The sequence below is a fragment of the Epinephelus lanceolatus genome, chromosome 8 (assembly GCF_041903045.1).
Source record: "Epinephelus lanceolatus isolate andai-2023 chromosome 8, ASM4190304v1, whole genome shotgun sequence".
NCBI classification, from domain to species: domain Eukaryota; kingdom Metazoa; phylum Chordata; class Actinopteri; order Perciformes; family Serranidae; genus Epinephelus; species Epinephelus lanceolatus.
The window spans coordinates 1,973,971-2,112,971 of record NC_135741.1 but is presented as its reverse complement, the minus strand read 5'-3'; the positions used below and the strand labels follow the sequence as shown (position 1 = coordinate 2,112,971).

Sequence of the window (139,001 nt, the reverse complement as noted above, 5' to 3'; positions counted from 1 at the left end):
TAAATAAAAAAGGCAGCACTGAAACAGTAAACAAATCAGCCAATAATGCTGCAAATATATGGACATTAATTAATTAATTGGTTATTGTATTTCCCTGCTGGACTGGTTTGTTTGTCCTGTGAAACACTGATGAGTCACAGTAAAGCAGTGGACGGTGACAGAGTCTCAAACTCAACACACGACACAAAGACGTTTAAATCAAAGATGTTCAGATTTATACTCAAACTGCAGATTTTATGCTTCACAGCAAAACCTCCTCCTGGTGCCGTTTAGATGATGCCAAATACTGTCATGAAATTATAATGATAACAATAAATTAATTAGTGGTTATTCATCGTTTATTAGGGACAACGGAGCAGTAAGTCTGGTCCACATGGCTGCGTGGTTCTGGTTTCTGGCTTTCAGACAATTGATCAAGTTTTTATCTAAAGTGCCGTTCAGCACACATGATAATAATAATAATAATAATCATGTGTACAGGATGGTGGGGAGGCAGCATCGTTGGCACACAGCAGTCCTGGATCAGAGGACTTTAGGTTTTTATACTCTCTTAATGAATGTAAATACTGTATATGAAATTTTAATAACACGTCATGAACTGTTGGGCTTTTTTAGGAGGTGAATGGACTGTTATTGTTTCAGAGGTCATATTTCCTCATTTTTCCCGTCATCTTGTCACCTGTTTTTTCTCTTGCCACCTCAGGTCTGTTTGACTTGTACAGAAACTGATGTAAATATTTGAAATACGTCAGGAACTTCTGAAACATTTATTGGTTATGTGTTTTTATGTGTTTTAATGTTCAGTAAAGTTTTTTATGTTGAAATTAAAATGCTGAGGATGTCATTATAGATGAAGACTGACTGACTGATTTGTACATACTCTTTAAAAGTTGAATTTTTCAAATGATTAGACAAGATTTTTATATTATTAATTTGATTGATTTTGGAAGAGCTCATATTTGCCACTAGATGGCAGCAGAGAGCCAACAGTGTTGGTGTGTGTTAAACAACCTGCTCAGCACACTCACTTCAAATCACACCACAAAACAGTTTGCAAACCCTGTTATTCTAAAAAAGATAAACAGAGCTGAAATGAAGTGATTATTAGTGATATAGCTCGTTATGGTCAACATAACAGGCTTACAGTGCCTCAGTGTTGTTTTAACCTCATGGAAACTGTTCAGACGCACCAGTTATCTGCATATTAGTCAAAACAGAGTTCACTTCCTCTTTTGCAAAAACATGTTTGGTATCATTTTGTTGGACCACAGCCACAAACAAATAGTGACCACCAGCTGTACTGAATGATAATTAGGGCAGCGACATGAATAAATAAAGCTTCATTCTGCAGCCGCTGTGTTTTTCCACACTTAAATTATGAGTGTTGATAAATTCAAACATGGAGGAGTAAAACAAGAAAATATGACAAAGTATTTTTATATAGCCTGAACAAACAGTTCACTCACTTTAATAGCCCCATCTCACGCACACTCACACACACACACACACACACACACACTCTGACCTAACACCAACACTACCTAGTCAGATCAGGCCTAAAGAAACAGTTCCATCAGTCTGGGTTTCTTCTCTTTGTGTCCCATAATTTAACCACAGCTTTCCAACCTGCCAACTGTAAAATGATCTGAATTCTGATTAATATATTTTTTATATACTTGAAAATATTTGGGGTGAATATTGAGCCAGACTAAAGCTGCGTTCATACTCCTTCATCATAACATTGCACGCTGATCTTTGACCCTCTTCCTCATATATGTGTTACCTTGGAGATAATACAAAACGCCATTCCACAAGCTCTCCAGAGACGGAGGTCAACCCTGAGAGCTCTGCTGTTGTTACTTTGCAATGTGTGTAGTTTTAACTTTTAAGTAATAACTGTATACACTGTAGATTCTAACATGCTGTCTGAAGCCCAGTTCAGACAGAGGGTGATTCCTACCGACTTTGGTGAACTCCTGACTTTCACTCTAGTGCCACCATGAGGGTGACATTTGTGGTTGTGACTGAAATATCTTTATAACAAATCAAATGTCATGACATTTACAAAAGATATTCAAGATCCCAAGATTATACATTCTAACAACTTTGATGATCGTCTGACTTTTTCTCTCGCCCCACCGTGAGCTTGATATTTTAGTTCTTTGTTAAATTATTAAGAGCGATTGGATGTGAAACTTGGTGCACAAATTTGTGGTCCCCAGAGGATAAATTGTGTAAGTTTGATCTCCTGACTTTTGTACAATATTTTGATTTGTGACCAAATATCTTCAAACTAATGACACTCCCATCAGCTTCAGCTGTACTTTGTGTTTTATTGGAAATTAGCAAAAGTTAGCATGCTATAACAGGGAATGTGGGCAAAGTGAACACATTTTAGCATATTCATGTTAGCATTTTCCATTGTAGGCATGTTAGCATGCTGATTTGACCTTTCAGCTCAGGTACAACCTCAGAGCTGCCAAAAATACCAGGATGTTCTACTGCATGCAGTTGGATTTTGCAGTATGAAAGCCAGCATGCTTCTCTGGCTATTCTGACCCACAATCCTTTGCAAAGCAGGAATAACGTCACGTCAACTGAACCACAAACAGATGGCAGATTGTTGACAGCTGACAGACGAATGAAGGCACATTTAAGTGACAGTAATAATAAGAACATGAATTGTTTAAGTGAACAAAAGAATCATAAAATAACCAACAACAAAAGGACACAACTATAAAAATAACAATAACAGAGAAATGAAAATACTGTTATGAATATTAGGATTCATTTATGCTCAACGTTAGAGACAGAGATGAGACAGACGGAGTCTTCTGTCCATATTCTACGTTCATTTTGTATTTATTTGTGCACATTTTCTGAGAGCTTACAGATACAGATGAAACAGAGCAGCATCCCGCAGCGTCACCAGAGATCATGGAGGCAGTGTAGTGTGTTTAAGGGAGATAAAACTGTAGGAGACGACAAAGAAGTTGAAATAATGGCGGAACGTAACAAATTGGTAATATACGGTAATATATTGTGAAAATAGTGAAAAGAATTCTCTGTATTCTGCGTCCATAACGACCTCCTCCACTGTCGCCTCATTTGTTGTCGTCAGAAACTTTTGACTTCGCCCTCTGGTGCCGTCTATTGGCTGTATCTATCATAAAGGACACATGGAAGTATGAGGGAGGTGACGTTTACAATGTTTAAATTAACATATCTATTTTCAAACATAAAGACAGTATAAGACAGATTTGTGATGAGACGAAACTGTCTCAGAAGCACAGAGAGTTGTTGACTAGAGATGATACGCCGTCTCATCGTGGTCACTTCCTGTGAACCGGCAGATTTTTAGAACATTGCAGAACGGCGCATTGCACGTAGTCGCCTGTTCCAACTTGTCTCATGACGAATCTTTGGCCTCTGAGGATCATGAATGTTTGTACCAAAGCACCACAATCCATCCAGTTGCTGTTGAGATGCGTCAGTCTGGACCAAAGACCAATCAACTGTGCCATCCCTGGAGCTACGCTGCTAGCATGGCTAAAAGTTAAGAAAACAACAAGAATCTCAATGACAAAATCTAATTTACTTATAAAGTACGGTAAGTGTTGCTTCTTTGTCCTTCATGTTTCTTCAATCCAACTCTAGTTACATAAATAATAGTATGTAGATGTTGACACTGCTTTCAGCACATGTGAGTTGCTCTTCAGAGTCAGCTGCAACCAGGGGCGGGCTGAGGTTGAAATTCAGCCTGGGAGCTTGGTTTGGAGAGGCCTTTTTTCCAATCGCACGACAGACGCAAGTGGAACCGTAATTTTAACACGAATACTTTATTTGCAGTATAAAAACAATCTAATGATATTAAACACAACACACACAGATTAGTCAGTCAGTAGAGTGTGTTGAAGTATGCTTACACATACTATGCATACTGAAACACTGTTTTTTCAACAATCCTCTTTCTTTTCTTTTGTTTTTCTTTTTTTAACAGGAAAACAACAGTTTAATGACTGAGTGGCTGAGCCAATCACATTTCAATAGAAACAAGGATCCGCTCAAATTGGGAGGGGCCGCTCGTATCCTCCCTTAATATGCAAAATATTAGATTGGCTGCAACATTCAAATCAGTCTGTGTTTGCATAAAGTTTGGGGAAGTATACAGATCCTTCTCTTCCCTGGAAATGTGCCTGTTGCTAAATTTGGAACAATGCATCTCTTCTCTCTGTATGAGAGGAATGATTTCTAGAGAGTTGTTGACTAGAGATAATACACCATCTCATGGCGGTCACTTCCTGTCAACGTTACAGATCAGAAGCACAGAGAGTCGTTGACTAGAGATGATACGCCGTCTCATGGCGGTCACTTCCTGTCAACGTTACAGATCAGAAGTACAGAGAGTTGTTGACTAGAGATGATACACCGTCTCATGGCGGTCACTTCCTGTCAATGTTACAGATCAGAAGCACAGAGAGTTGTTGACTAGAGATGATACACCGTCTCATCGTGGTCACTTCCTGTGAACTGGCAGGTTTTTAGAACATTGCAGAACGGCGCATTGCACGTAGTCGCCTGTTCCAACTTGTCTCATGACGAATCTTTGGCCTCTGAGGATCATGAATGTTTGTACCAAAGCACCACAATCCATCCAGTTGCTGTTGAGATGCGTCAGTCTGGACCAAAGACCAATCAACTGTGCCATCCCTGGAGCCACGCTGCTAGCATGGCTAAAAGTTAACAACAAAAATCTCAATGACAAAATTTAATTTACTTATAAAGTACGGTAAGTGTTGCTTCTTTGTCCTTCATGTTTCTTCAATACAACTCTAGTTACATAAATAATAGTATGTAGATGTTGACACTGCTTTCAGCACATGTGAGTTGCTCTTCAGAGTCAGCTGCAACCAGGGGCGGGCTGAGGTTGAAATTCAGCCTGGGAGCTTGGTTTGGAGAGGCCTTTTTTCCGATCGCACGACAGACGCAAGTGGAACCGTAATTTTAACACGAATACTTTATTTGCAGTATAAAAACAATCTAATGATATTAAACACAACACACACAGATTAGTCAGTCAGTAGAGTGTGTTGAAGTATGCTTACACATACTATGCATACTGAAACACTGTTTTTTCAACAATCCTCTTTCTTTTCTTTTTTTTTTCTTTTTTTAACAGGAAAACAACAGTTTAATGACTGAGTGGCTGAGCCAATCACATTTCAATAGAAACAAGGATCCACTCAAATTGGGAGGGGCCGCTCGTATCCTCCCTTAATATGCAAAATATTAGATTGGCTGCAACATTCAAATCAGTCTGTGTTTGCATAAAGTTTGGGGAAGTATACAGATCCTTCTCTTCCCTGGAAATGTGCCTGTTGCTAAATTTGGAACAATGCATCTCTTCTCTCTGTATGAGAGGAATGATTTCTGGACATGGTCCCTGAAAATGAATGTGATAAACTAAAGTAAAAGTTCAAATCCACACTCTGAAAATACTTTTTGAGCAAATATAAGTCTTTGTCTTCGTCTTCGTCGTCCTCCGCTTATCCAGGTCCGGGTCGCGGGGGCAGCAGCCTCAGCAAAGAAGCCCAGACAGTCCTCTCCCCAGCCACTTCCGTCAGCTCTTCCAAGGGAACCCCGAGGCGTTCCCAGGCCAGCCGGGCGATGTAATCCCTCCAGCGTGTCCTGGGGCGGCCCCGAGGTCTCCTCCCCGTTGGACATGCCCGAAACACGGGAGGCGTCCGGGAGACATCCTTACCAGATGCCCGAACTACCTCAACTGGCTCCTCTCGATGTGAAGGAGCAGCGGCTCTACTCCGAGTCCCTCCCGGATGTCCAAGCTCCTCACCCTATCTCTAAGGCTGAGCCCAGCCACCCTGCAGAGGAAACTCATTTCGGCCGCTTGTACTCGCGATCTCGTTCTTTGGGTCACTACCCAGAGCTTGTGACCATAGGTGAGGGTTGGAACGTAGATTGACCGGTAAATCGAGAGCTTCGCTTTCTGGCTAAGCTCCCTCTTCACCACAACGGACTGGTTAAGCGCCCGCATCACTGCTGACGCCGCCCCAATCCGCCTGTCAATCTCCCGCTCCATCCTACCCTCACTCGTGAACAAGATCTCGAGATACTTAAACTCCTCCACCTGAGGAAGGACCTCCCCCCCAGCCCTGGAGTGGGCAATCCACCCTTTCCTGACTGACGACCATGGCCTCAGACTTGGAGGTGCTGATTCTCATCCCAGCTGCTTCACACTCGGCTGCGAACCGTCCCAGCGAGAGCTGGAGGTCACTGTTCGATGGAGCTAGGAGGACCACGTCATCCTGTCACCAAACCTGACACCCTCCACCACTCGGCTGCACCTAGAAATTCTGTCCATGAAAGTTATGAACAGAACCGGTGACAAAGTCCAACCCTCACTGGGAACAGGTCCGACTTACTGCCAGCCACGCGAACCAGACTCATGCTCCTTCGGTACAGGGACTGGATGGCCCTTAGCAGAGGGCCTCCAACCCCATACTCCCGGAGCACCCCCCACAGGATGCCCCTGGGGACACGGTCGTAAGCCTTCTCCAAATCCACAAAACACATGTGGACTGGTTGGGCGAACTCCCATGCCCCCTCCAGCACCCTGGCGAGGGTAAAGAGCTGGTCCACGGTTCCGCGTCTGGGACGAAAACCACATTGCTCCTCCTCAATCCGAGGTTCAACTATCGACTGGACCCCCTTCTCCAGCAGCCTGGCGTAGACCTTACAGGGTAGGCTGAGGAGTGTGATCCCCCTGTAGTTGGAACACACCCTCTGGTCCCCTTTCTTGAAGATGGGGACCACCACCCCGGTCTGCCACTCCAGAGGCACTGCCCCCGATGTCCACGCAATGTTGCAGAGGCGTGTCAGCCAGGACAGCCCTACAACATCCAGAGCCTTGAGATATCCAGGGCAAATCTCGTCCACTCCCGGGGCTCCGCCACCACGTAGTTGCTTCACTACCTCGGCGACTTCTGCCCCAGAAATTGGACGAGACCCCAGGCTCTGTTTCCTCACTGGAATACGTGTTGGTGGGATTGGGGAGCTCCTCAAAGTATTCCTTCCACTTCCCGACAATGTCCCCAGTTGACGTCAGCAGCTCCCCACCCCCACTGTAAACAATGTGAGCAAGTTGCCGCCTTCCCCCCCTGAGGCACCGGACGGTTTGCCAGAACCTCTTTGGAGCCAATCGATAGTCTTTCTCCATGGCCTCACCGAACTCCTCCCACGCCCGAGTTTTTTTCTCCGCGACTGCCGCTGCTGCACTCCACTTGGCCCGCTGGTACCCGTCAGCTGCTTCTGGAGACCCACAGACCAACCATACCCTGTAGGCCTCCTTCTTCAGCCTGACGGCTGACGGTTACCGCCGCGATTGGCCCCCATGGCCTTGTGGCCGCAGCTCACAACAGCTGCCTCGACAATGGCAGAGCGGAACAAGGCCCATTTGGACTCAATGTCCCCCTCAGCCCTCGGGACGCGGTCGAAGCTCTTCTGGAGGTGGGAGTTAAAGATCATCTTGACAGGTTCTTCCGCCAGGCGTTCCCAGCAGACCCTCACTGCTCGTTTGGGCCTGCCAGGTCTGCGCGGCGTCCTCCCCTGCCACCTGATCCAACTCACCACCAGGTGGTGATCAGCTGACAGCTCTGCTCCTCCTCCTTTAATAAAGGTTTGTAATCATAATCAGGAAAATGTTCTTAAAATGTCAAAAGTAAAAGCAGTCAGTGCAGAGAAATGGCTCATTGGGTGTATATGGTATGATATATAGTGTTTGTAAAACCAAACAATAAATGTTTGCTCAACCGACAGTACAAATCCTCAAAATAATTCAGTTACTGTCACTTAAGACGAAGAAAAGCAGCAAATCTTCACATTAACAGAGCTGAAACCACGAAATGTCTCAGGCATCAAATCAGTATCAGTAATCAAACAGACATCCATCCATCCATTATCTTCTGCTCATCCAGCAGGCTAAGCAAAGTATTCCAGACGTCCCTCTCCTCAGTAATGTTTTCCAGCTCTTCCTGGGGGATCCTGAGTTGTTCCCAAGACAGAGAGATATATAATCTCTCCAGTGTGATTTTGATTTGTTTTCATTTGGTCAATTTTTTCTCAGGTGAGTTAGTTCCATCTCCTGAGTGTCTCTCTGCTCTCTGTCCAACCTTGAGACAGTCGTAACAGCAGCTATGGAAGCTGAGTCTTAACATCACGTCTTTAAAATGATTGATAATCATTCATCACAGATTTTCTTGGCTTTATGTGGCTGTGGACAGTTAGGAACCCTCATCATGTTTGGACCATCAAACCAACAATAGGAATTCATATAGGCCTACCCTGTTCAGTACACAATAAGCAAATATTTATGAGATGAATTGACATAATAAGCCTGATAGGTAAATAACTGTTCCCATAGCAACTTAGTATAAAGTCAGAAGTACAGTCAAGACGTTAATGTTTAACTTGATGACAAGATTCAACAGCTGCACATCTGCAGTCACAGACAGACGGAGAGGAACAGGGAACAGACGAGGATGGAGGAAGTTCTTCTGAGCATCATGGCTCTGTCAGGCAAGTGTTTTATACATTTGAAAAATTACTTATTTCTCATTTTTAATATTTTCTTTTGTTTTAACTCTGTGACATCACTTTAGTTCTACAGTACTCTCCCTTCACTGATGTTCAGTCTAACTTTAATGTAACATGATTCAGTTAGTGAGTTAAGCGCCTAAATCCAGTGTGGTTTACTCGATTACTGTACTTAAGTACAATTTTGAGGTACTTGTACTTCACTTGAGTGTTTTGACTCTCTGTCACTTTTTACTTCTACTCCACTTCATCTCAGAGGTAAATATTATCTGTTTTACTTCATTACATTTATTTAATAACTTCAGATAATTTGCAGGTTCAGATGAATAATACAGTGTATATTCAACACATACATTGTGATGTATGATTATAGATTGAGATGAAACTTTATTGATCCCAGGGGAGAAATTCACAGACTACCAACGGTATTTATTAAAATGAGCTCCACATTTATCAGCTGTAACATTAAAGTCATGAACACATTAATGCATCAATACTTATCCAACAATAAATCATTAAAATAAATAAATAATAAATAAATAAATTATTCTGACATTGGGCATTCTGCAAAATAAGTACTTTTACTTTTTGCACTTTTAGATACATTTTGAATGCAGGACTTAAACCTGTAACAGAGTATATCTACACTGTGGTACTACTTTCACTGCCACCACTGCATTATACAGTCTATGGAACAACATGGCAGATACAAGCAAACTGACTGACTCAGTATGTTACAGCTATTTGAGTTCACTTTTCTCTGTCTTTCATCTAAAAGTCATTTTGATAAGTGTGTCAGTGACAGGTGGTTTGAAAGTATTAAAATCGGATGCTACATAGTAACTATAGTAAATATCTCCTGTAAAATGTAGTAGAGTAGAAGTATAAAGTGTTTTAAGTATAAACTTCCCTCATGGTGTTTGAGCAGACAGTGTTTCCCTGTTGAGCTGCAGTGGAGGGATGGTAACAAAAGGAGGAAGACTCTAACTTTGGAAGATCTCCACAGACAGATGAAGCCTCAGATTAACTTCACATCAATGTTTGAATATATTTTACACAGAACGAGGACTGTAGAGTTTGTTCCCCAGCTGTAGCAGCTCAAAATAATAATAATAATAATAATAATATTCAGCATATAATGTCAGAAAACCTGAGTGCTTAATTAGTAATTAAGAGTTTTATGCCAAATGTAATAATGTAGGAAAATGATTATGTATAAACTAAGTAGCAACATGTTGAATAATGTCATTAATTCAGTGTATGATGTGATCATTTAAAGAAAAGAGTACTCTCCTTGTTTCTTAGAGCAAAGAAACTCTTCTAATCTTACATGACACCAGTGTTATTACAAAACTGTTATCGCGTACATTGAAATTATTTAATTATGAGCTGCAACAGCATCACTTACACTGAAAGTCCAATATGAGGGGATCTCTTAATGTCCAGTATGAACAGCAGGAATGATTACAGGAGGCAAAACTTGTTTCACTGTTCATATGAGCTCCTGAATGTTGTTTGAAGACAGACTTAAATTTTGTGAACCTGTCCTTTAAGAGTTTTACACATTGAATCTCTCAGCTGTAAAATCCTGTAATAAAGTGGTGGAGGATCAGACTGACAGGCAGCATCAAGACTGTTAATGGGAAGTTTATGTAAAAATGTTGCCTTGAACAAAAGCTAGAGCGAGGTCTAATTCTTTATCTCACTGTCAAATATTGCTTTTAGGGAGCACTTTTTTTATTCCAACACCACACATTCACATCTACAGTACACGCATGAATATGAACACATGCTTGCTCAGATTAACCCTTCTGATCCCACTCTAACATTCACACACAGGCCAAGCCTATTTACACATAAACACACAGATGAAACTATAGCAACCAACAAAGTACATCCAGTCCACAACCAAAACTCATCTTGCTGCCTTGAATCTAAATCAACATCATATTCATTATCATCACAAGTCAGCACTCATATCAGACTGATGTGCAGAGCCACACACACACACACACACACACACACACACACACACCAACAACAACAAAACAAGCGCAGCTGTGCAGTTACTGAAAAGTAACCAGAACGCTGAATTTCTGATCATTACCGCCCGCAACCGCAAAACTCTGAGAATTTATGCCCGCATAATAATAGAGATCGATGATTTTGTGTCTTCTCCCGTCCCGCAGGAGAAAACATGTCATTTTATAGCTATTAATAAAGAGATTCATGGGGCTGTTGGTTTCGTTTCCCTGGCCTGCATGTCTTTTGACGCACTGGTCAGGAATAGCGCTCCTATTTCGTTGTTTTCATTTAGTTTTTAATGAAATAAAGGCTGTTTCATATTCTATTCTCCTCCTCTGTATTTTATTTATTTTTCTACCTTTATATAATCACGCAGTGATTGAGGTTAAGGCAAGCCTGGCGCCAGGATGAAGTTACTGAGGGGGCGGTTAAAAATTACGAGGGGGCAAATCTTTATTATGCAACAAAGGTTCACACAGTGAGTTATAAAGAGCGCGCAGACGTGCGTAATAGTCGCGCGTAATGACAGCTCGTTGCTGGTGAAACACAATAAACTGCACGTCTTCTTTCATGTTTGTCTCATGACAGATGGAGCTTACAGACAGACAGACAGACAGACAGACAGACAGACAGGTGGAGCAAGCGGCAAATTGGTATGAAAGCTGGTTCAGGGCATATTTGTCCATTTATGAATAGAGTGGAAACGCTTATGCATGTGCACCAAATTCCTGTGTTGACATCCTGTCGCTAGGCTACATCTTCTTCTTCTTCTTCTTCTTCTTCTTCTACTGTTTAATGTAGTAGTGTTCATTGTGTTTGTGTATGTCACTAAATCACATGCATTCTGAATTTGTTGATCATAAATCTGATTTATTGACATTAATTAAAAGACTCAACTACGTTATATGTAATATGTCTTATTGATCCTAAAATAACTTCTGATGACGTCATACATTAGTGCACTGTCCAGATGCAGGGCAGGCAGCTGAAGGCAAAGACTACCACCACTGCACAGATGCCTGTGATTTACCCTGTTTACAGCTGCTCCAATCAATCAAATTGGGAAAAACCAAAGGACACTTTAGGTCCTGAAAATAGCAAGATGTAAAGAGGAGAAGTAAAAAAAGAATTCGCTGAGAATGGATCAAAAACCCTCCACCTTCAGTCGGGAGGAGCTGAGTCAACTAACATCAGACATCATGAATATAAACCATTGTGTTAAACATGCCTCGAGTTGGATGCAGTCACAATGTGCTGTGATAACCTTTCCATGTTCTGAGGCTCAACCTGGATTTTTAACAGCGTTTTAACAGACCTCTGGGAACAGTTGGCCCAGTGGCTATAAAATAATAAATAAAGTTAGCTAATGTAACTGTTAGCCTGACAGCGGTGCATCCATAGCCTGGAAATCCAGACTCAAATCTAGAAAGATTTAGGGTCTGGCTATGAGTACTGAAAATGGCCCAACTCGAGGGGCGGCACCAAGCATGCATTTTTAAATTTCACTGCACGCAATTTGTAGCATACCCTCTGAAAGATGGTAAGAGACTCGACTGATGGTTTTAACATTTATTGCTGTTCCACAAAACCAGCTCCATAAACCAACGTGAGAATTGACAAAACAAAGAAAACAAAGCAATCACGTTTCTGTTTCCACTTCTGTCCATAATAAATGGTAAATGATCACAGTACTTTCTCAGACAACTCAACATTATACCAAGCAATACACCGCCAATTCACCAAACAGGCGGGCAAAAGAGTTAGCATACTTTTTGACACAAATCATCAAGTAAGAAAATAATCACCACAGGCACAACACACACCAACCTTATGCCTCCTCGGGGGGTTTGCCAAAACACACTCAGCCTTCGACGTTTTTATCATTAAGTTGCCGTTGCTGTTTTATTTTCCTTTGTTTACCTTGAACTTTTACCGTTTTACCATTCATTCCGTAGTCAAGTGGCTTTGTTTTGTTCGGCAGTACAACACAGGAAGGAAGTAGGAAGTAATGGTCTTCAAAATAAAATCTCACTGTTTAAAAACGGAACCATTATCTCCAAAACGGGCAAAAATATACATATAAAAAATGAATGAAATTACATCTTCCTAATAGCAACACAAATCATGGAATTTATATTTTAAAGAAATCATGTCAAAAAATGCATCTAAAACAGATACTTGTTTTTTCAAAATTGACCTGCAAACAATGCAAGCTGCCCTCTGGTGGACAAAACGAGAAACAGCAAGCACAAAAACAAAATGAGTTTGCTACACAATTGGATAACACTACAACCAATCAGAACAACACACGGGGTGACGCATACGCTTAGCTACCAGTGGAGCTAACTGGTAGATTAGACTGGCAAAACAGCAAAAACGTCCTTCTTGCAAAGGAAAGATTCGAGCACCGTCTTCTGTTCCTCTTTTAGAGAAAAAGCCAAGTCTAACTCGTTCATTGTAGCGGCCAAAGCCGTTTCAAACAACTGGTGTTCATCCGTAGCCATCTTGCAGTAGGCTCGTTGGAGATGAACTGCGCCTCGCCTGAAAAGTAGACGAGAGCAGGCGGCCGCAGCGGGGGGCGGTGACAAAAAGCTGCGGTGAAGACGGACAGTTTCCCGACAGTTTCCAGCAGCCTTCAGTCCATACAGGAAGTCACAGACACACTAACATCCTGTCTGGAATGATGTCAGTTCATTAAAAAAGTGATCAGACCCATATATCAGTTTGTTTTCACCATCAGTCACACAACATGTTTTCTGTTCACAGAATAAACCTTCACATCAGACAAATACAATCTTAATCTCTGGAATTCAACAAAAATGAGTAGTTTATCTAAAACGTCATCTTGTTGAGTCGGCATCTGAACCAATCAGCTGTTAGATCAGGTGAGAGCCAGGCGGTGCAGTCAGTGGAGAGCAACTGCAGCGCCTGGCTCTAAAAACTGCGGCCGCCTCGCTCTCGCGATTTTATCGCCGTCCACTTTTGTAATACGTCAGAGCAAGTCGGGATGAAGTCGGACACAAAACTAACCGGCATGCATTGTGCGCCAATCACCGGTGATCGAATCTGCGCAGGACTGGCTCATCTCAAACGAACCTAATGACTCGCTGAGCAAATTCAAATTGTGCTCTCGCGAGAACTCTGGATTTCCAGGGTAGTGCATCCATGCACAGAGCTGAAATATTTAAAGACAGTTAAACTCAAACACATTTTCTCACCTGGCCAAAAACAAGATGGCAGTCATTTCAGTCACCAACCCAACTACACACAAAATACACTGCTCAAAAAAATGAAGGGTGCACTGAATTGTCTCAGTCAGGGCTCTATGCTAACCTTTAGGAGCACAGTGAAAATTTTAAATAACACATTTCATAGGAAAACAACAAAATACAAAGGCCCTCTCAAGTATGTGGTAGGGGCCCAGCACACACACACACACACACACACACACACACACACACACACACACACACACACACACACACACACAGGGCTACATTGGGCCTACAGCTCTACTATTAGACACAAAGGATGTCTTTAGTCCACTGGCTTTTGTAGTTGGGTCGCCTGGCACGCTGAGCTGACTTCATCCGATGAACTCAGCTAAATTTTAAAAATCTAATTCATGGTGAAGGGTCATGCATTTTCCACCAGTCACTTCGAAAAGCTCAAGGAAAAATATTTGTGGCTACAGGGGGGATCAAAATAAAATAAATAAATAAAATAAAAATCAGCCAGCCACCCTCCTCCTCTGATAAGTTAAGAACAGTCCCTTCAGTGCGGTGAGGTTTGTGGACCGTTACCTGCCACAAAGAGAGAAATGTGAGCGGCTCGTTTCTCCTCTGACACGTCACATACCTGTGTGCCGCCACGGCTCGGCTGTTCAGGTACTTCTGGGCAGTCATGACACCAACGAAAGAGGAAGTTATTGGACCTGGAGCTGAGCTTCTCGGTCGCCGGTAAACCGTTATCTTGCGGCGGTGGCCATAGTTCTCCGCCGTATTCCTGTCTGTGACCCCGGTTCAACCCACAACCTGCAGGATTCACCTTTCGTTTCTGCTGCTGGTTGAAATCTGTACTCGAACAGCGTGCTCCTCATTAGTCATTAGTCATACTTCTACTGTTATTATACACATATGACTATTGTCACACATGTATACTGCCAGATATTAATACATACTTTCAACATATTGTACCACAGTAGCCAGAACTATAACTATAATATTATTACTTTCATTAATGTTGTTGTAAGCTACTGTCATTACCTGCATCTCTCTCTCTCTCTCTCTCTCTCTCTCTCTCTCTCTCTCTCTCTCTCTCTCTCTGTCTCATTGTGTCATACGGATTACTGTTAATTTATTATGCTGATCTGTTCTGTACGACATCTATTGCACGTCTGTCCGTCCTGGAAGAGGGATCCCTCCTCAGTTGCTCTTCCTGAGCTTTCTACCGTTTTTTTTTCCCCGTTAAAGGGTTTTTTTTGGGGGGAGTTTTTCCTGATCAGCTGTGAGGGTCATAAGGACAGAGGGATGTCGTATGCTGTAAAGCCCTGTGAGGCAAATTGTGATTTGTGATATTGGGCTTTATAAATAAAATTGATTGATTGAAAATTGAATTGACTGAATGATTTCTTTTGCTCGCACAAAACTATTTTTAGTCACAAATGTGAATAAAATGCTCGCACCGTAGAGCTCTGGTCTCAGTCTAACATCAAGTCAGTTAAACTTCAGGGATATCAGTCTGTCCATTTAGGAAGCACAAGTGACTGTGAATCAGTTTCAGCTGCTTTAGTGCAAATCTAAGTGGCAACAGGTGCAATGGAGAGGCAAAAGCAAGACATCCCCCAGTAAGGGCAGCATGAGGCAGTACCTGCAGCCAAATCAGGTCAAGAAGGGCATCAACCCAGCAGCAGGACCGGTGTCTGCTCCTTTGTGTGAGGAGGAACAGGAGGAGCACTGCCAGAGCCCTACAACATGACCTCCAGCAGGCTACTGGTGTGCATGTTTCTGACCACACTGTCAGGAACAGACTCCATGAGGGTGGCATGAGGGCCCCACGTCCTCTACAGGGACCTGTGCTCACAGCCCAGCACCGTGCAGCTCAACTGGCATTTGCCAGAGAACACCAGAATTGGCAGGTGATACATTTCTATGGCATAATCATTTTGATCTGGTAAAGCAGAAGCCAAGAAGTGAGATTCTGGTCTTAACTCAGTTTTGACAGAATATGTAGTTTGTAACACACTTTGTCTTTGTACAGCAGAACACTCCTGCCAAATGTTTTAAAGTATGAAAAAGTGGATCCCTTGTAGAATGAATCTTTATAATGTAATGGAAATGTCACTGCCTTTAAATGACTAATGATTCAATTCAATTTTCAATTTTCAATTCAATTTTATTTATAAAGCCCGGTAGAAACCTCAGGAAGAGCAATTGAGGAGGGATCCCTCTTCCAGGACGGACAGACGTGCAATAGATGTCGTACAGAACAGATCAGCATAATAAATTAACAGTAATCCATATGACACAATGAGACAGAGAGAGAGACAGAGAGAGAGAGAGAGAGAGAGAGAGATGCAGGTAATAACAGTAGCTTACAACAACATTAATGAAAGTAATAATATTATAGTTATAGTTCTGGCTACTGTGGTACAATATGTTGAAAGTATGTATTAATATCTGGCAGTATACATGTGTGACAATAGTCATATGTGTATAATAACAGTAGAAGTATGACTAATGACTAATGATGGCAGCAGCAGCAGGAGGCATCTGGCAGGACCACGGCAGCAGCACAACCACACACGTCACGCTGTCCAGGCACCGCTGTGATATGAGTTAATCTGAGAGACAGTGGAGCACAAAGGCTCCAGAGAAGAAGCCGAGTTAGTGACATCCAGAATGGCCGAGTTAGCAAGATGCAGTAATAGAATACGAGAGAGAGAGAGAGAGAGAGAGAGAGAGAGAGAGAGAGAGAGAGAGAGAGAGAGAGAGAGAGAGAGGGAGGGAGAGAGAGAGAGAAGGAGAGAAGGTGCCCGGTGTATTATAGGGGGGTCCTCCGGCAGACTAGGCCTAAGTCAGCCTAACTAGGGGCTGGTACAGGGCAAGCCTGAGCCAGCCCTAACTATAAGCTTTATCAAAGAGGAAAGTCTTAAGTCTAGTCTTAAATGTGGAGACGGTGTCTGCCTCCCGGACCGTAACAGGAAGATGATTCCACAGGAGAGGAGCCTGATAGCTGAAGGCTCTGGCTCCTGATCTACTTTTGGAGACTTTAGGGACCACGAGTAACCCTGCGTTCTCAGAGCGCAGTGTTCTGGTGGGATAATATGGCACTATGAGCTCTCTAAGATATGACGGAGCTTGACCATTTAGAGCTTTATAAGTTAACAGTAGGATTTTAAATTCAATTCTGGATTTTACAGGGAGCCAGTGCAGAGAAGCTAAAACAGGAGAAATATGATCTCGTTTCTTAGTTCCTGTTAGTACACGAGCTGCTGCATTCTGAATTAGCTGGAGAGTTTTTAAGGACTTACTAGAGCTACCTGATAATAGAGAGTTACAGTAATCCAGCCTTGAGGTAACAAAAGCGTGGACCAATTTTTCTGCATCTTTTCGGGTCAGGATAGGCCTAATTTTCGCAATATTACGCAGATGAAAAAATGCAGTCCGTGAGGTTTGTTTTAAATGAGAATTAAAAGACAAATCTTGATCAAATGTTACTCCGAGGTTTCTTACGGTAGTGCTAGAGGCCAGAGCAATGCCATCTAGAGAAACTATGTCATCAGATAAAGAGTCTCTGAGTTGTTTGGGGCCAAGAACAATAACTTCAGTTTTGTCTGAATTTAACATCAGGAAATTGGTGCTCATCCAGGTTTTTATGTCTTTAAGGCAGTTATGGAGTTTAGTTAATTGATTACTTTCTTCTGGCTTCATCGATAAATACAACTGAGTATCATCCGCATAACAATGGAAATTTATAGAGTGATTTCTAATGATGTTACCTAAAGGAAGCATATATAGAGTAAATAGGATTGGTCCGAGCACAGAACCTTGCGGAACTCCAAAACAAACTTTGGTACGTAAGGATGATTCATTATGAACGTCAACAAATTGAAAACGATCAGATAAATAAGATTTAAACCAGCTTAGTGCAGAACCTTTTAGGCCAATTAAGTGATCCAGTCTCTGCAGTAGAATTTGATGGTCAATTGTGTCAAACGGCGCACTAAGATCTAATAAAACAAGAACAGAGACGAGTCCTTTGTCTGAAGCAATCAGAAGATCATTTGTAATTTTAACTAGAGCTGTCTCAGTGCTATGATGCACTCTAAATCCTGACTGAAATTCCTCAAATAAATTATTATCCTGGAGAAAATCCCACAGCTGGTCTGCGACTACTTTCTCAAGGATGTTTGACATAAAGGGAAGATTAGATGGTGTGATAAAGACTCACGTGACTTGATTAATGATCATTCACTACAGAGTGTGGTCACTGTTTGTTTGTGGCTGTAGTCCAACAACATGGCAGGCCTGTCAGACATGTTTTTGAAAACAAGGAAAACTGCTGAATTTTTTGCCTAATATGTAAATAATTGTTTAGTCAGAACACTTTGCATGACGTTAAAATGATAGTGAGGTATTGTGAGGCGTTTGTGTTGAACATCAGGAGCTATTTCAACAGCTGCAAGTCTGAAGTCACGCATTCAACAAACTGAGAGCGAACAAGATGGACACAGTTCTTCTGCTCATCACAGCAGGTCAGTGTTTGTTTTATCAATGTTTATTCTTCTGTTACAGCACTTTGATATATCCCTGTGTGGTACACATTATGATGCCAGCTGGGGAAAATAAAAAAGAAGAAATTGTTTTCATATAATATACTGAGTGAACATAATGACATAATTTAAAGAAATGTTCAAGACATATTGTTATAGGGGTACATTTTTGGGTATGTTACCTTAAAGCAACACAGTACTCTGATGGTAAGAAATTAAAAAAGAGGGTTATTGTTTAGAATATTCATCAAATTTAATATGATACCAATGGAAAATGTACAAAAACCATTTGAAATTGTAAAACATTAAAAACGTACTCTTTTCATAAGGTTGTTTGAACGTTTCCCTCAGACAACACTGTACCACTGTGGAACAGCCCATAGGAACCTAAGCATACAGTCTGCTCTGCAGAGAGGACTGACTGAGTGCACTGTTATAGTCGACTGTACATTGTCACACTCTGAACTTTATTAAAGCTATATATTATAAACATATCAAAAATAGACGACCGCACACTGAATAGACTTTACTGTGGATTTATTGAAAACACAGGATTTGAGTCCTTTTCTATGACATAAATATTAACTTGTATCTCCCTCTACAGGTAATCTGGACCCGTAGGGAGAGATGAGTCACTAGGTCTCCTGTCACTCACCCCTTCCATTTAGCGTAGAGAGGGACAGCTGTAGGACCTGTAACCCCCCTTTTTAAAAAAACATTCTCAACACTTCCTATTCAGTCGGCTGTATAATGGTGAATTGAAATAATATAAAATTGTGTAATTCTTGTAACTATCTATTGATCTAACTACGTTTTTTAAGATGTAATTTTGTACAAAATTATTATGCTCCAACTGGAGAAATGTTTATTTTTTGATATGTCAATGCACTGGAGAAAAAATGAAGCGAACATACTGATAATTTTCTATTCAGTTGGTTGTATAATGGTATCAATTTAAACGATATAAATTGTGTAACTCTCATAATTTTTCATTAATTTTGATTTTTTATATTGTTTTATTTTTTTGGAAATCTGTTAAAGCACTAAAAAAAAAAGAAAAAAATGAAGTGAACTGACTGACAATCAAGTCACGTGAGTCTTTATCACACCTGTGAATGTTCAGGTAATTGTGATGAGTGAACCTGAAGAAGCCACAGGCGAAACGCGTTGTTCGCTCTCAATAAATTCACAGTAAAGTCTATTCAGTGTGCGGTCGTCTATTTTTGATATGTTACTTAAGATGTTCCTGCGATCGACCAGCACCTGATCCCCTATATCGGCTGTGCAGAGGGAGTTTTTTTTAATATATATTATAAACTTAGCTCGGTCATTTTGTAGAGATAAACACAAAATCCTGATGACCTTTATGCATTTGAACAGTATATAAAGCTAAATAACCAAAAACTGTCATGGTGGGAATACTAAAGTAAAAGAACTTCATTACAAGAAGAAGTCCTGCATTTAAAATCCTCTTTGAAGGAAGGTTTTACAGATTTTTAAGTCTGTCTAGATGCATGTTAGGAGAGAAAATCTGTTACTGTCCAGTATGAACAGGAGGAATGATCACAGCAAACAAAAACTGTTTGAATCTACATATGTGTATATGACAAACAAGATGTACTTAAAAGTATCAGCAGAAAAGTACTCACTGTGAAGGGAAATGTCTCCTGTGACTCATTCTGTTATTATGATTTATTTGATTTGATTGTTTTTTTATTACACAACATCTCAAAGTCAATTCTCTGTTGTATGTTAATGCTAAAAAGTCCATATGATTAGTCCAGGACAATGTACTGTCTATGTGACCTAAATGAAACATTACAAAGTGAAGAGATATAAAAAGTCATTTATAGTCTGAATCTGATCACTATGCATGTGTGTCACTACAGGGCTGTGTGCTGTCTCATCACATGCTGAACGTCAGTACCATTTTGTTGATGACCTGAAGACCTGGACCGAAGCACAAAGTTACTGCAGAGAGAAATACACAGACCTGGCTACTGTCGACAACATGGAGGACGTGACGACCCTGAACAACATGATAGATACAAGCAAACTGACTAGCACAGTATGTTACAGCTATTTGAGTTCACTTTTCTCTGTCTTTCATCTAAAAGTCATTTTGATAAGTGTGTCAGTGACAGGTGGTTTGAAAGTATTAAAATCGGATCCTACATAGTAACTATAGTAAATATCTCCTGTAAAATGTAGTAGAGTAGAAGTATAAAGTGTTTTTAGTATAAACTTCCCTCATGGTGTTTGAGCAGACAGTGTTTCCCTGTTGAGCTGCAGTGGAGGGATGGTAACAAAAGGAGGAAGACTCTAACTTTGGAAGATCTCCACAGACAGATGAAGCCTCAGATTAACTTCACATCAATGTTTGAATATATTTTACACAGAACGAGGACTGTAGAGTTTGTTCCCCAGCTGTAGCAGCTCAAAATAATAATTATAATAATAATAATAATAATAATAATAATATTCAGCATATAATGTGAGAAAACCTGAGTGCTTAATTAGTAATTAAGAGTTTTATGCCAAATGTAATAATGTAGGAAAATGATTATGTATAAACTAAGTAGCAACATGTTGAATAATGTCATTAATTCAGTGTATGATGTGATCATTTAAAGAAAAGAGTACTCTCCTTGTTTCTTAGAGCAAAGAAACTCTTCTAATCTTAAATGACACCAGTGTTATTACAAAACTGTTATCGCGTACATTGAAATTATTTAATTATGAGTTGCAACAGCATCACTTACACTGAAAGTCCAATATGAGGGGATCTCTTAATGTCCAGTATGAACAGCAGGAATGATTACAGGAGGCAAAACTTGTTTCACTGTTCATATGAGCTCCTGAATGTTGTTTGAAGACAGACTTAAATTTTGTGAACCTGTCCTTTAAGAGTTTTCCACATTGAATCTCTCAGCTGTAAAATCCTGTAATAAAGTGGTGGAGGATCAGACTGACAGGCAGCATCAAGACTGTTAATGGGAAGTTTATGTAAAAATGTTGCCTTGAACAAAAGCTAGAGCGAGGTCTAATTCTTTATCTCACTGTCAAATATTGCTTTTAGGCAGTCTGGATTGGACTGAACAGAGACACGTACAGCTGGAGGTGGTCACTGTCAGACACAAGTTTGTACAAACACGGGGAGACAGAGTTCAGACGATGGAGGGCTGGAGAACCAAGCTATATTAACAATGCAGAACACTGCACAGCGATGGATGAGGATGGACTATGGAACGGCCACTGGTGTAGTGACAGCCTTAAGGTCGTCTGCTCATATGTCAGAGGTGAGAATATGAAGTAGTGAAGTTTTCCTTCTCTGCTTCTCTTTGCCTCTTTGTTTTCATTATTTGGGCCTCTGTAGTATCAGTCAATCCATCAAACCAACTTTATTTGTAGCACCTTTCATACAGGTGAGAGCAGTTCAAAGTGCTTTAAAGGTGACTGACAGGCTGAGAATAAGACAGAACAAATGGAAACAGTAAAACAGCTCAGTGTGTCTCCTGATGACATCACAGAGGGCTGATATGGACAGACTGGACACTTGTATGTTCACATGCACACAGTGTGTGTGTGTGTGTGTGTCTGTGTGTGTGTGTCTGTGTGTGTGTGTGCGTGCGTGCGTGCGTGTGTGCTGACAAAAATATCCATATTTAAAAAGCAATATATTGTATGTGTCTATTTTTGGTGATTTTATAATAAGGACGTTTTTATGAATGTAGAGAGATGGTTCAGAAATACTGTTATTAATTTAGTTTATACCATGGTCTGGGTGAATACTCAATTCTGATTGGCTGCAGGGTGTCCGTTAAAAGGTGTTATAGGACAGCTAAAAAGACGTTCCGGTCAAATTTCCTGATGACAGGTTCTAAATTATTGCACTGGCTCAACTGCTGGTTTGTAACCATAGCAACGGAGACTCAGAGCAGAGGCAACAGATTACAACGGGCATCATGAGTGATTTTATCGTTTCATTTCATTTATTTGGTGAATTTGATCATTTTGATGACTGGGATGCAGAAGAAGAAAGGATAGAGAATGAAAAGAAAAGGGAGAAAGGGCACAAGGAGCCGCGGGTCTACACCAATCACAGCCTCCGGAGCACAGCTGTAGGTCGGCTCTCTGACACCGGCCTGGAAACTCGTCACATCATGACCGTCACGGGACATCGGTGTGAGCGCAGCCTGCAGGCTTATTGGGCTCCGTCAGCGCAGGAGAGACGAGACTGGAGCAACATGTTGTCGTCTCCAAATGTCCCAACAAGCAGTGCTCAATCTGTCAGTCTCCGTCCTTCAAATGTCACTATGATGGACATACCCATATTACTTTCAAATGTCACTATGATGGACATACCCATATCACTTTCAAATGTCACTATGATGGACATACCCATATTACTTTCAAATGTCACTATGATGGACATACCCATATCACTTTCAAATGTCACTATGATGGACATACCCATATCACTTTCAAATGTCACTATGATGGACATACCCATATTACTTTCAAATGTCACTATGATGGACATACCCATATCACTTTCAAATGTCACTATGATGGACATACCCATATCACTTTCAAATGCCACTATGATGGACATACCCATATTACTTTCAAATGTCACCATGATGGACATACCCATATCACTTTCAAATGTCACTATGATGGACATACCCATATCACTTTCAAATGTCACTATGATGGACATACCCATATCACTTTCAAATGTCACTATGATGGACATACCCATATCACTTTCAAATGTCACTATGATGGACATACCCATATCACTTTCAAATGCCACTATGATGGACATACCCATATCACTTTCAAATGTCACTATGATGGACATACCCATATCACTTTCAAATGCCACTATGATGGACATACCCATATTACTTTCAAATGTCACTATGATGGACATACCCATATCACTTTCAAATGCCACTATGATGGACATACCCATATTACTTTCAAATGTCACTATGATGGACATACCCATATCACTTTCAAATGCCACTATGATGGACATACCCATATCACTTTCAAATGCCACTATGATGGACATACCCATATCACTTTCAAATGTCACTATGATGGACATACCCATATCACTTTCAAATGTCACTATGATGGACATACCCATATTACTTTCAAATGTCACTATGATGGACATACCCATATCACTTTCAAATGTCACTATGATGGACATACCCATATCACTTTCAAATGTCACTATGATGGACATACCCATATCACTTTCAAATGCCACTATGATGGACATACCCATATTACTTTCAAATGTCACTATGATGGACATACCCATATTACTTTCAAATGCCACTATGATGGACATACCCATATCACTTTCAAATGTCACTATGATGGACATACCCATATCACTTTCAAATGCCACTATGATGGACATACCCATATTACTTTCAAATGTCACTATGATGGACATACCCATATCACTTTCAAATGTCACTATGATGGACATACCCATATCACTTTCAAATGCCACTATGATGGACATACCCATATCACTTTCAAATGTCACTATGATGGACATACCCATATCACTTTCAAATGTCACTATGATGGACATACCCATATTACTTTCAAATGCCACTATGATGGACATACCCATATCACTTTCAAATGTCACTATGATGGACATACCCATATCACTTTCAAATGTCACTATGATGGACATACCCATATCACTTTCAAATGTCACTATGATGGACATACCCATATCACTTTCAAATGCCACTATGATGGACATACCCATATTACTTTCAAATGTCACTATGATGGACATACCCATATCACTTTCAAATGCCACTATGATGGACATACCCATATCACTTTCAAATGCCACTATGATGGACATACCCATATTACTTTCAAATGTCACTATGATGGACATACCCATATCACTTTCAAATGTCACTATGATGGACATACCCATATCACTTTCAAATGTCACTATGATGGACATACCCATATTACTTTCAAATGTCACTATGATGGACATACCCATATTACTTTCAAATGTCACTATGATGGACATACCCATATCACTTTCAAATGTCACTATGATGGACATACCCATATTACTTTCAAATGTCACTATGATGGACATACCCATATTACTTTCAAATGTCACTATGATGGACATACCCATATTACTTTCAAATGTCACTATGATGGACATACCCATATCACTTTCAAATGCCACTATGATGGACATACCCATATCACTTTCAAATGCCACTATGATGGACATACCCATATCACTTTCAAATGCCACTATGATGGACATACCCATATCACTTTCAAATGTCACTATGATGGACATACCCATATCACTTTCAAATGTCACTATGATGGACATACCCATATCACTTTCAAATGTCACTATGATGGACATACCCATATTACTTTCAAATGTCACTATGATGGACATACCCATATCACTTTCAAATGTCACTATGATGGACATACCCATATCACTTTCAAATGCCACTATGATGGACATACCCATATCACTTTCAAATGTCACTATGATGGACATACCCATATCACTTTCAAATGTCACTATGATGGACATACCCATATCACTTTCAAATGCCACTATGATGGACATACCCATATCACTTTCAAATGTCACTATGATGGACATACCCATATCACTTTCAAATGCCACTATGATGGACATACCCATATCACTTTCAAATGTCACTATGATGGACATACCCATATCACTTTCAAATGCCACTATGATGGACATACCCATATCACTTTCAAATGCCACTATGATGGACATACCCATATCACTTTCAAATGTCACTATGATGGACATACCCATATTACTTTCAAATGTCACTATGATGGACATACCCATATTACTTTCAAATGTCACTATGATGGACATACCCATATTACTTTCAAATGTCACTATGATGGACATACCCATATCACTTTCAAATGCCACTATGATGGACATACCCATATCACTTTCAAATGTCACTATGATGGACATACCCATATCACTTTCAAATGCCACTATGATGGACATACCCATATTACTTTCAAATGTCACTATGATGGACATACCCATATCACTTTCAAATGTCACTATGATGGACATACCCATATCACTTTCAAATGCCACTATGATGGACATACCCATATCACTTTCAAATGTCACTATGATGGACATACCCATATCACTTTCAAATGTCACTATGATGGACATACCCATATTACTTTCAAATGCCACTATGATGGACATACCCATATCACTTTCAAATGTCACTATGATGGACATACCCATATCACTTTCAAATGTCACTATGATGGACATACCCATATCACTTTCAAATGTCACTATGATGGACATACCCATATCACTTTCAAATGCCACTATGATGGACATACCCATATTACTTTCAAATGTCACTATGATGGACATACCCATATCACTTTCAAATGCCACTATGATGGACATACCCATATCACTTTCAAATGCCACTATGATGGACATACCCATATTACTTTCAAATGTCACTATGATGGACATACCCATATCACTTTCAAATGTCACTATGATGGACATACCCATATCACTTTCAAATGTCACTATGATGGACATACCCATATTACTTTCAAATGTCACTATGATGGACATACCCATATTACTTTCAAATGTCACTATGATGGACATACCCATATCACTTTCAAATGTCACTATGATGGACATACCCATATTACTTTCAAATGTCACTATGATGGACATACCCATATTACTTTCAAATGTCACTATGATGGACATACCCATATTACTTTCAAATGTCACTATGATGGACATACCCATATCACTTTCAAATGCCACTATGATGGACATACCCATATCACTTTCAAATGCCACTATGATGGACATACCCATATCACTTTCAAATGCCACTATGATGGACATACCCATATCACTTTCAAATGTCACTATGATGGACATACCCATATCACTTTCAAATGTCACTATGATGGACATACCCATATTACTTTCAAATGTCACTATGATGGACATACCCATATCACTTTCAAATGTCACTATGATGGACATACCCATATTACTTTCAAATGTCACTATGATGGACATACCCATATCACTTTCAAATGTCACTATGATGGACATACCCATATCACTTTCAAATGCCACTATGATGGACATACCCATATCACTTTCAAATGTCACTATGATGGACATACCCATATCACTTTCAAATGTCACTATGATGGACATACCCATATCACTTTCAAATGCCACTATGATGGACATACCCATATCACTTTCAAATGTCACTATGATGGACATACCCATATCACTTTCAAATGCCACTATGATGGACATACCCATATCACTTTCAAATGTCACTATGATGGACATACCCATATCACTTTCAAATGCCACTATGATGGACATACCCATATCACTTTCAAATGCCACTATGATGGACATACCCATATCACTTTCAAATGTCACTATGATGGACATACCCATATTACTTTCAAATGTCACTATGATGGACATACCCATATTACTTTCAAATGTCACTATGATGGACATACCCATATTACTTTCAAATGTCACTATGATGGACATACCCATATCACTTTCAAATGCCACTATGATGGACATACCCATATCACTTTCAAATGCCACTATGATGGACATACCCATATCACTTTCAAATGTCACTATGATGGACATACCCATATTACTTTCAAATGTCACTATGATGGACATACCCATATCACTTTCAAATGTCACTATGATGGACATACCCATATTACTTTCAAATGTCACTATGATGGACATACCCATATTACTTTCAAATGCCACTATGATGGACATACCCATATCACTTTCAAATGTCACTATGATGGACATACCCATATTACTTTCAAATGCCACTATGATGGACATACCCATATTACTTTCAAATGTCACTATGATGGACATACCCATATCACTTTCAAATGCCACTATGACGGACATACCCATATCACTTTCAAATGTCACTATGATGGACATACCCATATCACTTTCAAATGTCACTATGATGGACATACCCATATCACTTTCAAATGTCACTATGATGGACATACCCATATCACTTTCAAATGCCACTATGATGGACATACCCATATTACTTTCAAATGTCACTATGATGGACATACCCATATCACTTTCAAATGTCACTATGATGGACATACCCATATTACTTTCAAATGTCACTATGATGGACATACCCATATCACTTTCAAATGTCACTATGATGGACATACCCATATTACTTTCAAATGTCACTATGATGGACATACCCATATTACTTTCAAATGTCACTATGATGGACATACCCATATCACTTTCAAATGTCACTATGATGGACATACCCATATTACTTTCAAATGTCACTATGATGGACATACCCATATTACTTTCAAATGTCACTATGATGGACATACCCATATCACTTTCAAATGTCACTATGATGGACATACCCATATTACTTTCAAATGTCACTATGATGGACATACCCATATCACTTTCAAATGTCACTATGATGGACATACCCATATTACTTTCAAATGTCACTATGATGGACATACCCATATCACTTTCAAATGTCACTATGATGGACATACCCATATTACTTTCAAATGTCACTATGATGGACATACCCATATTACTTTCAAATGTCACTATGATGGACATACCCATATCACTTTCAAATGTCACTATGATGGACATACCCATATTACTTTCAAATGTCACTATGATGGACATACCCATATTACTTTCAAATGCCACTATGATGGACATACCCATATTACTTTCAAATGTCACTATGATGGACATACCCATATTACTTTCAAATGTCACTATGATGGACATACCCATATCACTTTCAAATGTCACTATGATGGACATACCCATATCACTTTCAAATGTCACTATGATGGACATACCCATATTACTTTCAAATGCCACTATGATGGACATACCCATATCACTTTCAAATGCCACTATGATGGACATACCCATATCACTTTCAAATGTCACTATGATGGACATACCCATATTACTTTCAAATGTCACTATGATGGACATACCCATATCACTTTCAAATGTCACTATGATGGACATACCCATATTACTTTCAAATGTCACTATGATGGACATACCCATATTACTTTCAAATGTCACTATGATGGACATACCCATATCACTTTCAAATGTCACTATGATGGACATACCCATATCACTTTCAAATGTCACTATGATGGACATACCCATATTACTTTCAAATGTCACTATGATGGACATACCCATATTACTTTCAAATGTCACTATGATGGACATACCCATATTACTTTCAAATGTCACTATGATGGACATACCCATATTACTTTCAAATGCCACTATGATGGACATACCCATATCACTTTCAAATGTCACTATGATGGACATACCCATATCACTTTCAAATGTCACTATGATGGACATACCCATATTACTTTCAAATGTCACTATGATGGACATACCCATATCACTTTCAAATGTCACTATGATGGACATACCCATATTACTTTCAAATGTCACTATGATGGACATACCCATATTACTTTCAAATGTCACTATGATGGACATACCCATATCACTTTCAAATGTCACTATGATGGACATACCCATATCACTTTCAAATGTCACTATGATGGACATACCCATATTACTTTCAAATGCCACTATGATGGACATACCCATATTACTTTCAAATGTCACTATGATGGACATACCCATATTACTTTCAAATGTCACTATGATGGACATACCCATATCACTTTCAAATGTCACTATGATGGACATACCCATATTACTTTCAAATGTCACTATGATGGACATACCCATATTACTTTCAAATGCCACTATGATGGACATACCCATATCACTTTCAAATGTCACTATGATGGACATACCCATATTACTTTCAAATGTCACTATGATGGACATACCCATATTACTTTCAAATGTCACTATGATGGACATACCCATATCACTTTCAAATGCCACTATGATGGACATACCCATATCACTTTCAAATGTCACTATGATGGACATACCCATATCACTTTCAAATGTCACTATGATGGACATACCCATATCACTTTCAAATGCCACTATGATGGACATACCCATATTACTTTCAAATGCCACTATGATGGACATACCCATATCACTTTCAAATGCCACTATGATGGACATACCCATATTACTTTCAAATGTCACTATGATGGACATACCCATATCACTTTCAAATGTCACTATGATGGACATACCCATATTACTTTCAAATGTCACTATGATGGACATACCCATATCACTTTCAAATGTCACTATGATGGACATACCCATATTACTTTCAAATGTCACTATGATGGACATACCCATATCACTTTCAAATGTCACTATGATGGACATACCCATATTACTTTCAAATGTCACTATGATGGACATACCCATATCACTTTCAAATGCCACTATGATGGTAATGTAGCATTTAATTTTAAATAGGAAACAATCATTAATTTGTTAATGTGTTTATATGATTTAATCTGGACTAAGTTACTATATGCTTATAGTGGGGCTGCTTAGCTCAATATATCACAGCAATCGTTCATTTTGTGATGAAAGCACATTTGGTACATGTGTTGGTGGATATATTTCAAACAAATCTGGATATTGGGGCATCGCAAAAACGCACCCTAGTTGCCGTATTGTTCGGACAATAGTTGCCATGCATGCATCCACACAACCTCAAGAAAAGCAACATTTTCATTTTGAAATGCTTAGTATAGCGCCACCTATGAATGAATCCTGGTCATTTTTTTCTGGCATAGTTAGTCATGGTCTCTACTTGCAGTATGCAAATTTAGAACATTTTTGGTCAAGTACTTTTTGAATTATTCAAGAAAAGCTTTGTGGATCGACCGACCGACCAAAAATGGCTGCCAGGGGTTACTGGTATGGAATGGTTTGGCTATCCTGTAGGTGCTGTTTCATGTTTTTAGTGCCACAAATATAATTTAGAGGCATATTGAAGTGGAAAAAGCTTTATAAAAATGTAATTCATTTATTAATTCATTTTTTGGATGAGGATTATGTGAAAACTGTCCAACCGATTTTCACAAAACTTGGTGGAGGCATGTAGCATGGTCCAGTTTAGAAGCCATTACATTTTGGAGTGGATCCAATGAACAAAGCTCTTGTTTTGTTCTATTACATTTTTATAAAGCTTTTTCCACTTCAATATGCCTCTAAGTTATATTTGTGGCACTAAAAACATGAAACAGCACCTACAGCATAGCCAAACCATTCCATACCAGTAACCCCTGGCAGCCATTTTTGGTTGGTTGGTTGGTCAGTCCACAAAGCTTTTCTTGAATAATTCAAAAAGTACTTGACCAAAAATGTTCTAAATTTGCATACTGCAAGTAGAGACCATGAGTAACTATGCCAGAAAAAATGACCAGGATTCATTCATAGGTGGCGCTATACTAAGCATTTCAAAATGAAAATGTTGCTTTTCTTGAGGTTGTGTGGATGCATGCATGTATGACGTCGCAGCTATTGCGAATTTGCGCTTGTTCTTAATTTAATTTGAACTGTGAGTGTGTCGAACGGTACTTTTCTTAATTTAATACATATTTACATTTTTAAAATATTGTAATGAATCATTTAAATATTTTGATTAATTTTATTGAATAAATGGTTGCTACGGCAACTAGGGTGCGTTTTTGCGATGCCCCAATATCCACATTCATTCAACATATATTCAGCAATAAGTGTACCATATTTGGTGCTTTCATCACAAAATGAACGATAGTTTAGCTATGCCGCCCCACTATTATTAATTATTTGTTGCAATTAAAAACGATTTTGACTAGCCTACTATTTGGATGTTGATTAAAACAAATTTTCTTGGGCCTATAAATGAACGCCAGTGAATCATGAAAGTAATATTTCAAGGTTGTTGTTTTTTTGCACATCATCCTCTGACCACCAGAGTGTGTAACACACAAGCGGTAAGAAGTGCACTGGCTTTCTGAAATAATCATCTTCTGAATAATATCAGTAACGTTTAGCCATCAATTTTCAATTTCAATTTCAATAAGCTTTATTGGCATGACTGTAGATTAACAATATTGTCAGACATTAAAAATTTACAAATAAAGTACAATAATAAAAGTAAGTCAGAAAACTATAAAAAAAAAGATTAAATATATGATATATAATACAAAATACACCAATCTACAATACAATACACCAATATATAATATAGAAAAAAAAAAAGAATAAAGAAAAATGTAGGTTGTGAGTTACAAGGACTGTAAATATAGACAGGTGTGTCAGGTGTTGTGATGGTTGTCCCTCAGGCTGTGGCATAACCTGACATATTTTGCTGCTGCTAAGCTGCTGACTCTGTTCTCTCCAAGGATGTGTTGCATTTTAGTTTGATCAGGCAGAGAATCAAAGTCAGTGACTTTATGTTTTATTTTTGAGAGGAAGTCGGCTCTGATGTGTTCATACTTGCTGCAGTGCAACAGGAAGTGTGTCTCTGTCTCCGCTTGTCTGTGTGGACAGAGCTCACACAACCTGTCCTCTCTGGGCAGCCAGGTCTGCCTGTGTCTGCCCGTCTCTATGGCCAAGCTGTGGTCACTGAGTCTGTACATGGTCAAAGTCTTCCTCAGTTTCTCATCAGTCACGGTGCTCAGATATTCTGCCACCGTGTACTGTCTGTTTAGAGCCAAATAACACTGAAGTTTGCTTTGCATTTTTGTGGTCGATGTCCAATAGTTAATGTAATGTTCTTTTTGTTTCTCTATAATTTGGTGGGTCCAGATTGTGTGAGGGCTGTGCTGAGGTCTTGTGCTGTTAGAGGAGCTGAGCCTCAGGACCAGCTGGCTGAGGGGGCTCTTCTCCATGTTCTCCTCTTGGCATTGCAGAGCTTTGTAGTGGTAGGAGTTGGGGTCACTTGTTTTAAGGTGTTTATAAAATTTGATGGCTCTTTTTTGAATTCTAATTAAAAGGGGGAATTGGCCTAGCTCAGCTCGGCACCCGTTGTTGGGGGTGTTCCTGTGCACTCTGAGGATGCTCTTGCAAATCTCTGTATGCAGGATTTCGATGGGGTGTTTGTCCCATTTTTCAAAATCTTGATTTGCAAGAGGACCCCACACCTCACTACCATACAGAATAATTGGTTCAATTATAGATTTGAATATTTTGAGCCAGATTCTAATGGGTATATTAATGTTTGAAGATTTCTTTATAGCATAGAAAGCCCTTCTTCCCCTCTCTCTGAGATCATCAACAGCCAGGTTAAAGTTTCCCGTGGACGTGATGTGTAGTCCTAAGTATGTGTAGTCGTGTGTGTGCTCCACCTCATGAGAGCCCAGGAAAAACCTGGTTTGGTTTCCCTGACCCCTGGGTCGTTTCTGGAATATCATAATTTTGGTTTTGTCCAGATTTACTGTCAGGGCCCAGGTCTGACAGAAGGTTTGCAGATGATCCAGTTGCTGTTGTAGTGCTTCATTTGATGGAGCCAGCAATATGAGATCATCTGCAAAAAGTAGGCATTTAACCTGTGTATCAGACAGAGTGAGACCAGGGATGTCAGATAGTTCTAGTGATTTGGCCAATTCATCGATATAAATGTTGAAGAGGGTGGGGCTGAGACTGCAGCCCTGTTTTACTCCTCTACTCTGGGGGAAGAAATCTGTTTCCATGTTGTTAATTTTAACAGCACATTTCATATGACTGTACATGGTTTTGATGATGTCATAGACCTTCCCCCCTACACCCTTCTCAATTAATTTTAAGAACAGTCCATCATGCCAAATTGAGTCGAATGCTTTTTTGAAGTCCACAAAACAAGAGAAGATTTTCCTCTTGTTTTGGTGGACGTCTTTATTAATGAGGGTGTGAAGGGTGTAGATATGGTCTGTTGTTCTATGTTTGGGTGTGAATCCTATCTGGCTCTTGCTCAGGACATCATGTTCTCTGAGGAAGTCTTGCAGTCGACTGTTTAGGGTGCTGCAGAACAACTTCCCCAGGTTGCTGCTGACACAGATGCCTCGGTAATTGTTTGGGTCGAATTTGTTTCCACTTTTAAAGATTGGTGTGATGATTCCTTCACTCCAGAGGTCAGGGAAATGTCCGACACCCAGAATAAGGTTAAATAATTTTAATATGGCAATGTTAAATTTATGGTCATCAAATTTTAGCATTTCATTTAAAATGCCATCAGGACCGCTGGCTTTCTTTGGCTGCAGTGCCTGGATTTTAGCCAGCAGCTCTGCTTCAGTAATTTGGTAGTCTAGAGGGTTCTGGTTGTCTTTAATGACTGATTCTAAAATTTGTAATTTGTTGAGAAGATTGTTTTGGGCCGAATTCAGGGGAACAGCAGTATACAGACTTTCAAAGTGATTTTTCCAGATGTCACCATTTTGAATAGCCAATTCTTCTTTTTGTGGTTTGCTGAAAGAGTGCCATTTCTTCCAGAAGTCATTGGAGTCAATGGACTCTTCAATTATTTGTAACTGATGCCTCACATGCTGTTCTTTTTTAGTTCTGAGTGTTTTTCTGTATACTCTCAATGTTTCCCAGTACTGGAGGCGGAGCTCAGGGTTGTCAGGTTGTCTGTGTTTTTGATTTGACACATTTCTGAGAGTTTTTCTCAGTTGTCTGCATTCTGTGTCAAACCACTCGTCATTGGTCGGGTCTCTTGGTCTGTGGTGCTGGCGCTTTTTCAGACTGGATAAGTCTGCCACATGGTCAAATATGTTGTACATGTCCTGTACAGCCTGTCTGAGGCCGTCCTGATTGAGGGGATACGAGGTGGAAAGAAAACAGTCTCAATGGGATTGAAAGATTGGATTTTTGATTGCTGTCTGATATTCGTCTTTGCTTTTGTTTGTCCATTTATAAGGTTGTTTTCTGTAGGTCAGATTGCAGGGTTCTACTGTGTGAGGGTCGTTTGCTGTCGTTTTAATGTAGAGTGTGATTTTACTATGGTCTGATAAGGGGGTTAAGGGGCTGACTGTAAATGCTCTCAGGTAGAAGGGGTCTAGGTCAGTGATGCCATAGTCTACTGTGCTGTTGCCAAGAGGAGAGCTATGAGTGTAAAGACCGAATGAGTCCCCTTGAAGCCGACCGTTAACCATGTACAGACCCAATGTTCGGCAGAGCTGCAACAGTTGCTGCCCACTTTTATTGACAGTTTTGTCAAAGTTGTTTCTGCGGGGGTGTGAAGGGAGGGGGTGCTGACTTGACCAGGTATATGTTTGTCTCCCTGTGTGCTGATAAAGTCTGGTTCTGTACCAGTCCTGGCATTCAGGTCTCCACAGATCAGTACACTTCCCTGGGCCTGAAAGTAACTAATCTCATCTTCGAGAATGGAGAAACTGTCTTCATTAAAATAAGGGGATTGTGATGGGGGGATATATGCTGCACACAGGAATACATCTTTATCTGTGGTGATAAGGTCTTTTTTGATTTTGAGCCAAATTGAAAATTCTCCTTTTTTGATTAATTCAATGTATTGTACAAGGTTTGCCTTATAGCAGATCAGCATTCCCCCTGAATCCCTTCCTTGTGTTACTCCCTTTAGTTTGGTGGACGGGGACATTATCTCTATGTAGCCTGAGGGACAACCAGTGGAGACATCTCCTCTACACCAAGTCTCTTGCAGTATAAACACATCTGCATTTTCTAACTCTCTAATAAAGTCTGAGGTCCTGCTCTTAAGGCCAAGAGCAGAAGATCTCAGACCCTGAACATTCAAACAAGAGATGACAAAAGATTTAGATTTCATTTAAAACTCAAAAGGCTGCATTTGGTGATCAAAATGAGACAAACTACTAAGTCAAAGAAAATAATTTAAGAGTATCTACATGACATATTATAAAAGGTAACAAATCAATAACTGGTATATTAAATAATCAATACTTATGTACAATGTAAATGTCCTTTTTTTTAAACTGTATGAGAACAAGAAATACTCTAATAATAATAATTCATACAGTGTCTATTGTGGTACCTGTCCAATCAGATGAGAGCAAAGCAGGCTGAGCATCTGCTGAATGTCCTTCAGTTCATTGTGTGGGGGGGTGGTTAAGGTTGGACCACCTGGGCATAACTCAGTGGGCCAGGGTGTGGCTCTTGTCGCTGTGGTTGGGGTGGGGCCCCTAGGGACAGGAGTGACTGTGGTCTGGCTTGAGGGGGATCATGGTTGCCTTGGTGGGGTCTGATTTGGACATGATGTGGGTGGGGCTGAGGGTGGTCTTGTCTCCATTGTGTTGGTCTGGATGTTGGTTGAGGATGTCTTGGTGTTCTGTGGGGGTTGTGGGCTGATGTGCTCTTTCTGCGGGCCGTGGATTGGTCTCTGTTGAGAGCGACGCTTTTCAGTGTTTGGGCGAAGATGGGGACTGTGCTTTTAAACAGATGGACGTGGTCATAGAGACAGCTGATGTCCAGGGTGGGGTGGTGGGCTAGGTGGACATTGGGTCTCCGTGCACAGTCTCTGGACAGGCTGCTGTTGATCCTGTGGATGGTGTCAGGGTGGAAGTCTTTCCTTGGGAGCAGAGTGGATATGACCACTCTGCTGTTGGGGAAGGTGGTGGAGGCTTTCTCTGTCACTCTCTTGAGTGACTCTGACACCCTCTCCTGCTGGCTCCGCAGATCATTGGTGCCAGTGTGGATGATGATGTGACTCGGAGATCCAAGCCGCTCCTCTGACAGCAGGTCTATGGCTTGGTGGGTGTTTGGACACCAGATTTTAGCCACTTTGTGGGTGGGGAAAAGTTTCTTTCATTAAGGAATTTTCCATTGGAGTCGATGAGGAGGACAATGTCTGTCTTCTCTCTCTGTTGTGCTGGTCTGGTGGAATGAGGGGAGGTGCTGGTCTGTGGGCTGGATGTGGAGCTGGGGGTGGAGGTAGGTTCTTGGATTGGTGGGTCCTGGCTGCTCACAGGGTCCTGGTTGTGGTCTAGTTTTTCATCCAGGTCCTGTGTAGCTCCACCTCTCTCCTGAAGCTGATCTGACAGAGTGGTGAGTGCTCTGCTGTGCTCCTCTCTCTCTCCTCTGAGCTCCTCCACCTCCTTTGACAGAGAGGTAAGTTCTCTCCTGTGCTCCTCTCTCTCTCCTCTGAGCTCCTTCACCTCCTTTGACAGAGAGGTAAGTTCTCTCCTGTGCTCCTCTCTCTCTCCTCTGAGCTCCTCCACCTCCTTTGACAGAGAGGTAAGTTCTCTCCTGTGCTCCTCTCTCTCTCCTCTGAGCTCCTTCACCTCCTTTGACAGAGAGGTAAGTTCTCTCCTGTGCTCCTCTCTCTCTCCTCTGAGCTCCTTCACCTCCTCTGTCAGAGCTGTCAGTGCTGCTAGACGCTGCTCTCTGTCCTGATGCAGCTCTCTGATCTCAGTCCTGAGCAGGCTCAGCTCTGTGCTGATGGTGCAGGGATCAGGCTGAGCTGTGGTGGGCTGGCATGGCTGTTGGCTGATCAGCTCTCTCAGTTGTACTAGTTCTCTCTCCAGCTCTGTGAATTTCACCTTCAGTTCGGTGATGGTGCAGTTCAGCTGGGGGTCCTGGACCTGCTCTGGGCTGGTGGGCTCCTTCTCTTCAGGGGGCTGCTCAGTAGTTAGGCAGCTGGGAGCTGGGACCTGGGAACTGTCAGTGGAGCTAGATCTCTCCTGCTGGGCTCTTTCCTTTATAAGGAGGAAGTCCATCTCAAACAGTTTGAGGTTCCCCTGCACCATGATAGTCCCATTCTTGTATAAGTTTACTGTCATCATGAAAGTATCTGAATCCTCTGCTTCTTTTATTTTTATTTTCCAGCCGTTACAGATCCCCTCTTTTTTGACAGAGGGGCAGTGGGCACTGATGGCAGAGTGCCATGCTAGCGGCTGGTCTGTGAAGAGGATCAGGTTGCTGACCTCCCCGGTCTTGTAAAGATCAGAAAACAGGGTTTCTGGTCTTTCTTTTAGCAGTTTTTGTTTAAATGCCTTCCTGGCAGTCTCATTGGTTACATCAGGAGGATAGAGGAGAGGAACAGCCTCTGTACAGCCTTTGGTGGATTCCATCAGGCTCTGCTGCTGTTGAACTGCTGCTATTTAAATTCCTTGGCAACAGTTGCTAAGGGTCTTGTTTACAGCTAGCTGTGTTATGCTAGCTTAAGTTTATTTAGTGTTCAGCAATTTTTTGTTTCCTCTTTTTAAATGTTATATTTTCTTTCTGATGGTTCACTCACTTGCGTCTTCAGCTGTTTTCCTCCTCTTTGCTTGACCTTTTTTTGTTGTTGCTGGTTGGACAGTTAGGCTAACTGTCAGTTTGGCAGTTGGTTCCGTTGTTTTCCAGTCTATCACTGTTTTCTGAGGTTTTTGCTGTTTTTTTTCCTTCTTGGTAGATTTTTTTTAAAAACAACGGTTTTCTCTTCTGTTTTCTTCCAGCTCTTAGAAGAACAGTAGTTTATGTCACTTTAAAACATCCAAAAAAGCAAAAATATTCAGGAGCTCATGTTCATGCTCATGGAATCTCTCTCTCACTTCCCTTCACTGATCAGAGTCGCTATGCTCTCGACGCTGCCGCCACAGCGGGTTTCCATGGCAACGCCTGTGAACTACAGACATTAAATAGTCCGCTCAGCTGTGGCTTGTGAAAAACTCATGATTTTAACTGTAAAACACATTAAAGCATAAATAATTGATTTAATATTCATTTCTTTGGTAAGTGACCATGGTGTAAGCAGGTTAATGCCCTTCGAGGTGAATGATAATGGACACTTCGCGTCGGACGGTTCACGCCTCCGCGTCGTCCATTAATTCCTGATAATGGACACCTCGTCGGGTATTAACCCTTACATATTCATTAGTTTATCAATATTATATAATGGTTTGAAAAGTACCACAGAGAGGCATGGATGGGAGGCTGTGTGTTATGGTGCCTCTACACAGCGCCTCACTGTGCTCTATTTTCAGGGTCGGATGTGACATTTATCCTCATCACCAAATCCATGACATGGACTGAGGCCCAGAGCCACTGCAGAGTAAACTACACAGACCTGACCAGTGTGAGGAACATGACAGAGAACCAGAAGGTACAGGAGCTGATACCTGCAGGAGAACGTGTCTGGATCGGCCTCTTCAGAGACTCCTGGAAGTGGTCGGATGGAAGTTACTCCTCATTTAGGCACTGGCTACCAAGGCAACCTGATAACAATGGAGGGAATGAGGACTGTGTGACTGCACACTTTGAGTTTGGCTCCTCCGGACAATGGTTTGACTGGTCCTGTGCCAGCAGGACAGCGTTCATTTGCTACAGCACACGTGAGTTCTGACCCGTTATTCAAAGTGTATTTGGATTTATACAGCAACATATAACAGCAGCATATAATAAACATATATAAATAATCCACAGCATCCACAGTCTTTAAGTGCTCCTGTTCAGTAGTCTGACCGCCTGGGGGTAAAAACTATCTCTGAGGCGGGAGGTTGGAGCTCTGATGCTCTGCAGATGCTTCCCTGAGTGAAGATAAGAGAAAAGGCTGTGTGCTGGGTGACTAGTGTCCTTTAAAATACAAAGTGCTTTCTTCCTCCAGCAGGTGGTGTACATGTCCTGTATCTGATGTAATGGTGATCCTATGATTATTGACGCTATTTTCACCATCCTCATCAGGTGTTTATGATCCTGTGCTGTTATGCTGCCAAACCATACCAGTATGCATCCAGTCAAGGTGCTTCCTATTTTGGACTGGTAGAAGTAAATGAGGGTTTTTGTTGACATGCTGTGTTTCCTCACACACCTCAGAAAGTCAAGTCTCTGTTTTGATGACACAACTGGTGTTCAGAGACCAGAGGGGTATTCCAGGTAGGAGGTTCAACAAACTCCGAGTCTAATCCTGAACTCTGACTTGACTCTGAGTATCTGGTTCCAGCTTATTTTACACCTGTGGAATTGGAGGTGCTCATGAATGCCTACAGCCAATATGAGCATATATTTCATTAAAAAAATTAACAGCGCCAAGGCTGCCAAGGGAAGAGAGGCGGCATATGAAATTTAGCCAGCAGAATCGTCTTTGACGGGATGTTGGTGGTTTAGTGGATAGAGCAGGCGTCCCATATGGCTTTTGCCGCAGCGGCCCGGGTTCGACTCCGGCCTGTGGCACCTTGCTGCATGTCACTCCCTTTGTCTCTCTCCCCCTTTCACGCTCAACTGTCCTGTCAGTTTAAGGCAAAATGCCCCCCCAAATACATATTAAAAAAGAATCCTTGTTAATTTCAGCAGCCAGTTTAAGCACATATAGATGGTTGATGACTTATTTCAAATTTGAATCCTTTAGAAACTATCATACCCAAGAATGATACCCTGAAATTCCATAACAAATAGGGACAACTGTAAAACTAACGTGTGACTATATAATTGGAGTGCAACCTCTTTTATTTTAGTAATGCATAATCACAACTAGATAATAATATATGTTATGTTGAACACATCACTGGTGCAAGTAGTAGTCTGTCTGCTGCAGCTACATGTTTTGCTTGCACTGTACAGTAAGAGGTAAATCTACTCTACATCTGTCCAGATGCACTGAGAAAATATTTGAACGAGAAGCCCCGAGAAGCTGCTGCAGAGGGGCCTTCTCTGACATCTCCTCCACTCGCTGAAGAATATAAGTTTAGCCAGTTATTGGTGGTCTCTGACACACTGCTGTGTTGTCATTTTTATCATTATTGTTGTTCTATGAACATTTTTATTGATTTTTTCCCACAAATAATACAAATAAAAACAAAAACAAACAAACAAACAACAAAACAAACAAAAACCCAGACCACCACACTGACACCTCTCAACAGTCAAGCACTACAAATCACTGACAGCATCACACCAACAAATCAACCATCAACTCACAGACAGCCAGTCGGTAAAAGGGCTCCATGTAAACATATATTGGTCCAGTTTATCCAGCAGGGAGTATGTCACCCTCTCGTAAGCAGCTAGCTGTGCCATTGTTGTAGTCCATTCTTCATAGGGGGGTGGATATTTTTTCCTCCAGTGTCTAAGTAATATCCGTTTAGCTAATGTGAGAGCCAAAATAATCCACCTTATGTCATTGGCCTGCAGCTCAGTGGTCGATCCCAAGATAGACAGTTTTGCAGAGATTTGGAACTTTTTGTGCAGGACTTCAAATATAATCTGATGGATGTTATTCCACCAGTCCTTAAGTGCTGGACATGTCCAGAGTATATGTCGTATAGAGGCCCCACTTCCGTCACATCTCCAGCAAGAGTCTACTGGTATTAAGTTCCATTTATAAAGTTGTCGTGGTGTCCGATGCCATCTATGTATTATTTTCAGTTGAATAAACCTATTACCCATTTCTTTGTACATTGTATTGATGTTATTTAAACATGACTTCCAATCCTCAGGAGATATGTCTACCCCCATGTCCCCTGCCCAGCGTTTCTTAACCTTGAGCAAAGGGTCACATAGTTGTTCCTGTAATAAACCATTGATCTTAAGAGTAATGCCCCTACCTGAACTTGATCTAATCAGCAGTTCTTCAATTGGGCTGTCCGTAGGGCAGGTAAGCGGGCCTCCTAACCATTTAGACAGGGCACTATGCATTTGGACATACTTCCAATATTGATTATGTGGTAATTTGTATATATCCACTATTTGGTTAAAGCTTAAAAAGTGCTTGGTATTGCTATCAAATAAATGTAAAATATAGGTTATCCCTGCTTTTTGCCAAATACTCCAATTAACTGTTTTTTTTTCCAATTAGAATTTGCTTGTTATTCCATAGAGGCGCATTAAGGGATTTGAAGAAGTCCCAACGGCCTGCTCTGTGCAGTTTATGCCACATTAATTTAGTGTTAGCGATAATAGGGTTATCATTCTGTAATGGCAATTTTGTGCTAAATAACTCAGACCAAGGGGACAGCCCTCCACTTACTTCAGCCTCTATTTGGAACCAGCTCGGCTTATCTCCTGCCTTGTCATTAAGTAACCATGTTCTTATGTGCTTCATATTGAAAGCCCAGCAATACCATCTGAAGTTGGGAAGAGAAAATCCCCCTCTCTTTGTGTGGGCTTGTAATTTCTTTATTCCTAAACGGTGATGTGAATTGCCCCAGAGAAAATCTACAATAAGAGTGTCAAAATCTCTAAAGTAGGACTCGGGAATATTCAGAGGAAGGTGAGATAGTGTGTGATAAATCACAGGTGCAGTCATCATTTTAACAGAGTGTATTTTCCCCCAGAGCGAAAGGTGGATTTTAGTCCACCTACCAAAATCTGATTTCATTTTCTGAAGCAGTGGGTTAATGTTCTCTCGGACCATATCTTCATAATCAGGAGTTATTCGAATGCCTAAATATTTGATGCCTTTCGAAGCCCAGTGAAATTTCCACTGATGGAAGAGGGTAGATGGGCAGTAGCCTGATATAGGTATGGCCTCAGATTTGTTCCAGTTGATGCCATATTCAGATAACAGTGTGAACTCTTCAATACAGTTTAATAAAGTGGGTACGGATTTTTCTGTTTGCGTTAATAATACTAACATATCATCTGCGTACAGTAAAAGTTTGTGATGGATACTGCCCACTGTGAGCCCATGTATATCTAAATTATTCCTCGGTTTCTGCACTAAAGGCCCCAAAGCAAGCACAAACAAGCCCGGACTCGAGGGACAACCTTGTCTTGTGGACCTATGTAGCTGGAATGGATTAGATATGAGACCATTTGTTAGAACACAAGCACAGAGGGGATCGTATAGAGTTTTGATCCATGTAATAAAATTTTTCCCAAAGCCAAATCTTTCAAGTGTTTCGAAAAGATATTCAACGCAATCGAAAGCCTTAGCGGCGTCTAGTGACAAAGCAATTGTCATATACTAAATACTGTAAATTGATTCGCCGTCTAATATTATCGGAGCTATAGCGATTTGGGATGAAGCCTGATTGGTCCATGTGAATTATACTTCCAATGACTTTTGACAAGCGAATTGCTAATATCTTTGCTAAGATCTTTTGGTCGCAGTTGAGTAATGAAATAGGTCGATAGCCACTAGGGTCTAAATCATCTTTCCCCTTTTTGTCAGTGAAAGATATAACTGCAGTGAGAATTGACTGTGGTAAAGTACCAGCTTTAAATGCATCAGAGTAAACCACGAGCAACATATTATTGGTGGTCTCTGATACACTGCTGTGTTGTCATTTTTATCATTATTAATATTATTATTATAATGTCATTATTAGTACTATTGAATGTTCCAGTTTAACCTTGTTACTAATTACAGTAAATGTAGGTCAAATAAAATAAAGTCTATTTGTACAGTGCTTCACTTTATATGAAGTAGAATGACACAACAGACTTAAAGCAGTGGTGTAACAGTATGGATGTACTGTATGTTTGAATACAGCTACAAGTCAGACAACAAGCAGCAGCACGGCTGGATTCAGCACACCACCTCACTACCTCACCACTTCCAGTGAGACACAGCCTGAATCAGGTGAGTTCTGTAACTGTATGTTACTGCTGCAGTCATGTTTTTAATGTAAATATGGCCAAATCCAGAAACATTTTTGCTACAATTCTATCAAATATTCACAAATACTCTTATCACAATATTCACATCACTTACACATGCAGCTCATCCTGGCCTGTACATCTGGAGTGTTGTTGTCCATTTGTCCACACATGGAGGCTATGGAAGTCTATTTTTACAGTGTCAATAAGGGGGGTGGGCGCCGAACCCTAATCCTGCCTAGGGCACCAAAGTGGCTAGAGCTGGCTTTAACCTATCATTCAGTGGCTATTTCTTTACATACTGTAGGTCACCAATATCATATAAAAAGCTACCGTTCACAAAAAAACTCTGATGAGAGTGCACGTCCGGGGTGTGTCAGATTTGATATGTGTGGCCAGTAAATGATTGAGTCTAATGAAAAACGGTACCGTTCAAACAGATATTCATTGGGGAAAGACAGCACATCTAAACGGGGTGTGAAGATCCTCTCCAGACGTAAGGCATTGTGAATTAATTCTGCCTCGATATCAATCAGATTTCCTACATACGAACAACCCATGTGTGTCTGCCAGCTTGCTTCAGGCTCAGCAGTAGGGAAGAGACAGGGTGAACTCAGGGTTTCTTAAAGAAAACCTGCCAGCGAGCAGGTTAGGTTCACAGAGTCTGTTGCCATGGTGATTGACTCAGAGTTTGACTTACCTCTCTGTCTGGAACTGAAAACCCAGAGTTTCCCTCATTTCAGGGTTAACACACTCAGAGTTTCCACTAAACCCGCTTTCTGGAACAACCCCCTGGAGAGGGAGCTGGTGATCTGGATGCCTAAGAACTTGAAGCTGTTAACAGTTTCAACAGGGGTGTTGTTTATGTCAACAGGTGGCTGAACAGTTTTCATTTTTCTGAAGTCAGTGATAAGCTCTTTTGTTTTCTCAGCGTTAAAGGACAGATTGTTGTTGTGATCAAGTCCCGGACAATAAATTTTAACCCTCATGATGCTGATCATTTTTATGGAGTTGTTTGTAAAGTGAGCAGCAGTGGTGATCAGCTGCAGATGATCAGTTTGTGTCGACTTAATGCTGAAAACATGCAACAGATGGAGGATGTAACTACCACATTTTCCCTGTTAGTGTTTCAACTGATGAAATTCTGAAATGTTTCCACAGCTACGACAAAACAAGTGTTCAGACTGAAGTTTCACACACAGGACTCCTCTCTGGATCTGAATGACCCTGCTGTGATGGAGGACACCTTGAAGAAGGTAAATCATGTTTTCTAATTTGATTCAAAACCAATCAATTGACTCTGAAAGCAAATAAAAAAATACAACTTTATTGATCCCCAGAGAGGAAATCCACATTGCAGCAGTACAAGAAACAGACTGAGGAGGAAACAGATAAAGAGCTATTTAAAATCATAAATACAGTAAAATAAGAACATTTAATAAATGACATTCAGAAGCTATATACATGATATACATTACAATACTTTGGTCACATACAGGACATGACTTGAGCATTGTGCCAATCCATATGTGCAGAAGTAAAGAGTGTGTTAGTGCCACTCTGCAGGCCTTATTGATGTGTGACTAATGAAGAATCAACAGTCAGCAGAAACTTCACTATCTGCCACCAAATGCAGCAGGAAACTGTACAAATACAATCCAGCAATCTGAGAAAAGACAGAGAGTTTACAAGAGAAGAAAAATCTACAACAGACCAACAGGTCGGCACCACCTTAGGAAAAACAAGTATATATGAAGCAGAGTGCTCCTAAAATAGAGCTTCCAGATGAGTCCAATATAAATAAGAATGCAGAATGTAATCTGTGTATGTGAGTGATGATAATGATGAGGAGTTTTGTGTCTCAGCTCAAACAGAAGCTGAAGGACCAGGGGCTGGGTGACAACATCAAACTGAGCTGGAGGAAGCAGCCAGATGGAAAAGTCTTCCACAAGGAAGAGAAGAAGAAGAAGAAGAAGAAGACCAAAAAGGATGAGCTTTAAGGCTGAATTGTTGTGTTTGGTTTCATCAGAGAAAAGTGGATTTCTTTCCTTAAAGTCTTCATGTAATGGGTCAGAATAGATCTGCAACAATTAGCTGATTAATCCATCAGTCGCAACTATTTTGACAATTCATTTATCAGTTATCAGCTGATTCCAAGTTCTTAAATATAAGATTTGATATGATCATAAATTTAATATCTTAGACTGTTGGTCGATAAAAACAAAACATAAGAAATCATTTGTTAGGGCTGTTGGAAATTAGAACAGACTTTGTTATTATTTTCTGACATTTTTCAATGAAAATACTTTAAGAAGAAATAAGTGAAGATACTTAATAATAAGATTTGACTAAAGGAAAGTAAAAAAAAAAATCAGCTTTAATGTTTTGTGGAATCTTTAAAATATATTAACAAATGAGTGATATGGAAAATAATCATATGTGTTCTTCTCATGCTGTCACCTTATCAGGGATACAAACTTTACGTAATTTCCCTAAAATTATTCATGTGAGTTTTTTTTATCTTACTGTTTCACCTTTAAGCAGAAATGCCAAATATTTGCTGGTTCCAGCTCCTCAGATATGAAACTGATCATTTTCTTTGTCATATATGATCATATATTTATTATCTTTGAGCTTTAGACTGTTGGTTGATTAAAACAAAACATAAGAATTTATGTGTTTGGGCTGTTGGAAACTATAACAGACAGTTTTCAATATGTTCGGACAATTTATAAATCAGGTTAGATTAAAATAAATACACTTTATAATGTAAGATACTGTAAATTAAGACACTTAAAGATGAGATTTAACTGAAGGCAACTCCATTGGAAAAAACAGCTTTAAAAGAGATGAGCTTTGGTGTTTCTAATAATCTTTAAAATCTATTTTAACTCTCTTTCTTTATTTGAGAGTAATACTGCATCCAGAAAATGTGTTGTTGTCTCACTGTAATGTTTCAGAATATTTTAAAGAATTATGTGGAAATATGTATTTTTATCATGCTGTCACCTTATTAGGAAAAGTAAAGCAAATTAAGCTTAAATAATTCAAAGGTCCAGTGTGTAGGATTTAGGGGGATATATCATCAGAAATTGAATATAATATAATAAGAATGTTTTCTGTAGTGTGTAATCACCTGAAAATAAGAATCACTGTGTTTTGTTACTTTAGAATGAGACATTTATATCTACTATTTGGAATAATATGCTTGTTACACATTAGTAAGTGTAATAAAGGACCATTGTTTGGATTTAGGGACATTAGCAGTGATGATTTCCGATTGCAACTAGCTGAAACTTCTACCATGTGCCAAGTGTGAACTTAGAATTCCTTCAGTGTTCATTGTTCAGGAGGTTTTTATCAGGAGCCAAATTATCTGCTGAGCTCTTTTCTTCTCCTAAACAAACACACCAGCTGATTTAAACCAGTAAAAATGCAGAAAAAAGATGTTTCATGTTACAAATCTGTGTTTTTACCATGCTGCTCAGCTTGTCTTGGAGAGGCAAACTACGGTGGCTGATGAGAAAAAGCGAATGACTATCTAGAGTCAGTGTTTGGTTTGACCGTTCTGGGCTACTGTAGAAACATGGCGCTGCAACATGGTGATCTCTGTAGACGAGGACCTGCTCCCTATGTAGATATAAACAGCTCATTCTGAGGGAACAAGAACACGAGGATTCTGATTTTCAGCTGATTATACACTACAGAAAACATACTTATTATATTATATTTCATTTGTGCTGATTTATCCTCCTAAATCCTACACACTGGACCTTTAAGTTGGACTGTGCAGCGTAATAGCATCACTAAAAGTGGCTTCCTTTATCATCTTCTCCTGTCTCTTCTTCTTTGTCTGAATCAAAGCTACAAAGTTCTAAAGTACAGGCACTGTACTGTGAAGCCATGGATTTCCATGTTATCATACTTTAGACTTGTACTTAGTGACCACACTATATTCATTTATCAGCTGTAGTTACTGATTACTTTGCAGTTTAAGATTTTAAATTTAAAATGTTTGATGAGTTGAAATGATCCAACAGTAATCATTAATCACATCCAATAATACACTGTTTGATAAAAGGCTTTAAAAGGGTTTATTCTGCATAATGAGTTCTTAAACTTGTGATACTAAAGGACATTTATTTTCTGATGACACTTGTGTTCATTTTTACTTCAGTCATTATGAAAGCAAGACTTGTGTTTGTAATGTTGTATTTTCCCAGTGTGATAATGCTACTTTTGCTTCAGTAAAGGTTTGAATACTGTTTCTGTTCCAGTTCTTGGTGTATTTCCAGGTCAAAACACAAGAGACCTCCCGTGCAGTCTGATGCCTCTAACCAAGATAGAGGTTAACACTTTATAATAAGTACACACTATTAAGCATTAGTTAAGCATTAATAAACACTGAATTCATCATTTATAAAGCATGTTTCTGACATGAATACTCATTAGTATGTAGTTTATAAACACAGTCATAAATGTTTTACTCTTCATTAATAAGCTCATCTGTAACGTGCTTAATTTTCATACTTTATAAATGATGGATTCAGCATTTCTGAATTAAGTATTACATCACTTACAAACCAGTTATTTAGGAATTGTCAGTAGCTTGTAAGATCATTTAGAAAGTGTATGTAAAATGATTAATAAACTATTTACATGTCCATTTATGCATGCACTTACACATGCACATTCAGACATGTACTGATGGTTAGTGAATGTGTTAGTAGATGTTTTATTAAAAACTCACAAATTTCTTTTCCAATAGAGGTCCTATAAACAGTTATTAATACAGGAACTCATTAATTCAGGTCGTTAGGAAGCACTTACTACTCGTTAATTAAGTATTTTGTGTGAGCTCATCTAAAGTGAGCACTATCTATGCCTTATAAAGCATTTACAGATGAGATGTAAAGGCTGGGGATGCCTCAAGACTCACTGAAGTCTCAGTTATCTTAACAGACAAAGGAAAGACACAACACAAAGGGATATAGAACATATTGCATTAATATTTATTGCAACTTCTCAACATATTGTAACTGTACAACTGAACTGTTGATTTAAAAAGACGTACAAGCGTAAACATGGCTGAATAAAAAGTCGCCAACACCAACAGTGGATCACAGAAGTTTCAAGTGCTACAAATCAAATCCATATGTAAAATATAAAATGTTTCAATATCAAAAAATAAAGTCAGAAAATATGTCAGTGTCATAATTCAACATACATTTGAAATCCTATCTCAAAGAAACGTCTCAAAATTATTTGAGACAGACTCAACACATGATAAAATAATACAGGAAATGTCATTTCATGACGCTACAAAAACACAGTACACTGATTCCTTTGAATTTGTCTCAGCCATCTCCCACAGAAAGACAAATTCCTGCCAACAATGGTTAGTGGCTGCATATGACTACTTGTAGTTTCTGGAAATGTCAAATGTACCATCACGGTGTTTCTTTGCGAGCCATTCATTCCACTCAATCACTGAAAGGTGGTCAGAAAGCAAAGTGTCAGTGTGATTTCCCCTGAGCCTCCAGATCTGCTCCTTGTAGGATCTCCAGGCCCTCTCAAGATGCTGGGTATGGGCACCAGTTTGGGGATCTACATACCACCTGCTGTGGTTGACAGTGTGATGGTTGTACCCTAGTGCAGAGAGTACGCGATAGGCACGCCACCTGTAATGAACTGCATCCAGTTACTGAGGGAGACCTTTGAATGACTGAAGATTGGCTTGTGCCTGACACATATTTGTTTTTCTGTGTGCTGCTTGGCGACAGGTCCTATTTAAAAAGAACAGTAACATAAAATACTGTTTATTTAGGAAAGGGCTTCATGCAATACTATATGCTACAACACTATCTCTCACACACACACACACACACACACACACAGAGGTTTGGGTAGTAATGGTGTATAGTGGCTTCCTATGTCACTATCTGCGCACACTAGTGTGAAGGGCTTGTACGGTGCCAGTGTAGGCCCACAGGTGCTGGTGTCAGTGCACTAACACAGCAAACATGTCCAAACATTTGCTCTTCTTTGTGCTGATTTATTATGTACATCCAAGGCAAAGTATAGACTGTTTTACCCAATAATAACACGTTTCAATAATGACATACAAGGATAATCCGACCTGTGGCGTTACAGCCATGGCACGGTCAAAAACCGTATGGCTTCCCCAGCGTGCGCACCTGCGCTGATTAACCCACCTGACTATATAGACAGCAAACCACAAGCCTGAACAGATACTGCCACCTACTGGCACAAATGTGCACAACACCCACAAGCAAACAGAAAATGAACAATCTGGCTCCTACAAATGGTAAACAGTAAATTTAATCGAGATGACATCATCAGGTTACAAAACATAAGTAACTATAATCAGCTCAAATTACATTTAAAAAATGTGTAATTAGCTTGTAGTCAGTTACAAGGATTACTTGTTTGAATTGTGATTACATATCTAAAATATGGAAATTTTAAAATGATAAAACTGCACAGTACAGCTGTAGACGTTCATGCCAGCATATTTTTGTGAGGGTAATTTGATTTGACCAATTCTAAATGCTGGATATGTTCTACTGTAGCCTATAAGTAAGTAACTTACTCCTCTCAGGTTGCTAGCTTTTTAAATGGTGACTTTATTAATATATGTTGGGAATCAATGTTTGGTCCAAAAGGATTTAGATTAGATGACATGTTGTTTTGTTATCCAGTAGATAACATTACTAATTACATACATTGCATTGAATTTGTATTCAGTAACCTGATTACATCTCAAAGTAATCTGAGCCAAACCTGCACACAAATCAACACATAACTGCATATTCCTTTATATTTCTTACCAAGCATATACATCTCCACTGTTCGTCCTCCTTTTCAGTTTCATGTCCTGATAGCATATTCTGCATGGGACTTTTTTCTTTAGCAGTTTCCTCTTGTGAAGCCACTTTATGAGCTTCAGGACGTTTCTTTTCGAGGTTTCCTCATTAATAAGCTTCTTCAGTCGGTTGAATCTGCTCATTGTTTGCAACAACAAGAATGCATTAAACTGCGGTGATTTTATGAAGACATCCAGCGTTGTTATGATCTGGTCCGCTTCAGTACCCACAATCCCGCTTTCAACACGTCATGAAGGTGGGCCAAAGGAATCTGCTTCCACTACGTCATCAACTTGACAGTGGGAGGCGGCAACACTGAACGGGGAGCTGCTCCATGGAGAAGACGTGGAGCTGAGTGCAGCCAAGATTATGGAGAACTCCGATCAAACTCGAAGAGTCGGACTGACAACGATTTTTGTTCATATGAATGAATCACGTGTTCATATGAATGAATCACGTGTTCATATGAATGAATCACTTGTTCATATGAATGAATCACGTGTTCATATGAATGAATCACTTGTTCATATGAATGAATCACTTGTTCATATGAATGAATCACTTGTTCATATGAATGAATCACGTGTTCATATGAATGAGTCACTTGTTCATATGAATGAATCACTTGTTCATATGAATGAATCACGTGTTCATATGAATGAGTCACGTGTTCATATGAATGAATCACTTGTTCATATGAATGAATCACGTGTTCATATGAATGAATCACTTGTTCATATGAATGAATCACTTGTTCATATGAATGAATCACTTGTTCATATGAATGAATCACGTGTTCATATGAATGAGTCACTTGTTCATATGAATGAATCACTTGTTCATATGAATGAATCACTTGTTCATATGAATGAATCACGTGTTCATATGAATGAGTCACTTGTTCATATGAATGAATCACTTGTTCATATGAATGAATCACGTGTTCATATGAATGAGTCACTTGTTCATATGAATGAATCACGTGTTCATATGAATGAGTCACTTGTTCATATGAATGAATCACTTGTTCATATGAATGAATCACTTGTTCATATGAATGAGTCACTTGTTCATATGAATGAATCACGTGTTCATATGAATGAGTCACTTGTTCATATGAATGAATCACTTGTTCATATGAATGAGTCACTTGTTCATATGAATGAATCACGTGTTCATATGAATGAATCACGTGTTCATATGAATGAGTCACTTGTTCATATGAATGAATCACTTGTTCATATGAATGAGTCACTTGTTACAAGTTAAAAAAAAAACTCTTATAAAATATTTGATAGTGATTTTAATAATAATGATTATAATAATGTTAAATGCACCCCAAAGTGCTGTACTACATAAACTAAATTTCATGCACTGAGTGCTTCACACTACACATCAGGACTGCAGAGACTGTTGATGTTTTTAAGAGGAGGTTCAAGACTCACCTTTTTAATTTAGCTTTTAACTGATTTCTTTTACTCTTTTAATTCTTCTATTATATGTTCTTTTTACTTTCTAATGCTTTTAAATGATTTATTTTTAAATCTTTATGCATTTTATTATTATTAAGTTTCTAAATCTTCATTTATTTATTATTATTAATATTATTTTAATCTTGAACTCTTTAATTTTTCCTAATCTCCACACCATGTGTGGAGTCCACCCTGGTCTGTCTGGTCGGGGTGGTCTCTGTGGCGGCGCTCCCTGTGGCCGTGGGCTGTAGCGCCTCTCAGTGTGGATGGCTCCCCATAGGTGGTTCTTTCCTCACCTGGTTCCTCAGTGCCCAGCCATGTTATTGACTATATTGACTGTGTGTGTGTGTGTGTGTGTGTGTGTGTGTTTATATGTGGGGGTGGGAGGGGCGGGTTTTCAACATGTATGTATTATTTTTGTTTGTTTTTATTCTGTGAAGCACTTTGTGCTGCATTTTTAATGTATGAAAAGTGCTATACAAATAAAGTTTGTTTGATTGATTGATTGATTGTAAGTTTATTTTGAAAATATGCACGCAACGAGCAGAACCTGTACATTTCCTGTGAACACAGAAATGTGTTTGAAACAACACAATACATAATAGACATCAATTAAGAAGCCATACGTGAATGTCCAATACTGACGCAGGAGGGTACCTAGAGTGTCAGTTTTGAACCTGTAGGTCCACTGACAAAGTGTCAGTACTTGACGAGTTGGGATGAGAGCGGGTCAATCTTTGACGAAGCATCTGACATCTAAAACACGACAAGGAGCCCCAAAGAGACACAATAAAATGTTACCCATTATTACAGGCACTCATTTATAAGATGTCACAAGCCCAAAACATTTGAGAACCACCGGTTTAATCTTTAAGGATGTGTTGTATTTTATAATCCTATCACGTCATTTTAATGTAAAATATTTGACTTTAAAGTGACCAGCAGTTACCAGATAAATTTAGTTTGGTAAAAAGTACAATATTAACCTCTGAAATGTAGTGGAGTAGAAATAGAACGTAGAGTGAAATGAAAATACTCAAGTAAAGTAAAGTACATCAATTCTGTGTACTGTACTTGAGTCAACGCAGTTAGTCACTCTCCACCACGGGGCTGTCCCAACAGCTAGGCTACTTTAGCTTCAGTGCTAACCAGCTCAGATGAAGAGCAGCTGGTGAAAGATTCGTCATCATGTGTTGATGCTGTAAATATTAGATGTTGAATCAGGATTTTTGGTTTGCTTAGAGTTCAGGTGTCAGTCAGGTGTACTGCAGTGACTGTCTCCAGGTACACACAAGCACAATGATACCTGCTGTGGGGGAATTTTAATTTTTTATGTTGTGAGCGTGAACCATTGAACTTAAAATACAAAAACTGGTGGTGAGAACATGTGAGCTGAGATGTCAGGGTGAATGTGGGTGGGAAGTAGAGTGAAATCTGTGTTATCACCATTTATAAACTTTCCCAAAATCCCCAGACCCCAGAGGGACTGAGTGTTCAGAGTGGAGGTGAACACTCTGGGATGTATTGCTGTATTGACTGATGTCTGTTTGCTTCATTTTAATAATCACCAGTTTCTCTTTGTCTGTGTTGAGGTATGACAAGTTCAGCTACCGAGCAGTTTCCAGTAAGGCTCTGGGAAAGTCTCCCAACAACATGCAGCAGTACGTTTTCATCTACAGGTAAGACACAGTGCCGTGATCCACTTCTGTACCTGCTAGTTCAGGAAGAGGAACTCACCTGAGCACACCTGGGGCCGGATTAACAAACACTCCAAGAATACTCTAATAATAAACTTTGACCTCAGTGACGACGTGTGGTCGACCCAGTTGCTAGTCATGATACATTCTTTTAAAAGATGTGATTGGTCCCCACAGGTATGCCTGTTTTTGTGAGCCTGCAAGGCATGTTGCCAAATATGTTAGTGTCGTGATCACTTCTGTTTCTGGTGTTATGTCATCGGGTGGGAGCAAGCCACAACTTCTGGGGCTGAAAAAATGACGCCACCACCAAATGCCAAAAACTGCAGTTCCTCTAATGGCCACTTGAGGCTGGCTCCAAAACAGAGTCAATCAAGCCCGTTCTCATTCCAAAGTCGTCAAATACTGCCGCCTCTTCAGTGATTTCAGCACCAGACACGGACTCTGCGGTATGATACACCGCCAGGCGGCGTCAGTTTGCAACAAAACCAGACGGAACCTTTTATGGTGTTATGATACGCCACCTGGTGGATGGGTGGCACCTGTCGCAGCAGTATGAGACACTGGTGGATGGCGTCAGTTTGAAACGCTGCCCGCACATAGAATAAGGAGCTGGAAAGTCCCTAAAGGAAGCGGTGGTGGATGGATCCAACAAACCCTGGCCCTTACCTGGGAGCCTGGTCTTTGTTTCCATTGTAGAGCCAAACCATGATGTTTTTTCCTAAACCTAACCACACGCTTTTGTCATTGGTTGTGGCGTCCCGGAACGTCAAGAGCAGACACACAAGGATACCTTACAACCACTTTTTGGCTGAAGCAAAAGAGTGAATGACCCTTTCTAGAGCCAGTGTTTGGTTTGTCCATTCTGGGCTACTGTAGAAATATTGTGGTGCAACATAGCGATCTCTGTAGACGAAGACCTGCTCCCTGTGTGGATATAAATGTGTCATAACAAAAACACAACAATTCTTATTTTCAGTCAATCAATTTTATTTATAAAGCCCAATATCACAAATCACAATTTGCCTCACAGGGCTTTACAGCATACGGCATCCCTCTGTCCTTATGACCCTCACAGCGGATCAGGAAAAACTCCCCCAAAAAAACCCTTTAACGGGGAAAAAACGGTAGAAACCTCAGGAAGAGCAACTGAGGAGGGATCCCTCTTCCAGGACGGACAGACGTGCAATAGATGTCGTACAGAACAGATCAGCATAATAAATTAACAGTAATCCGCATGACACAATGAGACAGACAGAGAGAGAGAGAGAGAGAGAGAGAGATGCAGGACAGATGGTAATGATAATAGTTTATAACAACATTAAAGTAATAACATGTTGTTGGTATATATTAATATCTGATAGTATACATATGTGACAATAATCATATGTGTATAATAAATAACAGTAGACCTGAGAGACAGTGGAGCACAAAGGCTCCGGAGAAGAAGCCGAGTTAGTGACATGCAGTAACAGGACATGAGTGTTGCAAAGGAGAGAGAGAAGGAGAGAAGGTGCCCGGTGTATTATAGGGGGGTCCTCCGGCAGACTAGGCCTAAGTCAGCCTAACTAGGGGCTGGTACAGGGCAAGCCTGAGCCAGCCCTAACTATAAGCTTTATCAAAGAGGAAAGTCTTAAGTCTAATCTTAAATGTGGAGACGGTGTCTGCCTCCCGGACCGTAACAGGAAGATGATTCCACAGGAGAGGAGCCTGATAGCTGAAGGCTCTGGCTATTGATTATACACTAAAGAAAACCTACTTATTATATTATATTCGATTTCTGCTGATATTTCCTCCCAAATTCTGCACACTGGCTAAGATGCTTAATGAAAATTTTTCATCTTTACCAGGATCTTGTCTTAACTTTAAGGGCAAATTCATAGAAATTGTCTTAATTCTAAAAAATCTTCTTAGAATTTTGTCTAAGAAAATAATGTATGACATCGACATACCAGCAGAGTTCAACTTTTTGGTCGAGTATAAACCATCTTTTTTATAGAGGTTGTAAATCCTGCTCAAAATAATCAAATGCTTCCTCAAACTATGTATTTAGCAACCATTTCAGTGATAGACGTCTGATTTCAGATCAATTAATTTAATTGATTGTGATAAAAAAATAATTACTAAAGCCATGAATAACATACTAGCACAAATTCTACCAAATATCATCCATCACAATCAAACTGGATTTATACAAACAGATTTAAAAACTAATACGAGAACATGTCTGTCCTTAATACAGTTTGCAAAAAAGTATAAGAAGGAACTAACTCTAATGCTGTTGATGCAGAAAGAGCCTTCGATCGAGCTGAACTGACAATAAGACTGAAATGAAAACACATATACAGTCCGTCCTTTCTTCTTTTCCTCCACCAGCAAATCTGACCTCTGTGTCTTCTTCTGTCCAAACAGGATGGAGACAGTGAATGTGACAGATAAGCATCAGTACCAGAAGAAACAGTCGTTCGTCAGAGAGCCGTTCGCCGTTCACTTCCAAAGCAGCAAAATCGGTCAGTGGATGCAAAACACAACAGATTTCCCTTTTTTAGCCAAATTAGCTCAGTGATACAGGAGGACGTGTATACAGGATATGCAGAGGTGGAACAAACTACAGAAAAACCTGCCTTTTAAAAGTTCATAGTCTGCTGCCACAGAGGCTGATATGGTCCAGTCAGATGTGTGAGAGGACGCCTCTGTATGTCTGAATGGTCTTTGATGCTTCAGGTTCAATATCAGAGCTGATTCTAAACTTTTCAGAGGAGCTGTGATTGACTGACTTTCACTCTTCCTCCTTCCCTCTCTCCTCCCTCCCTTTCTTCCTTCTTTCTGTTCTGCAGCAATCAAGAACTTTATTTTGGTTGCCCTGCACACTGATCCCGGTCAGGCCGTCAAGGAGATCGACCGGCTCTACGACGTCTTTGTTGAAGTCAGCAAGAAATGGGAAAACCAGGTGAGGAAATGGGATTCGATGTGAAGGAAGAGTCTGCTGGTCAGAGCCTTCCAGACTAGGGCCATAATCACCTATTTCACATTTGAAGGGGTGGCCTTTTCTATCAACACCTTCTGCAACCCAACCCTCCAGGGGGGGTCTGGGGGAACATTTCAGAAACTGAACAGCTAAACTGACCATTTCAGAGCATTTGGAAACAGAAATCTGAGATCAGGGGTTCTCAAAGTTTTAATGACTGAGTTCCACTTTAGGGAGCCAACGTATAACTGAAGACAGCATGAGAAAAGTGCTCACACTGATTTTTTTATGACTTTGTAAATTACTCTGTTATGACGTACTAACACTTTACAATAACAGTAAGAGTCGACAGTGATGAAGCCTACGTCTGTGGTTCCCAACTGCTGGGTCACAGGTCCACTCTGAATGGACCGTGAGTGACTAACAAACATGTCAAGTTTGTTAATGACACACTTTATTTTTAAGTACAGTGAAGTTGTGGCACAGAGCTTTTATTCTGAAGTGCTGTTTCCTGCTATAGAGTGAGTGACTAACTGACAGCTACTTGACAGAAACAGCAAACAAGCTCAACGACAGAAGTGTGACGCTGAATATATTAAACTGTGTGGACCTTGAATTAATGACTACAGAGAAATCTGGACCCTGTGACTGGACCAGTTGGGAACCAATGGCCTACGTAACACTCATATTACATCACTGTCGGTTTAATGTGTCACAAAAGTAACGCATTACAGTAATGTATTACGTTATAGCTAGGGATGGGTCACGATTTTCGAATTTTCGAATAGTCGTTTTATTTTGAAAAATTGATTTTTTTAATGCGACTATTACTATTCGCCGTCTTATTTCCCCTCTTTATTTGACATGCAATTCAGCTCCTAACCACACGAGGGCAGTATAGGATTGCTACAGCGGTGTGAGATGGGCTACCAGCTAGTTTGATGCTCTTCTACAAACAGGAGAAACATGCAGAGACTACCAGAGTCATCAAAAAGTTCCGTGTGGAACAACTTCGACAAAATAAACGAAAATGAGGTGCAGGCAAAACTTGCGTATCACAAGTCTACAACAAGTATGCACAGTCATTTGAGAGTGAGGCATGCAGGAGGCGGCGAGGGACCGTACGGCCGGGCTCAGCGGCGCGACACGTCTGCAGCACGACTTCTATTTTTGTCGCGCTACGCTCCCCTACGCGACCCTCCAGCAGATAAAAACTACATGAAATAGTGTGCTAAACGAGCACAATGTGTTTTTAAATGAATAAACCATTATCAGAGGTGATATGTGATGATTTTTTTTCACGCATTTACCCATGTTTATCCGTGACATTGTGTAAATGTCCGTGGTGGACATTTGAAAGCGAGTAGATGACAAACAGTACAGTAAACTTGTAGATAACTCAAATATATGTAATAACTTAGGTGGAAAATGCTTTAACATTTCATGCAGCCTACATGCAGCCTCTCGGCTCAGCAAACGGTAAACAACCCCGCTGGCTTCTCTACGTGTCGCTTCCATACGCAGTCAGTGGAGCCCAAATGAATACGCCGCGACGCTACGCTGTACGTTTGCAGCCGGTCGAGCCCGGCCGTAATGATGAATGGATCTCTGTGTGCGTGGCTCTGGGGAGGGGGGGGGGGGGTGATTATTTGAAAAATCGTCGAATACTTGCCATGATTTTCGAATAGTGTTTTTGCTTGTGCTGCCCATCCCTAGTTATAGCAGTAACAGAGTAGAGTAACACATTACCAGCAGGATGTGGGGTAATATTATCACATTCACAATGTCACATAATGCGTTACCATCTGAAATAAACTGTTTATTGACTTCATCGTTCATTCACCCACACTGATCCACATCGCTCCACTTGCACCAGTGCGTCACCAGAAAAACATCCCCCCAAGGTTGTTGTGTGTTGTCATGTCACCACAGACTATAGAAGGGTGCCAGTGGTCGGCACATCCGGGTGACGCTGTACTGTGTGTGATCAGGTTCAGTGTGTTTCCATTAATATAATGTCCTCAGCGTATCCCACTCTTCTTCTGCGTCCTAAGGCTGCCTGAAAGCAGCGGAGATAAGGAGCTGGACTCCAGTTTGTTTTCTTCTCATCCTGGTGATCGGCACATCTGGGTGATGTTAGTATATGTTGGGTGTGTTTCCATTCACATCTCCTACAGCTGCAGAGCAACACTGATATGCACACATGCACAAACAGGACCTTTTACATGCATTAAATGGAGAGATGTCAGAGTGAGGGGGCTGCCCATGAACTTGCCCAACACTGTATTACAGTCTTAGTTTCCACTTTTTAATATGTTTAAAACTAATCAAGCAGTGAGACAGTAAAGTGTTTGACTCTGCTCGTACCTTCAAACAGCAGTCGAGCAACAGTTTGAACCAGTCGCGATAATAATAGCGATTGTGTGTGTTTGTGTAGAATGTGATGTTCCTGGGAGATTTCCACGCCGGCTGTGCCCACATGACGCGAGCTGACAAGAAAAAGATCAGACTGTTCACCAACTCCAGTTTTTTCTGGCTGATCGGAGACAAAGTGGACACCACCGTCACCGAGGACACCACCTGTGCTTATGACAGGTAGGTGTGACAGAGACAGACGACAGGAGGGGAAGAGGAACGAAGACAGAAATGAGTGGGTGAGAGGGAGGACGTGAGGAGAGAAGCTTGAGATGTGAAGAAGGACATGAAGGGAATCTGCTATGTTTTTGCATAGTTTTGAATATCTGGATATTTTTTTAGCCCCAGATTTCAGCTGACACTTTTCATGTGTGTGTGTGTCTGTGTGTGGCAGGATTGTGGTACATGGGAAATCCTTCCTGAGGGCCATCACTCCGTTCTCTGCAAAAGTCTTCAACTATGTCAAAGAATTCAAACTCACCAAGGCCAAGGTTTGTCTGTTTGTCTGTATCTGTGTGTCTAAAGCCCCGTTTTCACCGAGCAGTCAGATTCAGTTCAGTTTGGCTTGTTTGGCTTTTTTTCTGTCTCCACAGTGTAAAGTTGTGGATGGTCCCAACAGAAGCGTTCCTTAGCGTCCCCATGTTTGGTCCCCCCTCTGTTGGGGTACCTAGCACACAGATCTGGTACTAAAAGGTGGAGCTAGAAACCCTGCAGTCTGATTGGTCAGTAGAGGACGCTCACTCTGGTTTTATGTAACCTCTGTTCATACATCAGTAAACTACAACTATAAAATGAAAGAGAAAAAAATAACTTCATTCACTGGGCCGACTGCCGGCAACTTTTAAGGTGGAACGTTAACTTGTAATGTTACTCAATGCATGAGTTGATGACGTGAATCCATCAGCACACCTTAAATTTCACTGTGACAACTTTGACCATCACTTTAGTTTTTATATGACACACACTTTTAGTAATGACTTTAAAAATATAGATGAATTTGGAGCGGATTATGTGAAGGTCATATATTCTAATCCTCACTTCCTGTGGGCTACAGCAACACTAAACCCCTGAGCTTGCCTGAGAAGGACTAAATGCACAAAGCTGCTATTTTTAAATATCCCATGGAGAGAGACTCTCACTGCAGCCTGTTCTATTTTGTTGTGAAAATGTCGGTGCGGTAGAAACTCTAAACAGACCGAGGGTCTAGGTACCATGTCTGAAGGGTTACTGTTGGTTCCAAAGGTGCTGGACTGAAAGGGTTTGGTGGAGACGAGTCTTTAGTGTCTGTTTTCCTTCTTTTTTAACGACATGACTGTATTGAAATACAAACCTACATTGCTCTAAGGACGACACCGTCCCTTTGTCAGTCTGTTAGTCCAGCACTGTGTTTCAGACTGAAGTGTCTCAACATCTGTTGAGGTGATTGTGATGAAATGTGGTTCATCCCTTATGTTTCCCCTTTGATAATAAACTGTAATAACTTTGTTGATCCTCTCACTACATCCAGCACCATCATCAGGTCAATATTTTCATGTGTCCAACACTTTGGTTTATGACCAAATACCTGCAGAGCTAACAACATTCCCATCAGCTCAAACCAATCAGCAGTGACTCGACATCTCTCTCGACAAGCTTTGATTGGCTTAAGTGTTTTTCCACCCAGTGAGCACAACAAGCTTTTAAATTGCAAAAAACAGAATCTTAGGTGAGGGCAGTGACTTAAGCTGGGCAGACACCATGCGTTTTTATTCATCTTGCACATTGTGTTTACTCACATTGCACATTTTAATCAGCCTGTCTGCACAACCAGAACCTGCGACCTTCTATACTCTCGCTGTAGGGATCAGTCGACCAGCACGGGACTCTTGGTTGGTGTTGCCCCGTCACAGGTTTATTACAGTTCATTCAAACGAGAGCTGTGACCTCAAGAATCTTAACAAAGAGAGAAAAATGCAGAGATCTTCTATGAACGGAAAGTAAGAAGAAAAAAGACAAATCCGGAGCCACAGGTGAAAGATACAGTCTGTTCTGTAGTGAAGTTCAGTTTAATATCACAGCAGTCTAATTTAATATTTTTATTGATATTAAAACAAGCTCATCGCAGTTTCTAACTTTTTTAGTTTAGTTAATGCCAGTGTTGATCAGATGTCGTGACCTCAAACTGCTCATCGAATTACCACCGATCTGACAGAAACTTGGCCTTACTCTGAATTCGGAGCCAGTCCAGTAAGAGAGGCTCACACTGCCTCAGCATTAACTGTGAACATCTGTTGTTGCTTCATCTTTCCTTTAAAGTTTCATCTTTTTGTTTAAATGCTCTGCAGTTTTTCATGTTTAACTCCATAATGCACACAGAAACAGGTCGACTGTGATGGACCTGTTGTTTGACTCTGTGCTCTGTTGCTTCTGTCTGCCAGGCGCTGGCGTTAAGCAACAACTACCCGCTGGAGGTGAGACTAAAGAACTCTGCCCTTCTCCTTCAGGCCACGCCCCTCCTGATCCTCCTGAGTGTCTCTGTGATCATTCAGTCCTTCCTGTGATCGTCTGCATCAGTCTTGAGGTGTAACTGCTCTAAAAGCCTTTTGTCATCCAGAGAGTCGTCGATACTTTGAACCATGTTAGAAGAAACTAGATCTCTCACAGTAATCAAAGTAACACAGAGTTTCTAATAGATGTTTGAGTTTACCTGGATTATTGTGTCATGTGACTAAAGTAAAGCTGACTGAGCCCATATCACAAAATTTGGTTTCAGTCTGACACCAAGTAATACAGGGCAAGATATTGATACCAATACTTTCTTATTATTAAAAGCTACTTATATACTTTTATATAGCGGAGAGCAGCGCGTCGTGACTTATGAGGTGAATAATCAGTCCGTTAAAGTAACAGCTAATGGCGACCAAGATTGACTAAGATATTATTAACTAGGCTACTACCTGAATAATCCTCACCTCAGCCTCTTTGACGCGGTGCACTGTGCATGCTCAGCGGTATGTGGAGAAGCAAAGAGTACATGCATTAAATGTGTTTAGGCAACACGTTCTCATCCCAAGTCGTCACATGCCTGCCCCTCATTGAAATGACTGAGTCACCGTACGGCAGTGTGACAGCAGCTTAAGGTACCAGAGTGCATTAAACAAAGCATCAAAATAGAGCTTGTTTATCAAAACAGTTGCCAGAGGAGGATCCCCCAGGGTCCTCTGACAGGCGTCCGGCCTCGGCCCAAAATGTTGTCAAATCCCAGAAACACCCCTGCGGACATGTGCACGACCGCTGATTGGCCCCTGACCTCCTGGCAAAACAAGCCAAGCATCCCTGTACTAGAGTCTGCAAACACTGAATTAAATCATGACTTTGGAGACCTAAACATGACCATCATTTATTATCTCCACATTATAAAGGGCATGCCAAAATACAGTCACTTAATGGGGTCATTCATTTGCTTTAGGGGCTTTAAAACACGACGACTTTAATGTGTGCTTTATCTAATTTCATCCACACAATCATCCAGGAGATGTTGTTTGTCCTCACATCACAAATAAATAAAAAAGGCAGCACTGAAACAGTAAACAAATCAGCCAATAATGCTGCAAATATATGGACATTAATTAATTAATTGGTTATTGTATTTCCCTGCTGGACTGGTTTGTTTGTCCTGTGAAACACTGATGAGTCACAGTAAAGCAGTGGACGGTGACAGAGTCTCAAACTCAACACACGACACGAAGACGTTTAAATCAAAGATGTTCAGATTTATACTCAAACTGCAGATTTTATGCTTCACAGCAAAACCTCCTCCTGGTGCCGTTTAGATGATGCCAAATACTGTCATGAAATTATAATGATAACAATAAATTAATTAGTGGTTATTCATCGTTTATTAGGGACAACGGAGCAGTAAGTCTGGTCCACATGGCTGCGTGGTTCTGGTTTCTGGCTTTCAGACAATTGATCAAGTTTTTATCTAAAGTGCCGTTCAGCACACATGATAATAATAATAATAATAATCATGTGTACAGGATGGTGGGGAGGCAGCATCGTTGGCACACAGCAGTCCTGGATCAGAGGACTTTAGGTTTTTATACTCTCTTAATGAATGTAAATACTGTATATGAAATTTTAATAACACGTCATGAACTGTTGGGCTTTTTTAGGAGGTGAATGGACTGTTATTGTTTCAGAGGTCATATTTCCTCATTTTTCCCGTCATCTTGTCACCTGTTTTTTCTCTTGCCACCTCAGGTCTGTTTGACTTGTACAGAAACTGATGTAAATATTTGAAATACGTCAGGAACTTCTGAAACATTTATTGGTTATGTGTTTTTATGTGTTTTTAATGTTCAGTAAAGTTTTTTATGTTGAAATTAAAATGCTGAGGATGTCATTATAGATGAAGACTGACTGACTGATTTGTAAATACTCTTTAAAAGTTGAATTTTTCAAATGATTAGACAAGATTTTTATATTATTAATTTGATTGATTTTGGAAGAGCTCATATTTGCCACTAGATGGCAGCAGAGAGCCAACAGTGTTGGTGTGTGTTAAACAACCTGCTCAGCACACTCACTTCAAATCACACCACAAAACAGTTTGCAAACCCTGTTATTCTAAAAAAGATAAACAGAGCTGAAATGAAGTGATTATTAGTGATATAGCTCGTTATGGTCAACATAACAGGCTTACAGTGCCTCAGTGTTGTTTTAACCTCATGGAAACTGTTCAGACGCACCAGTTATCTGCATATTAGTCAAAACAGAGTTCACTTCCTCTTTTGCAAAAACATGTTTGGTATCATTTTGTTGGACCACAGCCACAAACAAATAGTGACCACCAGCTGTACTGAATGATAATTAGGGCAGCGACATGAATAAATAAAGCTTCATTCTGCAGCCGCTGTGTTTTTCCACACTTAAATTATGAGTGTTGATAAATTCAAACATGGAGGAGTAAAACAAGAAAATATGACAAAGTATTTTTATATAGCCTGAACAAACAGTTGACTCACTTTAATAGCCCCATCTCACGCACACTCACACACACACTCTCTGACCTAACACCAACACTACCTAGTCAGATCAGGCCTAAAGAAACAGTTCCATCAGTCTGGGTTTCTTCTCTTTGTGTCCCATAATTTAACCACAGCTTTCCAACCTGCCAACTGTAAAATGATCTGAATTCTGATTAATATATTTTTTATATACTTGAAAATATTTGGGGTGAATATTGAGCCAGACTAAAGCTGCGTTCATACTCCTTCATCATAACATTGCACGCTGATCTTTGACCCTCTTCCTCATATATGTGTTACCTTGGAGATAATACAAAACGCCATTCCACAAGCTCTCCAGAGACGGAGGTCAACCCTGAGAGCTCTGCTGTTGTTACTTTGCAATGTGTGTAGTTTTAACTTTTAAGTAATAACTGTATACACTGTAGATTCTAACATGCTGTCTGAAGCCCAGTTCAGACAGAGGGTGATTCCTACCGACTTTGGTGAACTCCTGACTTTCACTCTAGTGCCACCATGAGGGTGACATTTGTGGTTGTGACTGAAATATCTTTATAACAAATCAAATGTCATGACATTTACAAAAGATATTCAAGATCCCAAGATTATACATTCTAACAACTTTGATGATCGTCTGACTTTTTCTCTCGCCCCACCGTGAGCTTGATATTTTAGTTCTTTGTTAAATTATTAAGAGCGATTGGATGTGAAACTTGGTGCACAAATTTGTGGTCCCCAGAGGATAAATTGTGTAAGTTTGATCTCCTGACTTTTGTACAATATTTTGATTTGTGACCAAATATCTTCAAACTAATGACACTCCCATCAGCTTCAGCTGTACTTTGTGTTTTATTGGAAATTAGCAAAAGTTAGCATGCTATAACAGGGAATGTGGGCAAAGTGAACACATTTTAGCATATTCATGTTAGCATTTTCCATTGTAGGCATGTTAGCATGCTGATTTGACCTTTCAGCTCAGGTACAACCTCAGAGCTGCCAAAAATACCAGGATGTTCTACTGCATGCAGTTGGATTTTGCAGTATGAAAGCCAGCATGCTTCTCTGGCTATTCTGACCCACAATCCTTTGCAAAGCAGGAATAACGTCACGTCAACTGAACCACAAACAGATGGCAGATTGTTGACAGCTGACAGACGAATGAAGGCGCATTTAAGTGACAGTAATAATAAGAACATGAATTGTTTAAGTGAACAAAAGAATCATAAAATAACCAACAACAAAAGGACACAACTATAAAAATAACAATAACAGAGAAATGAAAATACTGTTATGAATATTAGGATTCATTTATGCTCAACGTTAGAGACAGAGATGAGACAGACGGAGTCTTCTGTCCATATTCTACGTTCATTTTGTATTTATTTGTGCACATTTTCTGAGAGCTTACAGATACAGATGAAACAGAGCAGCATCCCGCAGCGTCACCAGAGATCATGGAGGCAGTGTAGTGTGTTTAAGGGAGATAAAACTGTAGGAGACGACAAAGAAGTTGAAATAATGGCGGAACGTAACTAATTGGTAATATACGGTAATATATTGTGAAAATAGTGAAAAGAATTCTCTGTATTCTGCGTCCATAACGACCTCCTCCACTGTCGCCTCATTTGTTGTCGTCAGAAACTTTTGACTTCGCCCTCTGGTGCCGTCTATTGGCTGTATCTATCATAAAGGACACATGGAAGTATGAGGGAGGTGACGTTTACAATGTTTAAATTAACATATCTATTTTCAAACATACAGACAGTATAAATGAGCCTTAAAGCCCAGTTCAGACCAAAGATTTGTGATGAGACGAAACTGTCTCAGAATGTTGCCGGTCTGAGCTCGACTCAAGTCAACTGATGGTGTCACCTGACACTCAGCTGGTCAAAAGGCCGGCGGCTGGTTTTAAAGCACGTCACCTGTTTCAACAGCCAATCAGCTTGTAGTGAAGTCAGCTGGTCAAGTCAAAATGGCCACAGACGGCGTGTTGGCTTGCTGCAGCAGGTGCTCCGTCCCCACAGAGCCCTCTGTTTCTGTCCTCACAGTGTGCCGGTGTCAGACGGTGGGTCGATGCTGCTGCTGGCTGTATGTGCTTAAGCCCCGCCCACACACACATTCTCACTGACTGATGAATTGACGCTGAGTTATTTATATTATTGTGGCGTATTGATTATGAATACAGTCCATCTGATGCTGGTTTTGTTTCATCACTGTAGCCAGTATCTCACTATCACTATCCTCATTCAGAGTTTAAGAAGCTACAAATTATATTCAGCCACAAAATAAGTCTGAAAAGCTGCAAATCAGAACGAAGTACAGAGAGTTGTTGGCTAGAGATGATGCGCCGTCTCATGGCGGTCACTTCCTGTCAACGTTACAGATCAGAAGCACAGAGAGTTGTTGACTAGAGATGATACGCCGTCTCATGGCGGTCACTTCCTGTCAACGTTACAGATCAGAAGCACAGAGAGTTGTTGACTAGAGATGATACGCCGTCTCATGGTGGTCACTTCCTGTCAACGTTACAGATCAGAAGCACAGAGAGTTGTTGACTAGAGACGATACGCCGTCTCATGGTGGTCACTTCCTGTCAGCGTTACAGATCAGAAGCACAGAGAGTTGTCGACTAGAGATGATACGCCGTCTCATGGTGGTCACTTCCTGTGAACTGGCAGGTTTTTAGAACATTGCAGAACGGCGCATTGCACGTAGTCGCCTGTTCCAACTTGTCTCATGACGAATCTTTGGCGTCTGAGGATCATGAATGTTTGTACCAAAGCACCACAATCCATCCAGTTGCTGTTGAGATGCGTCAGTCTGGACCAAAGACCAATCAACTGTGCCATCCCTGGAGCTACGCTGCTAGCATGGCTAAAAGTTAAGAAAACAACAAGAATCTCAATGACAAAATCTAATTTACTTATAAAGTACGGTAAGTGTTGCTTTTTTGTCCTTCATGTTTCTTCAATCCAACTCTAGTTACATAAATAATAGTATGTAGATGTTGACACTGCTTTCAGCACATGTGAGTTGCTCTTCAGAGTCAGCTGCAACCAGGGGCGGGCTGAGGTTGAAATTCAGCCTGGGAGCTTGGTTTGGAGAGGCCTTTTTTCCAATCGCACGACAGACGCAAGTGGAACCGTAATTTTAACACGAATACTTTATTTGCAGTATAAAAACAATCTAATGATATTAAACACAACACACACAGATTAGTCAGTCAGTAGAGTGTGTTGAAGTATGCTTACACATACTATGCATACTGAAACACTGTTTTTTCAACAATCCTCTTTCTTTTCTTTTTTTTTTCTTTTTTTAACAGGAAAACAACAGTTTAATGACTGAGTGGCTGAGCCAATCACATTTCAATAGAAACAAGGATCCGCTCAAATTGGGAGGGGCCGCTCGTATCCTCCCTTAATATGCAAAATATTAGATTGGCTGCAACATTCAAATCAGTCTGTGTTTGCATAAAGTTTGGGGAAGTATACAGATCCTTCTCTTCCCTGGAAATGTGCCTGTTGCTAAATTTGGAACAATGCATCTCTTCTCTCTGTATGAGAGGAATGATTTCTGTACATGGTCCCTGAAAATGAATGTGATAAACTAAAGTAAAAGTTCAAATCCACACTGTGAAAATACTTTTTGAGCAAATATAAGTCTTCGTCTTCATGTTCGTCTTCGTCTTCGTCGTCCTCTGCTTATCCGGGTCCGGGTCGCGGGGGCAATAGCCTCAGCAAAGAAGCCCAGACAGTCCTCTCCCCAGCCACTTCCGTCAGCTCTTCCAAGGGAACCCCGAGGCGTTCCCAGGCCAGCCGGGCGATGTAATCCCTCCAGCGTGTCCTGGGGCGGCCCCGAGGTCTCCTCCCGGTTGGACATGCCCGAAACACCTCCCAAGGGAGGCGTCCGGGAGACATCCTTACCAGATGCCCGAACTACCTCAACTGGCTCCTCTCGATGTGAAGGAGCAGCGGCTCTACTCCGAGTCCCTCCCGGATGTCCAAGCTCCTCACCCTATCTCTAAGGCTGAGCCCAGCCACCCTGCAGAGGAAACTCATTTCGGCCGCTTGTACTTGCAATCTCGTTCTTTTGGTCACTACCCAGAGCTCGTGACCATAGGTGAGGGTTGGAACGTAGATCGACCGGTAAATCGAGAGCTTCGCTTTCTGGCAAAGCTCCCTCTTCACCACAACGGACTGGTTAAGCACCCACATCACTGCTGACACTGCCCCAATCCGCCTGTCAGTCTCCCGCTCCATCCAACCCCCACTCATGAGCAAGATCCTGAGATACTTAAACTCCTCCACCTGAGGAAGGACCTCCCCCCCGACCTGGAGTGGGCAATCCACCCTTTTCCGGCTGACGACCATGGCCTCAGACTTGGAGGTGCTGATTCTCATCCCAGCCGCTTCACACTCGGCTGTGAACCGTCCCAGCGAGAGCTGGAGGTCATTGTTCGATGGAGCTAGGAGGACCACGTCATCCGCAAATAGCAGGGACGAGATCCTCCTGTCACCAAACCTGACACCCTCCACCACTCGGCTGCACCTAGAAATTCTGTCCATGAAAGTTATGAACAGAACCGGTGACAAAGTCCAACCCTCACCGGGAACAGGTCCGACTTACTGCCAGCCACGCGAACCAGACTCATGCTCCTTCGGTACAGGGACTGGATGGCCCTTAGCAGAGGGCCTCCAACCCCATACTCCCGGAGCACCCCCCACAGGATGCCCCTGGGGACATGGTCGTAAGCTTTCTCCAAATCCACAAAACACATGTGGACTGGTTGGGCGAACTCCCATGCCCCCTCCAGCACCCTGGCGAGGGTAAAGAGCTGGTCCACGGTTCCGCGTCTGGGACGAAAACCACATTGCTCCTCCTCAATCCGAAGTTCAACTATCGACCGAACCCCCTTCTCCAGCACCCTGGCGTAGACCTTACAGGGTAGGCTGAGGAGTGTGATCCCCCTGTAGTTGGAACACACCCTCTGGTCCCCTTTCTTGAAGATGGGGACCACCACCCCGGTCTGCCACTCCAGAGGCACTGCCCCCGATGTCCATGCAATGTTGCAGAGGCGTGTCAGCCAGGACAGCCCTATAACATCCAGAGCCTTGAGATATCCAGGGCGAATCTCGTCCACTCCCGGGGCTCCGCCACCGCGTAGTTGCTTCACTACCTCGGCGACTTCTGCCCCAGAAATTGGATGACCCGCCCCCAAGACCCCCGGCTCTGTTTCCTCACTGGAATACGTGTTGGTGGGATTGGGGAGCTCCTCAAAGTATTCCTTCCACTGCCCGACAATGTCCCCAGTTGACGTCAGCAGCTCCCCGCCCCCACTGTAAACAATGTGAGCAAGTTGCCGCCTTCCCCCCCTGAGGCACCGGACGGTTTGCCAGAACCTCTTTGGAGCTGATCGATAGTCTTTCTCCATGGCCTCACCAAACTCCTCCCACGCCCAAGTTTTTGCCTCCGCGACTGCCGCTGCTGTGCTCCACTTGGCCTGCTGGTACCCGTCAGCTGCTTCTGGAGACCCACAGACCAACCATACCCTGTAGGCCTCCTTCTTCAGCCTGACGGTTACCGCCGCGACTGGCCCCCATGGCCTTGCGGCCACAGCTCACAACAGCTGCCTCGACAATGGCAGAGCAGAACAAGGCCCATTCGGACTCAGTGTCCCCCTCAGCCCTCGGGACGCGGTCGAAGCTCTTCTGGAGGTGGGAGTTAAAGATCATCTTGACAGGTTCTTCCGCCAGGCATTCCCAGCAGACTCTCACTGCTCATTTGGGCCTGCCAGGTCTGCGCGGCGTCCTCCCCTGCCACCTGATCCAACTCACCACCAGGTGGTGATCAGTTGACAGCTCTGCTCTTCTCTTCACCCGTGTCCAGAACATACGGCCGCAGGTCAAATGATACAACTACGAAGTCAATCATTGACCTGCGACCTAGGCTGTCCTGGTGCCACGTGCACCGATGGACATCCTTATGTTTGAACATGGTGTTAGTTATGGCCAAACTGTGACCCGCACAGAAGTCCAATAACTGAACACCACTCGGGTTCAGATTGGGCAGGCCGTTCCTCCCAGTCATGCCCCTCCAGGTCTTGCTGTCATTGCCCATGTGAGCATTGAAGTCCCCCAGCAGAACAATGGAGTCCCCGGTCGGGGCACTGTCCAGCACCCGTCCCAGGGACTCCAAAAAGGGCGGGTACTCTGAACTGCTGTTCAGTGCATAAGTGCAGACAACAGTCAGGACCCATTCCCCAGCCTGAAGACGCAGGGACGCAACCCTTTCGTCTACTGGGGTGAACCCCAACGTACAGGCAGAGAATCTGGGGGCTATCAGAAAGCCCACCCCGGCCCTCCGCCTCTCACCCGGAGCAACTCCAGCAAAGGAGAGAGTCCAACCCCTCTCAAGGACTTGGGTTCCAGAGCCGGAACTATGTGTCGAGGTGAGGCTGACTATATCTAGCCGGTAGCGCTCAACCTCTTCCACAAGCTCCGGCTCCTTCCCCGCCAGAGGGGTGACATTCTATGTTCCAAGAGCCAACTTCTGTAGCCGAGGATCGGACCACCAAGGCCCCCGCCTTGGTCTGCTGCCCGATCCACACTGCACCGAACCCTTTTGGATCCCTCTGCCAGTGGTGGGCCTGCAGGAGGACGAGCCCATGTAGCCGGTTCGGGCTGGGCCCGGCCAGACCCCATGGGCGACGGCCCAGCCAGCAGGTGCTTGCCCACGGGCCCCAGCCCCAGGCCTGGCTCCAGGGCGGGGCCCCGGTAACCCTCCGGGCCGGGTACGCCAGCTCTTGTTATTTTCCATCATGAAGGGTCTTTTGAACCGTTCTTCGTCTGACCCTTCACCCAGAACCAATCTGCCATGAGAAACCCTACCAGGGGTGAAATGCCCCTGACAGCACAGCTCCTAGGGTCATTAGGGCACTCAAACTCCTCCACCACGATAAGGTGACGGTTCTCGGAGGAGTGACGGAGTGAATATAAGTTCTGCATTTAAATGTTGCTTTAATAAAGGTTTGTAATAATCAGGAAAATGTTCTTAAAATGTCAAAAGTAAAAGCAGTCAGTGCAGAGAAATGGCTCATTGGGTGTATATGGTATGATATATAGTGTTTGTAAAACCAAACAATAAATGTTTGCTCAACCGACAGTACAAATCCTCAAAATAATTCAGTTACTGTCACTTAAGACGAAGAAAAGCAGCAAATCTTCACATTAACAGAGCTGAAACCACGAAATGTCTCAGGCATCAAATCAGTATCAGTAATCAAACAGACATCCATCCATCCATTATCTTCTGCTCATCCAGCAGGCTAAGCAAAGTATTCCAGACGTCCCTCTCCTCAGTAATGTTTTCCAGCTCTTCCTGGGGGATCCTGAGTTGTTCCCAAGACAGAGAGATATATAATCTCTCCAGTGTGATTTTGATTTGTTTTCATTTGGTCAATTTTTTCTCAGGTGAGTTAGTTCCATCTCCTGAGTGTCTCTCTGCTCTCTGTCCAACCTTGAGACAGTCGTAACAGCAGCTATGGAAGCTGAGTCTTTACATCACGTCTTTAAAATGATTGATAATCATTCATCACAGATTTTCTTGGCTTTATGTGGCTGTGGACAGTTAGGAACCCTCATCATGTTTGGACCATCAAACCAACAATAGGAATTCATATAGGCCTACCCTGTTCAGTACACAATAAGCAAATATTTATGAGATGTATTGACATAATAAGCCTGATAGGTAAATAACTGTTCCCATAGCAACTTAGTATGAAGTCAGAAGTACAGTCAAGACGTTAATGTTTAACTTGATGACAAGATTCAACAGCTGCACATCTGCAGTCACAGACAGACGGAGAGGAACAGGGAACAGACGAGGATGGAGGAAGTTCTTCTGAGCATCATGGCTCTGTCAGGCAAGTGTTTTATACATTTGAAAAATTACTTATTTCTCATTTTTAATATTTTCTTTTGTTTTAACTCTGTGACATCACTTTAGTTCTACAGTACTCTCCCTTCACTGATGTTCAGTCTAACTTTAATGTAACATGATTCAGTTAGTGAGTTAAGCGCCTAAATCCAGTGTGGTTTACTCGATTACTGTACTTAAGTACAATTTTGAGGTACTTGTACTTCACTTGAGTGTTTTGACTCTCTGTCACTTTTTACTTCTACTCCACTTCATCTCAGAGGTAAATATTATCTGTTTTACTTCATTACATTTATTTAATAACTTCAGATAATTTGCAGGTTCAGATGAATAATACAGTGTATAATCAACACATACATTGTGATGTATGATTATAGATTGAGATGAAACTTTATTGATCCCAGGGGAGAAATTCACAGACTACCAACGGTATTTATTAAAATGAGCTCCACATTTATCAGCTGTAACATTAAAGTCATGAACACATTAATGCATCAATACTTATCCAACAATAGATTATAAATTATTCTGACATTGGGCATTCTGCAAAATAAGAACTTTTACTTTTTGCACTTTTAGATACATTTTGAATGCAGGACTTAAACCTGTAACAGAGTATATCTACACTGTGGTACTACTTTCACTGTCACCACTGCCTGAATCTGATCACTATGCATGTGTGTCACTACAGGGCTGTGTGCTGTCTCATCACATGCTGAACGTCAGTACCATTTTGTTTATGACCCGAAGACCTGGACTGAAGCACAAAGTTACTGCAGAGAGAATTACACAGACCTGGCTACTGTCGACAACATGGAGGACATGACGACCCTGAACAACATGGCAGCTACAAGCAAACTGACTGGCACAGTATGTCACAGCTATTTGAGTTCACTTTTCTCTGTCTTTCATCTAAAAGTCATTTTGATAAGTGTGTCAGTGACAGGTGGTTGTTCGCACCATTTTGGTATTCCTCTGTTTACCTACAGCAGCTGACGAGGGTGTGTCGTGAGCCTGAGCCGGTGTTCGCCCTGTAGTAGTAGGTATATACAGGGCTAGTACATCTTTTTCCTCACTAATAATAGCCTACTGGTTCTCTGTTGGAAACAGCCGATGAAGTTTTCGTTAGCCGTTGCTATCCTGCGCACCTGCACGGCGTGGTGATGAACTGTCTGATTGATTTCTGTTGGCGTGCTGTCTTGTGGGCCTGCACGGCGGAGTAAGACTGGTCAAAAAATAGTCCCAATTGATAACAAGGTCTGACGTAATGCGGGGATGTTTTAAAATTATTGAAATAGTCTAACAAAACACATGCATACTTTTTTGTAGCTTGACAGTAGTGACACCGTCACATCAGAGCTACAGATGGTCAGCGTTTCACACAACTTCATGTCCAAAAACCTGAACTATCCCTTTAATGTCCAGTATGAACAGCAGGAATGATTACAGGAGGCAAAACTTGTTTCACTGTTCATATGAGCTTCTGAATGTTGTTTGAAGACAGACTTAAATTTTGTGAACCTGTCCTTTAAGAGTTTTACACATTGAATCTCTCAGCTGTAAAATCCTGTAATAAAGTGGTGGAGGATCAGACTGACAGGCAGCATCAAGACTGTTAATGGGAAGTTTATGTAAAAATGTTGCCTTGAACAAAAGCTAGAGCGAGGTCTAATTCTTTATCTCACTGTCAAATATTGCTTTTAGGGACCCTGGATTGGACTGTACGATGACGTTAACAGCTGGAGGTGGTCACTGTCAGACACAAGTTTGTACAAACACGGGGAGACAGAGTTCAGACGATGGAGGGCTGGAGAACCAAGCAATAATAACAGTGCAGCACACTGCACAGCGATGGATGAGGATGGACTTTGGAGCGACGTCCCTTGTAACATGAACTATAAGGCCGTCTGCTCAGATGTCAGAGGTGAGAATATTAACTCACAGCAGTTTAGTTTCTTGACCTCTGACCTTCCTCTGCTTCTCCTTGCCTCTTTGTCTTCAGTTTCTTTAATGTCATTAAAAGCAGATGGATGTGAGCTCTGCCTTCATTTCAGTGTGGGAAGCAGGATCATGGATCATAGAGCCAGCTTATATCATTTCTGTTGACCCCTACAGCTCGACCATTAACACAGGTTCATCCCACGTCACTGTGTCAGTCAGATGGGGTTTAAGAAAAGGAGGCAAAATAGCTCTGATGTGTCTTTATGGATGGATGTTAGACTGGACGCCTGCATGTTCATATGCACACAGCTCCAGGGATGTCGTAGTGGGGGAAAAATGGAACTGATTACCTCAAAAAAAACCTGGCATGAGGCCCCTTTGACCCCTTGAAAGCATAAAATGAGTTACTCCACCCATGCACTTCATTTTTAAATGCAGCTAGAGCCAAGTGAAACCGTTTTTACACAGAGATGGCGCTATAGAGACGCTACAAAGTCTCTTCCCGACGCCTCTTTTGCATTTTTACACAGAACCAAACAACGGCGGCATCCGGTGGGTGATTTTAGACAGCATGCCGTCATCCAGGAGGCAAAGGAGGTGTGACAAGCACGAGGTAACGCAACAGCATCGGCCTCTAGTGTGACGTATAACATACGCATCAGCTGCGCGTTATAAACAATAACAACAGCATAACATGTCAATAACAATCATTTAGCATCCCTGTTATATGGCGGCTGATCTCGTCCTGTGCTCGGAGGGTTAGGAGCTCCTGGACCTGCTGGCTGTCCCGTTTATATAACCGCTGTTAGAATCTCTGCTGCCGGCTTACAGGCGAGACAACTCTATCCCCCATCGTACCTTTGATATATAATTGTGAGGCGACACAACCACATTAAATTACCTCCTTGAAGAGGCAGTGTAAAGAGGTTTGAGTGTCTGCTTATGCTGCTGATGCACCAACATACACTGACATGTCTTTACTTTAAAAAGGGAAATCAGGGTTCCAAAAAAGGAAGGAAGGAAGGAAGGAGGAAAAGGAAAGAAAGACAGACAGACAGTAAAAGAAGGCACACAGACAGAACCCAAAGGTGCATGAGAGAGACACAGATCGAGAGAGGAAGGGTGGGGGGGCCCACAGAGGCTGCTTAGGCACAAGGCCCAGAGTTTGGTGCTACGCCCCTGCACAGCTTCATGATTTCAGCTTTAAAGAAATGTGTGTGTTTAATAAATGTGAGGAAATATTTATACATAATATATAGCATTTATGTTGTATGTTACGGTGCATCTACACAGCGCCTCACTGTGCTGTATTTTCAGGGTCTAACGTGACAGTTGTCCTCACTGACGCCTCCATGACATGGACTGAGGCCCAGAGCCACTGCAGAGTAAACTACACAGACCTGACCAGTGTGAGGAATATGACAGAGAACCAGAAGGTACAGGAGCTGATACCTGCAGGAGAACGTGTCTGGATCGGCCTCTTCAGAGACTCCTGGAAGTGGTTGGATGGAAGTAATTCCTCATTTAGGCACTGGAGACCTTCAGCACTTACTAGTTCCTTGAAGTCTTGTGTGACTGCAGTCTTTGGCCAATCTGGAGGCTGGGACGACTGGAACTGTGACTTGAAGAGAGCATTTATCTGTTACAGTGGTGAGCTATGGTGTGATTAGCCTTTACATGTACATTTAGGTTTACTTTATTTATATATCCAGCAAAAAACATCTTGAAAACAAACAAATAACAACTGTAATGCTCAAGCTATGGATAGAAAATACAAATTAACATCCATAATGTTGATGATGTTCATGATATTATTCAGTCAGTTAATAATCAGCAGTGATCAGATGATAGTGTGGCAGAACGGCACAGCCCGTCTCCACTCATGTTGTGTATGTGCTGGGTCAGGTGGATAGCTGTGTAGGTTCGCCCCTTTGCTCCCCGCCCATTGAGTGACACTGGGCTGGGAGCAATTATCCAATTTCACCAGCGTACTGGGCGAGGCCAGCCAAAGCTATATATGGGGGAGAGCTGCGCCTCTCAGATGTGCGTCCCCCCACCTTATCCGGAAACCTGAGCGTGTGTGTCGGCAGTGTGGTTTGGCGTGGCAGAATTTGATCCACGTGGCTGTCTTGAGACGCAGGTCGACGCGTCTCCTCTGCTCACTTTGCCAGGTAGGCTCAGACACTATTATTGCGTCTCTGGCTCGTATTGGTGCCGTGTCTGATGCGCTTTCTGCTCTCCAGCAGAGTTGGCCTGTACTCTGGCCGGGGGTTGGGAGTGCGTGGCCTCGGAGCCGTGCGCAATAATCCGCGCACCGCGTTGGGAACCCTCAGGTAGGCTGGCTCGTGTGTGTCTGGCGTGTCTCATGCGCTCTGTCGGGCTGCACATTATGTGACTCTGGTCTCTGTTTGCTGTTAGCAGCTATAAAGGTGGTTGGTTGGTGGCTATCTCTCCTGTTGCCTGTGACGCTGCGCCCTCACTCACGGGTATGTATGCGTGATTGTTTTAATCCATCTAATTGCAAGTCACGTATTAATTTTAGTCTGTATCACAGCAGGTGGCTCCTCCTCTGACGTGGGCCGCTGCGCTGCTGCTGCTGTTCTGTCCACCTGTTCTGTCTCGGGTTCACCCCAGCAAGCTTATTGTTCTCTTACATTTGTGTCTATTGTTTTTCGTTGTTTTGTTTTTTTGACATCATCATTGTGTGTGTGCGCGGGTGTTTGGAGTTTCGCACGCCTGGAGTAAGTCAATCTGGATGAAACTCAAGTGTTGGCTGAACTGTATGCAGTGCTGCTCATGTGGAGGAAATGAATGCAGCATAGGACTTTAAGCTACACCAAGAGGACTGATCCACGTCAGCAATCTATTAGTATTGGTTGATTATTGTTTCTTTGTATTGTAATTAGATAATTATTTCGATCATTGGTGGATTTTGTGACCGTTGTTGTTTTCTGTAGATTTTTTTTTTGTGTTTAGTTATCCAGTTATTTTTGCATAGGTTTTGGTTTCTTATTTTTTTTTCGTTTATTATTTGTTTGTTATATCAACAAAAGCACAATCAACCTTGGTGGAGACCTCCTGGGCCCGGCATAGTGTGGTGATGGGGCAGTTTCTGGCTTGGTTTTGTTTTTTTCTTGCCCCTTGCCTTGACTAATATCTGCCTCTTTTGTTGGACAGGAGCTGTTGGGCTGGTGTGGCGAGCGACTGACTGATTCCTGCGGTGGCGGTCCCCTCACTTCCTGTACAGTAGTGCACATGGGTGTCAGTTGATGGTGTGTGGTTTCTTTTTTTCTTCACGTGTGGTGTGCCTCATCAGGACCCTTCCCCTCCCCCTCAGTCGTCGCTGCCTGGTGAGCCCTCAGCCCTTTTACACAGCACATGCACTTTTTTTTTTGGCAAACTTAACCAACCTGTCAAGAGGCCCCAGAGGATTGTGCAATAATTTGCCTTTTGTTGTTATTATTGTAATCTTGCTTGCATCATCACTGAGATTGGTCAGCATTTTAAATTTTGAAATATTGTTAATAAACTTTCTCTTTTATATTTTATTTGGAATCCGTCAGTCTCTGTGTCTCTCGTACCTGTGTGACCTTGTTTACAGTATTAGAGAGGCGTTTCCCCTCTGATATATTTCCTGGGAGTGAAATTCCCCTAGGTGGCGTTGTTGGACAGTTATTAACAGAAATAAATAAATCCAACCCTCGTAGCATTGCCACAATAGGTTCGTGTTGTTTGAGTGACGGCAGAGCTCCATGTTAAGAGACTGAGCTGATGGAAAATGTAATACCATAGATTTCTCTTTCATTATTGAAGGATGCTGATTATTATCCAACCAGAAATGTTGTGACTAATAAAGTTTGTTTGTTTGTTTGTTTTAAGTCATGCCTGTTTCAGAGAAAGTGATGAAAGTGATGAAAGTGATGAAGTTGAGGTTTAAGACACAGGACTCCTCTGTGGATCTGAACGACCATGCTGTGACGGAGGACATCTTAAAGCAGGTACATTTTCTTTTTACAGTAGAACCAAATCATTCATATGATTTAGCTGACTCCTAAGAACATTGTAAATATGCTATATGCAGTCCAAACACATGTGTCATCATTACTGTAAGACTTGTGTGTCAAAAATAATAAAGCATTTACAGCTGAATAAATCAAAGCGTGCAGCAGCATGCTCCTGAAAAAGAACTTCAACATGAGGACAGTGTGAGAAAGACTGCAGGATAGAATTCACCAAGAGATTTTCTCTGCTGGTGATATGCAGGAAAGTGAATGTTTTTGTGTCTCAGCTCAAACAGAGGCTGAAGGACCAGGGGCTCAATGACCACATCAAACTGAGCTGGAGGAAGCAGCCAGATGGAAAAGTCTTCCATAAGGAAGAGAAGAAGAAGAAGACCAGTCCAAAACAAGATGAGCTTTAATGTTGTTTCAATCCACTGTGGTCAGATGCTTCCTGCTTCTCTTCAGTCATCTTCTTCCGTCAACATCTTCTTCTTTTATCTTCTTCGACCCTCCTCTTCCTCGGTCTTTTCCTTCTTCTTCTTCTTTGGTAAAAAAAATCCAAATTATTGTGTTGCACCTGTGAGTCTGTAAATAAGCAGCAGTTCTTTTAGCTCAGTGCTAAGGTATACACGCTAACATGGTCACAACAAGGAGTAGTAGTGTTCATTGTGTTTGTGTATGTCACTAAATCACATGCATTCTGAATTTGTTGATCATAAATCTGATTTATTGACATTAATTAAAAGACTCAACTACGTTATATGTAATATGTCTTATTGATCCTAAAATAACTTCTGATGACGTCATACATTAGTGCACTGTCCAGATGCAGGGCAGGCAGCTGAAGGCAAAGACTACCACCACTGCACAGATGCCTGTGATTTACCCTGTTTACAGCTGCTCCAATCAATCAAATTGGGAAAAACCAAAGGACACTTTAGGTCCTGAAAATAGCAAGATGTAAAGAGGAGAAGTAAAAAAAGAATTCGCTGAGAATGGATCAAAAACCCTCCACCTTCAGTCGGGAGGAGCTGAGTCAACTAACATCAGACATCATGAATATAAACCATTGTGTTAAACATGCCTCGAGTTGGATGCAGTCACAATGTGCTGTGATAACCTTTCCATGTTCTGAGGCTCAACCTGGATTTTTAACAGCGTTTTAACAGACCTCTGGGAACAGTTGGCCCAGTGGCTATAAAATAATAAATAAAGTTAGCTAATGTAACTGTTAGCCTGACAGCGGTGCATCCATGTACAGAGCTGAAATATTTAAAGACAGTTAAACTCAAGCACATTTACTCACCTGGCCAAAAACGAGCACATGTGCTCCTAAAAAATGAAAAAAATGAGGAGCACAGTGAAAATTTTAAATAACACATTTCATAGGAAAACAACAAAATACAAAGGCCCTCTCAAGTATGTGGTAGGGGCCCAGCACACACACACACACACACACACACACACACACACACACACACACACACACACACACACACACACACACACACACACACACACACACACACACACACACAGGGCTACATTGGGCCTACAGCTCTACTATTAGACACAAAGGATGTCTTTAGTCCACTGGCTTTTGTAGTTGGGTCGCCTGGCACGCTGAGCTGACTTCATCCGATGAACTCAGCTAAATTTTAAAAATCTAATTCATGGTGAAGGGTCATGCATTTTCCACCAGTCACTTCGAAAAGCTCAAGGAAAAATATTTGTGGCTACAGGGGGGATCAAAATAAAATAAATAAATAAAATAAAAATCAGCCAGCCACCCTCCTCCTCTGATAAGTTAAGAACAGTCCCTTCAGTGCGGTGAGGTTTGTGGACCGTTACCTGCCACAAAGAGAGAAATGTGAGCGGCTCGTTTCTCCTCTGACACGTCACATACCTGTGTGCCGCCACGGCTCGGCTGTTCAGGTGCTTCTGGGCAGTCATGACACCAACGAAAGAGGAAGTTATTGGACCTGGAGCTGAGCTTCTCGGTCGCCGGTAAACCGTTATCTTGCGGCGGTGGCCATAGTTCTCCGCCGTATTCCTGTCTGTGACCCCGGTTCAACCCACAACCTGCAGGATTCACCTTTCGTTTCTGCCGCTGGTTGAAATGTGTACTCGCACAGCGTGCTCCTGAATGATTTCTTTTGCTCGCTCAAAACTATTTTTAGTCACAAATGTGAATAAAATGCTCGCACCGTAGAGCTCTGGTCTCAGTCTAACACCAAGTCAGTTAAACTTCAGGGATATCAGTCTGTCCATTTAGGAAGCACAAGTGACTGTGAATCAGTTTCAGCTGCTTTAGTGCAAATCTAAGTGGCAACAGGTGCAATGGAGAGGCAAAAGCAAGACATCCCCCAGTAAAGGCCGTTTACATGTACACGGTGATTTTGATAAACGGAGACATCTTCCTTCGTTTGTGCCCTTTGTTTACACACAAATGGAGATTTTGCCTCTGAAAACGAGTCTTTCTAAAAACTCCGGCCAGAGTGGAGATTTTGGAAAACTCCATTTGCGCGTTTGCATGTAAACTGAGATAAACGGAGATAAACGGAGTTATAGGCAGCCGATGTCACAGTATGCACCAGAACTTGCGCCTGTGTCAAAAGTGCAACCTATGTTGCTATGGTGACAATGGATACATGGAAGGCTTGAGCTTCTCGTTACACTGCCACCTACAGGTTTGGCATGCTCTTGTGTGTGTATATATACACGGGTAAGTGTAAACGAAGATCTTTTTGAAAACGGAGACGGTGAAATGTTCGTTTATGGCCAAGTGTAAACGGCCTCTAAGGGCAGCATGAGGCAGTACCTGCAGCCAAATCAGGTTGCACAGGTTGTTCAGCTCCTCCAAGATGGCAAATCTATACTTGCAGTCACAAGAGGGTTTGCTGTGTCTCCCAGCACAGTCTCAAGAGCATGGAGGAGAAACCAGGAGACCGGCCGTTACACCAGGAGAGCTGGACAGGGCCGTAGAAGGGCATCAACCCAGCAGCAGGACCGGTGTCTGCTCCTTTGTGTGAGGAGGAACAGGAGGAGCACTGCCAGAGCCCTACAACATGACCTCCAGCAGGCTACTGGTGTGCATGTTTCTGAGCACACTGTCAGGAACAGACTCCATGAGGGTGGCATGAGGGCCCCACGTCCTCTACAGGGACCTGTGCTCACAGCCCAGCACCGTGCAGCTCAACTGGCATTTGCCAGAGAACACCAGAATTGGCAGGTGATACATTTCTATGGCATAATCATTTTGATCTGGTAAAGCAGAAGCCAAGAAGTGAGATTCTGGTCTTAACTCAGTTTTGACAGAATATGTAGTTTGTAACACACTTTGTCTTTGTACAGCAGAACACTCCTGCCAAATGTTTTAAAGTATGAAAAAGTGGATCCCTTGTAGAATGAATCTTTCTAATGTAATGGAAATGTCACTGCCTTTAAATGACTAATGATCATTCACTACAGAGTGTGGTCACTGTTTGTTTGTGGCTGTAGTCCAACAACATGGCAGGCCTGTCAGACATGTTTTTGAAAACAAGGAAAACTGCTGAGTTATTTGCCTAATATGTAAATAATTGTTTAGTCAGAAAACTTTCCATGACGTTAAAATGATAGTGAGGTATTGTGAGGCGTTTGTGTTGAACATCAGGAGCTATTTCAACAGCTGCAAGTCTGAAGTCACGCATTCAACAAACTGAGAGCGAACAAGATGGACACAGTTCTTCTGCTCATCACAGCAGGTCAGTGTTTGTTTTATCAATGTTTATTCTTCTGTTACAGCACTTTGATATATCCCTGTGTGGTACACATTATGATGCCAGCTGGGGAAAATAAAAAAGAAGAAATTGTTTTCATATAATATACTGAGTGAACATAATGACATAATTTAAAGAAATGTTCAAGACATATTGTTATAGGGGTACATTTTTGGGTATGTTACCTTAAAGCAACACAGTACTCTGATGGTAAGAAATTAAAAAAGAGGGTTATTGTTTAGAATATTCATCAAATTTAATATGATACCAATGGAAAATGTACAAAAACCATTTGAAATTGTAAAACATTAAAAACGTACTCTTTTCATAAGGTTGTTTGAACGTTTCCCTCAGACAACACTGTACCACTGTGGAACAGCCCATAGGAACCTAAGCATACAGTCTGCTCTGCAGAGAGGACTGACTGAGTGCACTGTTATAGTCGACTGTACATTGTCACACTCTGAACTTTATTAAAGCTATATATTATAAACATATCAAAAATAGACGACCGCACACTGAATAGACTTTACTGTGGATTTATTGAAAACACAGGATTTGAGTCCTTTTCTATGACATAAATATTAACTTGTATCTCCCTCTACAGGTAATCTGGACCCGTAGGGAGAGATGAGTCACTAGGTCTCCTGTCACTCACCCCTTCCATTTAGCGTAGAGAGGGACAGCTGTAGGACCTGTAACCCCCCTTTTTAAAAAAACATTCTCAACACTTCCTATTCAGTCGGCTGTATAATGGTGAATTGAAATAATATAAAATTGTGTAATTCTTGTAACTATCTATTGATCTAACTACGTTTTTTAAGATGTAATTTTGTACAAAATTATTATGCTCCAACTGGAGAAATGTTTATTTTTTGATATGTCAATGCACTGGAGGAAAAATGAAGTGAACAAACTGATAATTTTCTATTCAGTTGGTTGTATAATGGTATCAATTTAAACGATATAAATTGTGTAACTCTCATAATTTTTCATTAATTTTGATTTTTTATATTGTTTTATTTTTTTGGAAATCTGTTAAAGCACTAAAAGAAAAAAATGAAGTGAACTGACTGACAATCAAGTCACGTGAGTCTTTATCACACCTGTGAATGTTCAGGTAATTGTGATGAGTGAACCTGAAGAAGCCACAGGCGAAACGCGTTGTTCGCTCTCAATAAATTCACAGTAAAGTCTATTCAGTGTGCGGTCGTCTATTTTTGATATGTTACTTAAGATGTTCCTGCGATCGACCAGCACCTGATCCCCTATATCGGCTGTGCAGAGGGAGTTTTTTTTAATATATATTATAAACTTAGCTCGGTCATTTTGTAGAGATAAACACAAAATCCTGATGACCTTTATGCATTTGAACAGTATATAAAGCTAAATAACCAAAAACTGTCATGGTGGGAATACTAAAGTAAAAGAACTTCATTACAAGAAGAAGTCCTGCATTTAAAATCCTCTTTGAAGGAAGGTTTTACAGATTTTTAAGTCTGTCTAGATGCATGTTAGGAGAGAAAATCTGTTACTGTCCAGTATGAACAGGAGGAATGATCACAGCAAACAAAAACTGTTTGAATCTACATATGTGTATATGACAAACAAGATGTACTTAAAAGTATCAGCAGAAAAGTACTCACTGTGAAGGGAAATGTCTCCTGTGACTCATTCTGTTATTATGATTTATTTGATTTGATTGTTTTTTTATTACACAACATCTCAAAGTCAATTCTCTGTTGTATGTTAATGCTAAAAAGTCCATATGATTAGTCCAGGACAATGTACTGTCTATGTGACCTAAATGAAACATTACAAAGTGAAGAGATATAAAAAGTCATTTATAGTCTGAATCTGATCACTATGCATGTGTGTCACTACAGGGCTGTGTGCTGTCTCATCACATGCTGAACGTCAGTACCATCTTGTTGATGAACGGAAGACCTGGACTGAAGCACAAAGTTACTGCAGAGAGAAATACACAGACCTGGCTACTGTCGACAACATGGAGGACGTGACGACCCTGATCAACCAGATAGATACAAGCACAGTATGTTACAGCTATCTGAGTTCACTTTTCTCTGCCTTTCATTTCAAAGTCATTTTGATAAGTGTGTCAGTGACAGGTGGTTTGAAAGTATTCAAATCTGATGCTACATAGTAACTATAGTAAATATCTCCTGTAAAATGTAGTAGAGTAGAAGTATAAAGTGTTTTTAGTATAAACTTCCCTCATGGTGTTTGAGCAGACAGTGTTTCCCTGTTGAGCTGCAGTGGAGGGATGGTAACAAAAGGAGGAAGACTCTAACTTTGGAAGATCTCCACAGACAGATGAAGCCTCAGATTAACTTCACATCAATGTTTGAATATATTTTACACAGAACGAGGACTGTAGAGTTTGTTCCCCAGCTGTAGCAGCTCAAAATAATAATTATAATAATAATAATAATAATAATAATAATAATAATAATAATAATAATAATAATAATAATAATAATAATAATAATAATAATAATCAGCATATAATGTCAGAAAACCTGAGTGCTTAATTAGTAATTAAGAGTTTTATGCCAAATATAATAATGTAGGAAAATGATTATGTATAAACTAAGTAGCAAAATGTTGAATAATGTCATTAATTCAGTGTATGATGTGATCATTTAAAGAAAAGAGTACTCTCCTTGTTTCTTAGAGCAAAGAAACTCTTCTAATCTTACATGACACCAGTGTTATTACAAAACTGTTATCGCATACATTGAAATTATTTCATTATGAGCTGCAACAGCATCACTTACACTGAAAGTCCAATATGAGGGGATCTCTTAATGTCCAGTATGAACAGCAGGAATGATTACAGGAGGCAAAACTTGTTTCACTGTTCATATGAGCTCCTGAATGTTGTTTGAAGACAGACTTAAATTTTGTGAACCTGTCCTTTAAGAGTTTTACACATTGAATCTCTCAGCTGTAAAATCCTGTAATAAAGTGGTGGAGGATCAGACTGACAGGCAGCATCAAGACTGTTAATGGGAAGTTTATGTAAAAATGTTGCCTTGAACAAAAGCTAGAGCGAGGTCTAATTCTTTATCTCACTGTCAAATATTGCTTTTAGCTAGCCTGGATTGGACTGTACGATGACGTTAACAGCTGGAGGTGGTCACTGTCAGACACAAGTTTGTACAAACACGGGGAGACAGAGTTCAGACGATGGAGGGATGGAGAACCAAGCTATATTAACAATGCAGCACACTGCACAGCGATGGATGAGGATGGACTATGGAACGACCACTGGTGTAGTAACAGCCTTAAGGTCGTCTGCTCATATGTCAGAGGTGAGAATATGAAGTAGTGAAGTTTTCCTTCTCTGCTTCTCTTTGCCTCTTTGTTTTCATTATTTGGGCCTCTGTAGTATCAGTCAATCCATCAAACCAGCTTTATTTGTAGCACCTTTCATACAGGTGAGAGCAGTTCAAAGTGCTTTAAAGGTGACTGACAGGCTGAGAATAAGACAGAACAAATGGAAACAGTAAAACAGCTCAGTGTGTCTCCTGATGACATCACAGAGGGCTGATATGGACAGACTGGACACTTGTATGTTCACGTGCACACAGTGTGTGTGTGTGTGTGTGTGTCTGTGTGTGTGTGTGCGTGCGTGCGTGTGTGCTGACAAAAATATCCATATTTAAAAAGCAATATATTGTATGTGTCTATTTTTGGTGATTTTATAATAAGGACGTTTTTATGAATGTAGAGAGATGGTTCAGAAATACTGTTATTAATTTAGTTTATACCATGGTCTGGGTGAATACTTCTGAATTCTGATTGGCTGCAGGGTGTCCGTTAAAAGGTGTTATAGGACAGCTAAAAAGACGTTCCGGTCAAATTGCCTGATGACAGGTTCTAAATTATTGCGCTGGCTCAACTGCTGGTTTGTAACCATAGCAACGGAGACTCAGAGCAGAGGCAACAGATTACAACGGGCATCGTGAGTGATTTTATCGTTTCATTTCATTTATTTGGTGAATTTGATCATTTTGATGACTGGGATGCAGAAGAAGAAAGGATAGAGAATGAAAAGAAAAGGGAGAAAGGGCACAAGGAGCCGCGGGTCTACACCAATCACAGCCTCCGGAGCACAGCTGTAGGTCGGCTCTCTGACACCGGCGTGGAAACTCGTCACATCATGACCGTCACGGGACATCGGTGTGAGCGCAGCCTGCAGGCTTATTGGGCTCCGTCAGCGCAGGAGAGACGAGACTGGAGCAACACGTTGTCGTCTCCAAATGTCCCAACAAGCAGGACATACCCATATTACTTTCAAATGTCACTATGATGGACATACCCATATTACTTTCAAATGTCACTATGATGGACATACCCATATTACTTTCAAATGTCACTATGATGGACTTACCCATATCACTTTCAAATGCCACTATGATGGACATACCCATATCACTTTCAAATGCCACTATGATGGACATACCCATATTACTTTCAAATGTCACTATGATGGACATACCCATATCACTTTCAAATGTCACTATGATGGACATACCCATATCACTTTCAAATGTCACTATGATGGACATACCCATATCACTTTCAAATGTCACTATGATGGACATACCCATATCACTTTCAAATGCCACTATGATGGACATACCCATATCACTTTCAAATGCCACTATGATGGACATACCCATATCACTTTCAAATGCCACTATGATGGACATACCCATATTACTTTCAAATGTCACTATGATGGACATACCCATATCACTTTCAAATGTCACTATGATGGACATACCCATATTACTTTCAAATGTCACTATGATGGACTTACCCATATCACTTTCAAATGCCACTATGATGGACATACCCATATCACTTTCAAATGCCACTATGATGGACATACCCATATTACTTTCAAATGTCACTATGATGGACATACCCATATTACTTTCAAATGTCACTATGATGGACATACCCATATCACTTTCAAATGCCACTATGATGGACATACCCATATCACTTTCAAATGTCACTATGATGGACATACCCATATCACTTTCAAATGCCACTATGATGGACATACCCATATCACTTTCAAATGCCACTATGATGGACATACCCATATCACTTTCAAATGCCACTATGATGGACATACCCATATTACTTTCAAATGTCACTATGATGGACATACCCATATCACTTTCAAATGTCACTATGATGGACATACCCATATTACTTTCAAATGTCACTATGATGGACTTACCCATATCACTTTCAAATGTCACTATGATGGACATACCCATATCACTTTCAAATGTCACTATGATGGACATACCCATATCACTTTCAAATGTCACTATGATGGACATACCCATATCACTTTCAAATGTCACTATGATGGACTTACCCATATCACTTTCAAATGCCACTATGATGGACATACCCATATTACTTTCAAATGTCACTATGATGGACATACCCATATCACTTTCAAATGTCACTATGATGGACATACCCATATCACTTTCAAATGCCACTATGATGGACATACCCATATCACTTTCAAATGCCACTATGATGGACATACCCATATCACTTTCAAATGCCACTATGATGGACATACCCATATTACTTTCAAATGTCACTATGATGGACATACCCATATCACTTTCAAATGTCACTATGATGGACATACCCATATTACTTTCAAATGTCACTATGATGGACTTACCCATATCACTTTCAAATGCCATTATGATGGACATACCCATATCACTTTCAAATGCCACTATGATGGACATACCCATATTACTTTCAAATGTCACTATGATGGACATACCCATATTACTTTCAAATGTCACTATGATGGACATACCCATATCACTTTCAAATGTCACTATGATGGACATACCCATATCACTTTCAAATGCCACTATGATGGACATACCCATATTACTTTCAAATGCCACTATGATGGACATACCCATATCACTTTCAAATGCCACTATGATGGACATACCCATATTACTTTCAAATGTCACTATGATGGACATACCCATATCACTTTCAAATGTCACTATGATGGACATACCCATATTACTTTCAAATGTCACTATGATGGACTTACCCATATCACTTTCAAATGTCACTATGATGGACATACCCATATCACTTTCAAATGTCACTATGATGGACATACCCATATTACTTTCAAATGTCACTATGATGGACTTACCCATATCACTTTCAAATGCCACTATGATGGACATACCCATATTACTTTCAAATGTCACTATGATGGACATACCCATATCACTTTCAAATGTCACTATGATGGACATACCCATATCACTTTCAAATGCCACTATGATGGACATACCCATATTACTTTCAAATGTCACTATGATGGACATACCCATATTACTTTCAAATGTCACTATGATGGACATACCCATATCACTTTCAAATGTCACTATGATGGACATACCCATATCACTTTCAAATGCCACTATGATGGACATACCCATATCACTTTCAAATGCCACTATGATGGACATACCCATATCACTTTCAAATGCCACTATGATGGACATACCCATATTACTTTCAAATGTCACTATGATGGACATACCCATATCACTTTCAAATGCCACTATGATGGACATACCCATATCACTTTCAAATGCCACTATGATGGACATACCCATATTACTTTCAAATGTCACTATGATGGACATACCCATATTACTTTCAAATGCCACTATGATGGACATACCCATATTACTTTCAAATGTCACTATGATGGACATACCCATATTACTTTCAAATGTCACTATGATGGACATACCCATATCACTTTCAAATGCCACTATGATGGACATACCCATATCACTTTCAAATGTCACTATGATGGACATACCCATATCACTTTCAAATGTCACTATGATGGACATACCCATATTACTTTCAAATGTCACTATGATGGACATACCCATATCACTTTCAAATGTCACTATGATGGACATACCCATATCACTTTCAAATGCCACTATGATGGACATACCCATATTACTTTCAAATGTCACTATGATGGACATACCCATATCACTTTCAAATGTCACTATGATGGACATACCCATATCACTTTCAAATGTCACTATGATGGACATACCCATATTACTTTCAAATGTCACTATGATGGACATACCCATATCACTTTCAAATGTCACTATGATGGACATACCCATATTACTTTCAAATGCCACTATGATGGACATACCCATATCACTTTCAAATGCCACTATGATGGACATACCCATATTACTTTCAAATGTCACTATGATGGACATACCCATATTACTTTCAAATGTCACTATGATGGACATACCCATATCACTTTCAAATGCCACTATGATGGACATACCCATATCACTTTCAAATGTCACTATGATGGACATACCCATATCACTTTCAAATGCCACTATGATGGACATACCCATATCACTTTCAAATGCCACTATGATGGACATACCCATATCACTTTCAAATGCCACTATGATGGACATACCCATATCACTTTCAAATGCCACTATGATGGACATACCCATATCACTTTCAAATGTCACTATGATGGACATACCCATATTACTTTCAAATGTCACTATGATGGACATACCCATATCACTTTCAAATGCCACTATGATGGACATACCCATATCACTTTCAAATGCCACTATGATGGACATACCCATATTACTTTCAAATGTCACTATGATGGACATACCCATATTACTTTCAAATGCCACTATGATGGACATACCCATATTACTTTCAAATGTCACTATGATGGACATACCCATATCACTTTCAAATGCCACTATGATGGACATACCCATATCACTTTCAAATGTCACTATGATGGACATACCCATATTACTTTCAAATGTCACTATGATGGACATACCCATATTACTTTCAAATGTCACTATGATGGACATACCCATATCACTTTCAAATGCCACTATGATGGACATACCCATATCACTTTCAAATGCCACTATGATGGACATACCCATATCACTTTCAAATGTCACTATGATGGACATACCCATATTACTTTCAAATGTCACTATGATGGACATACCCATATTACTTTCAAATGTCACTATGATGGACATACCCATATCACTTTCAAATGCCACTATGATGGACATACCCATATCACTTTCAAATGCCACTATGATGGACATACCCATATTACTTTCAAATGTCACTATGATGGACATACCCATATTACTTTCAAATGCCACTATGATGGACATACCCATATCACTTTCAAATGCCACTATGATGGACATACCCATATCACTTTCAAATGCCACTATGATGGACATACCCATATCACTTTCAAATGCCACTATGATGGACATACCCATATCACTTTCAAATGCCACTATGATGGACATACCCATATCACTTTCAAATGTCACTATGATGGACATACCCATATTACTTTCAAATGTCACTATGATGGACATACCCATATTACTTTCAAATGTCACTATGATGGACATACCCATATCACTTTCAAATGCCACTATGATGGACATACCCATATCACTTTCAAATGCCACTATGATGGACATACCCATATCACTTTCAAATGCCACTATGATGGACATACCCATATCACTTTCAAATGCCACTATGATGGACATACCCATATCACTTTCAAATGCCACTATGATGGACATACCCATATCACTTTCAAATGCCACTATGATGGACATACCCATATCACTTTCAAATGCCACTATGATGGACATACCCATATCACTTTCAAATGCCACTATGATGGACATACCCATATCACTTTCAAATGTCACTATGATGGACATACCCATATTACTTTCAAATGTCACTATGATGGACATACCCATATCACTTTCAAATGCCACTATGATGGACATACCCATATCACTTTCAAATGCCACTATGATGGACATACCCATATTACTTTCAAATGTCACTATGATGGACATACCCATATTACTTTCAAATGCCACTATGATGGACATACCCATATTACTTTCAAATGTCACTATGATGGACATACCCATATCACTTTCAAATGCCACTATGATGGACATACCCATATCACTTTCAAATGTCACTATGATGGACATACCCATATTACTTTCAAATGTCACTATGATGGACATACCCATATTACTTTCAAATGTCACTATGATGGACATACCCATATCACTTTCAAATGCCACTATGATGGACATACCCATATCACTTTCAAATGCCACTATGATGGACATACCCATATCACTTTCAAATGTCACTATGATGGACATACCCATATTACTTTCAAATGTCACTATGATGGACATACCCATATTACTTTCAAATGTCACTATGATGGACATACCCATATCACTTTCAAATGCCACTATGATGGACATACCCATATCACTTTCAAATGCCACTATGATGGACATACCCATATTACTTTCAAATGTCACTATGATGGACATACCCATATTACTTTCAAATGCCACTATGATGGACATACCCATATCACTTTCAAATGCCACTATGATGGACATACCCATATCACTTTCAAATGCCACTATGATGGACATACCCATATCACTTTCAAATGCCACTATGATGGACATACCCATATCACTTTCAAATGCCACTATGATGGACATACCCATATCACTTTCAAATGTCACTATGATGGACATACCCATATTACTTTCAAATGTCACTATGATGGACATACCCATATTACTTTCAAATGTCACTATGATGGACATACCCATATCACTTTCAAATGCCACTATGATGGACATACCCATATCACTTTCAAATGCCACTATGATGGACATACCCATATCACTTTCAAATGCCACTATGATGGACATACCCATATCACTTTCAAATGCCACTATGATGGACATACCCATATCACTTTCAAATGCCACTATGATGGACATACCCATATCACTTTCAAATGCCACTATGATGGACATACCCATATCACTTTCAAATGCCACTATGATGGACATACCCATATCACTTTCAAATGCCACTATGATGGACATACCCATATCACTTTCAAATGCCACTATGATGGACATACCCATATCACTTTCAAATGCCACTATGATGGACATACCCATATCACTTTCAAATGCCACTATGATGGACATACCCATATCACTTTCAAATGCCACTATGATGGACATACCCATATCACTTTCAAATGTCACTATGATGGACATACCCATATCACTTTCAAATGCCACTATGATGGACATACCCATATCACTTTCAAATGCCACTATGATGGACATACCCATATCACTTTCAAATGTCACTATGATGGACATACCCATATCACTTTCAAATGCCACTATGATGGACATACCCATATCACTTTCAAATGCCACTATGATGGACATACCCATATCACTTTCAAATGTCACTATGATGGACATACCCATATCACTTTCAAATGCCACTATGATGGACATACCCATATTACTTTCAAATGTCACTATGATGGACATACCCATATCACTTTCAAATGTCACTATGATGGACATACCCATATTACTTTGAAATGCCACTATGATGGACATACCCATATTACTTTCAAATGCCACTATGATGGACATACCCATATCACTTTCAAATGCCACTATGATGGACATACCCATATCACTTTCAAATGCCACTATGATGGACATACCCATATCACTTTCAAATGCCACTATGATGGACATACCCATATCACTTTCAAATGTCACTATGATGGACATACCCATATCACTTTCAAATGCCACTATGATGGACATACCCATATTACTTTCAAATGTCACTATGATGGACATACCCATATCACTTTCAAATGTCACTATGATGGACATACCCATATTACTTTCAAATGTCACTATGATGGACATACCCATATCACTTTCAAATGTCACTATGATGGACATACCCATATCACTTTCAAATGTCACTATGATGGACATACCCATATCACTTTCAAATGTCACTATGATGGACATACCCATATCACTTTCAAATGTCACTATGATGGACATACCCATATTACTTTCAAATGTCACTATGATGGACATACCCATATCACTTTCAAATGTCACTATGATGGACATACCCATATCACTTTCAAATGTCACTATGATGGACATACCCATATCACTTTCAAATGTCACTATGATGGACATACCCATATTACTTTCAAATGTCACTATGATGGACATACCCATATTACTTTCAAATGTCACTATGATGGACATACCCATATTACTTTCAAATGTCACTATGATGGACATACCCATATCACTTTCAAATGTCACTATGATGGACATACCCATATCACTTTCAAATGTCACTATGATGGACATACCCATATCACTTTCAAATGTCACTATGATGGACATACCCATATCACTTTCAAATGTCACTATGATGGACATACCCATATTACTTTCAAATGTCACTATGATGGACATACCCATATCACTTTCAAATGTCACTATGATGGACATACCCATATCACTTTCAAATGTCACTATGATGGACATACCCATATCACTTTCAAATGTCACTATGATGGACATACCCATATCACTTTCAAATGCCACTATGATGGACATACCCATATCACTTTCAAATGTCACTATGATGGACATACCCACATTACTTTCAAATGTCACTATGATGGACATACCCATATTACTTTCAAATGTCACTATGATGGACATACCCATATCACTTTCAAATGTCACTATGATGGACATACCCATATTACTTTCAAATGTCACTATGATGGACATACCCATATTACTTTCAAATGCCACTATGATGGACATACCCATATTACTTTCAAATGTCACTATGATGGACATACCCATATTACTTTCAAATGCCACTATGATGGACATACCCATATTACTTTCAAATGTCACTATGATGGACATACCCATATTACTTTCAAATGTCACTATGATGGACATACCCATATCACTTTCAAATGTCACTATGATGGACATACCCATATCACTTTCAAATGCCACTATGATGGACATACCCATATTACTTTCAAATGTCACTATGATGGACATACCCATATCACTTTCAAATGCCACTATTAATGGTAATGTAGCATTTAATTTTAAATAGGAAACAATTCTGTTAATGTGTTTATATGATTTAATCTCGACTACTATATGCTTATGAATAATTTGTGGAAATTAAAAACGATTTTGACTAGCCTACTATTTGGATGTTGATTATTTGAAACACATTTTCTTGGGCCTATAAATGAACGCCAATGAATCATGAAAGTAATATCTCAAGGTTTTTTTATTTGTTAAGATGATAATGTTTTACTTTGTTATTATTACATATTCATTAGTTTATCAATATTATATAATGGTTTGAAAAGTACCACAGAGAGGCATGGATGGGAGGCTGTATGTTACGGTGCCTCTACACAGCGCCTCACTGTGCTCTATTTTCAGGGTCGGATGTGACATTTATCCTCATCAACAAATCCATGACATGGACTGAGGCCCAGAGCCACTGCAGAGTAAACTACACAGACCTGACCAGTGTGAGGAACATGACAGAGAACCAGAAGGTACAGGAGCTGATACCTGCAGGAGAACGTGTCTGGATCGGCCTCTTCAGAGACTCCTGGAAGTGGTCGGATGGAAGTAACTCGTCATTTAGGCACTGGCTACCAGGGCAACCTGATAACAATGGAGGGACTGAGGACTGTGTGACTGCATACTTTGGCTCCTCCGGACAATGGTACGACGAGCCCTGTGCCATCAGGAGAGCGTTCATTTGTTACAGCACACGTGAGTTCTGACCCGTTATTCAAATTGTATTTGGATTTCTATAGCAACATATAACAGCAGCATATAATAAACATATATGAATAATCCACAGCATCCACAGTCTTTAAGTGCTCCTGTTCAGTAGTCTGACCGCCTGGGGGTAAAAACTATCTCTGAGGCGGGAGGTTGGAGCTCTGATGCTCTGCAGATGCTTCCCTGAGTGAAGATAAGAGAAAAGGCTGTGTGCTGGGTGACTAGTGTCCTTTAAAATACAAAGTGCTTTCTTCCTCCAGCAGGTGGTGTACATGTCCTGTATCTGATGTAATGGTGATCCTATGATTATTGACGCTATTTTCACCATCCTCATCAGGTGTTTATGATCCTGTGCTGTTATGCTGCCAAACCATACCAGTATGCATCCAGTCAAGGTGCTTCCTATTTTGGACTGGTAGAAGTAGATGAGGGTTTTTGTTGACATGCTGTGTTTCCTCACACACCTCAGAAAGTCAAGTCTCTGTTTTGATGACACAACTGGTGTTCAGAGACCTGGAGAGGGAGCTGGTGATCTGGATGCCTAAGAACTTGAAGCTGTTAACAGTTTCAACAGGGGTGTTGTTTATGTCAACAGGTGGCTGAACAGTTTTCATTTTTCTGAAGTCAGTGATAAGCTCTTTTGTTTTCTCAGCGTTAAAGGACAGATTGTTGTTGTGATCAAGTCCCGGACAATAAATTTTAACCCTCATGATGCTGATCATTTTTATGGAGTTGTTTGTAAAGTGAGCAGCAGTGGTGATCAGCTGCAGATGATCAGTTTGTGTCGACTTAATGCTGAAAACATGCAACAGATGGAGGATGTAACTACCACATTTTCCCTGTTAGTGTTTCAACTGATGAAATTCTGAAATGTTTCCACAGGTACAACAAAACAAGTGTTCAGACTGAAGTTTCACACACAGGACTCCTCTCTGGATCTGAATGACCCTGCTGTGATGGAGGACACCTTGAAGAAGGTAAATCATGTTTTCTAATTTGATTCAAAACCAATCAATTGACTCTGAAAGCAAATAAAGAAATACAACTTTATTGATCCCCAGAGAGGAAATCCACATTGCAGCAGTACAAGAAACAGACTGAGGAGGAAACAGATAAAGAGCTATTTAAAATCATAAATACAGTAAAATAAGAACATTTAATAAATGACATTCAGAAGCTATATACATGATATACATTACAATACTTTGGTGACATACAGGACATGACTTGAGCATTGTGCCAATCCATATGTGCAGAAGTAAAGAGTGTGTTAGTGCCACTCTGCAGGCCTTATTGATGTGTGACTAATGAAGAATCAACAGTCAGCAGAAACTTCACTATCTGCCACCAAATGCAGCAGGAAACTGTACAAATACAATCCAGCAATCTGAGAAAAGACAGAGAGTTTACAAGAGAAGAAAAATCTACAACAGACCAACAGGTCGGCACCACCTTAGGAAAAACAAGTATATATGAAGCAGAGTGCTCCTAAAATAGAGCTTCCAGATGAGTCCAGTATAAATAAGAATGCAGAATGTCATCTGTGTATGTGAGTGATGATAATGATGAGGAGTTTTGTGTCTCAGCTCAAACAGAAGCTGAAGGGCCAGGGGCTGGGTGACAACATCAAACTGAGCTGGAGGAAGCAGCCAGATGGAAAAGTCTTCCACAAGGAAGAGAAGAAGAAGAAGAAGAAGACCAAAAAGGATGAGCTTTAAGGCTGAATTGTTGTGTTTGGTTTCATCAGAGAAAAGTGGATTTCTTTCCTTAAAGTCTTCATGTAATGGGTCAGAATAGATCTGCAACAATTAGCTGATTAATCCATCAGTCGCAACTATTTTGACAATTCATTTATCAGTTATCAGCTGATTCCAAGTTGTTAAATATAAGATTTGATGCTTTTCTTTGTCATATATGATCATAAATTTAATATCTTAGACTGTTGGTCGATAAAAACAAAACATAAGAAATCATTTGTTAGGGCTGTTGGAAATTAGAGCAGACTTTGTTATTATTTTCTGACATTTTTCGATGAAAATACTTTAAGAAGAAATAAGTGAAGATACTTAATAATAAGATTTGACTCAAGGAAAAAAAAAAAAAAAAATCAGCTTTAATGTTTTGTGGAATCTTTAAAATATATTTACAAATGAGTGATATGGAAAATAATCATATGTGTTCTTCTCATGCTGTCACCTTATCAGGGATACAAACTTTACGTAATTTCCCTAAAATTATTCATGTGAGTTTTTTTTATCTTACTGTTTCACCTTTAAGTTTAAATGCCAAATATTTGCTGGTTCCAGCTCCTCAGATATGAAACTGATCATTTTCTTTGTCATATATGATCATATATTTATTATCTTTGAGCTTTAGACTGTTGGTTGATTAAAACAAAAGAATTTATCTGTTTGGGCTGTTGGAAACTATAACAGAATTTTTTATTATTTTCTGACATTTTTTCATTTAAAATACTGTAAAATAAAATAAGATAAAAAGCTGAGCTTAAAAGTTTCATGGAATCTTCAAAATATATTTTTATTGTGAAAAATCTCTTTCTTTATTTAAGAGTAAAATTGTGTCCACAATGATATGTTGTCCCCCTTTAATGTGCTACAACATGTTTAAATGAGTTTTACAGAAAATCATTACACATGCTCTTCTCATACTGTCACTTTATCAGGGATACAAACTTTAACCGGTTTCCCAAAAATTATTTATGTGTTTTTTATGTTACTGTAACATCTTTCAGTAAAAATGCCAAATATTTGATGGTTCCAGCTCCTCAAATTTGAAGATTTGATGCTTTTCTTTGTCATATATTAATTTATCTGTTTGGGTTGTTCAAAATTATTTAAAAAAAGTTTTCAGTATTTTCTGACATTTGTTATATTAGACTAGGCTAGATTAGATTAGATTAGATTAGATACTTGAGAAAAAATAAGATACTTTAGAATGTGATGACAAAAGATTTGATTGGAGAAAACGTCCACCTTTAAATAAGTTCAGCTTTAATGTTATGTAGAATCTTTAAAATCTATTTTTATAAGAAAAACGTCTTGTCTGTATTTGGGAGTAATGTCTCAAAACTGTATGTTGTCTCCCTGTAAGTGTGTCAGAACATGTTCAAACAAGTTATATAAAAAATAATTATATGTGTTCTTCTCATGCTGTCACCTTATCAGTGATGCAAACTATGCAGTTTTCCTAAAATTATTTATGTGAGGGTTTTTTTTTATCTTACTGTTTTACCTTTAAGCTGAAATGCCAAATATTTGCTGGCTCCAGCTCCTCAGATATGAAATTGATGCTTTTCTTTGTCATATAGTTGTAAACTTTATATCTTTTGTTTGGGTTTAATAAATAAATTCATTGTTGGGAGAAATTTCATTTGCACGAGTGCTTTTTTGAATAAAACTGATGTATCATTAAATAGAATAATATGCAAAAATGAAATTACATGATGAGTGAAGTTTAAATAATTTCACAAATTGTTGGTTCATTTATAAATTTTACACATTTTTTTCATGTGATTGCTTATTGTGAGGCGGCACGGTGGTGCAGTGGTCATTGTTGCCTCGAAGCAAGAGGGTTCGTGGTTCAAACCCCAGGGTGTGGGAGCCCTTCTGTGCAGAGTTTGCATGTTCTCCCAGTGTCAGCGTGGGTTTCCTCCAGGTGCTCCAGCTTCCTCCCACAGTCCAAAGACATGCAGGTTAATTGGTGACTCTAAATTGTCCGTAGGTGTGAATGTGAGTGTGAATGGTTGTCTGTCTCTATGTGTCAGTCCTGTGATAGTCTGGTGACCTGTCCAGGTGTGTACCACCTCTTGTCCAGTGTCAGCTGGGAAAGGCTTCCCTGTGACCCTGTAACCACAGAAAATAAATGAATGAATATTTATTTTGTAATCCTTTTTATCAAAGTTTTTAATATTGAACTCTTTCCACCTTACTGGAGCTTCAGTATGATGTTAAAGAACAGACGGCCTCCGTGATCGACTTGTTTTCATAAAGTTTTATTATCTCTCTTTTATTATTTCTATTTATTAGCTTGGGGGGCCTGGCATACAAATTTAAATGAGTGTATTTTGTATTTATTTTACCACCGATTTTTAAAGACAAATTGCCAAGTGGCACCACTTATCAAAGCCATAAAATGTAAACTAAGCACAGAAAGTAAGGACATTTGTGTTTGGTAAATTATTTCTTTGTTGTAATAATGCTCATTGGCAATAAATCTTACACTGGCATTGGCAGAAAAGATTTGGCAAATTTTTAATGTGCACAACCCACATACTCAGCTCTGCTGCTCATCCCACAAATGCATGTTCCTTACAAATGTGGCACCATTTAAAAGGGAAATATGTTTATTTGAATAAATATACACCAACCCAGAACAAAGGACCTTGTTCCATGTTTATTTTCTCGCTCCCACCGCAGACACATCTGATCTATGACAGCTGACAACGTGCAAATAACATGCTTCAGGACAAGTTTCCTTACTGAAACGGTTGCAAATTTGGAAGTAAACAAATTAAAAATAAATCATTAAATGTGCACTCTAAAGGTTGAGAAAAAGGTCTCATATACTTAACACTCATACAGACAGTAATATCTTGTCAGGTCTGTCTGTCCTGGGAGAGGAACAGTCAGACACTCTAAGAGCCAAATACTCACTGTGTCTCAAATCGCATCCTTCTGTATTAAACACTTCATATTTTCAATGCATAAGTGCGCTAAGTGTGTTCACACTCCACAGTCAACTCCAAAGTCATCTAAATCCAGCGCTTGGTCAGTGACTTCTGGCATCAGACACCGACAAACAAAACGTTCTTTCACACGGCATGATACGCATTAGCGTCAGGGAGAAACATGGTGGGACAACATCAAAAGTTAAAGCGGCGGAAGTCTGGGTAGGGTGGGCAGGAGGGGTGTTGGATGCGTCCAACAACCACCGACTTTCACCCAGGAGGCCGGTGTTCACTTTCAGTAAGAATATGAAGCCAAACCCTGGAAAAAATCATTTTCATTTGTGGTGTTGTACCAACATAGTGCTTTTATTTTGAAAGAGACTGTATCAAACTGTACATTTCCTGTGAAAACAGAAGTGTATTTTGAAAACAGACAATGCATGTAAGAGGCTGAAGTTGACACGGCGTCCCAGAACGTCAACAACCAACACACCCAGGGTACCTTGAACGTCATATGTGGACGTGGAAAGTCCATGACCAAACGTGGACATGTGACGAGGTCACAGTGAGGATGAGTTGCTCTGGGTGGCGTCCTGTAAAGGATTCAGTCCAGTCTCTTTAAACAGATTACTGCATGCAGAATCTGGAAGCAACAGTATAAGATTTTGGTACCACAGCTGTTGAGCTCTGAGGTTGTTGATCCTTTGACTTTTCTTGTAGCATCACAAGCGGTCAAAGTTTTCACTGACCCTGTTAAATATCTAGGACGTGGATTGGTACAAACTCGAGACCATAAATAATGCAGATACTGCAGGCTGTTTTTGGATTGTCTTCAGGGGAAAACACAGTAGGCTGTGTCTACAAACGCACCCAGGGCACCTTGCACAGCGTATCTGGGTATGAAAAGTCCATGACCAAATGGTGATATGTGATGAGGCTGGAGTGAGAATGTGTTGGATGGGAAAAGGCAGCACTCAAAACGGTTCAAAAGGTGAGTGTGGAATGACGGACACCTCTCTCCTTCAACGGTCACCATCTTTGTGACCGTCTCATCTCATGGCGGCTGGGGACAACAAGGAGCCTGTTAGTTCTACATGTTTTTTGCACTAAGCACCAAAACTGTTGTTAAATAGAAGCCGTCAGTGATGTTTGTTGGGTCTGTAATGATTTGGTAACACTAACAATACTGCGAGTGCTAATGCTAGCTTACTAGCTAAATTGCTTCTAGCTATGGCGGCACATTTTAATCAGTACTGATGTTGAGACGTAAGTTTGGTTTATGTGTGGCGGAGATAGCGGTCAAATGTTGGTGATAATGCTCCACCGTCTGTTTGCAAGTCGCCGTTTACAAAGAAGACGATGAAGAAGAGGCAGTTAAAAAAAACAAAAAACGTGTCACTTCCTGTAAGTGCAAAACGGTAGAGTGGGATTGGAGGCACTACCCTGTTGAAATTAGTGCACCATGCGAGAAGTACTTAGTGTAGCCTACATAGTGTACTACACTGAAGTGTACTAATGGAAGTGTACAATGTGAGACACACTGATGTTCTTTCACTTACCAGGCATTATTTGTATTTACCGTGTGTGTACACTGGGTGGCGCTGTGCTAGTATTTGGGCTATGTGAATAAAGGACCTTGTTGCCAGGTGTCAGGTGTTTGACCCCGGAAATGGATTTTGATGCTGTGGCGCGGAACAGGGACATGCTGAAAGTTGTGTGTTCGGTTTTTGGATGAAAATGAAGAAATGCACATTCATTGGGCCCCCGGGTGCTGCGATGAATAAATATGATGACAGCAGGTCGTTTTCTGAAGCCAACAGCAGAGAAGATGTGGCACCAACTGAAGCGAGCTCGTCGGTCAGGTCAGGCGGGTTAAAGATCTGAGTGTGGACTCAGCTCCCACATTATTAGTCAGAAACCCGCTCTTTGGAACTGCGTTGGGAAACTCAGGCACATTTGGAGCGCAGCGGGACAACGAGGAGAGCTGCCGGAGAGAGGTGATTGGAGGAGGGGAGCAGGAGCGACGGTGCGGCTGTGGAGCGTCGGACCACCGGGTCAGGGCACGGCGCCTGACACACGGAGGTACGTGGAGCCTGCACTGTTTAACGGCTGTTGAAACTGTGTGCATACATGCATGCATTGGTTACGGAAGCGGGTGGACAAATGACTTTACATTGACTGTTTGTTTGTTTGTTGTTTATCATGGAGATGCGCGAGGCGATGTCGGAGTTAAGTAGCGGGACTGGTGTGCGAGCCAGGAGCGTAAATACAGATGGTGCAGGCAGTGCGGCTCCACTGAGACCTGTGAGGAGGGGGAGAGCAGTGCAAGGGTTAATATTAAAAAATGATAAAACACAGCTACTGAATGCTCTTGATGACTAACTGAGTTCTGTGATGACGCAAAATGCATGCATGAATATCTGTTGGCTGATCAAAGGGAAAAACATGAAACCTGGTTTAAAGCAAAAACACTTTTTAATGATGAGTTTATTATTAATGCCAAAATGTGTGTTTCATGCGATGACAGGGATGATATTAATCCAAAGGAAAAGTGTTTCAGATGTTGGTAGTGACGCCGGGTTCAGACTACACGACTTTTTTGTCTGTTCCAACAGTCACTACGTCAGATTAGCTGATTGTGGAGTCATAAAATCTTGCTGTGAGTTGGCTGACAGACATGACAGACTACAGGTTGGTTCATGACCAGTCATCACTGGTTGTCTTTCACAACATGTGATGTCATCAGATTATTATTGTCTTATTTTTATTATTTTCATTATTTCAGTCACTGTGACTGTTCATGTCCCAGCTGAACTGTTACTGTAGTACTGTTAAAAAAAAGTCACTGAATCCTCCACAGGAAGTTCCTGCAAATATTTCACAATAAAAGCCTTTTTAGAAATTGAAGGGATTCTCTCAGCTGAAACTATAAGGAGCTTTTAATTTGAAACAGAAACAGGAAGTGTTGAGTTTGAAATGATGGCACAATGCATTTAATTTAACAGGACAAACAGGAGCAGATTAAACTAAAAACAAAATGATAATTGAGGGTGTGTGTTTGAGATGCAGCTGGTAGCCTCAGCAGCTGTGCTGAGTAAAGGCCCAGACACTATCTGTGAATGTGATTCCTTTATATCCTCCATTATGAAGAAAGAACATTGTCTGCTAGCTTGAACGTACATGAACGCGAAGCCGGACCGGCTTGTTAATTCCTTCAATCTAGAAATGATGAATTTCGCTAATTGCTCCTTTAACTTGACATTTACAAAGTAAATAAAAATGTATGATCCACACACAGACGTCCATTAAAAAAAAGACATTACAAAAGGAAACTCTGATGCTCCTCCTCCCATCCTCTAGAAGGCTCTCCTGCAGGTTCTCCTCAGTTGTGTTGAGCTGAGAGGAGGGTCTATGGCTGACTGAGCTACACCTGGGCCTGAGGACAGCTCTGGGTTCTTTTGCTTTGTTTTCCACACGCACACACTTCCACACACCTTTACATGAACTAATTACTGATTACTGACTGTTAAGAGTCATTTCTAGCATGTCCTAAGTTCCTATTGTTTTTTTTTGTTTTCTTGACTGCACCACCTGACCTGGTATCTCGGAAATCTTTTAATTGAAAGCAGGTGCGCTCAAATGAGTGTGGAGCATGGAAGATGCCACAGGGTTACAGTCTTTAACCGCCGTGTTTTTGGGTAATCTTTGTGTTTATTGTTTGATGAAGTCGTTTAATACCCCGTTGACTTGAACTATGTTTTTGTAAAGGTCTGTGTATTTATTTAGGGAACTTTGTTTTCATTTTCTGAACGTGACAGTCAAGACAGTCAATCAGTTCATAGCATCATCCTGCAAATTAGTCAACTCTAAAACCAACCGAAGCACCTGGATCATAAGAGTTTTTGCTGGCTACTGAAACATCCTGGTGCAGACTATTTACTGGAGTTTACCAGCCTGTTGTTTATGCTGCATTTGAAGATCATCACGAGCACGGCCGTTCTCCACCACGAACATTTTCATCACGTCTCGTCAATGAAAATGAAACATAGATTTCATCTTAGTTTTTATTATCAAGATCTATTTTTTGCTCGTAATCGTTTCATTTTTTGTCAAGGAAAAAAGGTCGCTGACAAAAAAAAATTCAGCAGTTTTCATTACAAAATGAACACTGGTGTGTTTGTATGGTACTTTTCTGGTTGAGACACAGCGACGTCAGGTGACGCAGCAGGGGGGCATTTATCGTCGACAGTTCTCTGGAGTCGGTTTGGTGCATCTGGGCCTTTTAAATGTCAAGCCTCCTTTGGTTCTGCGATGCGAACATGCTGTGTAAAATCACACACTGGAGGGAAATGATGCTGCCGTTGTTTGGTTCTGTGTAAAAATGTAAAGGCAGCATAAAGAGAGGACTTCATAGATCTCTGTGTGAAAAGAGTTAATGTGTCTGAAGTTAGAAAAGTGTTGGAGCTCTCAGCAGTCACGGCGCAGGGGTCAGAGGTCAGAGGTCCGGGGAAACACAAAGACAAACAGCCAACACTGATAATAAATAAAGAGTTTTAATGTATATTTATGTACTGTAAATATATCCAGAATACATGTAAACATAATTGTACACAATAACAGGATATACTTTATTTTCCATACTTGGACTGATATTTCAAGTATGCAGATCAGTTATAGCATCAGATACTTTGCAGTGCTTTCTTGGCAGATGGAAGAATATTCAAAAAAATAAACAGCATAGGAGTTATCTGTAAGAATCCCATCATGCAGTGCAGTATATTGCAGATAACTTTGGTATGGTGTCGACCAAAACAAAGCATGTCAGTTCATTTTTGCGGAAGCAGAGAAAACAGCATCTGGATCCATGTGCACTACAAACAAACCCGTCTCACCCCACAGCTCGTTAAAGTTTGATTTAATCGAAACAAGACAAATATCTGACGGCAGAAAAACAGACATTAATCCTGGTCTGTTTCTTTTTAGAATCTGAATTCACTCTGTGACATTTTGGGTTTACCTTATTTCTTCACAGTGACTCTAACTGCGTGTGGTATATTACATGTTTATGACAGAGTCCGGCACTGGGTCAGGTACCCTACCCACAGAAAGCTATGTAACAGGTAAAAATATATGTAAATGTAAATTCACGGGTAAAAATGAACTCCAGGCGGGTGTGAACAAAAATATATTTTCTATTTTCCAGAATAAAACAAAGTAAAAAGATGTGCAGTATATGTGTAATATTCTGACAGTTCCTTTTGTTTTGAAAGTCAGTGACACAAGTGTAACCTTTGACCCCGTGGTCACATTGGTCACTGACATGGAGGACTCCAGCCATGAAACTTTGCAACCCGAGGATGAGGTGGCAGCCTACATGGAGTTCAAGACACGAGTTAGGTGGGACAAAACGAGATCTCCATGACGGGCTGGAAACTTAAAATAATACTCTGGCAGGGAAAGTGTGAATGGGTTCGACTTTGACTGAGACGTAATGACAGGTAATGGGTTGGCTCTGGTTCTGAGCTTTACTGGTATGGGCAGGTGTAGGTTTTTAAAAATGGACCCGTGGAGGACTCTGATTTAAGAATCGTGAAGAATCAGCTGTTTGATGATCTGAGGTCAGAGACTCAGTTTCTGTTTTTATAATTTGACTCTAATGGACAATAATAAGTCAGTATAACAGATAAGGAAGTGATTTCTGTGACAGCTGCCTGTATAAACTGAAGGTGTCTCACTGTGGATATTTATTAACTGCTGGTTTTAACTCTTTAGTGTCTCTGACCATCAGAAAGCAGGTGTCGTGTGTTTGCCTGTGAGGGGTCTAGTTTTCATCGAGCCGCTCCTGTATCACGTTCACCGAGTGATCTGGATCACTCTGATCTCAGTTCAGCTGTTTCACATCAGTTCATGTTCCTGAAAACAAAGATCCAGATGAATCAGACATCCGATGTTTAGTTTCAGACGGTCAAACAGCAGCTGAGGAACAACACCACACTGCACATTCAAACTGCAATAATCAATAACTCTGTACACGTTATGACTGTACACTGCTGCCCACATCAACAGTTTGTAGTTACATTCAACAGTCATTCATCATTAACTCAGCACTAACGTGGCTAACTGAAGCTTTGCTTTGACTCCACCTTCATGACATCACTTCCTTCAACACATGTCATTCACAGAAAACAGTCTGGGTACTTTTCATCATGCTAATATGTCTCCTCGTGTCTTAATCCCGCCTGCAGGAAATGCAAGCAGAGGACGGAAGGAAGCAGGCCCCCAGGAAGTGCGCCAGGCTTTAAAGCCAGTTTTGGTAGTGGCGAAACAGTGGTATGGTGATCACCTGCATCTGTTATGTGATGTCATTTTTTGAGCATCACAACCCCAATATAATGACTCATTCCACTATCAGGATTCAGTCCATTTAGTCTGATAACATTTGAAAATCTAAAAGAGCTGCAAAATTAAATTATTTTATCCCAGTTCAGGTAAGCAGAGCGCTAAACTGGAAGTTTTCTGCTCAGCCACGCTCGATGGCCATAAGTCTTAAGTCTTTGAAGTTCTCTGATGGTACGAAAATTCCTTCCTGCAGAACCTGCAGAGAACGGTGCTCCTATCAACAGATCAATCTGGACGTTTTTTAAATGTAAATGTTCCATTCACATTCTCGAGTCACATTTGGTCCATTCAGAATGGACCCACGATCCACTTTTGGACTATGACCCACCAGTTGGGAACCACTGCTTTGCACAAAGTGGGTGCTCTGAGAATAAACTGTGAATAAGGAGTCATATGGGTGTGCAGCATTATACCTCATGGAACACAAAACACAACTTGACGTGACCCACTGAGGGCCTCCGTTGTCACGCCACTTGATAAAAGACTTCTATGTAGGATACACTGATGTTTCCTCATTCTGAGCTCCTCCAGAAGCCTCCTCTCTCCTCATCTCCTTGATGTGCATTTAAGAGATTGGAAGATCTTCCATCATGGCGGAGGGGAACGATTTCCAGGTCACGGGAGCAGAGAGGAGGACGAGGAAGCATAAGCTAGTATAATGAAAAGCACCCTGTGAAGTCAGAAGCTCCAGTCATCTCTGATTTTCTGCCTTCAAAGAGAATTCGTCACTTTGACGGAACTAAAACACAGAAAAATATTTGAAGTCCAACTTCCTCCACACATTCATCTGAACAACTTCAATATATTCAACACAACAGAACTGATTACAGAGATGTTCTGACATACTCTAGTTCCTGTACCCTGGCAGATAAACACTGGAAATGTTCTTGTATTATCTCTGATTGGTTCTCTGACCTGGATACATGTGAAGCTAAACACGTCTGCAATCAATTATTTTGTATTATCAGTTTGACATTAAAGAGTTCTGCTGATCAGCATCAAATTAATCCACTGATAATTAATAAAAAATGATGGAGGAGCATTCTTTATATGGGCGCTGTATTTTCTAATCTCACAAACACACGTGTACATATGTGTCATTTTTACAGCAGGTTAAAGACTCCTTGTTAACATTCTGATCAATTGTTATTGTCTTCTGATCAATATTTCTCTATTGCTAATATTTCTTCACAGCTAAAAGATAAAAATTCACGTAAGCAACAACATCAGATTGTTTAAAAAATATTAACAATCCTAAACCTGAAACAATCCTGGAAAAACATTTTCAAAGAAATCACTCTGTCTGAAGGGACGACAATTTTAACAAGAATCTTATCTGACATTTACAAACTGCAGGCAAAGCTCCGCCCCCGACCTCCGATAAACTCCGCCCACTAACACCTGGACTCTGACCAGGTCAGGGTTAAGCCTTATTCATGAGGCTCATGAGAATCCATTTAGAGTTTTCTTTGATGACTATGTGTTGACTTAGTGTTGACTGAGTGTTGACTTAGTGTTGACTGAGTGTTGACTTAGTGTTGGCTGAGTGTTGACTTAGTGTTGACTTAGTGTTGGCTGAGTGTTGACTTAGTGTTGGCTGAGTGTTGACTTAGTGTTGACTTAGTGTTGACTTAGTGTTGGCTGAGTGTTGACTTAGTGTTGGCTGAGTGTTGGCAGAGTGTTGACTTAGTGTTGACTTAGTGTTGGCTGAGTGTTGACTTAGTGTTGACTTAGTGTTGGCTGAGTGTTGACTTAGTGTTGACTTAGTGTTGGCTGAGTGTTGGCAGAGTGTTGACTTAGTGTTGACTTAGTGTTGGCTGAGTGTTGACTTAGTGTTGGCTGAGTGTTGACTTAGTGTTGACTTAGTGTTGGCTGAGTGTTGGCTGAGTGTTGACTTAGTGTTGGCTGAGTGTTGACTTAGTGTTGGCTGTTGACTTAGTGTTGACTGTTGACTTAGTGTTGACTTAGTGTGAGTTTAGTGTTGACTGTCAACTTAGTGTTTGCTGTTGACTTCGTGTTGACTGTTGGCTGAGTATTGACTTAGTGTTGACTTAGTGTTGGCTGAGTGTTGGCTGAGTGTTGACTTAGTGTTGGCTGTTGACTTAGTGTTGACTGTTGACTTAGTGTTGACTTAGTGTGAGTTTAGTGTTGACTGTCAACTTAGTGTTTGCTGTTGACTTCGTGTTGACTGTTGGCTGAGTGTTGACTTAGTGTTGACTTAGTGTTGGCTGAGTGTTGGCTGAGTGTTGACTTAGTGTTGACTTAGTGTTGGCTGAGTGTTGACTTAGTGTTGGCTGTTGACTTAGTTTTGACTTAGTGTTGACTTAATGTGAGTTTAGTGTTGACTGTCAACTTAGTGTTTGCTGTTGACTTCGTGTTGACTGTTGGCTGAGTATTGACTTAGTGTTGACTGTTGGCTGAGTATTGACTTAGTGTTGACTGTTGGCTGAGTATTGACTTAGTGTTGACTTAGTGTTGACTGTTGGCTGAGTATTGACCTAGTGTTGACTTAGTGTTGACTTAGTGTTGACTGTTGGCTGAGTATTGACTTAGTGTTGACTTAGTGTTGACTGTTGGCTGAGTATTGACTTAGTGTTGACTGTTGGCTGAGTATTGACTTAGTGTTGACTTAGTGTTGACTGTTGGCTGAGTATTGACTTCGTGTTGACTGTTGGCTGAGTATTGACTTAGTGTTGACTGTTGGCTGAGTATTGACTTAGTGTTGACTGTTGGCTGAGTATTGACTTAGTGTTGACTTAGTGTTGACTGTTGGCTGAGTATTGACCTAGTGTTGACTTAGTGTTGACTTAGTGTTGACTTAGTGTTGACTGTTGGCTGAGTGTTGACTTAGTGTTGACTGTTGGCTGAGTATTGACTTAGTGTTGACTTAGTGTTGACTGTTGGCTGAGTATTGACTTAGTGTTGACTTAGTGTTGACTGTTGGCTGAGTATTGACTTAGTGTTGACTGTTGGCTGAGTATTGACTTAGTGTTGACTTAGTGTTGACTGTTGGCTGAGTATTGACTTAGTGTTGACTGCTGGCTGAGTATTGACTTAGTGTTGACTGCTGGCTGAGTATTGACTTAGTGTTGACTTAGTGTTGGCTGTTGGCTGAGTGTTGACTTAGTGTTGGCTGTTGACTTAGTGTGGGTTAAGTGTACCTTAGTGATGGTTGTTGACTTAGTGTTCACTTGGTGTTGGCTGGTCAGTTGGAGCCCTCAACTGTCCTCTAACATGTCATGTGGTTCAGGGAGGGGGCGGTGATGTCACAAGTCTCTGGCGACATCACATGGTCCTCCCCTGATTTCCGACAGTCTCAGTTAGAAAACCTACTTATTGACCTTCAGTCAAATAAAAAACAATAAAATCTGTAAAAATAAAACTCTCTGGGGCGCCCTAGTAGCTCATCTGGCAGAGCGTGCACCCCCATGTAGGCTGAGTCCTTCGCAGTGGAACGGGTTCAGTTCTGACTTGTGACCCTTTGTTGCCCTGTCTGTCCTCTGTCCTGTCTATCTTCAGCTGTTCTGTCTAATCAAGGCGATTTAAAGCCCACAAATAATCCTAAAATAAATAACTTCTCTGTGAGAAACGGCACATAGAGAGGAAACAGTTCACAGCTGTTTCCTGCAGACTTACAGTATAACTATATATATTTACAGCATCACTGTAGTGTTTGTACAGTATCAGTATATATATATTACCAGTATACAGTCTGAGTGTACGACTCACACACACACACATGCAGAACAGCAGAAACCAATTTCACACTTTCAGAATAAAACAGTCAAAATGTCTATTCTGCAGAAACTAACATGGCTTCTCCTGCAGGCTGTTAAAGAGTTTCAGTATCTTTATAATTAATAACATTAAAGTGTAAATGTAATACTGTAAATCTAACACTCTACTGTGGCAGAAACACAAACAGCAGCGCCAAACAGATTACGAAGACCTTTCGTTCTTCATCAGCTCCTCATCAGCTGTTCCTGCGGTCACCTCCAGTTTATATTCAGAGTATAAAACAGGTGGAGATCAGTCTGTCTGATCTGATGATGAACTCTGTTCATCTGATGGCTTTCAGCTGTTTGAGGTTTCAGATCTGCTTTAAACTGAATCAAATAAAGTTTTAATTCAGTGCAGTCTGAATCAATGACAAGTTATATTCGTTAACAAACAAGATGTTCCTGTTCAGTTTCTGTTTTTCTGTAAACGGATAGAATATAAAAAAACGTGTCAGTTTAGTCCCGAACAACGACAACCCAAAGCCTGTAAAAGCCTGTAAAATCGTCCCTCTGTTTCTGTGATGTCATCAATGATGTCACTCAGGTGATACCTGTACTCAGGTGTTTCCGTGTCTTACATGTTTACATGCGTCTGTTCAATAAGCTTTAACTCATTCATCTGTTCACGTACTGAGGTGAATCTGTTGCCGTTAGTAACAGCATGCTGTGATTCATTATTGCATCTGTCTGTCTGTCTGTCTGATAAACAATCATTTCAGGGCTCAGTTTGTTTTCTTCTTATCATTTTACTTCCTGTTCTTGTTTTACTCCTCCGGAGAGAAGAAGAAGAAGAAAAAAAAAAAAAGCAGACTCCACCTCCCTGATGATGTCAGAGGAGCACGCTCCTCCTACCTGGTGATGTCAGAGGCGCAGACTCCACCTCCTGGTGATATCAAAGCAGCAGACTCCGCCTCCCTGGTGATGTCAGAGGAGCAGACTCTGCCTCCCTGGTGATGTCAGAGGAGCAGACTCCGCCTCCCTGGTGATGTCAGAGGAGCAGACTCTGTCTCCAAGTGATGTCAGAGGACCAGACTCTGCCTCCCAATGATGTCAGAACAGCAGACTCCGCCTCTTGCCCGGACTGTTCGCTAGACAGAAAAAAAAGTTTTTGATTGAAACCAACAACTTAATGAATGACTTCACTCTTCACCTTAGAATGAAAAAGCTATCACACCATGAGGTCCACTATTGTTCTGGAACTTTCAGTCTGATCTTCGTCCACTGAGGTCACGCAGCTGTGGATCGTCAAGAATGAACTTTGTGATTACAAGTTCCAGAACAGCTGCTAAATGGACCTCGACGTGAGATTGTGTTATCAGCTCAGTTTCTCTCTCCATTACTTCTTTTGTCACTTTGAATAAACAGTGATGACGTTTGAACAATGTTTAATAATAATAATGTAAATTTATTTCTGAGCCTCACTAAGAGAGATGTGTCTCTGCCTTAGACTGTATTTGACCTCTCTAACTCCTCTCCCCCCCCCTCCTCTGTTAAATGGTATCTCCCAGGCGCACTACGTCATCAAACCATGTGATGTTTGGTATTGCCGGATTCAGGAAGCTCTCGACTTTTCAAAAATAACATCGTTTTTCTTTTATTTATTATGTATTTGGCACCAGAGCAGCCTAAACACACAAAGTCCAAAATCGCGATGAGTGGTGACAAGTCATGTCATGCCGTTTTTCGACGGGAAAAGTTAAAGGATTACTCGCGATCTTATGTGGAGCTGTTAGCGGGGACTTAGCTGGTTTATAAAAGGTAAGAGTCTCACTCCTACCACTATTTTTGGCTGAGATATACCGTCTAGAAAGTGGGATCATAACTTTCACGTTTCATATGGCTTTATTTGGTGATATTTTATGGTGTTTCTGTGTCATAAACAACATCAGCTATCATAATCACACCTGATTTCAATAAGGTACAATGTTTGAAGCTGGCTGAGTGTTGTTTGATCACTGATAGTACTGTTTTGAAGCCAAGTGACCGACTTGTCATTTGAAGCTCCGCCTGGATCTTTTCATGGTAAAAACACTGTAGAATGGTCATACTTTGAGCAGTCTTCTTCAAATTTGAAACAAGTGTTCATTGACAGTGTGCCTACAGCCCCACAGTGTCATTTACCTGCTCAGATGAAGCCACAGACAGTTATTCATCCTGAAACACGTTTTTTATTTTATCTTAGGCAAAATCTTCTATTTTTTACTGACTTCAGAGGCCCATTACTCTGTCTCTGTATCACCTAGAGTGTTTCTGACACTTTCACAAGAAACTTCAGAGAGTTTTCTTAAGATTCTTTTTGGCCATTGTCTTCATAATGACAGGACTGCAAGGTGTTTAGCTCGGGATATTTCTCGACCACTGATTTTGCGTTGGCGAGATTGGTTGGGTTGCACAACTAATTGGTCATACGTGCAGGGGGCGGGGCCAGTGAGGTATTGCACGTTGCGGTTCTGGTTTGGGAATAGATCGTCATAAAATAACTGTGTGTGTGTGTGTGTGTGTGTGTGTGTTACCTGGATCAGGTGTGACTGTTGTTGGTCTGATCGTTTCTTTCTCCAGCTGGATCTCTGGCAGACTGAAGATGGACGTTGCTGAAATGACATTAAGAGTGATTTTGTGATGTCATGGTCCACAGTTACATCACAGACTGAAAGCTGGGGTCAAAGGTTGTGTTTATACTTACTGTCAGGAAGTGTCATCGCTCTGTTTCCAAGGTTACTAAAGTAACGGTGATTCATTGACTCAGCTGATGAGATCCTCTTCTTCCCTTCAAACTAAAGTTGAAATAAAAACTTTATCGACTGTCATTGTAGAAAACAACAATGTTAGTGTTTTTTCAGACATCGTGATGTCACATCCTGTCGTGGTATTGCCACATGAACATTACATCATAATCACAGATCTAAAAGTGACTGAATACAAACAGTTAATGAGATTCAGAAGTCACCATAACATCTCTGTTTTTAATATCAAGAGTTAGTCCAGTTTAATATTTAATTAAATCAGTGAGACGTTCACTGACCTGCAGGAACTTTGACAACAGGTCCACACCTTCACTGCTGAGCCTGAAACACACACACACACACACACACACACAAAAACAAAACTGAACCTGAGGTCCAGTCTCTCTGCTCTGTACTCGGGACAGTTGTATACTCTGCGTGTAGGGGAGAAACGAGCCGTCTATCTGGATCAGTATATCAATTCAATGATCAATGATCCAGTATCATTGATGCAGAGTGAAAACATCGATCCACGTCATCATCTTTAGGTTACGCTTTTTTTTTCTTTTCTTTTTTAAATTCTGCGTCATCGTCAAACAGCAGCAGCCAAGAGTAAAATGATGAGAATGACGTTATTAACTTGTTAATAAATCAGCAGGGTGGAAATATTTTGGATTTCAGAGAAAACACAGGACAGAGGACATGTCGTATGTAAACAATGTTGTTACGAGATAAAACCCGACGTACCTACCTCGACAGGTGTGTCACTCCGCTAACGTGTTGCAGCAACATTAGCTTCTCTGTTCCAACAGTGTTGGGCTGAAAAACACGTGCACTGAAATAGAGCGCCTGAGGAATGAGTCCTAAAACCGGGAAGTGAGTTAGCATTTTACCACTATTGGTTCCCTGATCTTGAAGTCAGTGGGTTTTTGGTGAGATGCCTCATATAAGGTCTGTGGTTCACACAATCTAAAGAGAGTTCTACGTTGTTCTACAACATAAAATACGTCAGTAAATACCTCACTGTGAACTCTGAAGCTTTTTATGTGTCTTAGAGAAAGCTATTGCTAACAAGTGGCTAAATGAAACCTCAAACTGTCGGAGACGCAGCGACTTGAACCAACCGTGAGTGACAAAAAGTCTAGACTTAGCTTGTTTTATATGTGTTAGTGACGTTAATTCAAAGTAAACGTCATTGCTCTTAAGTGGTTGTAATTATTTGACATTATTTATGTGGTGTTTTTGTCTTTTATTGGCAAAAGTAACATAATAATACCCACATTCCTCGAGGCAGCGGCCGAGGAGGGGGAGTTGCAGCCATTTTTAACTCTAGTCTGTTAATCAGCCCTAAACCTAAACTAGATTATAATTCATTTGAAAGCCTCGTTCTTAGTGTTTTACATCCGACCTGGAAAACCTCGCAGCCACTTTTATTTGTTATAGTGTACCGTGCTCCTGGCCCGTATTCTGAATTTGTATCTGAATTCTCAGAGTTTTTATCCAGTTTAGTTCTTAAATCAGATAAAGTTATTATTGTAGGCGATTTTAACATTCATGTCGACGTTGATAATGACTCCCTGGCTACCGCGTTTATCTCATTAATAGACTCCATTGGCTTCAGTCAGGGTGTACATGAACCCACTCACTGTTTTAACCATACCCTCGATCTAGTTCTGACGTATGGAATTGAAATTGATAACCTAAAAGTCTTTCCACAGAATCCCTTGCTATCAGATCATTATCTGATTACTTTTGATTTCTTTTTACTCGATTACACGCCACTTAGCAACAGTTACTATACTAGATGTTTATCAGATAGTGCTGTCACAAAATTTAAGGAAAAGATTACTTCGTCGTTAAATTCAATACCAATACCTTCAGTAACAGAGGTTTCCCGTGCCGACTTTAACCTCTCCCAAATTGATCATTTTGTTGATAGCGCCGTAGGCTCGCTGCGAACAACGCTCGACTCTGTAGCTCCTCTTAAAAAGAAGTTAACAAAGCAAAGAAAGTTTGCTCCTTGGTATAACTCTCAAACCCGTAGGTTAAAACAAATATCGCGAAAATTTGAAAGGAATTGGCGATTAACCAAACTGGAAGAATCTCGTTTAATCTGGACAGACAGTCTCAAAACTTATAAGAGGGGCCTCCGCAATGCCAGAGCAAACTATTACTCAGCATTAATAGAAGAAAACAAGAACAACCCCAGGTTTCTTTTCAGCACTGTAGCCAGGCTGACTGAGAGTCAAAGCTCTATTGAGCCTTGTATTCCTTTAGCCCTTAGCAGTAATGATTTTATGAGCTTTTTTAATGACAAAATTCTAACTATTAGAGGCAAAATTCATGACTTCCTGCCCTCAGATGGTAGGCCTACCTATCTAACCTCAAACACAGCTGTAGAATCTAATATATATTTAGATTGCTTCTCCCCAATTTCTCTTCAAGAATTGACCGCAGTGATTTCTTCATCTAAATCATCAACGTGTCTCTTAGACCCCATCCCAACTAGGCTACTTAAGGAGGTCTTTCCTTTAGTTAACACTCATATATTAGATATGATCAATATATCCCTATTAACAGGCTATGTACCACAGTCTTTTAAGGTAGCTGTAATTAAACCTCTCCTAAAAAAGCCCACCCTGGATCCAGAGGTGTTAGCCAACTATAGACCAATATCTAATCTTCCCTTTATGTCAAAGATCCTTGAGAAAGTAGTCGCAGACCAGCTGTGTGATTTTCTCCAGGATAATAATTTATTTGAGGAATTTCAGTCAGGATTTAGAGTGCATCATAGCACTGAGACAGCTCTAGTTAAAATTACAAATGACCTTCTGATTGCTTCAGACAAAGGACTTGTCTCTGTACTTGTTTTATTAGATCTTAGTGCGGCGTTTGACACAATTGACCATCAAATTCTACTGCAGAGACTGGATCACTTAATTGGCCTAAAAGGTTCAGCACTAAGCTGGTTTAAATCTTATTTATCTGATCGTTTTCAATTTGTTGACGTTCGTAATGAATCATCCTTACGTACCAAAGTTTGTTTTGGAGTTCCGCAAGGTTCTGTGCTCGGACCAATCCTATTTACTCTATATATGCTTCCTTTAGGTAACATCATTAGAAATCACTCTATAAACTTCCATTGTTATGCGGATGATACACAGTTGTATTTATCGATGAAGCCAGAAGAAAGTAATCAATTAACTAAACTCCATAACTGCCTTAAAGACATAAAAAATTGGATGAGCACCAATTTCCTGATGTTAAATTCAGACAAAACCGAAGTTATTGTTCTTGGCCCCAAACAACTCAGAGACTCTTTATCTGATGACATAGTTTCTCTAGATGGCATTGCTCTGGCCTCTAGCACTACCGTAAGAAACCTCGGAGTAATATTTGATCAAGATTTGTCTTTTAATTCTCATTTAAAGCAAACCTCACGGACTGCATTTTTTCATCTGCGTAATATTGCGAAAATTAGGCCTATCCTGACCCGAAAAGATGCAGAAAAATTGGTCCACGCTTTTGTTACCTCAAGGCTGGATTACTGTAACTCTCTATTATCAGGTAGCTCTAGTAAGTCCTTAAAAACTCTCCAGCTAATTCAGAATGCAGCAGCACGTGTACTAACAGGAACTAAGAAACGAGATCATATTTCTCCTGTTTTAGCTTCTCTGCACTGGCTCCCTGTAAAATCCAGAATTGAATTTAAAATCCTACTGTTAACTTATAAAGCTCTAAATGGTCAAGCTCCGTCATATCTTAGAGAGCTCATAGTGCCATATTATCCCACCAGAACACTGCGCTCTGAGAACGCAGGGTTACTCGTGGTCCCTAAAGTCTCCAAAAGCAGATCAGGAGCCAGAGCCTTCAGCTATCAGGCTCCTCTCCTGTGGAATCATCTTCCTGTTACGGTCCGGGAGGCAGACACCGTCTCCACATTTAAGACTAGACTTAAGACTTTCCTCTTTGATAAAGCTTATAGTTAGGGCTGGCTCAGGCTTGCCCTGTACCAGCCCCTAGTTAGGCTGACTTAGGCCTAGTCTGCCGGAGGACCCCCTATAATACACCGGGCTCCCTCTCTCTCCCTCTCTCTCTCTCTCTCTCTCTCTCTCTCTCTCTCTCTCTCTCTCTCTCTCTCTCTCTCTCATCCTATTACTGCATCTTGCTAACTCGGCCATTCTGGATGTCACTAACTCGGCTTCTTCTCCGGAGCCTTTGTGCTCCACTGTCTCTCAGATTAACTCATATCACAGCGGTGCCTGGACAGTGTGACGTGTGTGGTTGTGCTGCTGCCGTGGTCCTGCCAGATGCCTCCTGCTGCTGCTGCCATCATTAGTCATTAGTCATACTTCTACTGTTATTATACACATATGACTATTGTCACACAAGTATACTGTCAGATATTAATACATACTTTCAACATATTGTACCACAGTAGCCAGAACTATAACTATAATATTATTACTTTCATTAATGTTGTTGTAAGCTACTGTCATTACCTGCATCTCTCTCTCTCTCTCTCTCTCTCTCTGTCTCATTGTGTCATATGGATTACTGTTAATTTATTATGCTGATCTGTTCTGTACGACATCTATTGCACGTCTGTCCGTCCTGGAAGAGGGATCCCTCCTCAGTTGCTCTTCCTGAGGTTTCTACCGTTTTTTTTCCCCGTTAAGGGGGTCTTAAGGACAGAGGGATGTCGTATGCTGTAAAGCCCTGTGAGGCAAATTGTGATTTGTGATATTGGGCTTTATAAATAAAATTGAATTGAATTGAAAAAAGAGTTGTCAGATTCTTTTGTAACAGATGACAGATGATGTCGTTTCATATCTATCGAAGGTCCCTGAATCACAACAGATTAAAAATCATATCATGGCAGACTTTGTAACATCGACAAATATCGTATTGTTGTCCAAAGAATCGATTTCATATCATATCATGATGAAACTAATGATTTACACCCCTGGTAAGTGTGTAGTACAGTTGTGTAGCACAGTTGTGTAGCACAGGTGTGTACCTGGGGGTGTGGTTACTCAGTCTCTCCGCTCTGTACTGAGGGTAGTTGTACGCCACAAATTCGTCATTAGAGCTGATCCCAGGCCAGCTCTGCTCTGTGGGAGTGCCTGCACATTAAGTACACACAATATACTTCAAACACACAAGAATACATTGAACCCATCAAGTACACACTGAGTACACACTTTCCATGAACCCAAATAACTGAAGCTGACTGGGTCTCACCCAGGAGTTTGAAGATGAAGTGGAGCTCCTCCTCTACCGTGGAACCAGGAAACAGAGGTCGACCTGTCGCCATCTCATAGAAGATACAACCAACACCCCTGCAGACAGACAGGCAGACAGACAGGTTGTTAGAGTTGTATCTGTGAAAACACAATCAGCTGATCTGATGTGAAAAATCTCCGTGTATAAAATAATGTGAGATTCAGAAGTTTTTTTTGTCTGGGAAGCAAAGTTTTGTCAGCTGCTCACAGAGTTAGTTCTGCAGTAGTACTTCAGTGAACTGTAGTGGTGAGATGCTTTTTAATGGCATAACAGAATAATGACCAACATTAATATTCAGCGGAGACAACCAGCCTACATTTTAACTGACAGGGAGTAGTCAGGAACCGGGCTCATTTAAAGTACTGCAGTACTGACCACATGTCAATGTGAGTGGAGTAGTCGGTGCTGCCCAGCAGGATGTCCGGCGGTCGGTACCACAGCGTCACCACCTCGTTAGAGTATGTCTTTGTCGGGATGGACTTTGCTCGAGCCAGACCTGGAACACACACAGTGCCTGAGTGACATCATTGCAGTGACATCCCACCTCACTAACATCACAACGTTACATCATTCACTTTGTAGACACTTCGGTCCATAGCAGGAATAGGCTGTCACCGTCTGTCTGTCCGTCTGTAGACTGGTTGTGGTATTACTGTCGCTCTGATGAACTCCGTAACGGTCACAGAGTGGCAGATCAAAACAACACTGCATCCTTGTGTATTGTATATATTTTTTTAAAAATATTTTTTATATATTTTTATATTTGATGTATAGTTGTATATTTTTTGTATAATGTATATTCTGTATATTCCACTTCTTGCCTAAATTTCTGTACTTATGTCATTTCTGGTACACTGAGAGCAAGTCTACCAGAGTCACATTCCTTGTATGCACACACGTACTTGCCGAATAAAGCTGATTCTGATTCTGGTGTTACTGTTACCCGCGGTATACAGATGCCGTTGACTCACCAAAGTCAGCCAGTTTTAGTTCTCCTCGCTCGTTGATCAGCAGATTTTGGGGTTTCAGGTCTCTGTGGAGAACTTTCCTCCGATGACAATACGACAAACCTCGAAGCAACTGGAACAGGAAGAGCTGAGGAGACGCAAACCAGTTCAAAGAATCACTGGTTATCAAATAAATCCAGGTCAGAGAGCTGCTGGTTAGAGTCTACCTTAAATAAAATAACCAACTAACTTCATGACAAATGTGCAGTGATATATTGAGTGAGTATACATATATCAGGGCTGTTAAAATAACAGTAATTTGATTAAGTCCAGTTCAGACCAAAAATTCACGACAAGACAAGTTGAAACAATAAGCTACTGTCAACACTCCATTCTGTAACGTTGTAAAAAGCTGTTGATTCACAGGAAGTGACCACAATAAGACGGTGTATCGCCTCTGGTCACCAACTCTCTGTACTTCCGTTCTGTGTGTGTGTGTGTGTACGTGCGTGCGTGCGTGGTATGAATACATACAAACAGGTACATTAAAGGTTTTCTCACTTTGACATTGTGAACATGGATAATGTTTCCACAGTCGTCCAGATACTGTTTCAGATCTTTGTCCTAAAACCCACAAGAAACATGATTAAATGTTGATTACACCAAATAAGATATGTCTGTGTCTGTCTGTGTCTGTCTGTGTGTGTGTGTGTGTCTCACCAGATACTCAAACACTAGCGTGAGGGACTTCTGTGTGTGGATGATGTCATGGAGCGTGACGATGTTGGCGTGTTTCAGATCCTTCAGCAGAGACACTAAAAGAAAGTACACATATAATAATACACACACAATAGCACAGACACATTAGCACACTCATTGAAGCTGGGGTCTGCAGAAATCTGGAAGACAGTAAAAATACTACATTCTGTTTTTATTTACAGTATCCTGAATCTGGGTTTTATTATTTCTTTCTTACACTTTGAGTTTGAGTAAACAGACTGGATGCTGCAGGTGTGTGTTACACTACACTGTACTGTACTGTAGTGTTACCTCTGTAGTACAGTATTAGTACTGTAGTGTTACTTCTGTAGTACTGTATTAGTGTAGCGTTACCTCTGTAGTACAGTATTAATACTGTAGTGTTACTTCTGTAGTACAGCATTAGTATAATGTTACCCCTGTAGTACAGTATTAGTGTAGTGTTACCTCTGTAGTACAGTATTAGTACTGTAGTGTTACCTCTGTAGTACAGTATTAGTGTAGTGTTCCTCTGTAGTACAGTATTAATACTGTAGTGTTACGTCTGTAGTACAGCATTAGTGTAGTTTTACCTCTGTAGTACAGCATTAGTATAATGTTACCTCTGTAGTACAGTATTAATACTGTAGTGTTACTTCTGTAGTACAGTATTAGTGTAGTGTTACCTCTGTAGCACAGTATTAATACTGTAGTGTTACCTCTGTAGTACAGTATTAGTGTAGTGTTACTTCTGTAGTACAGTATTAGTACTGTAGTGTTACCTCTGTAGTACAGTATTAGTACTGTAGTGTTACTTCTGTAGTACAGTATTAGTGTAGTGTTACTTCTGTAGTACAGTATTAATACTGTAGTGTTACCTCTGTAGTACAGTATTAGTACTGTAGTGTTACTTCTGTAGTACAGTATTAGTGTAGTGTTACTTCTGTAGTACAGTATTAGTACTGTAGTGTTACCTCTGTAGTACAGTATTAATACTGTAGTGTTACCTCTGTAGTACAGTATTAGTGTAGTGTTACTTCTGTAGTACAGTATTAGTGTAGTGTTACTTCTGTAGTACAGTATTAGTACTATAGTGTTACCTCTGTAGTACAGTATTAATACTGTAGTGTTACCTCTGTAGTACAGTATTAGTGTAGTGTTACTTCTGTACTACAGTATTAATACTGTAGTGTTACCTCTGTAGTACAGTATTAGTACTGTCGTGTTACCTCTGTAGTACAGTATTAATACTGTAGTGTTACCTCTGCAGTACAGTATTAGTGTAGTGTTACTTCTGTAGTACAGTATTAGTGTAGTGTTACTTCTGTAGTACAGTATTAGTACTGTAGTGTTACCTCTGTAGTACAGTATTAATACTGTAGTGTTACTTCTGTAGTACAGTATTAGTGTAGTGTTACTTCTGTAGTACAGTATCAATACTGTAGTGTTACCTCTGTAGTACAGTATTAGTGTATTGTTACCTCTGTAGTACAGTATTAGTATAGTGTTACTTCTGTAGTACAGTATTAATACTGTAGTGTTACTTCTGTAGTACAGTATTAGTACTGTAGTGTTACTTCTGTAGTACAGTATTAGTGTAGTGTTACTTCTGTAGTACAGTATTAGTACTGTAGTGTTACCTCTGTAATACAGTATTAATACTGTAGTGTTACCTCTGTAGTACAGTATTAGTGTAGTGTTACTTCTGTAGTACAGTATTAGTGTAGTGTTACTTCTGTAGTACAGTATTAGTACTGTAGTGTTACCTCTGTAGTACAGTATTAATACTGTAGTGTTACCTCTATAGTACAGTATTAGTGTAGTGTTACTTCTGTACTACAGTATTAATACTGTAGTGTTACCTCTGTAGTACAGTATCAGTACTGTAGTGTTACCTCTGTAGTACAGTATTAATACTGTAGTGTTACCTCTGTAGTACAGTATTAGTGTAGTGTTACTTCTGTAGTACAGTATTAGTACTGTAGTGTTACCTCTGTAGTACAGTATTAATACTGTAGTGTTACTTCTGTAGTACAGTATTAGTGTAGTGTTACTTCTGTAGTACAGTATCAATGCTGTAGTGTTACCTCTGTAGTACAGTATTAGTGTATTGTTACCTCTGTAGTACAGTATTAGTATAGTGTTACTTCTGTAGTACAGTATTAATACTGTAGTGTTACTTCTGTAGTACAGTATTAGTACTGTAGTGTTACTTCTGTAGTACAGTATTAATACTGTAGTGTTACTTCTGTAGTACAGTATTAGTACTGTAGTGTTACTTCTGTAGTACAGTATTAGTGTAGTGTTACTTCTGTAGTACAGTATTAATACTGTAGTGTTACCTCTGTAGTACAGTATTAGTACTGTAGTGTTACTTCTGTAGTACAGTATTAGTGTAGTGTTACTTCTGTAGTACAGTATTAATACTGTAGTGTTACCTCTGTAGTACAGTATTAGTGTAGTGTTACTTCTGTAGTACAGTATTAGTACTGTAGTGTTACCTCTGTAGTACAGTATTAGTACTGTAGTGTTACTTCTGTAGTACAGTATTAGTGTAGTGTTACTTCTGTAGTACAGTATTAATACTGTAGTGTTACTTCTGTAGTACAGTATTAGTGTAGTGTTACTTCTGTAGTACAGTATTAATACTGTAGTGTTACCTCTGTAGTACAGTATTAGTGTAGTGTTACCTCTGTAGTACAGTATTAGTACTGTAGTGTTACTTCTGTAGTACAGTATTAGTACTGTAGTGTTACCTCTGTAGTACAGTATTAGTACTGTAGTGTTACTTCTGTAGTACAGTATTAGTGTATTGTTACTTCTGTAGTACAGTATTAATACTGTAGTGTTACCTCTGTAGTACAGTATTAGTGTAGTGTTACTTCTGTAGTACGTAGTACCTTCTCTGATTGCAGTACACGGAGCTCCTTCTTCATGTTCCAGTCGAATTTCCTTCAGAGCCACGAGGTTATCAGTCAGTTTACTGCGACCTTTATACACTGTAGCATATGTCCCCTACAGAGAAACAGGTGGAGAGGGACAGTTGAGACAGAGAGACAGTTAGAGAGGGACAGGTGAGACAGAGGGACAGGTAGAGAAGGACAGGTGAGACAGAGAGACAGGTAGAGAGGGACAAGTGAGACAGACAGGTAGAAAGGGACAGGTGAGACAGAGGGACAGGTAGAGAGGGACAGGTGAGACAGAGAGACAGGTAGAGAGGGACAGGTGAGACAGAGAGACAGGTAGAGAGGGTTTGATTCAAACTGTCTGTTCACTTTAACGCAGATGAGTCCTCACCTCTCCCAGTTTGTCCAGTTTGATGTACGTCTCCAGTTTCCCAAAACCAATCTCTGACTGCAGAGACAGACAGGGAGACAGACCGTCCATATATAACCTGTATCAAGACACCAGACTCTGATAATAGAATACAATAGAAACAGGAAGACGTACCAGAGACACTCTGCGCAGCCTTCGGCTAATTGGCTGCTCAAACAGAGCCGGACCAATCAGATTAAACTTCTCCAGGTAATCGTCTGGAAGACGGATGTCGGCCGGTAACGAGAGACGTTTGTTGATGTCCTGAAACATGACAGAGACAGAGACAGAGACATAGATCTGATTGTCCTTTCTCTGTTAAAGACAAACGTCACCCACTAAATGTGTGTTTACAGATCAGTGTGTGTGTGTGTGTGTGTACCTCAGAGGAGATCTTCTTGTTTCTCAGTCTCACTCTGACGGGACTTTGAACATCATCTGATGAAGAAGCTGGATCACTTTCTCCATCTGAACTCATCTTCACATCCTCATGGACGATCTCTGAAAATACACAAACAAATACACGTACACAACATGAACACAGAATCTGACAGCAGTACTACACAGTACTACACAGTACTACAGCACAGAGTACACTCTGGATTCAAAAGCAGTGGTGTGGTTCAGGTGGTGCAGTATTTGTACCCAGTCTGGTGGTGTGGTTCAGGTAGGAGCTCAGGCTGCGTCCGAGGCCTCGAGGCTTCCTCAGTGAGCTGCTGTACGACTGTAGGAGAGACTGAACTGATGAAGACGAACCTCGAACCTTCAAACTTCCAGAGGAACCACGAAGAGACACCACCTCTGATGGAGGGATGGTGGAGGGGAATGAAGGATGGAGAGGTAATGGAGGCATGGTGGAGGGATGACAGAAGAGTGATGTAGAGATGATGGAGGGATGATGAAAAAAAAGTGGAGAGGTGATGGACGGGGGATGATGGTGGGATGGTGGCGAGGTGATGGAGGGGTGGGAGGAGTTAATGTTTGATGGAGGATGTTGATTGGTTGATTAAGGGGGGGGGGAAGAGAAACAAAGATCAGAGAAGCAGATCAATTAACTGATCGATTGGTCATTCCAACAGACGACCAATCAAAATCATAAATCCAACCAACCAATCAGATCAGAGGGAGGAGTCAGGTGTCACTTTTTTCACCCTGTCACCACTGTGACGTTTAAATTTTAACGCAGCATTCACTGGGCCGACTGCCGGCAACTTTTAAGGTGGAACGTTAACTTGTAATGTTACTCAATGCATGAGTTGATGACGTGAATCCATCAGCACACCTTAAATTTCACTGTGACAACTTTGACCATCACTTTAGTTTTTATATGACACACACTTTTAGTAATGACTTTAAAAATATGGATTAATTTGGAGCGGATTATGTGAAGGTCATATATTCTAATCCTCACTTCCTGTGGGCTACAGCAACACTAAACCCCTGGGCTCGTATTCACAAAGAATCCTAAGACTAAAAGTAGCTCTTAGTGACGTCATTCTAAGAAAAATCTTAGATTTTCCCTTGGTAAGATAAAAGTTATTCACAAAGCATCTTAGGCCTTAAGACAGCTCCTAAGGTGAAAAACTTAAGAGGAGGAGGAGGACTTTTAAGAAGCCTAAGAGTGTCTTAAACAGAGAAGATGGCGGAAAGACAGAGAGGAAGGAGAGATATTCTCCGTATATTGAACGACAGTGATTTAATAATACGACGCTACCGGCTTGATCGTGCAGGGATAATTACTTTTCCCACCCAGCGTAGTAACGCAGTAACGCCCGCTTTGGATTGCAGCACGTACCAGCGCTTCTCACACTCATCGCTTGTGCGTAAAAGGAGAGGGAACGACGCATTGATTTGTTGGGCAATGTGCTCCCAAGTCTGCCTCTTCCCTTGTGCCGTGATCCCGGGACCGAATTTCCCTCTTAAAGCTCTGCTGTTCTCCTCCACGAGCTGTGCCAACAGCAGGCACTGCTCTTCTGTCCAGTTCGGCTTTCTCGTTCTTTTTTTCTCCATTTCGTTCGTTGTTTTGGTCATTCTGCCAAATCAAACCGCTTTTTACAAGGAGGCCAGCAATCACAGTAACTGCTGACAGCTGAGTCTGCGTCCACCATTAATATTAAATAGATTAAGTAGTAAAATTACCAGCATGGCGAGTAAACATAATAAGCAAATCAATATAATAATCGGCATGTGAATGCAGTACGTTCAAACATTTTAAAGCTGTGTAACAGTTAATTTAATTTTGCTGAGTTTCATCATTATTTTCACGATTACACATTTCTTATTTCTTAAGTTCTATGATCGGTTCATTTCACTGTTCATTCATTACTTTTTTGTAACAACCAATCACAGCTTTCAGAAGACTGCGTCATACCTAGCAACGGGGTCAACCACACCTCCTCACTAAGATAAAAGTTTCTGTCCCCTCCTTGCTCAGAGTTGCTCTCAGAAACTTCCTGAATCACTCTTAAGCTAAGATTCCTTGCTAGGAATTTGTCAGGCTAAGTTAGGAGCTCTCTGAGAGGACTCTGAGAATCTTTGTGAATACGGGCCCTGAGCTTGCCTGGGAAGGACTAAATGCACAAAGCTGCTATTTTTAAATATCCCATGGAGAAAGACTCTCACTGCAGTCTGTTCTATTTTGTTGTGAAAATGTGGGCGTGCAGCCTCGTTCTGTGGACAATAAACCAGGTGCAGACTTCCATCTGTGTCACCGCTGATGAGGAAATACAGCGAGTGCTGGACGGAGCAGTGAGTGACAACAACCCCGCCCACATTTAAGACGACTGTCTGTGGTGGAAACATCAAACAGTGGTCACAGTGACCTTGACCTTTGACAACTTAAAACTAATCAGTTAATTGTTTAGTCCAGGTGGACATTTGTGCCAAATTTGATGAAATTCAAGGCAAAGCATTCTTGACATATCTTGTTCACAAGGATGGGACGGACGTATGGACGGACAGACAACCTGAAAACATAAAGCCTCCGGCCACGACTCTCACCTGTGTGGAAGTATGAAAATACGCCGGCCTCAGAAGAAACACTTTGGTGGACGCAGCCCATGAGGCCTGTTTGTTGTTCATGACACTACAGTGTTATTATATTCATGTTGTCGCTGCTCCTGTCGAACAGTTCAGTAATTTATTTCAGACGCCTCTACTTTTTGTAAACAGATCAGCATTTAAAACGCCCGCCTCCACGTGCTGGGCAGGTTTGGCAAGTATTCGGCGGCTGAGCATCAGGAGCTCAGGTGCAATGCATCCTGGTACATGTAGGAACTGAGGTAACAGCTGTGTAAGAAGGAAAACTCAGCTCTAACTAACTACACACCATCAACACTGAACATAGTGAACTTCTCCTTTAAGTACCTGGGGGATCGGGGGGCACTGAGGGTGGGCATGTGTGTGTTACCTGAGTCACTGTGTGATGTCACTTCCTGGTTGATGGTGTCACTCAGCGTCCTGTCCCCTCCCCCGGCCCCTCCCCTCCCCAGAGTGAGTGACAGCTGCCGTTTGATCTTCCTCATCCTCTCCATGAGGGGGGGCCGGGGGGGCAGGGGAGGGCGTGATGCTGAGGGGGGCGGGGCAGCCAGCCTGGAGACCACACCTGGACAGGTAGACACAGGAAATGAAGGCTAGGATACCAAAATATAAGTGATGTCACCATTTCAATTCTGAATTCAGAAAGGACTGAAATGTGGTTTTGATCTTGACGATTTTAAATAAATGATTTAAATCTGACAGTGTGGTCTCAGAGTCAGCCGTTACATCACAGCTGATGTCATGTTGCTGCTCTTTAAAGCTCCAGTGTGTATTCAGGGGCGTCTGTCAGCAGACATGGAGCACAGTATTCATAACCATGTTTTCTTTAGTGTTTAATCACCTGAAAATAAAAATCGTTGTGTTTAGTTACCTCAGAATGAGCCCTTTATATCTACATATCTAGCAAGATATTGTCTACAGAGATCACTATGCTGTTTCTACAGTAGCCCAGAAGGGACAAACCAAACACTGACTCTTGACAGGGACATTTGCTTTCCTGCGTCATCTATCATAGTTCTCCTACATGTTTGGCACACAGGCTACATAAGCCTGAGCCTACAGACTGCACCTTTAAGGGACTGTTCTGTACTTTTTAATGACACATAGAATAAAGTGATTTTAATAAAATATCACTATTTTTCTGAAGCATTCCGAAGTGTTCCATCATGATGTGTCCATGCAGCATCGGAAATGTGAAAATCCAATGATAATTTCTGTTTTTACAGTTTCTCGTTGCGATAAATGATGTAATTTTGGCGACTTTTAAGGAAAACCTGCCTTGTTTTCTTTAGAAATTGCCAAAAATGAAGACAGAAAAAAATCACCAAAAATATTCAAACATGCCTTCCATACATCTTTTCTGTAAAAATTGCCAAAAATTAAAAAAAAAAGTGCCAAAAAATGTTTACAGACAAAAAAAACTGCACAAAATAAAAAAGCCAGAGGAAATTGCCAGAAAAATTTAAACAAAAATAAATAAATAAATAAATAAAGGATAGAAATGACAGACATTTTACACAAAACAATTAATTTTAAAGATGAAGAAATTGCCAAAATTAAAAAAGCCTTTTTTTTTCCACAGAAAAAAATGACATAAATTTTGAAACCAAAAAAAAAAAAAAAAAGCCAAAAAACTGTAATGGCAAAAAATAGCCAAGAAGTATTCTAGAATTTTTTTTAAAAAAAAAAAGGTTTTATAGAATTTTTTAAAGGCCTTCTGAAGGAATTTTTAAATTTGTGGTAAAATAAATATAAAATACATCCATTTAAATTTGTATATTCCTCCCCGGTGCTTAAAGAAACACTTGACATGCCCCTCCTTTGTGCACCACCCCTCCCCCTCATGAGTAACGAACAGTCCCTAATGAAGTGTCGGGGCATGAACTCAATTCCTCAGTCTGACGATGGTTCGGCCTTCAGTGCTGAAACAAAAGGTTTAAATCAAGTCGAGACACCACAACAGAATATAAATATGTTTGTGTTTGTGTCGTCAGCAGGATGTAAATAAAGTTTTGTTGGCAGAACCGAGCTGTGAGGTCACACCTCATCACCTGCAGAGCCTCATCATCACATTGAAACTGTACAGACCGCAGGTCGGTGTTGATGTGACAGACAGGTAACAGGCTAACACCTGACGGACCGACGGACAGCTCCGCTCCTGTCTCACGTCACAAATCACTCCGGTTCTGGTCCCGTCTATAACCTGAGTGTGTTCCGTCTACATGTTAGTGTATCGGTGTGTGGAGGACGGGACGGGACCCGTCTATGTGCTGCAGTAAATGTCCTCGGTGTGATATAAATAGCAGCGGAGGCGGAGCGGCTCTATCTGTGAAGCTGCTGCTCCGTTACGTCGGAATAAAACGGTTTCCCGGTGACACACGAAGCTCGGCGGCGTGTGTTACTCACCGGGAGGGTTTGTCCCGGTCTGTCCCGGGTTGTCTTTGGCTCGGTTCAGTCTGACAGAGTCTCGGGGCTTTCTGGCTCCCAGTAATCTGCAGCCATGTTGCTGCTCCGCTCAGCTCCGCTCCTCCGGTGCGTCCTGACGGAGACACTCACCGCACCGGGAGTGACGTCACAGCCGCCTCCGGTACTTAATTTTTTAAATGACTTCATTATACAAACACATTAATAAAAAATAAAGACATGCTAGGTACTAGTTACATCTATTTAATGCATCAGCTCGTTTATATAAATATGTTTATATACATTAATCTATAGTATTGTTATTATATCATGTATAAATATGTTTATAACAGGAGAACAGGTTTGTTTTCTTTAAATATTTTTGACAATTGTTAAAGAAAACAAAATTACACAATTTATTGCAGCCAGAAACTGTAAAAATGGATTTTGAAATTTTCAGCAGTCCTTGGACACATCACTTGAGATGAAAATAAAAGTTTATCATCACTTTATTGTCTCATTTAAAATGTGTCCAAAAATAAACCGTTTGCACGACAAGAGTGAAAAACTGAGACTTTTTCAACTCCAGGATTTCATCTTCAGCTTTTAACTTTCAAACATCAGAGGGTAAGTTTTAGAAATCTAATAACTCATTAATGGAGGATGGAGGGTCATGGATTTTCCTCCAGTCACTCAGGGAGGGTCAAGGACAAATATTTGTGGCTTCGGCGAAAGTAAAGCAAACAAACAAAAATAGAGTCACACCCTCCTCCTCTGATAGGTAAAGAACAGTCCCTAAATGAAAAGATGTGCAGCTCATCTCAGAAATAACTAATAAAGCTTTTTAGAAAAGAAGCTCTTTATTGTTATTTTACTTTAATAAGCTTTATTTAAACAGGGTTAAAGTGACACTGACGATCATCTGGACGGAGCAGTGAGTGACAACAACCCCGCCCACATTTAAGAGGACTGTCTGAACAGACCGAGGGTCTAGGTACCATGTCTGAAGGCTTACTGCTGGCTCCAAAGGTGCTGGACTGAAAGGGTTTGTTGTCACCCACTGCTCCATATGAACACATGAATATAAAACCCACTTGCTGCCATTAGTTGAGAAATTTGTAGAAAATTGTAGTTCTTGTTGTCCAGTAAAACTGCAGCTCCTGTTTACTGTCATTTGTTCACAGGAAGTCTCGACCTCTCCAATATGGCGTTACCGCTGATTAACAATCCAGCAGCCAATGAGGCGTCTGTGTTTCTGTATCTGTGTTCTTTTCTTTCCAGCTGAGATTCACTCTGACTGAATTGTCACACAGATACGTGTTCATGTGTTCATCAGGGTCTCTCTGGCCAATCAGCAGCCGGTGTCTCTCTAGCTGGCAGCTGATTGGACGGTGTGTGTCCGGGGCCGTTTGCTCGGCGGCTGCTCTGATTGGTCAACGTCTCTGAATCCCTCCGAGGTGATCTGGTATTGGACGGTGGCCGCCTTATGATCTGGAGATTTAAAGATGTCCGCCAGCCGCTGTGACCCCGACCAGTGGAGGAGGAGCCTGATGGTGGGGGCGTGGCCCCAGCTCTCTCCGAGGGCGGGGACCAGCTGCGATTGGCTACCCCGCAGCCGGGTGGTCATCTGGTTGGTCATTACTACAGCGATGTTATGGGTGGTTGCCATGGTAATGAGTTGCTGGGCGAGGCCGCTGAGGAGGCGTGTCCTCTGCGACAGCTCGTCAAAGTGCTGCCGGAACGGGAAGGCCACACTGTCGATCACCAGGAGGCGGACCCTCGGGTGGTCAGACAGGAAGTCAGGCAACAGGTGGAGCTCGGCGAGCAGCTCCACGTAGTCATGGCAACGTACCTGAGAGAGGTAGGACAGACAGCCAATCAGAATCATTATAACCTGCTGCTGTGCGGTGACATGACTGTGACAGGGCTCTGTTACCATGACGACCTGCCATCATTACCAGGAACATGTTGGACAGGATGGTTTCCACAGTGAAGTCCCCCATGGCGGCTCGCTGCTCGTCGTCTTCGACCAATAAGGAGCAGTGTTGTACAGCGGCAGCGGCGATATCGATGACTCTCTGAAGCAGGAAGCTTCCCTCGGTGTCGATGTAGACCACCTGACCTCCGACGCCCCCGAAACACTGAGGGACCTGAACGTCCACCGCCAGCTGCAGGCTGAGAGGATGATGTCATCAATAAAGATCGTCTCTAACTTCACTGATTATCAGCTGATACAGTAAACGCACCACCAGTTGAGCCTGTGACCTGGTGATGGTGTGTGTGTGTGTGTTCGTGTGCGTGTGCGTCTGACCACAGCTGGGTTTTTCCAATTCCTGGAGCTCCACAGATTTCGGTAGTTTTCCCGACAGGAAGTCCTCCTCCGAGAATGGCGTCCAGCTGAGATGAGAATGTAATGATGCTCCTCAGCTCCTCCTCCTTCTGCAGGAGCTCCAGAGCTGTCAGAGAGGCCGACGCTCCTCCTCCTCCTCCTCCTGCTGCTGCTGCTGCTGCTGCTGCTTCATCACCTCCTCCTCCCTCCCTCCTCACAGCCTGCAGCACCTCCAGCGCCTCCTGCTGGGACAGACTGGCCTCTGCAACACAAAACATTCAACCCTCTTTAATCCACAGTGACATCCAATAATAATCAGTGTGTGTAGTGTGGTCAGCGTGACTTTTATTATGATATTATGGCATCATAGTTAGATGTGGAGAAGTATAAAGCGCCAGACAGGTTAAAGTACAAGTACCTCAAAAAGCACATAAGTACTGTAGTTAAGTAAATGTACTTAGTTACTCTCTACTACTGATCTTCACCTGTTTGTTGTTTATGTTAGTCACGAAACAAGGATTTTAAAATCGGGACATGATGATGAGTTTGGAGACAGACAGAAACTGACACACGGATTAATTCGGAGATATTTTGTACCTTTGCTGAGCTGCAGCGGTTTGAGGTGCAGCAGGTCTGCGGTGAACTGGAAACCAGCCGTGACCAGTTTCATCTTCACACTGGGACTCAGAGACAAACTGGACACCGACCTCTGCATCTTCTAACTGCTAACGTTAGCTTCCGCTTCAAAACATCCCGCAATGACAGTTTTCCCAGCATGCCGTTCAGCTCAGACCAGCTTCCGGTCGGACTTTTCACAGTAAGAGTTGTTGGAGCTGATAAACAATAATGTTTAGTTTCCTGTGAGAGGTTTTTGTGTCAGACAATTCCTCCAAAGTGTCTACAATCGCTTAGTTATTTTTCATATTTTATTTATTTAATTTACTGTTTAATTCCACTCTGAGTGGATTTTATTTCCCTCCATCCTTCCGTATCACATCTGTCTCCAGTCTGGTGGGGAGAGTGTGAATATTTTACTATTGTCAATTTGACTGTCTGGAAGTAAGCTAAATATTTAAAACTACATTATTGGAATCGACTTGTTTTTATTGTTTATTTTTAGTAAGGCAATACAATGTAAACAACCCAACAACCAGGTTTGCTTAAATCGTCATCTAAAATGTAACTCTGAATCAAATGTGATTTATGGATAATGGACATGTCAAATCAATTTTTAGGGAGGTAATTGTGTTTTTTATTTTGGTGTAGAGGAGGGGCATAAAGATTGAAATGGTTGTATTTATTTTACTACTAATTTTTTTTTTTTTTTTTTTTGGTCTTGAAAAACTTTGGTATTTTTGGCAATTTTTAGAGAAGACGAAAGGCATGTTTTCTGTAGAAAAAAAATAAAATAAAGCCCAAATTACACAATTTATCACATGCAGAAATTGCAAAACAAAAATTATTGTTGGATTCAGTCCTTGGACACAACGTGCTTCTGCCAGAAAAAAACAATAACCAAATCTGAGCTTCTAATACTGATATTTCATCAAAATCACTTTATTCTTTGTCTTGTTAAAAAGGGAGGGTCAAGGAATACATGAATTAAATTAATTTAAAAAAAACTGAAGTCATAAGTAAAGAACAGTCCCTACTTTTTATAGATTAATGTATCTGTGAATAACTGTCACAGCTTTGTTTTTATTTTTTAAAATTCTCACATCTTATTATTTCAGAGGAGTTTCCAATAATAAGTGAACATTTATTACTGTCACAGTTCACCTAGGATCATGTTTTCTGCACATCACCACCCTCCGCCTCAGTGTCCCCGAGTAAACTGACAAACACACCGAAGCAAACACCACATTATATGTATTTATATACATAAACAAACGTATTTAACTTTTAATAAGCCGAACAGTAACTGCACTATTTTTAGTTCCCAAAGTCTTATTTTGAAGGGTTAACCGGAAGCTGTGTATCAGCAGAGTTTTCATACGCGACGCTTGCTGTCGTCATTGAGACGCGACAAACGTTCCGCACGTGTGTGTTTGCAGTGTCGATGAGGATTTTAACGTCAAACTGAAGGTGAGATTATTTGTTGTTATTGTTATGAACACAGTGTGTGTTAATATTAAACTCTTCCTCCAGCTGTTGGTTAATTCACTGATCTCAGGTCTGTTTCAACTGGTTCAGCTTCAGAGTAGAAACACTGCACAGCGACATGAAGTCACAGCAGTTAGTGACGTGACGACGTGTAAAGAGTTTTCTTTTAACATGCCTCCATCACCATGGTAACCCATCATCACCTGGTCAGGGTCAGGTTCCTTTAGTCAATAATCGATTTATAATCGATCCTCAGCTGAGGGAATACGTCATTAATGCAAACATGAGTAGTGACACCCAGCAGAGCCTCAGCTACAGTAACATGCTGCGACTTCTCTGAAGGTTTGTTAGTAAATAACAACAATCTACAGTTATTAACTTTGGTCAGAGGCAGCGACAGGAAATGGTTACTCACAGGAAATAAAAATATATAATGAAGTTTGTGTTCGACACACGAGACATCTACAGCGATCCCAAAAACAGAACCTGAAATCAGCAGCGTCCACAAACTTTTGTCCATTTGTCATGAACGATGAAGGAAGACCTCAGAGTGAATCTGTCTGTCTGTAGAGAGATGGAGAGGAGGGAGGAAGAGGAGGAGGAGGAGAGGAAGACTACGGCTCAGACAGAGGTGGAGGCTCCAGAGAGAAGAGGTGATGATGAAGAGGAGGCTGCAGAGAGAGGTGATGATGATGAAGATGGGGATGAAGAGGAGGAGGAGAAGGCTGCAGAGAGAGGAGGTGATGAGGAGGAGGAGGAGGAGGATGGTGATAAAGATGCTGCAGGGATGAAGAAGGCTAAACAGAAATCTGTCAGAGTGACTTCCTGTCCAGACAGGAAGTGTGTTCCAGGGATTATCTACCTGGGTCACATTCCTCCGAGGCTCCGCCCCAAACACCTGAGGAACATGCTGTCGGTGTACGGAGAGATCGGACGCGTCTTCCTTCAGCCGGAGGGTACTTCCTGTACAAATACACAACAACAACAACACACACATATACACATATATACACACCCTGTCTCCTTCTGTCCTTGCCTCCTTCTGTCCTCATCTCCTTCTGTCCTCGTCTCCTTCTGTCCTCGTCTCCTTCTGTCCTCGTCTCCTTCTGTCCTTGTCTCCTCTGTCCTCATCTCCTTCTGTCCTCGTCTCCTTCTGTCCTCATCTCCTTCTGTCCTTGCCTCCTTCTGTCCTCATCTCCTTCTGTCCTCGTCTCCTTCTGTCCTCCTCTGCTTCTGTCCTCATCTCCTTCTGTCCTTGCCTCCTTCTGTCCTCATCTCCTTCTGTCCTCCTCTCCTTCTGTCCTCCTCTCCTTCTGTCCGCGTCTCCTTCTGTCCTCGTCTCCTCTGTCCTCATCTCCTTCTGTCCTCGTCTCCTTCTGTCCTCATCTCCTTCTGTCCTCGTCTCCTCTGTCCTCATCTCCTCTGTCCTCATCTCCTCTGTCCTCAGACAGTTTGTAGCTTCCTGTTTACTGATCAGTGAACTATTGGTCCTCAGATGGACAGGTGAGGAGGAGGAAGAGGAAGTCGGGGTTGAGGAGGTGTGACTTCACTGAAGGGTGGGTGGAGTTTCGAGATAAACGTGTGGCGAAGAAAGTGGCCTCGTCTCTCCACAACACGCCGATGGGAAGCAGGAAACGCCAGCGCTTCTCCTCCGACCTCTGGTGCATCAAGGTACAGTCCGCCCGGCAACAGCTGACATCACGGTTACATCATAGATCCTGATTATTTCACCTGAGCGAGGACTGTACCTGAGACTGACCGTGTCTGTAACTTCCCGAAACACTCTGACATCACACCCACCTCACACTGCGATTGGTCAGCTGTGCAGGCGAGGTTTGTCATTGTTCTGCCTCACCTGGTGTTAATGGTGTGACATCACAGGCAGTACAGTGTGTCCTCCACGGCTTCACTGGTCCACTGGTTGTGATGTCACACAGCAGGAAGCAGGTGACCATGAGGACTATCTTTAGTCCGGATTTGATGTCACACTGTCACCAATCTATGTCCTGTCTGTCTGTCTCTCTGTCTGTCTGTCTGTCTCTCTGTCTGTAGTACCTGCACAGGTTCCAGTGGACTCACCTGAGCGAGCGGCTGGCCTACGAGCAGACGGTTCTCCAGCAGAGACTCAGGACTGAAGTGTCTCAGGCAAAGAGAGAAACAAACTTCTACCTGAACAACGTGGATAAGAGCGCTCACCTGGACAAGCTGAGGAGGAAGAGACAGAGAGACGGACAACAGGTAAACTCACCTGTTCTTCATACAGCCCAGTATCACAGATGCGTCTCCACATCTGTACAGTGTGTTCAGAGTGTGACGGCATCTGTCCTCACATCAAATCTATCCAACATGTTAGACACACAGGGGGGACACTCTTCAGGACGGACACACAGGAAGTAGATGTCTCGTGTTTGTAGTAAAACTTTATTTGTCGCCATCAGGTGGACGACAGGACGTGGGACTTCACTCAGCGTCAGACGGAGGAGGAGATCCAGATGAAGAAGAAGAAGAGGAAAGACACCGTTTCCCAGAAGCACCTGGACAAGGCCCGCCTCATACAGCAGAAGAGCCAATCGAATGTCTCGCTGTTAGCCAAGATATTCAACTCCAGCCAACAAGAGTAACAGCAGACAGACAGCTGATTGGCTGTTGGACAAGATTGTTTCCATGGAAACAGGAAGCGGATTGTAAAGAACTGGTGCTGACATGCCCACATTCCCCAACCAATCACAGGCCAGTCTCAGCAGGGGGCGGGGCCGTCTGAGTTCTGTTCCCACCTACCGATCTTTTCCAGCCTTCTGTACCTGCCTTAAAGAGCTCGTGGAGTCTCATCAGTCTTAGTTATTACCTCTCTGATTCGTCAGTTACAGATCACCAGTTTCACAGTGTCTGTCTGACATCCTCATCTTTTACCTGTGCAGGTGCTCATCCTGTCACCACACCTTCACATCTCTCTGTATAAAGTGTTGTAAATAAATCTACAATCATGTGACAGACGTAATAACTCAGCTTTTTGTTGAAATGAAATCTGTTTTTATGGAAAGTTTCTTTCAGAGCAGGCGTGGACGAATGGACCAGAGAGCACAGCAACCTGACTGATATAATCAAACTGGAAATTAGAGGCTGTACACAAACTCAGCCATTATCTACTCACCCATATGCCGAGGGAGGCTCAGGTGAAGTTTTAGAGTCCTCACGTCACTTGCAGAGATCCAAGGGGAGAGGAGGTAGCAACACACCTGTGCTGCACAATGAGGCTAAAAACAGAGTTCAAATGAGGTTTTTCCAAACAGCTTTTTATGTCGGGGCTTCAGGACACTTGGATCACTACGGACGAGCAGTATGGAGATATTTTGTGGTTTCAATGATGTGTTTTTGGACGTTTGAATCTGGGGCGCCGTCAGCCTCCATTAGGTGGAGTTGTGTTGCTACCTCCTCTCCCCTTGGATCTCTGCAAGTGATGTGAGGACTCTAAAACTCCACCTGAGCCTCCCTCGGCATATGGGTGAGTAGATAATGGCTGAATTTTCATTTTTGGTTGCACTATCCCTTTAACAAGCATCACATAGTCTATTTATGTAAAATCCTGAGGTCAGAGCTGATCTAATTCCAGGAGCTGTTTATACGTGTGTAGGCCTATCGTCTGTGGGACAGGTGTAAAGCTCTGGGCAGCTCTGCACTAACATGATCAACGTCTCCTCCATATTTATCACAAACTGAATATTTACAGAAGAAGGGAAAGATATTTGTTGGCTGTGATTGGTTGGTTCTCATCACATGACATGCCCTGCGCACTGCTGCGTTCCAAAAGATGAACTTCATCTCGGGGCGCAGCTATCGCACCCTGAAAACTAGGCGCTCAGGAACACTTGCACGTGTAATGGCGTCACTCTGGTGTCTGAGTGCGCCTGCTGCACGTCTGCATTGAAAACACTGAATTTGAGAGCACAAAAAACGCAGCATGTGTTCAGCCCCTTCCACTGATGCTCTGCTTTGCTGATAGACTGTAGGTTTCCATGGCAACAAGATGAATAGGCCTACAGTGTGTGTTAGGGACTGTTCTTTAATTGTCAAAGTTTTGTTTTTTTGGTTTTTGTTTGCTTTATTAAATTTTGACTCTCCCTGAGATCTTTTTCCTTCAGCCTCCCTGAGTGACATCTGACCCTCCCTCCATCATTAATCAGTTAACAGGGACTGTTTGTTATTCAGGTGAGGTGTGCAGCATCTGTCACCATGGCGATGGAGCCAGGTTAGAGAGAGGCTCTTTAGACTCAACCGTACGTCACCAAAATGACCTGGCCCAGCGTCGGCCTGACCTCGGCTGGGTCATGTCCGGTTGCAGGGTTCCAGCTGCTGATGCTGCCATCGTAGGACACCTCAGTAACAAACTGATGTCACTTCCTGGTTCAGTCCTCTGCTGCATCAACAGACACCATCTCCCATCATGCATTAAACCTGACTGCTGCCTCAACACAGACTTAGTGTCACCATGGATTATCTACAGGCTGCTGTTCACACAGAAAGGCTGGTTTAATTCTACAGCACGTTACGGCAACAAGGTGATCCAAAATGCTCAACACCAAACATCAGAGTCATTCAGACAAAGTGTAAAGAAACATGGTAACAGCATGAGGGAGCTGGAGGATAGAAATTTAATTAAAACAGAAGACAATCAAAGTTACAGTGCAGCGTAAGAAATGAACAAATATTTGATTTAATAAAAGGCAGCAGGAAACAGAAGTCTTCGTTTAAAAGCGGTGAGAGCTTTTAAATGCTGCTTCTCTGTGTTTAGTCTGGACTCTGAGGACACAAAGCAGACCTGTAGAGACCTGTCCCAGACCTGTAGAGACCTGACCTGCAGAGACCTGTCCCAAACCTGTAGAGACCTGTCCCAGACCTGTAGAGACCTGACCTGCAGAGACCTGTCCCAGACCTGTAGAGACCTGACCTGCAGAGACCTGCCCCAAACCTGCAGAGACCTGACCTGCAGAGACCTGTCCCAAACCTGTAGAGACCTGACCTGCAGAGACCTGACCTGCAGAGACCTGTCCCAGACCTGTAGAGACCTGACCTGCAGAGACCTGCCCCAAACCTGCAGAGACCTGACCTGCATAGACCTGTCCCAAACCTGTAGAGACCTGTCCCAGACCTGTGGAGACCTGACCTCTAGAGACCTGACCTGTAGAGACCTGTCCCAGACCTGTGGAGACCTGACCTGTAGAGACCTGACCTGCAGAGACCTGTCCAAAACCTGTAGAGACCTGTCCCAGACCTGTAGAGACCTGTCCCAGACCTGTAGAGACCTGACCTGCAGAGACCTGTCCCAGACCTGTAGAGACCTGACCTGCAGAGACCTGCCCCAAACCTGCAGAGACCTGACCTGCAGAGACCTGTCCCAAACCTGTAGAGACCTGACCTGCAGAGACCTGACCTGCAGAGACCTGTCCCAGACCTGTGGAGACCTGACCTGTAGAGACCTGACCTGCAGAGACCTGACCTGCAGAGACCTGCCCCAAACCTGCAGAGACCTGACCTGCATAGACCTGTCCCAAACCTGTAGAGACCTGTCCCAGACCTGTGGAGACCTGACCTGTAGAGACCTGTCCCAGACCTGTGGAGACCTGACCTGTAGAGACCTGACCTGCAGAGACCTGTCCCAAACCTGTAGAGACCTGTCCCAGACCTGTAGAGACCTGACCTGCAGAGACCTGTCCCAGACCTGTAGAGACCTGACCTGCAGAGACCTGCCCCAAACCTGCAGAGACCTGACCTGCAGAGACCTGTCCCAAACCTGTAGAGACCTGACCTGCAGAGACCTGACCTGCAGAGACCTGTCCCAGACCTGTGGAGACCTGACCTGTAGAGACCTGTCCCAGACCTGTAGAGACCTGTCCCAGACCTGCGGAGACCTGACCTGCATAGACCTGTCCCAAACCTGTAGAGACCTGTCCCAGACCTGTGGAGACCTGACCTGTAGAGACCTGACCTGTAGAGACCTGTCCCAGACCTGTGGAGACCTGACCTGTAGAGACCTGACCTGCAGAGACCTGTCCCAAACCTGTAGAGACCTGTCCCAGACCTGTAGAGACCTGACCTGCAGAGACCTGTTCCAGACCTGCAGAGACCTGACCTGCAGAGACCTGTCCCAAACCTGCAGAGACCTGACCTGCAGAGACCTGACCTGCAGAGACCTGTCCCAGACCTGTGGAGACCTGACCTGTAGAGACCTGACCTGCAGAGACCTGACCTGCAGAGACCTGCCCCAAACCTGCAGAGACTTGACCTGCATAGACCTGTTCCAAACCTGTAGAGACCTGTCCCAGACCTGTGGAGACCTGACCTGTAGAGACCTGACCTGTAGAGACCTGTCCCAGACCTGTGGAGACCTGACCTGTAGAGACCTGTCCCAAACCTGTAGAGACCTGTCCCAGACCTGTAGAGACCTGACCTGCAGAGACCTGTCCCAGACCTGTAGAGACCTGACCTGCAGAGACCTGCCCCAAACCTGCAGAGACCTGACCTGCAGAGACCTGTCCCAGACCTGTAGAGACCTGACCTGTAGAGACCTGACCTGCAGAGACCTGACCTGCAGAGACCTGCCCCAAACCTGCAGAGACTTGACCTGCATAGACCTGTTCCAAACCTGTAGAGACCTGTCCCAGACCTGTGGAGACCTGACCTGTAGAGACCTGTCCCAAACCTGTAGAGACCTGTCCCAGACCTGTAGAGACCTGACCTGCAGAGACCTGTCCCAGACCTGTAGAGACCTGACCTGCAGAGACCTGACCTGTAGAGACCTGTCCCAGACCTGTGGAGACCTGACCTGTAGAGATCTGTTCCAAACCTGTAGAGACCTGTCCCAGACCTGTGGAGACCTGACCTGTAGAGACCTGACCTGTAGAGACCTGTCCCAGACCTGTGGAGACCTGACCTGTAGAGACCTGTCCCAAACCTGTAGAGACCTGTCCCAAACCTGCAGAGACCTGACCTGCAGAGACCTGCCCCAAACCTGTAGAGACCTGACCTGCAGAGACCTGACCTGTAGAGACCTGTCCCAGACCTGTAGAGACCTGACCTGCAGAGACCTGACCTGCAGAGACCTGTCCCAGACCTGTAGAGATATGCCAGGTCATCTGCAGATAAACACATATTG

The 139,001-nt window shown here is 41.3% G+C and overlaps 5 protein-coding genes across 10 annotated transcripts; 3 read left to right on the top strand and 2 right to left on the bottom strand.

The window, feature by feature from the left end:
- The first annotated feature begins 17,840 nt into the window (after positions 1-17,840).
- Positions 17,841-47,335, top strand: LOC144464104 (C-type mannose receptor 2-like). Of its 2 annotated transcripts, XM_078169709.1 has the most exons (7): positions 17,841-18,391; positions 20,299-20,477; positions 21,489-21,708; positions 38,519-38,866; positions 42,964-43,053; positions 44,232-44,326; positions 44,936-47,335. In XM_078169709.1, the coding sequence occupies exons 1-7, from the start codon at positions 18,361-18,363 to the stop codon at positions 45,068-45,070; spliced, it is 1,098 nt and encodes a 365-aa protein (XP_078025835.1). In that variant the 5' UTR covers positions 17,841-18,360; the 3' UTR covers positions 45,071-47,335. The 2 variants fall into 2 exon arrangements, with proteins under 2 accessions (XP_078025835.1, XP_078025836.1); XM_078169710.1 differs by lacking the exon at positions 42,964-43,053.
- A 31,507-nt stretch (positions 47,336-78,842) lies between these two features.
- Positions 78,843-97,648, top strand: LOC144464105 (C-type mannose receptor 2-like). Its single transcript, XM_078169711.1, has 7 exons — positions 78,843-80,630; positions 81,069-81,144; positions 83,046-83,212; positions 84,275-84,494; positions 93,750-94,091; positions 94,986-95,080; positions 95,690-97,648. Exons 2-7 carry the CDS (start codon positions 81,114-81,116, stop codon positions 95,819-95,821), a joined length of 987 nt encoding a protein of 328 aa, XP_078025837.1. The 5' UTR covers positions 78,843-80,630; positions 81,069-81,113; the 3' UTR covers positions 95,822-97,648.
- A 17-nt stretch (positions 97,649-97,665) lies between these two features.
- Positions 97,666-127,566, bottom strand: cdk16 (cyclin dependent kinase 16). Of its 3 annotated transcripts, none has more exons than XR_013491908.1 (18): positions 127,423-127,566; positions 125,387-125,581; positions 122,623-122,778; positions 122,360-122,478; positions 122,113-122,241; positions 121,960-122,016; positions 121,563-121,677; positions 118,645-118,739; positions 118,486-118,548; positions 117,949-118,072; positions 117,353-117,473; positions 116,936-117,033; positions 116,712-116,817; positions 111,991-112,033; positions 111,652-111,742; positions 111,482-111,559; positions 109,821-110,056; positions 97,666-97,966 (listed from the first exon to the last, which is right to left on the bottom strand). XR_013491908.1 is itself a non-coding variant. In XM_033628964.2 (17 exons), the coding sequence occupies exons 2-17, from the start codon at positions 125,508-125,510 to the stop codon at positions 110,019-110,021; spliced, it is 1,557 nt and encodes a 518-aa protein (XP_033484855.2). In that variant the 5' UTR covers positions 125,511-125,581; positions 127,423-127,566; the 3' UTR covers positions 103,328-110,018. The 3 variants fall into 3 exon arrangements, 1 of the variants encoding a protein (XP_033484855.2); XR_013491909.1 differs by lacking the exon at positions 97,666-97,966 and having other exon boundaries at positions 103,328-109,911; positions 109,944-110,056; XM_033628964.2 differs by lacking the exon at positions 97,666-97,966 and having other exon boundaries at positions 103,328-110,056.
- Positions 127,567-128,260: 694 nt separating this feature from the next.
- On the bottom strand, positions 128,261-130,523 carry rad51c (RAD51 paralog C). 3 transcript variants are annotated; one of them, XM_078169706.1, is made up of 4 exons: positions 130,346-130,523; positions 129,731-130,010; positions 129,356-129,594; positions 128,261-129,271 (listed from the first exon to the last, which is right to left on the bottom strand). In XM_078169706.1, exons 1-4 carry the CDS (start codon positions 130,461-130,463, stop codon positions 129,258-129,260), a joined length of 651 nt encoding a protein of 216 aa, XP_078025832.1. In that variant the 5' UTR covers positions 130,464-130,523; the 3' UTR covers positions 128,261-129,257. The 3 variants fall into 3 exon arrangements, with proteins under 3 accessions (XP_078025832.1, XP_033484304.2, XP_078025833.1); XM_033628413.2 differs by having other exon boundaries at positions 129,378-129,594; XM_078169707.1 differs by having other exon boundaries at positions 129,118-129,271; positions 129,365-129,594.
- A 1,211-nt stretch (positions 130,524-131,734) lies between these two features.
- Positions 131,735-135,974, top strand: abt1 (activator of basal transcription 1). The gene is made up of 5 exons (XM_033628299.2): positions 131,735-131,833; positions 132,422-132,807; positions 133,347-133,522; positions 133,904-134,089; positions 134,290-135,974. Exons 2-5 carry the CDS (start codon positions 132,426-132,428, stop codon positions 134,470-134,472), a joined length of 927 nt encoding a protein of 308 aa, XP_033484190.1. The 5' UTR covers positions 131,735-131,833; positions 132,422-132,425; the 3' UTR covers positions 134,473-135,974.
- Positions 135,975-139,001: the final 3,027 nt, after the last annotated feature.

What these genes read in the sequence shown, in the direction of transcription:
- LOC144464104 (XM_078169709.1), top strand. Translation starts at nt 18,361, where the DNA reads ATGGACACAGTTCTTCTGCTCATCACAGCAG. An exon ending in TCTTCTGCTCATCACAGCAG is followed by an intron (nt 18,392 to 20,298) that starts GTCAGTGTTTGT and finishes GTGTCACTACAG; the next exon opens with GGCTGTGTGCTGTCTCATCA. An exon ending in CAAGCAAACTGACTAGCACA is followed by an intron (nt 20,478 to 21,488) that starts GTATGTTACAGC and finishes TATTGCTTTTAG; the next exon opens with GCAGTCTGGATTGGACTGAA.
- LOC144464105 (XM_078169711.1), top strand. Translation starts at nt 81,114, where the DNA reads ATGGACACAGTTCTTCTGCTCATCACAGCAG. An exon ending in ACCAGATAGATACAAGCACA is followed by an intron (nt 83,213 to 84,274) that starts GTATGTTACAGC and finishes TATTGCTTTTAG; the next exon opens with CTAGCCTGGATTGGACTGTA. An exon ending in GTTCATTTGTTACAGCACAC is followed by an intron (nt 94,092 to 94,985) that starts GTGAGTTCTGAC and finishes ATGTTTCCACAG; the next exon opens with GTACAACAAAACAAGTGTTC.
- cdk16 (XM_033628964.2), bottom strand. Translation starts at nt 125,510, where the DNA reads ATGGAGAGGATGAGGAAGATCAAACGGCAGCTGTCACTCACTCTGGGG. An exon ending in TCCATGTTCACAATGTCAAA is followed by an intron (nt 118,073 to 118,485) that starts GTGAGAAAACCT and finishes GCGTCTCCTCAG; the next exon opens with CTCTTCCTGTTCCAGTTGCT. An exon ending in TGTTGTCAAAGTTCCTGCAG is followed by an intron (nt 111,743 to 111,990) that starts GTCAGTGAACGT and finishes TTTCAACTTTAG; the next exon opens with TTTGAAGGGAAGAAGAGGAT.
- rad51c (XM_033628413.2), bottom strand. Translation starts at nt 130,463, where the DNA reads ATGCAGAGGTCGGTGTCCAGTTTGTCTCTGAGTCCCAGTGTGAAGATG. An exon ending in ACCGCTGCAGCTCAGCAAAG is followed by an intron (nt 130,011 to 130,345) that starts GTACAAAATATC and finishes TTTGTGTTGCAG; the next exon opens with AGGCCAGTCTGTCCCAGCAG. An exon ending in TCCTGTCCAACATGTTCCTG is followed by an intron (nt 129,272 to 129,377) that starts GTAATGATGGCA and finishes TACCTCTCTCAG; the next exon opens with GTACGTTGCCATGACTACGT.
- abt1 (XM_033628299.2), top strand. Translation starts at nt 132,426, where the DNA reads ATGGAGAGGAGGGAGGAAGAGGAGGAGGAGGAGAGGAAGACTACGGCT. An exon ending in CGTCTTCCTTCAGCCGGAGG is followed by an intron (nt 132,808 to 133,346) that starts GTACTTCCTGTA and finishes ATTGGTCCTCAG; the next exon opens with ATGGACAGGTGAGGAGGAGG. An exon ending in GACAGAGAGACGGACAACAG is followed by an intron (nt 134,090 to 134,289) that starts GTAAACTCACCT and finishes TGTCGCCATCAG; the next exon opens with GTGGACGACAGGACGTGGGA.